Source organism: Crocodylus siamensis, chromosome 2 (genome assembly GCF_052110815.1).
Source record: "Crocodylus siamensis isolate JL-2025a chromosome 2, ASM5211081v1, whole genome shotgun sequence".
NCBI lineage: Eukaryota > Metazoa > Chordata > Crocodylia > Crocodylidae > Crocodylus > Crocodylus siamensis.
Genome location: NC_143396.1, coordinates 164,915,464 through 165,029,437, shown reverse-complemented (window position 1 = coordinate 165,029,437; position 113,974 = coordinate 164,915,464). Strand labels below are relative to the sequence as shown.

Sequence of the window (113,974 nt, the reverse complement as noted above, 5' to 3'; positions counted from 1 at the left end):
TCTGCAGGTGGCAGTGGTGCTGTCAGTGGCTGGAGCGTGGCAGTGGCAAGTGGCCAGCTCCCACAGGCAGCCGTGGTGCTGTTGGCAGTGTAGTGGGGATGAGCACCGACCGGTGGTTGGTGACCCCCAATAGACGCCACCAGCAGTGATAGGGGACTGCTTGCAGATGGTGGTGGTGGCAAGTGGTGACTGCCTGTAGTGTCAGCAGCACTTTTTGCAGGGGGTGCACTGCCAATCTTAGGGGGTGCATGTGCACCCCCTCCATGTCGCCAGTGCCCTTAGCCATAAGGCCCTCCGAGCAAGCAAGGGAGCAGACTCCCAGGTCCATAAACTGGGCTTACAGCTGGTCCTGAATCACGCCAGAAGAGTTCTCCTGCGCCGTGATTCAGGAAAATTGCCCTCATGGACACGGGTACATGGTATTTCCCCTGCCAGGTTAAGAAGCCGCTAGGCTTGTCCTGGACCCAAAGCGTGCAGGACCCTGCAGGGGAGCAGCACAGGTGCCTCGTCCGGCCAGGGCCGCCAAGGGGAGGCTGACTTCCAGTCAGGCTGGGGGCGCTGCAGGGCCCCTGGCCGGACAGAAAAGCCCCCGGGCAGCTGTCACAGGACGGGGCAGGAACTGGAAGCCGACCCGCGGTGTTTTGACCGCGAGGCGCCGGGGAAGCGAAGCCCAGGGAGGGCTTTTATTGGCTCCAGCCCGCACGCTGGCCGCGTTGGAGGAGGGGCTTGTTGTCAAGGCTGCGGAGCGGGGTGGGGGGAGGGGAGGCCGGGGCAGGTGCTTCTCAACGGCTCGGGTAGTTTGGCGGTGTGGCCCGGTCAGGTCGGTGGTGCTGCCCACAGGAGCGGGGCCGGGCAGGGAAGGGAAGGGCCGCCACGTGCCCGGGGCAGCGAGCTCCTCCCCGGGGCAGCAGCCGCAGCTCAGTCGCTCTTTCTTGCCTTCGCCCCCCGAGTCGCGCCGCGCACAGGCCTCCGGGTAGGCGCCACCTGCCCCGCCGGGCGCCCCGGAGGGGGGGCGGAGTACGCGGGGCCGCTTTTCGGCTGGAGAGGTCCCTTGCTTTCCCCTCGCTCCTCCCCTCTCCCTCCTCGCCGAGTTCGCTCGCGGAGTCCCCGCAGCTCCACGGCTTGGTGCTCAGCCCGCGCGTGGCTAGCAGCCCGCATCGTGGGATCCCTGTGACCCGCGCTCTCCGAGTCTGTGAAGCCCTGTCCGCGGATCTGTGTAACTTGAGCGCAGGGGCTCCGGGGGGTGTTGCTTGGACGTGTTTGCTGGGGCGCAGGAACAGTTGCCCGCGGGGCTGTGGTCGGCTTACATTCCGATGTGTTCAGCGAGAGAATCAGGTGAGCTCCCTCCCCCCAAAAGACCTTTCTTTCCTTCCCATTGGGAAGGTACAGGCCAAGTTGTGTTATGGGGACTACACACATGCAGGGAGGCTGCTCCGATGTGCTGTATCTCCAGCCGCTGGCAGTGCGTAACAGTTGCACGTGCACCCCCTGCAAAAAGTGATGCCCCCTCCCGCTGCCAGTGGCATCTGCGGGTGGTTCCTGATTGCCGCTGGCTGCTTCCACCACTGCCAGTGGCACCTGCAGGTGGTCGCCAACTGCGGGTTGGCACTTGCCACCCCTCATACCGCCACGGCCACCCACGGCACCATGCCCCCGCCACCAACAGCATCGCCGCTATCTGGAGGTGGTCGTTGTGCCCTACCAGCCTCCAGGGGCACGTGGCATTCATGACTCCAGCACTTGGGAGCAGTTCGAGTCTGCTGGAAGGGGAAGTTACCATGCTCCATCAGGCAGGTGTATCAGCATCCCCTTGCTGAAGAATGGTAGCAACGTTTTGAACTAGAGCTCATTGGACAAGCTTTAGTTCAGAGCACCCTATTGCCATTTTTCAGCGCTGGGACTCTGATAACACTGGAAGCTCTGGAGCTTGTCATTAATACAGCTCGTTAATTAAAATGTTCCCCTGCCTCCAGCACATCTGTAAACTTCAGGAGTTCAAAACTGACTTGGATACTTCTGCAGAGTTTGGCTTAAAAATCATGAGACTTTTTTTTAAAATTATTAATTGGATGGGGGAGGGGGTATGGAGGAGCTGCATTTCTAATTTTGACCCCTAGAAGAAACCATCTACCACCCAACTGTGTGTGGCCACTTTCTGTTTAGTTTGAATACACACAAAGGTTCCCTCCTTTCCCAAAGGTGCCATGGAGAACAGTTCTCCACCCAGCAAGAGAGATGCAAAATTTCCAGAAATTTTCTTTTTCCTCCCCCTGTTTTTAATGGAATTTTGTAATGAAAAACTGAATTTTTGAGGACGTCTAGTTGCTTATTGAAACTGTATTTACTTGTTTCAGGAGAAATGTATCATCTTTAATTCAGGTAGCATGTGGGAAATAGTGCTAAGTGTGTTTATGAAAGCAATACTTCTGGATTCCTTTTTTTTTAATAAGGGCAACTATAGTGTTAGATGTGGAGCTGCAGTCAAATTCTTAAGTATGACTTTTTTGTTGGGTGGGGGGGGAGGGGTTTGTTTTACCTGTTGCCTTATCTCTAAAATACAGGGAAAAATAAAATGTTGAGAATAGAAAGCATCAATATCAGGCACATTTGCACATGTGCCCTGCTGTGCATTTGGTACTGTGCAGTCATTTAGTACTTGACTTAGCAAGTACTAAATGACTGTACAGTTCCCACCGATGCACAGATCATTTTCAACCCTACTATGTAGTAGCAGTGGTGTCACAGCTAGTGCCTGCGGATGCTATATCACCATGGCAATGAGCTACGTTGCTGTAGCGGCCCATGTAGATGCACCTATTGACTTGTAAATAAAAGGACAATTATATCCATAGGGCTCAGAAATAGAATGTAGCTAGAAAGCTAATGCAGATACAGAAAATGTTTTAAAGAAAAAGTTTGGAAAAATAACATCCCTATATGAATTTACCATGATGTACGTAGCACAATAGTAAAGACCCACAGTAAACCTTACAGATTTAAACTTCATAGTACATGCCAGCGAATCATCATATATGGAGTCAGGCCTGTTTATTGTGCCAATGGAATTGTGAGCCTGCACGTGGAATCAGGGTGTGGACACAAAATGCTTTTACGCTGGTGTCATCTGCCTTTACCTGAAACTGGATGGGGAGTGGACACATGATGTATAATTACATACAAGTGTAAATTGTTCAGCTCCAAGAATAAAGTTACACTTCAGATACCAGAGTACAGGAGGTATGTCCACCTCTCTACTCCCTTTTCCAGGGTAGCCCTTTGTTCAATATAAACAGTCTCTTACTGTACTGAACTGACCCTCCTGCCACCTAGTGGATGATGCTGTAATAACAATAACAAGTCCTCTGGCAGCCTACCCCAGAGAATTGGTTCTGTCTGCTCTGGACACCAACTTATCTTACATCAGTATCCAAACCAGTATAAGATGCCCTGGTGTAAATGTGTTGTGTGTGTCTATATACCAAGTGTTTCATGTACAGAGTTCTGTGCAATAATAAAGGAACTCCATTTGGACTGCAGAAATGTGGGTCTTTTATATTAAAAGTGTCATGTGCTTGGTGCTGCTGCTTGCAGCCATGCAGTGCAGTGTGGGCTTGGAGCTACTGCAAAATTCTCCAGGCACATGGAGCTTCCTGGTGTCACTGTCCAGATCATCCCCATTACAACTTGCGTTCCAGCCTGTAGGAACCTGCACATCTTTTCTTGTAAAAAACAAAAAACCCCAAAATAATAATTAAAAAACAACATTTGTGTGGTTCTGTGTATGAGTCTGGTTGTTTGGGGCCAGGGGTTACCAGCACATAGCTCACTATGGGTATATGGTCTTTACTGCCAGTCTGACGTGTTTGTGTTGTAATCATTCACATGTGTTGGTTGTTCAACCAATCTCCCCACTCATTGCTGGGCAGGGGCAGGATCTGTATCTCTTCTGTTGTGGTTTTCCTGTTGGTAATTGTCCTGGTGGTGGCCACTCAAGTTCCTTGCTGTATCTGAATCTCTGACTTCTGATCAACCGATGGTCGATGCCTGATCATCAGAGTCATCTAGGCGCTGGTCTCTTCTGTCATTATGTATTAATTCCCTGACATTGCTGCTCTGCAACTGTTTATAGTTTTTTCTCAATTGCTGACCCTCTGGGCTAAGGTCCTACAAAGCAATTACCCACAATGACAGCTTGGACAGTGGTCTTTTGCATGGTTGCTGGATGGTTGCTCCCAGACCATCTTACCTGTGCGGAGAGGCCTCCATTTTCTAGTTCCTCTACTGTAATATGCTGCTTCTCTGTCTTGTTGTTCTGTCAGTAGCCTCTCTGTGTTGTCTTCTTTCCCTCCATCCAGTTGCAGCAGGCTGTCCCTCACGGAGAAGTACTGTCCTGGTTCTTTACTCCATCGATGTCTGGGCTGGGCTACTATCAAGTCCCTGAAAGGGGATATTGCAGCGTATCAAACAAAGCCAGGTAAGGGTGATATCCCGTCCTTTTTGCCTTTTCCATGAGCCTTTTGACTGTCTTGACAGTTGATTTAGCCTTCCTGTTACTTTGTGGGTACCTTGGGGTAGAAGTCTTATTATGCTCAAGCTCCCATTTTGTACTAATTCTTTTGAATTAGCCGGTGATTGGGCTAATCAGCTGTGCTGTTGGGGAGGTTTCCTTTGCTTTCTTTTGCTCCCTGCCTGCTGCCGCTTCCCCAGAAAGGCCTCCGCTCACCCCCGCCCAGGTAATTTCCCACCAATTTCAGGCAGGAAGGGCGTTTCCTGCTGTCCAGGGAAATGGGAAGGAGATTTTCTGCTTTCTCTGAAAAACAAGAGAACACAATTTAAGTGGATCCCTAGTCATCTAATCCAGTCCCCAAAAGAAAAGCCTATGCTGCAGATGAGGCTTGAACTCACCTCAGCCTGAAGTAAGTACCATGTACCAACCCAGTGTACCACTGTAATAGATGGTTGCTTTTTTTTTCTGAGGTCTCAGCACTCATCAGAAGCCTTCATCATCTGCTCTAATGTACTGACTCCTCAGGTAAATATACTGAATTCACTTCTCTGCCCTTTGTCCCAGTGAGGTAATGGAAAAGATTTACCTTTATTTTCTCATTCTTGTTTGCCGTGGTCAACTGTGTATACAAGGTCAGCTTCTACTGCTTCCATCAGTGTTGCAGAGTCTTGTGAGGGGGGGAAAAAAAGGGTCACTGCCTTTAAAAACAACTTTAACCCATTTCAAAAGAGGGGAGTGGGGTACTTATCTAGCTGCAACTCTCAAAAAATTAAAGTGACTTAAAAAAAACCCCAAGCCCAATTCTACTTATTATAAGCAGACTTGGCAACACTGGCTTCCATGCTGCTGCCAGGTTCTTTGTCTAGAAATCCAAACTGCAGGGGTTTTGAGTCCCTCCATACTGCCTGGTCTCTTTGCTGGGTGGACGAAACGGCTGTGTTTCATAGAGCTGGAATCTCTATTAGAAGAGCTGTGTGCTAGGTGCTGTTGCTTGCAGCCGTGAGTGTACTCAGAGCTATTGCAAAATTCTCCAGGTGCATGGAGCTGCCTGGTGTCACCCTCGAAATCTTCCCCCTTACAATTTGTGTTCCAACCTGCATATTACATCAAGTGTCATTACTATAGACAAAATGAGCCATTTCATAGATTCACAGATTGTAAGGCTAGAAGTGACCTCAGAAGATCATCAGGTCCAGCCCCCCTGCACCAAGCAGGAAAGACAACTGGGGTCAGGTGACCCTAGCAGGGTGCCCATTGAGTCTCCTCTTGAAGATTTTTAGGGTAGGCACTTGTACCATCTCTAGAGGGAGCTTATTCCACCCTAGTTGTGAAGTATTTTTCTTAATGTTGAGCCCTGAAATAGTATTCCAGGAGTTTGTGACCAGTACTCCTAGTTTTCCCCAAGGGTGCCCTCATGAGCAGTTGTTCACCAAGCCGTTCATGTATGCTTCTGATGTAGTAGTAAACTGCTGCCAAGTACCCTCTCAGCTTTCTTTTTTTCAGGCTGAAGAGTCCCAGATCCCTTAGCCTTTCCTCATATGGCTTGCCATGCAAGTCTGATCATACAGGTGGCCCATCTCTGGACTCTCTCAAGCTTTACCATCTCGTTGTTAAAGTGTAGCGCCCAGAACTGGATGTAGTACTCCAGCTGCGGTCTCATCAGTGCTAAGTAGAGTGGGAGAATCACTTCTTTGGTTTTACTGGAGATGATACATGCCATGGTATTTTTAGCCCTGCTGGCTACAGCGTTGCACTGCTGGCTAATGTTCATACTGTGGTCTATTATTACCCCCAGGTCCCTTTCATTTGTAGTGCTGGTCAGGTTGACATTTCCTGACCAGGGGATTTCTCGTCCCCAGGTGGAACACTTTACATTTCTCAGTATTGAACTACCTCTGGTTCCGGTCCGCCCAACTTGCAAACCTGTCCAGGTCCGCCTGCATCTGCACCCTATCTTCAAGTGTGACCACGCTTTTCCGTAACTTGGTGTCATCTGTGAACTTGGCCAGTGAGCTCTTCACCCCATCCAAATGATTGATGAAGATGTTGAACAGCACTGCACCAAGCACTGACCCTTGCGGGACACCACTGGTCATTTCCCGCCAAGGTGACACAAATCTGTTCATTAGAAATCTCTGAGTCCTGCCCCACAGCCAGTTTCCTAACCACCTGACTATCTCGCAGTTGAGCTCAGTCTTCAAATTTTCTCGCAAGAACATCATGGGATACCATAGCGAAAGCTTTTTGGAAGTTGAGGTATATAATGTCAACCACCTCTCTCTTATCCAGGTGGTGAGTCACCTGATCATAAAAGGAGACGAGATTGGTAAAACAAGACCTGCCCGCAATTCAGCCCTGCTGGCTGTCATTCAGCATCCTACCTTCTGCAAGCCTGTTGCACATAGACTCCTTAATTAATTTTTCCAGGCTTTTCCCTGGGATAGGACTTAGACTAATTGGCCTATAGTTATCTGGGTCCTCCTTTCTCCCCTTCTTGAAGATGGGGACAACATCAGCTCTTTTCCAGTCCTTGGGGACCTCCCTGGAGCACCGTGAGTTTTGGAAGAGATTCACCAGGGGTTCCGCAATCACTTCAGCCAGCTCCTTCAGCACTCTTGGATGAAGTTCATCCAGACCTGCTGATTTATATACGTCCAGTTTCTTTAACTGATCACACACCAGTTCTATGGGAATAGTAGGAAGGCAGTCATTTGAACCCTGCTCATTTTGTACCCTAGCTGGTGTGATTTTTCCCCTTGGCCTGGTGAAAGACTGAAAGCAAAGTAGTCATTCAGGAGTTCAGTTTTCTCCTGAGTGCCAGTGAATAGCTGTCCTGAGTTGCTGAGCAGTGGCCCCACGCTCCTCAGTTAAGGAACTGGCTTTTGGGCTGGGATTAATGCTAGGAATCCTTTTTGGGCCACCCCAAACTGTCACTGGGAGACTCTCCCAGAAAACCCCGACCAGAGTCTTGCCCAGCCCAAAGCACTGTTTAGCTGTGCCAGGCTGCTAACTAACAGCCCGCCAGGCATTTAACTAAGTATATGGGCTTGAATAAGGAACAGGCTTTTGGGCTGGGATTATGACCGGAAACCCTTTTTAAACCACCCAACACCATGCCTTTCTGGTACCAGTGGACTCTCCTGGAGAACCCTGACCAGAGTGTTGCCTGGCCCAAAGTACAGTTGGTGTGCACCAGGTATCCAAATGACAGCCCTCCATGCACACTGCACTAAGTGTATGGCTTGAATAAGAAATTGGCTGTTGGCCTGGGTTTATGGCTGGAAATGCTTTTTGGGCCACACCACACAATACCTCTGTACTAGCAGGGGACTCTCTCAGAGATCCCTGACCCAGAGTCTTGCCTGGCCCAAAGCACGGTTTGTTCATAGCAGGCTACCAGCTGACAACCTCCTCCATGCCCATTGTAGTAAGAATATGGGTTTGAATAAAGAACTGGCTTTTGGGCTGGGATTACAGTTGGAAATCCTTTTCAGACCACCCTACACTATGCCTCTGTGCTACTAGGGGATTCTCCTGGAGAACCCTGACCAGAGACTTGTCCAGGCCAAAGTGTAGTTGGTGTGCACTAGGTGTCCGACTGACAATCCCTCATGCCTACTGTAATAAAGATATAGGCTCGAATATTGAATTTGGCTGTGGGGTTATGGCTGGAAATTCTTTCTGTGTCATTGGGAGACTCTCCCGGAGATCTGACTAGAGTCTGGCTTGGCCCAAAGTGCAGTGGCTGTGTCATGCTGATAACTCACAGCCCCCCAGCCACTGAACTAAGTATATAGCCTTGAATAAGGAACTGGCTTTTGGGCAGGAATTACAGCTATAAATCCTTTTTGTGTGACCTGACACTGTAACTCTGTACCACTGAGAGTCTCTCCCAGAGATCCCTGACCAGAGTCTTGCTTGGTCCAGAGTACTGTTTGACTCTGCCAGACATAAACTGACAGCCCCCTATGCCCACTGTATTAAGTATATGAGCTGGAATAAGGAACTGGCTTTTGGGCTGGGATTACAGCTGGAAATCTTTATCTTGTTTTTATCTTATCTTGCTGGGATCCTATGACCCCAGCTGACTTCCTGCCCTTTGGGTGGGGGGCTGGACTTGATGATTTTCTGAGGTCCCTTCCAGCTCTAATGTCTATGAAAGTCTATGAAATCCTTTTTTGGGCCACCCCATACCGTGCCTCTCTGCCACTGGGGGGACTCTCCCAGAGAAACCCAAGCACAGTCCTGTCGAGACGATAGCAAGGTTTGTCTGTGTTGGCAATGTGTAGAGGGTGCATGTGCACCCCCTGAGATTGGCTGTGCCCCCCGTGAGAGAAGTGCTGGCAGCAGGGATCGGCTGCTGGGGGCGGCAGAAGCGGGGGCTAACAGGGCTCAGCCCCCACAAATGCCAGGGTAACCCAGCCGCAGGCTGCTGCAGCAGAGGGGAGGGACATGCTGGGCTCACAGCTGGCCCAGCACAGCAGACAGGTAGGTAAAGTTTCTTCCTTTAGTTTCTGAGGTGGGGGGTGGAGATCAACGCCACACCCTCCCCCCCCCCAGCCCCAGGGCAGCGCCATGCCATTCTGGGGAGCTCTGCTTCTGAGCTGCTAGTCAGACTCTTTAGCAACCTCTCCTGATGGCTGCCTGCCTGTGTCCCCCAGATACACAGGCAAAGGCAAGTAACAGAACTGGGCCTGGCTGCTCTCTCCCCCTCCCTTGCTCAACCCTGCTGCAGATTGAACATTATATAACTTAAGGTGGAAAAAAAGACCACTGAGGGACTCAAGCCCTCTGAATGGAAGTCAGACACCTTAGCCATTAGGCCACACAGCTTTCTAGAAGCTACCTTGTTCCTCCCAATATTAAACATTTATAAGTCACCCTCGAACTCAACAGGGCATGGGGTAGGGGTGTCTATCTTTCAACTATACAACAAGGGCATTCTGGAGTTTGCTGACCATCTAAGCTGTATTGAAAGTATGAAACATGCACTTCAATGTGATCCATGACATCAAATAGTTAAGATTACCCTCCTTAACACAATGAAGCAATTTGCTGGATTGGGTTCAGAGTCAAGGTTGATGGATGACTGCTTATCAATTTCTTGTAAAATTTCTACTCCTATAGGTGTACTTGGCCTGATATATTGGTCCCCCGCTTTTTCCCTTGTGGTTTTCTGAAGTGCCAAACAGTCAACAATGTTGTGCCCATCTTTATATCATTTCCAAAAACGATAGGGTTTTGCATAGTGTTATAAAAGAGTGTGAAAAGATGACGTAGTTATGCCTCCCAGCCTTGAAACACACACGTGTGAAAATATTTTATTGGTGTAGTTGCACCCTTAATGTAAGTCCCTGCCTCACAGCACCAACTTAAGCAAGAATTATCAACAGGTTCTTTATAGTCAGTCGTAGATTCAGACCCAAAAATTGGTTTGTTTTTATTGTAGTAAATCATTTTCTTCATCATTTAGAGAGAGAGTTTAATCTTTCCTGCCCTCATTATTCACCTGATTACTATACCTTGCAGCAGAGGTACTGGTGGATTTAAGGGAAACTTCATTGTCTTTCCTGAATATACTTTCAGATTTGGGAAAATGGGGAAGTTCAGGAACTACTTATTAATCAAAAGGAAAGCCCTTTGGTCTTGTCTGGTACTTCAGCAAACTTTTACTGGTCAGTGTAGCCTCACATATGGTACAGAACCATGGTGTTATGTCAGCAATATCCTGAGCAGATTGAAACCCCAAGCATGTAGGGTGAAACCAATCATTACACTGAATCACACTGCACATAAGACCTTGAACCCTCAGGTTGCTTGCACACACAGTAACATTTCCACTGAAGTTGTATTTAATGTCTTAGATTTCAAGCCCCTCCTATCCTCCTGACAGATTATAGAGCCATTTTCTGAATTTCAGTGCATTTCTATGAAGCCTAACAACTATGCAGCCCCAAACCGATTTCTCCGTTCTTTCTGTAACCATGACAATTCATGCAGGAAGGCCCTGACTATATCCTCCTCATAACCAGTGCTTCCCCTTACATCTTTCCAAGGAATTGTCTCACCTTTTGACACTCAAAATTAAATAGTAGACAAACCAAAGTTCACCACCAAATGAGCAGAAGGATCACAACGCCCAAAACGGCAAGATAGGCCACTGGAACAGGAGACAATGGAAAAAAATGTTACCACCCCTGGCTCCTAGCAATGTGCCAGGGAAGGTCTTGGAGTCAAGTGACTACATTTGAAATGCTAAAAGGTCAGAAACACCTAATTATCCTCAGGCAATTTAACCTTCAGGTAATATAACAACCTCACTTCCACACTACCCAGATATAATTAAAAGATTATATTATCCAGCTGAGCCTGGACGCTATAGTTAGTGGTGATCTCCCCCAGGTTTACAGATCTGGAAAAATCTGGCCCATATACTTAATACAGTGACTGATTGGGCTGTCAGTTAGCAGCCTGGTATGTCCAAACTGCACTTTGGGCCAGGCAAGACTCTGGTTAGGGTTCTCCTGGTGCCACAGAGGCATAGTGTGGAGTGGCCCAAAAAGGATTTCCAGCCATCGTCCCAGCCCAAAAGCCAATTCCTTATTCAAGTCCATATACTTAGTATAGTGGGCATAGAGGGGGCTGTCAGTTGGCAGCCTGGCAGGGCCAAACCACATTTGGGCCAGGCAGGACTGCACTCTGAGTTCTTCAGGACAGTCCCCTGCTGGCAGCGATGTGTAGTCTGGGGTGGGCCAATAAATATTTTGCACCATAATCCCGTCCTAATCTGATATTTATTTTTTAGGGCTCTGTACTTGATGCAGGATATTATTTTACATACTAGTAAGATGTACATAGTTGATGAAATCCTTTCTCTTTAGAATGTGTAATTCATAAACAACAAGCTTTTATTGGGTATAGTTTAGCTTTGAAAACAGAATTGGAAATAAGGAACTGGGAACAAGGAACCAGCCTCATCCAAATCTCATTGATTTCATTATTAAAGGTAGTGCTTAAACTAGTTTAAGCATGCCTCCTATTTCCTGGCAGAACAGCCAGCTCTTAGCACCTCATTAATGATTATTATATTATGACTTAGTGTGCTCTGATATTTTCACAGTGTTAAAGTTTGTTTCATTACTTGGTGTTTAATTGCCACCTTGAAATTGACAGGACCTAGTTAATTTGGGGGTTGCTAACGGCACAGCTGCTAGGACAGTAGAGCTTATCTCCTGGCCTAAGGGTCAGATCCAGGCCACCTGCTGCCAAGTTTCTGGACTCATGAGGAGACCCTGGGGAAAGGGTAACATGGGACCCAATTCTGGTCCTCAGGGCCGGGCTGGGGCAGAACAGGGGGCAGTCCTGGGGTGTTTATACACGTGCTCTAGGAGTGTGTGTGGGGGTGCTTTAATTAAAGAGGTTCTGAGAGCTGCTATAATTAAAGCTCTCAGAGCATCTTGTGTATCAGCATCCCCACACTTCAGAATGGTGGCAGAGGTGCTTTATTTAAAGCTCCAAGAGCCTTACATAAAGCATCTTCATTGCCATTTTTAAGCACGGGGCTGCTGATACATGAGATGCTGGCAGCTGCTAGAACTCAGCAGTTACCATGCTCCAGGAGACTCGATTAAGTCTGCTCCGAAGCACTGAAATTACAGCGTGTTGGAACAAACTTGCTGCTCATGTATAGGCACCCCTGGAGCACAGGGTTTGATCCTGGTGCACAGGGTAGATCCAGCCTGTGGACCAGCCCTTTGCCACTTACCCAGCCTGTGGGGCCAAAAGGTTGAACACCACTGGGCTAGAAGAATTAGTTGCTCTTGCTCCCCATAAAAAAAAAAATTCTAACTATTTAAGTTGGTCTAATGAAAGATATGAGATTTACCCGAAGAACCTTGTCTGCCTATGTCCTTAGACCAACATGGCTACAACCTACACCCCTGCTTTCCATACATACTCCTGTTGGACAGATAAGCCTACTATATGCTGCTTAGACTGTATAAAGCCCCACAGTGCTTAGACATTATAATTGCCTAATACTATCAGTTTTGAAATAAAAGTCAACCTCACTAGAAATACTTACTAGTTACCACAAAGCACTTTGAAGGACCGATGTGCAGCAGTCGTCATATCATTTCTTTCCCTATTCATTCAGAGCAAATGATGTTCCACGTCCATTCCTTTCCCCCGACATTTCCATTTTTTCCTGCAGAAAAAGCTGGGGGAGGGTTATATTTTTTTTCCAATGGATTTTTTTTTCATTTTTCTACCCCTGTGGATATGTGTGGACTTTAGGGAAGTTTTGCCAGCTCCTGAAGGAAGAAATCCTCGAGACAAACCTCAGGGAGCAGCTATATTCAACTTCTGAGTTTGCCTAAAATACCCTGAGACAATGAAGCGGATTTTGCACCCAGTACATAGTCGTGGGGCCCTTCCCACACAGGCCCTGTAACTTGGGCTCCTGATAACTTACGGACTAATGACTGTGTGGGTGGTACTGATGCCCTGCAGTACCTCCTCCCTGCCACTGGGGGTGGCTGCAGTGCCAGCTCGCCCTGTTGCCAAGCAGCCTCTCTGCCTCCACGCTTCCTCCGTGGATCAGAGGAGTGACTGGTGTGGGTGGAGAAGGGGAGGCAAGGGCTCGGGGTGCGGGGGTGGGGGGGCACTGAGACACCCAGGGGTCAGGGCACTGGGGCCAGTGGCACTAGATATCTTCTATCCCCTTGGCTGCCGTGTCCGAGCCTTTATAGCCCATGGTCCCTCACTGACGTCCCCAACCCCAGCACCATCCCAGCCCCACCTCCATCATGAGACAGATCCCTGCTGAGCCAGTGCTGGGCCCCAATCCTGGCCCCTGCCAGACGTTCTCTTGCCTCCCACATCCAAGATTCCTGCTCCCCTAAATCCCTTGTGGGGTGGGCACCCCCCTCCTCAGACTCTCACTGAACCCCTGCCCCCATACATACACATACAAGTGCCATCCAGCTGCTGCTACTACCCATGTGCCACCCCACCTTCCCCTCCATCCCCTGGTCCTCAACCCGGGCTCACTGGCCTCCGCACCCCCACACAGCTACCTCCCCCATCCTCTCGGTTGCTGGGCTCAAGGGGAAGGGGGAGCAGGGGTAGGCAGTATACAGTCCTTTGCAGCCTCTGAGCCCAGAGGGGACAAAGAAATAGGTCCTGGTCTAGCCAATTTGCACAACCTGTGGGGGAGGAAGGGAGCTTCATACACTTCTGTGCTCTCTTTGACTCTCTCCTTTGAGCAAGCTTGGCAGCTCTGCTCAGAGGGGAGTTCAGCAACCTGATTCTCCACCAAGCAAGTTGGCACCAGGGTAACACCACTAATTCTGTGGTGTTGCATATTCCTAAGAGCAAAGCAATGTGTGGGTGAAGCAGGCCCAGGGATGTCCTGGGGGAGGGAGACAGACAAGTGAGCACAGAACACGAAAGTGGGGAGTGAGAAAGGGGGACGTTCACTTCCCGAGGGAAAGAGTTTCTGTCTCTGAAGTTGCCATAGCATGGCAGGAATCTGCCCTGCGTGAGGTAAAACCTAGATTGCTTCCTTCAAGACTTTCTCCCTAGGGTCCTCAAATAGCAATGCCGTTCAAAAAGACTCCAAACAAGCAAAAATTCAATGTAACCATTTATTGCCGTCCTATATTGAGTGTCTAGCTCTTCTTGGACGCATTTCCAAGTTCTGGTTTTTCTTTCAGAACAGCAATCAAAGTACCAAGTGGCATGGGATGGAAGCAGTAAGCCAGCAAAAGCCTTAGCTTTCCTTTCTTACACAGGACTTGACTCCCAAGTTTTCCCAGCCACCTTTTAAAACAAAAAGGTGAGTAATTTGCCAGTGTACCTGCTGATTTAGTTGTACTAGTGTCTGGTAACTAAGAGTCAACTGAGCTATCAGTTTACATTAACCATTCTTTGTCAGTGTGGAGTTTGTGCACCCCAACACCTAGGCCTTGGAATAAAGCACTCTAATCTTTTATATTCCTGGAAACAGACTCTGAACCAAATGCATCTTTGGCATAGGTAGATATTCCACAGCTGATTTTTACCTCTTTCTAAAATTAATTCAGCCTTTTCAAAATGTAATAGAAATTTACCGGACAGATGCATATACTGTTTGCCATCTAAGAAAGTCTGTCCAAGCCCAGTGGCCCATTGGTCTAGTGTAGTTAAGGTATGCCAGTTTTAGCCTAGGGCTTGATGTGGCCAGCATTACATCCAGCTGCCTTTGACTCCCAGCCTAAGTGACCAGGTCTCCATTTACAGCTGAGTCACCTGGGGATGTATATACTTAGATATTGGTCTAGAACAGGGCTTGAGTTTATATCTCCAGAACTAAAGTGTGACATCTTAACTGTGCACACACCAACTGCAGACACTTCCTCAGCCTAAGAAAGGGTTTTTAAACCCAAAAGTTTGCTAAAAAAATTTTCCCCAACTATTTAAGTTGGTCTAATAAAAGATATTAGATTCACCCAAAGAACCTTGTCTTAAATGTTCAGGCATTTGTGCCCCTGTTTAGTATCACTTCAGTGTAATGTTACGAATGGGGGGGAGGGGGTAGAAATTTGTTCCTCTGTCAAAAAAGATTATTCATCTCACATGAGTGCATAAATAAAAAAATTTCAGAGCGCAGATTATTTGTGGGCAGATTTTCAAAATGAACTGTCTAATGTGTCAGCAAAGCTTGTACACAGAACCCTTGTTCAGGCATCCAGATGTATGCTACATGCACAAGACAAGTCAATGTGTGCTAAAGTGTCTGTGTAAGTAGCTTTTGTGTGCAAATACCCTTTCAAATTTGGGAACCCAGGTCCTGGACACAGGTTTGACTGGTTTAATCTATGCTGATAGTTATATAAATCTAGCTTGCAGTGTTAATTTGCAGCGCAAAATGTACTGTCTGAAGTCACTTGTATGAGGAAAAGTGACTGTGCAAAATTTGCTGTTTTATTCAGTTGAAAACAGTATTTCCTAGGACAGGCAAAGAATGGCTGGTGTTAGAAAAAACACAGTTGCATTTGTTCAAAGTCCACTTTACAGTAATACTGATCAAACCAAGCTAATTTTATAACACATATAAACAACTATTCCTTATTAGATTCTTGAATGTATTCTTAAATGTATTCCTGTTGCTTTAGTTGCATCCATTCAAAATTCATTTGACTGAGAAACAAAGTAGATTTTTAAAAGATTAAAAAATAAAGATGCTCATTATGTTTTGCAGACTCTGTCACAATGAGCAAGAATATTCAGGAGTTAAGGTAGTATCTCCCTTTTTCATGTATTTGTTTATGACTAAAGTTGTTTTTGAAATGTCCCTCTGTTTATCATTATGGTATATACCTCAGTTATTGAATCTGGAGGTGAATGAAATATTAAATTGGAATCTCTTGGCAATAACATGGCCAGAAATACAAAAAATGTGCTATGAGATTGGAGCTCACAGGTTCTAAGTGGAAAGGAGCTCACAGGTTCTAAGTGGAAAGGAATTAATTGTGTTTTGAATTATATACATGTGCCAGGAGAGGACAGTACTGGAACTTATGGCACAGGACCATCCCACAGGCCAGGAAACAGGAGAGTTTGGGTGAGGATTTGAGTGGGGACTTCCCTGGGGAATTTGTGTGGATACTTTCCTTTTTACTGTTCTTTCAGCTGCTGAGTGGAAGGAGGTAAAGGAGGAAGTGAAAATCTTTGCGAAGTAGCAGCACAAGAGCTAGCAGGAGAATCAAACAGGATGGCTAGAAAATGTTGCAGTGTCATGGCACAGCTATAGAGTGTTTTCAGGGGGGCGATCACACAAAAAACTGTAACTTCTGTTTGCACCATGTATAGACAAATACTAACCTGTGGCACAAGAGTTAATTACTCCATCCTAATAGCACTGCACATGTAGATGCTGAGACTTTATTGCAGAGCTAATTAGTCAGCTCCACAGTAAATGCCCATGCTGGTCATCCCTGTGAGTATTAATTATACTTCCCAGGGTGATCTTGAGGAGATCAAAAGTGACTACATGGCACAAGGGTAAAAGGGATGGAAGCCCAAGTGTTCTCATCAATTCTGCCAGGCAAGTGTAAAGGCCCATCAAGGAGCAGATGTATCCTGGAGATCAATACATGGCTGCATAGATGGGGTTGCCAGCAGGACTTTCACTTCTTCAACCATGGGGTGATATTCCAGGAAGGTGGACTGTGGGGAAGAGATGGGGTCTACCTGACAGACAGAGAAAATTGTCTTTGCTTGTAGGCTTGCTAATGCTAACCTAACAAGAAGGGCTTTAAAATTAGGTTCACCTGTAGAGAGAGACAAAAGCCCAGAGGTAACAGCCTAGAGGCCTAGATAAAAAAACCCCCCAAAAAACGTAATAAAGGGAAGCAGTAACAGAAGCCCTAGCCATGTCCTCAGGGAGAGGATCAGACAGTAAGTCCTGAACTATTTATATACTAATGAGACCAAATGAGAAGAACTTGAGGTGCTAGTACAAATACAGAATTATAATGTAATTCAGATTACAGAGGTGTGGTGGGGTAGTTCACATGACTGTAGTATGGTCATAGATGAGTACAGCTTGTTCAGGAAGGGTAGCCAGGGGAAAAAAGGAGGAGGTGTTGCCTTTATATATAAGTCAATGGACATGGGTTCTGTGATGTGGTATGAAGTAGAAGGTAGGCCTCATGAGCAGAGGGGAGAGCAGCAGAGGAGGTGACATGGTGGGTATCTGCTACAGGTCACCAAATCAGGAGGAGGTGGATGAAGCCCTCTTTAAAGAACTGAAAACTTCCATATTACAGGATTTGGTTCTCATGAGGGATATTAATTATCAGAACATCTCCTGGGAAGGAAACACAGCAGTGTACTAGCAGTCCAAATTCCTTGAGTGTGTTGGAGATAACTTTTTGATTACTGATGTTAGACAGGGCAAAAGGGGGTGGAGGGTGTGACAGAAAGCCACTTTGGTTTCTCCCCAAAATCTCTGCCCTGTGACAATGTGATAAAATCTCTGTGCTGTGACCATTTGAGTAGGGTGGGCTCAGCAGAGGAGACCACACCCTTACCCTGTCTCTTTAGGTAACTTGAGCTGGCTGCATTCCTGAGGGAGGGGGGAAACCTCCTCCCTCTGCCTACGTGACTGGTACCTGGGTGAGGGGCATCTACCTGGTGGGCTGGAATCTGCCTGGTAACAGGTGATGTATTTCAAATTGGTTGGCTTCCACTGGACCAGGTGAATGAGGTCACAGGGAATATATAAGTTAGGACGGGTAAGGAGGCGGTCTCTTCGGCCATGAGGTGAGGCAGCAGCCATGCGGGGGACACAGAGAAGCTTTACCATCTAAAATTGGCTCTCTCCCCCAAACTCACGAGCTAGAAACCGCCTGCCTCCAGAGGGGAAACTTCACCAGCCTCTGGAAGATGCTTGTAAGCTACTCAAGATCTGATTAGATATATAGCTGGCAGTAACCTAGATGCGTGATCAAAAGGCTACCTCAGCCAGACTGTTTGCTCTTTAGGATTTCTAGGATATTGCTCAATCTTGTACCCTATTTTCACCCTACCCCTGTAACCAGTAAAGTCTCCCTTTGTGACTGGTGTGGGAGACTTATTGAGGTGTGGGTCTAAATTATGCCTAAGAGACCCCTTAGGTCTGCGGACTAAGGGAGACTGTACTTTTTGCCCCCGGACTTGGGGAAGTGCCCCAAGTGCATGTACTGGATCGAGTACCCGTAGGACATTAGGCTTGTGTTTCCCCAAGGACATAGGGCTGGGAGCGAGTCCATTCTTGGGGTGGTGGCGGCGACTTTACCCCCAGGCTAGTGTATGTGCTCCAGGAAGGGGTTGGGCCGGACATAAGGCGCCCCTAGGGAGGCATTCGGAGCCTGGCAGGTGGTCGGGCGCAGGGAGGTGGGCGGCTCAACGCAGGAGCGCCCCCTACTGGCCTGCCACAGAGGGCAGCAGCTCTTTCCAACCCTGAAGAAGCAGCTCATTGCTTAATTAATGAGTAATAAGGCTGGAACCAGCAGCTAATTGCTTAACTGATGAGTCATTAGGGTGCCCATTGTTTTCCTCTTTAACCCTTTGCTTTCTGTCCCTTCATCTCTCTTTCTCCACTGTCCACTAACAGGGGTAAGGGTTCCCTATTACCAGTGTTGTCCCTAGGGGTGTGCATGGCCCAGGGCATATCAGCCTGTGCGGGGCCATGGGTGGCAGCCAGAGCACAGAGGCGGCAGCGTGTGGGAGCTGCAGTGGATCTGGCTGCATGTGGTTGCTGTGGTAGGGCCTGTACGGTACTATCTTGTGGGGCTGCCCAAAGAATGGGGCCTGAGGCGGTTGCCCCGATTCACTCTCCGCTCCGGGACAGCCCTGCCCATTACAGTTCCCTTTCTATAAATTCAATTATTACTGATGATGTGTGAGGTGAAGTCAACATTTATTGATGTTTATTGATAAAAAAAATCAAATTCTGTCTGTGGCAGGGCACTATGTGTGCCTGCCACTTTAAGGCCCTGGAGCTGGCAGCCTCCAGGTGCCTAATGAGGGCAGCCATTTTAGGCTCAGGCCTGCCTATATAAACAAGGCAGTTTGGCTGCTGGAGGAGAGGCAACAAAATCACTTAGCCTGAGGGAGGAGCTGTAGGGGATGGTAGGAGGATCTTGCTCCTGGGTACGACTAGAAACTACACCCTGCTGGGAGTGGGTGGCCTGGTGGGGCTCCCAGTGGTGCGGGAGCCCCCAGGAAATGCCAGGCCAGTGATCACCCCAGTGAAAGGCTGGTTGGGGCGCCTTAACCCCTAACCCTCACCTTCGGGTGGGTCGCGTACACCGGAGGTAGTTGTGGGGGTGCAAGCCCCAAGGAGGAGAGTTGGAGGCCAGGTTTGGTCAAGGCCGCCTGAGCCCTGTGGGAGTTCGAGACCCCGAGGAGGAGAGTTGGGGCCAGGCATGGCTACGGCTACCTGAGCCCACCTGTGGAGGGAAGCCCCAAGACCCTGAGTAAAGGGGGCATTATGAGAAGTGTGGAGCCCCCCCCAGTGTGAGGGGGACCAGCGCTGTGGAGCTGCCTCCCCAGTGTGAGGGGGGCCAGTGCTGTGGAGGGAGAGGGGGCTCAGCCAGAGGGCAAGGGAGCTGAGTCCCGACCCCAGTAAGTCCTCCACCATTGGGAGGCAGAGTGTGGGTCAAAGATAACACTGGTCATAGCACCACGACCTGCTGCCCAGGGTGGGAGTGAGAGCCCTCTGTGAGACCCTGAGCCACCAGTCATGGTGTGAGGTACCCCAGCTCCCCACGTCTGTAAAGGAGGATCCAGAGAGGGGGACCCCAGGATAAGAGCATGGGTTATACAGGGCCTGCCAGAGCTTCCTCTGACTGGCCCAGGTGGGGGCCAGGATCAGAAGGGTCAGAAGGGCAAGGAGACCCACCGAGAGGGATGCCCAAGAGCCAGGGGCCTGGGGTCCTGACTGGCCTGGAGATGGGCCGAGGCTAGTATGAGCTGAAGGTCCCACTGAGGGGACCACACCCGAAGGGGAACCGATGGCAGGACGATATATGGCCTGGTATGATGGCAGCAGAGTCCACCTGAAGGGAGGAACCCAGGTGGGGTCCTACAGTAGGATTCTGGGCCCCATCGTGGGGGACTGGCACATTTGAGAACATCATGATGTCATCAGCAAGGCTTGGGCTGCGGTGTAGGGGAGGAATGGAGGTGCAGATAGCGCCCCTAGCAGCAGGGCAGAAAATGGGCAACCTCCCGCCTAATTACATGTATTAATTAATCAATTAAGACCAAGGCATGGCAGGCTAGAAGGTGGGCGGTTAGCCCAAGAACAGGTGCGTGGGCCTCCTGGAGATCGGCCCCGGTAGCCCCCCTGTTACACTGTCCAGTCTAAGTGTGGGCCAACAATGTGCTTTTGTTGCAAAACAAGCCAACAGCCTACTAGGTTGATTTAAAAGGAGTGTTACTTGTAAATCCAGGTAAATGATTCTTTTACTCTGTTTTCTAACGGTGAGGCCTCACCTAGAGTACTGTATCTAGTTTTAGGTCTCACACTTTAAGAAGGTTGTGGACAGTTTGGAAAGATCCTGGTGCAGAGTAGCAAATACGGTTAGGGACTTGGCAAGCAAGACTTATGAGGAAATGCTGAAAGAAGTAGGGCTTAGTGTGGAGAAGAGAAGACTGATACTCCATAAACATACTTTTGAGCAGCACTTTGGCACCTACTTATGTGTAGTACAAACTATTTTTTTCTGGAAAAATACATTTCTGTGTATATGAATGGATATACATACACACATACACCTCTGCTTTCACATCCCTGTCTCGTGACCGGTCTGGTTCAACTGACAGGCCCTAGCATACACACACCATTACAGCAACAACTTCCTATTACAGTACTTGCACCTGTGCCCCTATACACCCATCTGCATATCTTTACTCATACAATGTAACATGTAGCACATGAACTTCCACCTTGGACTGTCCTCTCCATGGACTGCCACCTTGATGGATTGGAGAGGCTTGCATGTACCTATGACCCTAAAAGCAACACTGTCAGGAGTCTTGTATTCCTGGTAGAGTTATCCATGGTGGTAAGGTCAAAGGTGAGGTATCAGGCAAAGAGCAGTCCAACACAATATAACATAAAGTCCTCAATGGTGGAGCAGGCAGATAAAAAAGGTATATTTTTCAATGGCTGCAAAAGTCGGAATTCTCAGATCAGCTCATGGAGCCAGTTAAGTCAAGGGACGTGGTCATCATGGGTGACCTAAACTATCCGGACATCTTCTGGGAGGAGCAGTCAGCCAGGTCTGACCGCTTACGTAGGTTCCTAGCCGAGTTACAAGACCTCCACCTAACTCATGAGGTGCACAGTCCCGCCAGGTTGGACCTGGTTGGACCTGTTCCTTGCCACAGGCGATGACCTGGTGAGGGGACTGAGGGTTCTCGACCACCTGGGCGATAACGATCATGGCCTACTGGAATTCACCATCCAGTGCAGGGTGTCAGAGGCCTGCAGCAAGGCAGCAGCCCTGGACTTCAGGAGGGCCAACTTCAATGAGTTAAGGGGATTGGGCGGGGAGGCACTGAGGTCCCAGAGGGGAGCGGACTTGGAGTCCAAGAAGAGTGGTCGTTCCCTAAGGAGACAATCCTCCAAGCCCAAAGGGTGACAGTCCCAGCACTGATCAAAGTGGGCAAGAGTGCTCAAAAGCCCCCATGGCTCACCAAAGGCATCCAGGAACGTCTCAAAGCTAAAAAGGAGGCATACACCCAGTGGATGGGAGGGGCCACCATCAAGGAGGATTATACTTTCATTGCTCAAGATTATAGGGATGCTGTTAGGAAGGCTAAGGTGGAGACAGAACTGGGACTAGCGACCCGGATCAAGGATAACAAGAAGTCCTTTTTTAAATACATAGGGAGTAAAAAGAAGGTACCGCGAAATATAGGGCCTCTGCAGGACACACTTGAAAATCTGGTGGTTATACCAGATGACAAAGCTAACCTCTTTAACAATTTGCCTCCATTTTTCTGAGCAGGGACTGGGACATCCCCCCCTACTGGGATCCTGGATGGACCCAGGGGAGGCACAGCCAGACCCAGGGTCAGTGAGGACCTAGTCGGGGAACTTCTGTGGGACTAGATGTGTTCAAATCAGCAGGTCCAGATGATCTCCACCCCAGGGTGCTGAGGAAATTGGCAGAGGTCATTGCGGGACACCTGGCACAGCTTTATGAACACTTATGGTGCTCTAGCGAGGTGCCAGAGGACTGGGAAAGGGCCAGTGTGGTTCCCATTTTCAAAAGGAGGAAGGAGGACCCAGGAAACTACAGGCCCATTAGTCTTACCTCTGTCCTGGGAAAGCTCTTTGAAAAAATTATCCAGGAGCACATCTGCGAGGGACCAGCAAGGGAGATTATACCTAGGGGCAACCAATATGCGTTCATTAGAGGCAGGTCCTGTCAGACCAACCTGGTAGCCTTCTATGACCAGGTCACAAAATCCTTGGATGGAGGTGTTGTGATGGATATAGTCTTTCTGGACTTTAGGAAGGCCTTCGACACTGTCTCTCACCCCATTCTTATTAAAAAATTAGACGACTGTGCTGTCAATGCCTACACAGTCGGATGGGTACTTTGCGTCGGTCTTTCATCAGTCCCATGGGACGCCCATGCCCATTACAGGACAGGGAGGCCAGGATGAGGGAGATTCCTTGCCCTCCATCAATGCTGACCTTGTGAAAGAACACTTTGAGAGTCTGGACACCTTCAAGTCAGCTGTCCCTGACAATCTACACCCCAGGGTACTCAAGGAGCTGGGTAGCATCATAGCCCAGCCTCTGGCACAGATCTTTGAGAACTGGTGCTCTGGTGAAGTGCCCAAAGATTGGAAGAAGGCCAGTGTGGTGCCTATCTTCAAGAAAGGGAGGAAAATGGATCTGGCAAACTACAGGCCCATCAATCTGACCTCTATCCTGGGCAAGGTCTTAGAAAAGATTATTAAAGAGGCCATTCTTAACAGACTGGCTGACAGCAACATCCTGAAGGATAGCCAGCATGGGTTTGTTGCAGGTTGGTCTTCCTTGACCAGTCTCATTTCCTTTTATGACCAGGTGACTGATCAGCTGGACAAGGGAGAGGAGATTGATGTCATATATCTTGACTTCAAAAAAGTCTTCTGTCTGGTATCCCATGATCACCTCTTGGCAAAACTGGCCAACTGTGGCCTTGAGTCCACACGATCCGCTGGCTGGGGAGTTGGCTCTGTGGTCGGACCCAGAGAGTGGTGGTTGACGGAAGTCTATCATCACGGTGCCCTGTGACCAGTGGGGTCCCTCAAGGCTCTGTCCTTGGACCCATATTGTTCAACACCTTCATCAATGATATGGACATTGGAGTCAGAAGTGGACTGGCCAAGTTTACAGATGATACCAGACTCTGGGGTAAAGCATCCACACCTGAGGACCGAAGGGCAATCCAGGCTGACCTTGACAGGCTCAGGAAATGGGCGGATGAGAACTGATGGTGTTTAACACTGGAAAAATGCAAGGTTCTCCACCTTGGGAGGAAAACCTGCAGCAACCTTATAGGCTCAGCAGTGTTACGCTGGCTAGCACTACGGATGAAAGGGACTTGGGGGTCATGATTGACCACAAGATGAACATGAGCCTTCAGTGTGATGCTGTGGCTAGTAAAGCAAACAAAACTCTGGCTTGCATCCATAGATGCTTTTCAAGCAAATCCTGGGATGTCATTCTCCCCTTGTACTCGGCCTTGGTGAGGCCACAGCTGGAAAACTGTGTCCAGTTTTGGGCTCCACAATTCAAAAAGGATGTGGAGAAGCTTGAGAGAGTCCAGAGAAGAGCCACATGCATGATCAGAGGTCAGGAAAATAGTCCCTACTATGACAGGCTGAGAACTATGGGGCTCTTTAGCTTGGAGAAACAGGTTCAGGGGCGATCTGATAGCCACCTATAAGTTTATCAGGGTTGTTCACCAGAATCTGAGGGAACAATTGTTCACCAGAGCACCCAAGCAATGACAAGCTCAAACGGTTATAAACTCCTGCAAGACCATTTCAGGCTGGACATAAGAAAGAATTTCTTTACTCTTTGAGCCCCCAAGGTCTGGAATAGCCTGCCATCAAAGGTGGTTCAAGCACCTACAATGAACACCTTTAAGAGAAATTTGGATGCTTATCTTTCTGGGATCCTATGACCCTAGCTGACTTCCTGCCCCTCGGGCAGGGGACCGGACTTGATGATCTTCCGAGGTCCCTTCCAGCCCTAATGTCTATGAAATCTAGAAAAGAAGGACAGGCTACAGCTAGATCTGGACAGGTTACAGGGGTGGGCGGATGAGAATAGGATGGGATTTAATACTGACAAGTGCAAGGTACTGCACCTGGGGAGGAAGAACCAGCAGTATACCTACAGGCTGGGGAACTCCATTCCTGTCAGCACAGAGGCAGAGAAGGATCTTGGAGTCACTGTTGATTCCAAGAAGAACGTGGGCCTCCAGTGTGAGGACACTGTCAGTAAGGCTAACCGCACCTTGTCATGCATCCACAGGTACATTATGAGCGGGTCCAAGGAGGTGATCCTCCCCCTCTATGCAACACTGGTTAGGCCGCAGTTGGAGTACTGCATCCAGTTCTGGGCGCTGCACTTCAGGAGGGATGTGGACAACATGGAGAGGGTCCAGAGGAGGGCCATGCGCATGGTTGGGAGTCAGCAGGGCAGGCTCTACGAGGAGAGGCTACAGGACCTGAACCTGTTCAGCCTCCACAAGAGAAGGCTGAGAGGGGATCTGGCGGCTGTCTACAAACTGGCCAAGGGGGACCAGCAGACAATGGGAAAGTCCCTGTTCCCCCGAGCACTACTGGGAGTAACAAGGAATAACGGCCATAAGTTGACTGAGAGTAGATTCAGGCTAGACATCATGAGGCACAACTTCACAGTTAGCGTGGCTAGGATCTGGAACCAACTTCCAAGGGAAGTGGTGCTCGCTTCTACCCTGGGGGTCTTCAAAAGGAGGCTAGATAATCATCTAGCCAGGGTCATTTGACCCCAGCATTCTTTCCTGCCCATGGCAGGGGGTCGGACTTGATGATCTGCTCAGGTCCCTTCCGACCCTACCAACTATGAAACTATGGATGAAGGCTGCAGTGGAAGACAACCCCAGTTGTCTTGGATCTCTTTTCCATGGGACACAGGTTTCTCCTCTGCCAAGGTATGTGCAGTTGCTGATGTGCAATGGCTCTTTATATTAAACAAGTCACGTGCAGGCTTTTCCTACTGGTCCAACGTCTACTACAATAACTAGTACCAATACCCTTAACTTCTACAAAGTCCTGTGGTGATGGACAAGTGGTGATGGAGACAGACGAAGTAATCACTGGGAGTCCCTAGTCATAGATCCACATGCAGGTGACAATCATGTGTTGACCTCTTCTCACTTGGAATGAGACAGGAGGCTGATTCAGCAGCTGCAGTCATGACTGAGCTGTCTTTAGGATCCCCTCTGCTCACCCCGCACAGGAAGGGGACTAGAAGAGGTATCCCAAACATAGGCTGCCCTATCTTGTCTTACCCAATGGGATAGAGGCTTCGAGGAGGGTCACTTAGACTGCAGTCAAAAAGCAAAAATGTCCTTTGCCTCCTGAAATGTATGAACCCTACTAGAGGACCTGAACAGTGACAGACTTGAATGTGGAACAGCTGTTGTCGCCTGAGAAGTCTCACGATACAACATCGATATCACTGCTTTCAGTGAGACCAGACACACAGACGTGGACCATCTGAGGGAGGAGGGGAGTGGCAATACATTCTTCTGGAAAGCAAAATCTGTAAACAGGTGAATACAGGGCATTGGTTTTGTCATTAAAACCCAGATTCTGAATGACCAAATTCCCTGTTGGCATTAACAAGTGGCTCATGACTCTCTACCTCCAACTGACCAACACTGCATTTGCTACCATCATCAGGGCATATGCCCTAACACTCAATGCTGAGGAAGAAAAATAAGAACAGTCCTATGCTGACCTTGATGAAATTCGGACTGTCATCCTGAAAGAGGATACGATTATCCTTCTTGGAGATTTTAATGCAAGAGTTGGCCAGGACTTTAAGATGTGGAGGGGCACCATTGGGAAGGAAGGAGTGGGCAAGGCCAATTCCAATGGCATCCTCTTACAGAATAAATGTACAGAGTGTGACCTTGTCATTATTAACACTATCTTCAGACAACATGACAGGTACAAAGCACCATGGCAATACCTCCTCTTGAAACAATGGTACCTCCTTGATTAAGTCATCATAAGAGCGCATGATCTAAAAGACGTTCATATCACGCATGTTATGAGAGGAGCCAATGACTACTGGACTGATCATTGCTTAGTGAGATCAATCATGTCCATTAGGTTTGCATTGAAACATCAAAAACAACCCAAATTAATCTGAAAACAGTACATCAAATGCCTCCAGACCCTTAGATACTGCAAAGCCCTCCAACCCTATCTTGGCAAGAAACTCATCAATCTTAGGATTCACAAAGATGACATTTGAGTTAAGGAAGATTGGCAAGCTCTAAGGGAGACCATCCATGAGGCTTGTACAGAATCAATTGGCTTTATCACCCATCACCATCAGGACCAGTTTCATGAAGGCTTTCTGTGGCTGGTCAGAAACAGGGAACTTTTTGATAACTTAAAGCTGAAGCCCAAAAGAAGATTTGAGAAGTCAAAAATAAATGGTGGGAAGTGAAGGCAAAAGAAGTGTAACAATTTGTTGATAGTCATGACATCTTGATCTTGACATCATCTTGACTTCTTCACTGTAATCCAGGTTGTGTATGGACCATGCTCTAGTGGACTTACGCCACATAGATTTGAAAACATCAATACACTCTTCAAAGACAATGAGTCAATCAAAAACTGCTGGAAGGAGCATTACCAAATGCTCCTGAACCAGCAATCAGTGGTGACTGATGAAACCATCTAATCCATCCTGCAGCATTGAGTAAGGTAAGCATTTGTCAGTCCACCAACCTTTGAAGAAGTCCACCAGGCAATAAGACAGATGAAGGACAGCAAAGCTTCTGGCCCTGATGATGTCCAGGGCAGAAGACTCTTCAAAGTAGGTGGGGAAACTATGACCAACAAGCTCTACACACTGTTTCTCAAAATCTGGAACACTGTGGAAATTCCTGCTGACCTAAGGAATGCCAATATTGTCACCATTTTTAAAGGGGGAGGATTGTCACACAAATGCTTGTGTCCTCACCACCACTAACACCACCAGTATGGAAGCATTGATTATTCAACATCAGCTGTGGTGGACAGGGCATTGTATGTGCATGTTTGATGTACATTTACCAAAACAACTGCTATAGTTCCAACTTAGCCAAGGGCAAAGGACACAGAGGGCCAAAGGAAATGCTTCAAGGACATTCAGTGAGTTGGTCTAATAAAAGACTTTTATTAAGTTGTGTTGGTGTAATAAAAGTGTTGCCGCCAGGCCTCAACCAGTCGCTCTCGTGCCACTCTCGCTTGGGTGATCGATGTTACACACCTCTTGGGCTCGCGCCTCTGTCTGAGCTGGTGATTTCCACCTGAATCCTTGGCCCTGTGCTCTCCTGCCACGACTTGTTGACCTCAGTGTCCGGGGCCATTCATCGGACGTGCTCATTGACCCAAGGTTCCTCCAGGCAGTTACTCCCTGGCCTCACACTTCCTGCATAGCAGTAACAAGCTGGTCAGCGTCTCACTCCTGGGACCCTCGACCAGGTCCTGCTTGGGCCCCTCCCAACACTATCTAGTCTACAGTGTGGGTCCGCTACCCTCCTATACCCCTTGGAGCTTGGGGTAGAACAACATCAAAAGGAAAAGAAAAAGGACACTCTAACACAAAACCGGACGTACTGTCCCTTTAACTACCCCCCTCCCCGCACTTCAATGGGACACTGGCTGCCTCATCCATTTAGGCACCCCGTTCCATGCCTACTCTAAGGCACCTCCTGGACCAGCGGCGATGTTCCCTCCAGCGGCAACTCTCCCTGGATTCCTTGCAATCACTCTCTCTCAGGTCGGATCTCTCCAGGTGTGCCTCCTGTCGTCCTTCTGAGGCAATCCTGGTGTCCCTCTGCCGCCTTATCTGCAGCGCCACCAAGATGCTTCTCTTCGTCCTCCTTGCTTCTGTCCCGGCCGTTCCTGCTCTTCTGGTCCTGTGTTCCAACTCGTCTTTGCTGTGGAGACATCGGTGGCTGTACTCTCTCTCTCCCCTCCGGCTCCGCAGCGTGCATCGCCATTTTTATTTGTGCCGACCGGCATTCAGCGTTGACGTCACTGGCCGGCTGCAGCTGTATAAACAGGTGGCTGACGAGCTGTGCGGGTTCTGTCTTCCGCCCTTCACGTGCTGTTTCCCAAGTTGCCGGTGAGTACTTTTGCGTCCCTTGCATCCCGGGACAAAAAGATATCAGATTTACTCAAAGAACCTTGTCTGCCTATGTCCTTAGACCAACACGGCTACAACCTATACCCCTGAAATATTAAGTGTAGCATTAACACCACAAATTGGGAAATACTAGCCTGGGACGGCTATGTGGTAATGCCATGTGAGAAAAGGCACATCATACTTCTAGGAAAACCATCTTGCTCTGGAGGCAGAAAAACAACAGAAATGGAAGGCAAGGAAACAAGGCTGAGAGATCTATTGTCTGACCTATCTTTTAAACACCGCCTGTGGTATTTTGCAGAGAGTCTGCAGCTCTACAGTTCCCCTTTATAGCCATTTATGGACTCATTTACCATCCTTTACTTGATCCATGGGAGTGATCAACCTTGACAGTGTGACTGCCATACCTGCTATACAACAAACTTTGCATTTTTTAAGTATAAACAATGCATGATATTAGGCCAAAGCCAAAGAATCATGGTTTATTGCATAGTTGTTTGGGCTGGGCCTCACCAAAGTCAACAGCATTTCAAGGCATGGTGACCCCACAGTTCAGCACATCTCAGTATATGTATGCACTCCAGTTCCCTTTCCACAAAGCATCCATATGCTGATTAGCTCCCACTCATGACTGGGAGTGAGTGTTCTTATCACAAATCCTCAGATGGTTCAAAAATGTATATGCAGATGAGGTGCAGGGCAGTGTGGCTTCACCTCATGGAGGGTGGGACCACACTAATCATATGCATCAGACTGAGAGAGGGGCTGACAGAGGGATTCTGAATGAACTGTATGCAGTGTCATGGCTCACTATGACTTTAAAAAGTCAGCAGTGAGGGGGGCTGCACTTAATGGCCACTATGGTATGTGTTATTCAGATGGGCTGTACTAATCTATTTTTGTGGTAGGGTCCTTGTTTGCTCAAGATAGGCCATGTGTTTTATAGCCATGCTCAGTGTTGGCTGCGTTTAATCAAATTCATAGTTTGCTTCCATTGTTTCCGTATGTTGTTTCTGGTAACAGTTTAACAATAGACAATGTATTTAGTCAGATTTTGTTGGATGTGATTATTAGATGAGGGGCTTTTCCCCCTATGCCAGTTGGGGAGGGAAAGCTTGTTTTGTATTCAGGTAAATACAATAATCTTCATTTTCCCTTTCTATTTTTTCCATACTTTTCTCAGCCTTCCCTCATCAAAATGTTAAATCCGTGCTTTAAAAAAATGTGCTGCCTGAGTGACTTTAGAAAAGAAAGACTTTAAAAATCTGAACTTTATGGATTGCTCCATGTTATAAACTAAGAGATGCCTTTCTTCTGTGTTGAAGATCAGAGTGTTTAATTCACCAAATGTTTCCTCTTATTGTAAAGTTTCCTCTCTCAGAACCCGTCTCATAGTGTCTCCTAGTAACTCCTAAAAACATGATTTCATGACAGTTGTCAGGATTCTGTATGAATTTTTCTCTTCAGTTGTCTAATGGTTTGACAAAAAGCATTAACAGTATAATCAGCCACACAACTTTATCTTCCATGTTGCTGTAGTGTTCCAGTATTATTATAGCCATCCTGGGCCAGTTAGTTAGTGTGAGAGAAGAAGGATTTACTTGGCAATATTTTTTATTGGAACAGTTATTTTGTTGGGAGAGATGTTAGACAAGCTTTGGGCACAGACCTGAGAAGAGAATGTTTTGCCTTAAAGCTTGACTAACATCTCTGCCAACTATATAGTTGGTCTAGTAAAAAAAATTACCAAACAAATCTCACTTTGTATTAACTTTACAAAAAGAAGTAGAATATTTACCACTTGTAGTCATTAAATGGCATTTTACCAACCAGTCAGAAGACAAATTGTAATAATAGGGAGTCTTCTTTTGGGGAGATTCAAGGCAGTTGTTTTTATCTGTGTGATGATGTTTTTTGTTAATTTATTTGCTTAGGCCTTTTGTTTTGCATGAGCCCTTAGTTGGTGTAAATCATCATAGCTCCATTGACTTTATTTGTAACAGGGTAACTATTGGGGCTGGTCACCATGCTGGTCACCATGCCCACCTCCCTGTCTGGCCATTCTGTTTCCCTACACTCTCCTGCCATGCCTTGATATAAAAAGTAAGTTGTTTTGTTTAGAGCAGGAGGCTGCCCATTTTAAAGCCTGATGCCAGGGGGTATTACACAGCTCCAAACCTTCCCTTATACCTCCCCTTATCCCAGGCCCCGGAGATGGCATCCAAATTTTCCACTACTCCCTCAGCCCCTTTCTGGGCCCGCTCTGGTGTCTGGCCCAACTAGGCTTCAGGTGTCCTCGGACGTGCCTGGGCCTTTAACTCACACCCCTCATTGGGGCCTCTGCTCCAGCTATACTGATCAACTTCTATGCAGCCCTCCAGACCATCTTCAGGCCCTACTCTGCATTGCTGCCCGGTGTGGCTAGTTCAGCCAGCACCTGTGCAGCCCTTCAGACCATCCTAGGCCCTACTCTACACAGCTGCTGGCTGCCGCTACTCTGATCGACTTATATGCATCCCTTCAGACCCTTGTCAGGTCCTACTCTGCACAGCTGCTGGGTCCCTACAACTCTGCCCCCTCACTGGGGCCTCTGTGCCTCAAGCATCTGCTGACTTACGTGGGTCCCCTTAACTCAGCCTATGGCTGTTCAGGCCTCAGGCATCTGTCAACATGCCTGGACCCTTCTGGGCATTATACTTCCTTGGAACTCAGGTAACTGTTGACTTACCTGGACTCTTGCCTCAGGCCCCACTAAGTGGGCTTGGGCTCCTGTGCTTTTGTGTCAGGGTGTGCTCCCTTAGCCTTTCCCCTCCACAGGGTAACCCACAAGGCAGTGAGGGCTAAGGCTGTGTGGTGCCCCATACTCGCCTTTCACTGGGGAGGCACAGGTGTGGCTTTTCCTGGAAGCTGCCCTGCCAGAAGCAGCCCCACCACAACATCCAACTGCAGCAGGGTGTAGTTTTAGGTCATTCCCCAGGACCAGGAACTTCCTGCCATCCCCACAGTTCTTGCCCTGTCCTCTGGGTATTCCTGAGCAGGAGCTCCAACTGGGCAACGTTCTGCCTCTAGCTGCTTACAGCAACTGCTGCTGGCTTTACTGCTCAAGCCCGCTCTTATTGCTAGTAGCTGAGCCCTCTTCCCCAATCAGGCAGTCTCCCGCTAGCCATATGACTGCTGATTGGGGAGCACAGCCACCTGCAGGTTGCCTCTGCTGCCTACTCAGGCCCTTCTAGTGGCAGGCACCACAGGTGTCCTGCTGCAAGCAGGCACCCAAAGGTGCCCTGCCACAGTAATGATGCTACATGTCATTGTTGCATATCTGGCACTTTATTGATAAATATATGTATTTGTGTCTCAGTTATTAATTTCTGGAGCCATTTTTAATGACACAACGAAATTGGATCACCTTTTCTATTCAGACTGCACTCTCAACAAATGCTCACATGTATGATTTTCCAGGGAAGAATTAGAAAGACAAACCAAAGAGACACTGAAACTCCAAGAAGAAGCAACCAAATTCACCATGGAATCAATTACACATGCTCAGACTCATGAGGAGACTTCATCAAGTGGCAGCATTTCCACTGGGGGCAAGTATTAAGCAGATTTCAACACAGTAAGAATTCAGAAGTATATCACTATTAATATTAAGCTGTCTTGTGGTGCAAAGCATAGACATAGCATGCAGTTGTTAAAAAGGTGCTCAAGGGTTGAAATTTTACACGAAGATTTAATTTTTAGGTAAATATCCTCCAATGGTTTCAAAACTGGCACCTCAAATTCTGAACAGCATTCCATTTTTGTTTTTCCCTCTGAATTAACAAAGCAGTGGTTTGGCTTGTATATGGGCAAAGGTAGAGTCTTCCAATTCTAGACTGCTGGAAGACTGGATCCACAAGAGCATAAATCAAAATCAGACTGCTGCTGATTCCTTATTAAGGCAATAACGGATGCTTTATTTTACCCATGGATGATCCAGTCATGCTACTACCACTGTTTAGAGGGTAGGTGATCACCTCCCATGGTTCACTGTAGCATGGGATGGCCATCCAGGGAGCTAAGGACTATGGCTGCAGAGCCTGACCCACCACCTCCCTGAATGTTGTGCAGTTATTTATGTGACCACAAGATGAGAGAAACCAGGGCTTGAAACAATACTATTCTGATCTTCCAGCTTCTCCCACACACATCATACTGGCATAAAGAACTAAACAGAGGAGAGGGCAAGAATAGTTTGTCCTTAGAACAAGGAAACTTTTAATATCTATTACCTTAATACCTTCCAATGACCGGGAAGATGGGATGGAATGCACCCTCAGCAAGTTTGCAAATGACACCAAGCTGGGGGGGTGGGGGGCGGTAATATATATATACACTGGAGGGTAGGTCTAGGATTCAGAGAGACCTTTGAATTGGAGGATTGAACCAAAGGAAATCTCATGAGGTTCACTAAGGGTAAACGCAAAGACTTGCACTTAGGATGGAACAGTCCTGTGCACTGGTACAGAATTGACTGGCTAAACAGCAGCTCTGCAGAAAAGGAGCTGGGGGTTATAGTGGATAATAAGCTGAATACGAGCCAACAGTGTACCATTGTTGTGAAGAAGGCTAACGACATTGTGGCCAGGCACCTTGGTGCCTGCCACTTTAAGAGGCTTAAGCAGGCTGTGGAGCAGCTGGCAGGTGCCATGCAGCCTAACAAGTCAGTCACATGACTGTGGGAGGGCTCCTTGATTAGAGGATGGGGATGAGCAACCTCATTATAAACCCAGGCCCTCAGGGCTGAGCTGGCAGTTGTTGGGGGGAGCCAGAGAGAGAACGTTGCCAGCTGGAGCTGCTGCTCCAAGAACACCTGGTGGTTCAGGGTAGGAACTGTGGGGATGGAGGAGGTTCCTGGTCATGGGGAATGACTTAAAATTACACCCTGCTAGGGATGGATGGTGTGGTGGGGCTGCCTGTGGCGGGGTGGTCCCCAAGAAATGCCACACCAGTTGCCTCCCTAATGAAAGGTGAATATGGGGTGCCTTATAGCCTCATCCCCCACAACCTGTGGGTAACCCTGTAGCAGGGACAGGTTTGGGGCCCAGGTAGGTCAGCAGACTCCTGAGGCCTAAGGGGCATAAGCCCCAGAAGCCCCAGTGAGGAGGTGGAGTAGTGGCCTCAGGGGGGGTCAGAACAGTAAGGGTTGGTGTGGTCCTAGTAGGGGGACACGTGTGGGAGCAGCTGAGAGGTAGGCTGCGTAGAATGGGGTCTGTATGGGGGCCTGAAGGGCTGCACAGGGACTGTGTAAAGTAGTGTCTGTGTGAGGGGCCTGAAGGACTGTGCATAGGCCAGTCCCAGTAGTTTGATAATGTGAGCCCCAGTGAGGAGGCAGAGTAGTTATCCCAGCAAGGGGTTAACGTAAGGCCCTACTGAGGGGTCATGAGTTGAGGCCCCAGTGAGCAGGGCATATGGCCAAGATAAGTTTCCAGACACCTGAGGCCAAGTTTAGGCCAAAGGCTGAGTGTGGCCCAGTTCATAGAGGGCATGAAAATGGTTCAGGGGCTAGAGCACATGACTTATGAGCAAAGGCTGAAGGCACTGTACTTATTTAATCTGGAGAAGAGAGGGCTGGGGGGGATATAATTACAGCCTTCAGTTACTTGAAGGGTGGATCCAATGAGGATGGAGCTAGACTGTTCTCAGTGGTGGCAGATAACAGAACAAGGAGCAATTGTCTCAAGTTGCAGCAAGGGAAGTTTAGGTTAGATATTAGGAAGAACTTTCTCAGTAGGAAAGTAGTAAAACACTGGAACAGGTTACCTAGAGGGGTGGTGGAATCTCCATTCTTGGAGGTTTTTAAGACTTGGCTAGACAAAGTCGTGACTGGGATGACACAATTTGGGGATGGTCCTGCTTTGATCAGGGGGTTGGACTAGGTGGCCTCTTGAGGTCCTTTCCAACCCTAATTTTCTATGATTCTGTAATTGATTTTCCGTTGTCTTGAAGAGGGTTGTACATAGATCTGCACCATTACTTCATTTATTCTCTGTAAAGAGTCCAGTCTTAACATTCAGTATGTTCTCCTTTTAGGTGCTATTAGCCCATTCATCATCAATCAGAACATGTTGACTTCTACCATTCACAGTGCAATGATGGAAACTTCTGCCTGTAGCACTGGCAGCAGCCCCCCCAAAACAGTCTTGTTTTCTAAATATGAAGTGGACATAGATACCCAGAGAAAGAGTGCTGGTTATCTGGGAAAAGAGCACATTGAAAGCATCTTGGAAGAATATTCACAGCAAGTTCGAGATTTGCAGAAGAGGCTAAAGGAAGTGAGTTGCAAATTTTGCACTAGAGTCATATTTACAGTTAAGCTGTGCCAATTCTATATGGGCTGGATTCTTGGACTTCCTGAAGCAGTGTTTCCCATGAGTCAGATCTGGCCTGCAGAGCCATGTCATCTGGCTGGCAGGGATCCCTACTGAGTTTGGAAGTTTAGCAATAGAGGAATGGTGGCAGTGTCAATTTCTGCTACTGTACTCCCAAATTTCCAGACCCATGTGGAGCTCTGTAGGCTAGATAACTTGTTCCTTCTCTTGTGTGCAGGGTTGCTCCAGGGCCAGATTCAGGCTCACAGGGTCAGGCCAGCACCCAGGCAGATCCAGGCATGCATGGTTTGGGACAACTCATAGCCAGATCTGAACTTGTGTGGCCAAGGTGGTGCATGGCTGGATCCAGTGCTCAGGATCAGTCCAGTATGGAGAATTACACCTGCAAACTGATTCCATGTACACAGGATCTGGGCACAGACTGACTCCATTCAACTCTTCTGGTCTATGGGGTTGAAAGGTTGGGCACCACTGGCCTAAAGGATGGTCTCATAAGCACAGTTTAGAACAATTTTATGGCTTTCAAAATAACATTTGACAGACCAGAATAGCCTGAGGGCAGTGGCACTCTTGCCAAGGCTCCTTAATCTGTGTCTTCATCACACCTTCCAAACTTTAGCATAGAGGAACAAGGTATTTCCTCAGAAACATTAACATTGACTCTAATAATGAGTTACCATGTTGTTCTTAGTTGGATTTCATTTTGACCAAATATTTAATAACCTTTTTTGTTTTTGTTTTTTTCAGACTACTGAGCTGCATGAGCAACAAAGGTTCAATTTAAAACAGACCATTATAGATTTGCAGACCAAATTAAAGGAAGTGCAAATGGAGAGAGAAACCTTGATGGATATTAGGTGTGTACCCTTAAAGAGTCCATACAAAATCCCTGTGTGGGCTTTGGGAGGCAGAGCAAGACTCAGAAGGTGGAATCAGCTTCCAAGAGCAAAGAGGCTTCTCCTGGAGAAAGAAAGACTCTGCCCTATGGGTTCTGGCAACACACCAGACCCCCCCCTCCAAATTGCATAAATAATAATTATTAAAATAATATACTATATTAGGTTGAGTAAAAATTAATATGATGTATCACGTAACTTAAAACATTTCTTGGGTTCCTGAAATACAGGCGAAGAGAATCTCAGAGCCGGGAAGATATAAAAATACAGCTTCAGAGTACCATTCAGGAGTTAGAAACAGCTAATCATCTTCAGGAGGAGATGTTGAGGGAGGCCAACAGCCAAACTGAGCATCTGAAAACGATGGTGCATGTTCATGAGGAAGTTCTCCAGGAACTGCGGGGCATCCTAGTGGATTATGAAGACAGCACAAGCAAGAAGGTGTATGAGCATGAGAATATCGCTAATCTCCACATCCGCAACCTGGGCACAGCTTTTAGTAAAGTCCTACGAGATCTGGATTCAGAGGTCTCGTACTTCAAAGGGAGGAATTTCTCAGTAAGTGGAAATAATGCTGTTTTTTCTTCTACTTAAGTTTGGTGCTTCCAAGTCACTATTTGCCATTTATGGTACTCTGCAAACAAAAGCCATGCCTCAAAGCCTGGCCCAGGTAACCATACTGTTCACTATCCATCTATGCATTGGGAAGGAAGGAGAATTTTCCCTAGAGCTAGAACAGCTGTGAGAACAGCCCATACAGGTTGTATCAAAGTGCTCCATTAACCCAGTGCATGCCAACCCCAACCTGGAGTGGTCCATCCAGATGTAACTCTGGGGAGCCCTGTAGAATCTATTTTTGCTCAGTATATCTAGGCGCTTTTGTATATAAAGATAAAACAAGCCTGAAATTCTAGTAGTGCTGCTCATTTTTCTTCTAAATATATTCAACAGCTACCAGATTACAGCTGTTACATCCATTTGGTAGTATCTTGGTGTGGCAGAGCAATTTACTCCTTTATGGTTTGAGGACCTAAGGCAAGGTGGCTCTGTTCAGTTTGCAGGCCAAGCTAAGAGGTGACCAAATATTCCCTATAAAGGACTGAGGTAGAAGCTACAAAAAGTGGCAGGAGAAGGTGGGTTCTTGCAATAGACTGAGATAGAGGGATCCATGGAAAGGAACATTTGGGAGAGGTGGGTCTTGGTGGGCAAAGGAGTTTTTTTGCTCAACTTTTAGCCCAAGTTTTATGTTAAAGAAAAAACTTGCCTCAAAAGATAAAAACTATTACCCACAAAATCCTGTTTCCTCAAAGGAACTCTGAGCTTGTTAATGTAACGAGTCTTTACTGGGCTGGAGAAAGAAGCTAGTTCCCTCCTGTGCAGGCAAGAAGCAGCTTACATATCAATGTAAGAACTTAAACATGATATTATTATATTATTCATGGCTGGCATCAATCACTAGGGCCTGGTTTAAATTGTGATTTAGCATTTTTCATGAAATTAAGGGATTCTCACGAAAAATGTGATTTGTGTGGGCACCTGCCTGAGCCTCATGGACTAAGTTGGCACTGGGTAGCGGAGGGGCTGTTTGAAAGGAAGCTCAGGGGCTCAAGCCCCCTGAGGCTCAGGCAGGTGCATGCTGCTAGACACCTACATGGGGGAACCCAGTGTGGGCAGATCCCCCCACCTCACAGCCTGCTTCCTGGGAGCTGTGGGGGTACCTGCACCACTGTCCGGTGCCCAGTTCCCACCACTCCCCATGCTGACGTGCAGCTTGCCCTCCACCTGCTGCATACTGCTGCAGTTCTGCTTGCTGCTTTCTTTTGAGGGGTCCTGCTCCACCACCATATAAGCACACAAGCCTCCATGGCTCACCAAAAGCATCCGGGAATGTCTCCTTGCTAAAAAGGAGGCTTACACCCAGTGGAAAGAAGGGGTCATCACCAGGGAGGACTATTCTGTAGTTGCTCGTGGATGTAGGGGGGTAGTTAGGAAGGCCAAGGCAGAGATGGAACTGGGACTAGCTTCCCAGATTAAGGACAATAAGAAGTACTTTTTTAAATACATAGGGGGTAAAAAGAAGGTCCCGGGTAATGTCCCTTGCAGGACGCGTTGGGAAATTTGGTCGTCACACCAGACGGCAAAGCTAACATGTTTAACGATTTCTTTGCCTCCGTCTTCCTAAGTAGGGACCAGAACAGCCACCTCCCTGCTGGGCCCCCCTCAGGCCCCGAGGTAGGCACACCTGGGCCACAGGTTAGCGAGGATTTAGTTAGGGAGCTTCTGGAGGGGTTGGACGTATTCAAGTCAGCCAGTCTGGATGATCTCCACCCTAGAGTTCTAAAGGAACCGGCCAAGGTCATTGCAAGTCCCCTGGCATGGCTTTACGAGCGCTCGTGGTGCTCTGGTGAAGTACCAGAGGACTGGAAGAGGGCCAACATGGTTCCCATCTTCAAAAAAGGCAGGAAGGAGGACCCGGGAAACTATAGGCCGGTTAGTCTTACCTCGATCCTAGGCAAGCTGTTTGAGAAAATTATGCTGGCACACATCCAGGAGGGGCCAGCAGGGGACTGCATGCTTAGGAGCAACCAACACGGGTTCATCAGTGGCAGGTCCTGTCAGACCAACCTGGTGGCCTTTTACGATCAGATCACCAGATCATTAGATGCAGGGGTAGCAGTGGACATCGTCTTCCTGAACTTCCGGAAGGCTTTCGACACTGTCTCTCACCCCGTTCTCATTAAGAAACCGGGGGACTGTGGTGTAGACACCCACACAATCAAATGGGTCGCCAACTGGCTGGAGGGCCACACCCAGAGGGTGGTGAGGGATGGGTCCTTCTCAGCATGGAAGGACGTGGGCAGTGGGGTTCCACAGGGCTCGGTCCTCGGGCCCGCACTGTTCAACATCTTCAGTGATTTGGACGAGGGGGTAAAAAGCACCCTGTTCAAATTTGCTGATGACACTAAGATGTGGGGGGACGTGGGCACACTGGAAGGATGCAACAGGCTACAATCAGACCTAGACAGGTTACAAGGGTGGGCGGATGAGAATAGGATGGGTTTCAACACAAGACAAGTGCAAGGTGATGCACCTCAGGAGGAACAACCGGCACCATACCTACAGGTTAGGGAACTCCCCTCTTGTCAGCACGGAGGCGGAAAAGGATCTGGGGGTCATCATTGACTCCAAGATGAACATGGGCTGGCAGTGTGGGGAGACAGTCAGGAAGGCCAACTGCACCTTGTCATGCATCCACAGATGCATCTCGAGCAGGTCCAAGGAGGTGATCCTCCCCCTCTGTGCAGCACTGGTCAAGCCGCAGCTGGAGTACTGCGTCCAGTTCTGGGCGTCACACTTCAAGAGGGATGTAGACAGCATGGAGAGGGTCCAGAGGAGGGCCACTCGTATGATCATGGGACAACAGGGCAGGCCCTATGAGGAGAGGCTACGGGACCTGAACCTGTTCAGCCTCCAAAAGAGAAAGCTGAGCGGGGATCTTGTGGCCTGTTATAAACTAGTCAGGGGGGATCAGCAGGCATTGGGGGAGTCACTGTTCCCCCGAGCACCGCCAGGAGTAACCAGGAATAACGGTCACAAGCCGGCAGAGGGTAGGTTTAGGTTAGATATCAGGAGGCGCTACTTCACGGTCAGGGCGGCTAGGGCCTGGAACCAACTTCTAAGAGAAGTGGTGCTGGCTCCTACCCTGGGGGTTTTTAAGAGGAGGTTAGATGAACATCTTGCTGGGGTTGTTTGACCCCGGTGTTCTTTCCTGCCATGGCAGGGGGTCGGACTAGATGATCTGCTCAGGACCCTTCTGACCCTAGAAACTATGAAGCTATGAAACCATCACTGCTGCCATTGTTGGAGGCAGGCAGAGAGACGCAGCACTGGAGCTGCCTCTGACACCCCCTCAAGGCAAGGAGGTGCACCTCTGATACCCCCTCAAGGCCAGGGGTGCCAGACACACTGCCAGATGAGTCCCCGTCCCCTCCCTGCCCCCGGGAGCCAGGTGGGTCCCCAGGTGGATTGCAGGCTTTATTTTCTGCCTCCCCCTCACTCCACACTCCCACAGGGCACTTCTGATCCCTGCCCCCAGCCTGGTACTGAGGGCTAGGCTCAGCCAGCCAGATGACCCTAAACCTACTCCCTCAGCCAATCAGGCTCTGTGGGTGGGGTGCCACAATCCTGGCATGAAATAGGCGGCCCCTACCACAATTGCGTTATGATATTTGTGAGCTGGGCCGTGATTTAAGCTGGGCCCTATCTGCTGCCAAGCACACTGGGAGCCTGCCGTGCTTCTGTGGGACACTCCATGCGCCTCACCATCGCAGCACTCACGAGCCGCCTGCTACCTAGAGGTATGTAGAAAAAACATTTGAAGCTGTGTCCATGTCCTAGTCACTGAATCTATCCAAATCTCTCCGAATCAATTCGGAGAGTTCTGATTGGAGGGTTCTGATGCTAGTAAAGCGACCAAAGCGCTGGCTTGCATCCATAGATGCTTCTCAAGCAAATCCCAGGACGTCATTCTCCCCTTGTACTTGGCCTTGGTGAGGCCGCAGCTGGAGTACTGTGTCCAGTTTTGGGCTCCACAATTCAAAAAGGATGTGAAGAAGCTTGAGAGAGTCCAGAGGAGAGCCACGCGCATGATCAGAGGTCAGGAAAACAGACCTTACAATGACAGGCTGAGAGCCATGGGGCTCTTTAGCCTGGAAAAGTGCAGGCTCAGGGGCGATCTGGTGGCCACCTATAGGTTTATCAGGGGTGACCACCAGTATGTGGGGGAACATTTGTTCACCAGAACGCCCCAAGGAATGACGAGGTCGAGTGATCATAAACTAGTACAAGACCGTTTCAAGCTGGACATAAGGAAGAATTTCTTTACTGTCCGAGCCCCCAAGGTCTGGAACAGCCTGCCATCGGAGGTGGTTCAAGCACCTACATTGAACACCTTCAAGAGCAAATTGGATGCTTATCTGGCTAGGATCCTATGACCCCAGCTGACTTCCTGTCCTTTGGGTGGGGGGCTGGACTCGATCTTCCGAGGTCCCTTCCAGCCCTAATGTCTATGAAATCTATGATTCAATTCAGAGAGATTAGAGGGTCCTGTGATTCGATCTGGATTTGGAGATTCAGCCTCTGAATCAGGCCAAATCTTCACTGAATCGAATCAGGGACTGAAACTTCGCACAGCCCTAGTGGCTAGGAGTGATTACTTACTGGATACCACTGAACTTTGCTCCCAACAGATGGAAGAACAACTTGAATCCCTGAAAAAAGAATCACTGGCCAAAACAGAACTTCTGCTTCAGCAGCATCAAAATAGGTACCTTTCTCCATTTACTTACTAGACCTGATCAGACCACTGGGCATTCGTACTTCAAAAGGATGATTTTTTTTTTGGTACCAGATGCTGCTATTACAGTGGGCACAAGGGGCAAGAAGAATTGCTGGTGTTTTAGGTCTCAACTGCCTCCATTCTAGCTTTTTAATGTCTCATAACTTAGTGATATTTTTACTTCTTAAACTGATCATTTTCAGTCACTGCCTGGAGAATAATCTTATAGAAGAGTTTGAGTAGAAATGGTTCCAGTGTGTAAGAGGGGGAGGATTTTCTGACTAGGTTTTTTACCATGTTCCTTCCTAATATTCCCTTTATATAGGTTTATTTTTACTGACTGGTACTAAAATATTTAAATAATTCTTGTGAGATGAACACGGGCCATGGTGCCAAAGCAGTTCATGCATATTTTTATGGCAGCAGAAGTGAGTTCAAGCCTCCCTCTGGGGTCTCACCAGTGACAAGCCCCAGTCAATCCAGCTGCAGATGGGTATCTGACTGTGCTACAAGCCATGTCACTCCCTTCTGTGCCATTGGCTGCAGAAACTTGTGTTCCTTAATCATGCTGGCCTAATAGGCTGCTTAGGCTTGAATAAACCTTTTACCTTTGTGTGGATGGCAACACCACACAAAAATAAGGACAGTGAAATATGTCTTAATTATAACTGCAAAAAGTTTTGAAAGTGCCTTTTGCTTTTTTCCAAGCAAAACTCTTCCCATGATTGTAATTAAACTGAGGGACTGATGTCACTACAGAGGCTGTAATACAGTTTGCAGAGGGCCTGGTAGTGCTTTAATGTAAATAACAAGGAGTGAACAATTTGACTTTTATTTGCCGACTCCTATTATCCTGGGCCTGCCCAACAGTACTTTCTTGTCTATTTCATTCGAAACAGTGGCCTTATACTCTAATGTTGTCAACTGAATTCAGTTATGCTGAACTGATAGCAAAATAGAAGCACATTTTATAAAATTCATAGCAAATCATCAAAATGTTTAAATTTGTATCCTCAGTTCATGCAGTGGGGAACTTGGTTCCTGCCTTGAACACAATTTTAATCAGTATTTTTTCTTAAAACAGGATTGAGGAACTAATAAATGAGCATGAACAGGAGATGGCAGCACTGACTGATAAAGCTAATCATGCACGCAGCCATGCAAGTAGTATCCAAACCCATATGGAAATCATCCAGTATGTTCCTCAGTTATATTGTAGACAACATTAAAAGTAACCTTGATTATCTCCACTGTTGCACTTCACCCTTCCTCTAGTGTCTTGTTTTGTTTCAGATTTAGTCAGCCTTATGGAAATTGTGGGAGGAGGTGGCTAGAAAGGTTGCTAAATAGACAAGAATGAACATAGTCTTGTGATTAACACAAAATTCTGAGAATTGGGAGACACAAAGACTTGACTCTCTTCTTGCTTAGCAGAGTGTAAATGAAGCAGGGTAACTCATGAATTTATAGTGAAGTCAAACTGGTATGAAATGAGAATCAGGTCCTGGGCTCTTTTTCCAACTACCATAAACTTCTTTGCAGAACATTGAACAAATGTCCGAGATCTTCATTTTGAGCAGCTACTGCATGGAGTAAAGTGAAGGAATAGGCAAAAATCTTTCCTTCATATGTTGCTGTACTGGAATACTTACATAGTATATTCTCTGTTCTCCTTAGAGCAGAGATGGCCAACCTATGGCACAAGTGTCATGAGTAGCCTCTATGTGTAGCACATGGCAGATGAGAAACTGGGCAGGCAGCACAGTTGAAAGAGTCAGGGAGCAGAAAGCAGAGAAGCAGATCAGGCAGGGAGAACAGGGCTGGGAGCAGAAAGCAAAGCAGCAGATCAGGCAGGAGTAGGGGATTAGAGTAGTAGTCAGTGGGTGCATCTCCTTGTGAATTTAATGTGAAGTAATAAACTCCTGAGTTGAATGTGTGCCCAGGAGCAATAAACTCTTGAGCAGTAAACTCCAGCATTTATTGCTGTTCATACGTGTGCCTGGCATTGCAGCAGGCTGAGCCGAATTGGGGCATCCCCAGCTGGCAGGGGGCCGCGGGGGTCAGCCTGCCAGATCAGCGCTGCTTCCCCCGGCTCAGTGTGCTGCAGAGAGGCTGTCTGGGGCATGAGGGTGCTAGGCGGCATGCAGCCCCCCCCACACTGAAGCATCCTTGTGCCCCAGGTACCTGGGGCAGCATCTACATGTGTGCTGTTGTGGAGTTTTTAACTCCACAGCTGTATTTACAAGTATTATTCTGCTGTGGAGTAAATTAGTTTACTCCATCCTAATAGGGGTGCATGTGTAGATGCTGTGTAGCTGATTAGTCTACTGCACAGTAAATGTCTTGTATATATGTGCCCAATGAAGGTATGGGGCTTAACTTGTGGCATGCCTGCCAAAAAGTTGGCTCCTACTTCCTTTGGGATTTAGGCACTGCTTCTGTACTCCGCAGTTTCAAGAAGCAGGGCTCCAAAAAAACCAGAAGAGGTGGGAGCATGGGCCTTCTCCTTTCTACACCCACCTAAAGACTGGGAAAAGTATGCTGCAAAAGCTCATTCACTGGTGTAAAAAGAGTACCTCCCCATGTGCAGGAACAGCACCTGGGAGATTGTGCCTCGATTTCTGGCAATCTTCTAAGACCTCATCCAGATATGGTGCATTTCCACAAATCCCCTAATCAGGGATTACTACGTAAAGTAGCACTTAATCATTCAGTGTGTTGTAGTTTCCTTATCTGTAACACAGGGTTAAGAGTAGAATGGTCAAAAAATAGAGTGGTCAATAAAGTTCAGTGACCATAGTGTACTGTCAGGTAGTATCTGGATATGTGTCAAGCTTTAGTAACTCTTACATTTTTTCGTATTTTCAATGTTTTTCTCAGAGAGCAAACAAGAAACCAGAATTCAATGTACATGCGTCAGGTCAGTCAGCTGGAATCTACTGTTTCTCAGCTAGGTTCTGAATTACGGGAAGCTAAAAGGATGTATGAAGACAAGGTGTGTATGTACACAGCTCCTTAGGCGCCCTGGACAGTTTGTTTTTTAACTATTCAATTACATACTGTATTTAAGAACAAGTAGTATTGTTCTCTGACAAGAAATAATTGCAGAAAGCACAGGTTAAAAATAGTGCAAATTATGCCTTTTGGAAATAAGTGCAAAGAACTGTTAAGTACCAGCCCCATGGTTATTAAGTATGTAGATTAAAGGCATTAAGCTACTTCAGAAACCATGGAACATATTCAGAAAACATAAGCAAATAAAAAGGGCTGTTTGCATTAGCTGTAGCATCCACAAGTGCTCTCCACTGAAGTTGTCTTGGAAAATGAAAGAGGTACTTAACCTGCCAAAGTATGTTGAGAGGGAGTGTTTATTTTTACCCATTAACTGTGTAGTTCTATATACTGTTTCTGAAGCTCCCTGTAATTCTGATTGTCTCTATGATTGCTTTCTCCTCTAGTTAAAGCTCTTTGAATCCCCAATTACAGTAAAATTATTTGACAAAGTAAAAAATTTGCCTCATTTCCTCAAAAATCCTTTATTATGTTTACCTTTCCCCTTCTCATGCCTGCCTTCACATTGTTGGGATTTTCCTCACTCCATTAATATTCTGTTTACTATCTATTGAATATCCCTTATTTCAAGGACATTCAGTTTCCTAATCAATATCACCTGTGATCCCATAAGATAGCTGAGTACAAAAGCATTTGGCTGCCTGGAAAAATAATTTTAGTAGTTAAGCATTTTAAACTGTGTTCAACCTGGAAAGAGTGGTGGGCAGATTTTTGGTGGTATTTAGGTGCCACCAAAGAAATTTACTTGTACAGGTTACTAACTTAACTCAGTGTGATTTCTTATTCTCACCCAGGAAATATTGTAGGCAGGAAAGACAGAGTTTGCTACCATTTAAAGGACCAAACACTTTCTTAATTCCAGCAAAAGTTTAGTAGTGCTCTGAAAATTCCCAATACAAAGTACATGTAGCAAATCACCTTCATGTCACATGACTTTTTTGCAGGCAACACAACGTGGAATTACTTCAGAGGGAATTTTGTTCTCCCTCTATTCACTTTTTTTGTCTCTTTCCAGAGATCCCTCTCTCAAAAAATACACATTCACTGCCCTCTCAAAAATGGGAACAGGGAGTTACTTTGAGTGTGTATCAGAAAGGTGTTGGCTCCCATTACAGTTTCCTAAATATGTGAGATCTAAGAAAATTGAACATAGGATCACAGCAAAGGTACGGTTGGAAGGACCTTGTGGGTGCAGACAGAAGTTACATTTGTTGCATGATTGGCCCCCTGAAACTGTTCTCCAGCCATGCTATGACACGTGTGCATGGCTGCAGAGTGCTTTAAAAGTGGCCAAATCACACAACAAATTAACCGTTATCAAATGAGGGATCAGATGAAGGTGCTCCACTTTGGAGCACCTTAGGAAAGTGGTTCTCAACCTTTTTTTTGTACCAGGACCCATTTGTAAACATCACTGGCCAGTCCCGACCCAGTAAATAGTTTAAGTAGAAAACAGGTCCCTGGCCCGCAACTCCCATGGCCATTCTCCTTTCGGCCCCAACCTGCAGCCCCCCCCACACGCTCAGCCCTGCTCGTGCCCCTCACTCCTGACCTGCTGCTCCCCACCCCCAGGTCCCAGCCCCCAATGTGTGGGGCGGGCGGGGGTGTGTGGGGCATGGGGGGGCATGTGCCCCCCCATATTTATGTACCCACAGTGGACACAGGGCTGCAGCCTGGCTGGACTGGCATGGGCAGGAGCTATCTCCATGGCCCGTTGGGTGGGACCCAGCTCAGGAGGGAGGAGTGGGGTGGCGAGACTTGTTGCTACCGCCACTATCAAGACCACTGTCAAGACCCCTGCACCAGCCGCACTGCCAGCAGCATGAGGAATAATGGATGGAGAAGGGCCGTGCTGCCCTTACCTCCTCCTGCCACTAGGTGTTCACAGACTGGGATGTGGCTCTACCCTGCCACCTCAGGCTACCCATGCTGCTTGCCACCTCCCCTCCCCTCCAGGGTACAGCCATAGCCTGATGGGAGTGGCAGTGATGGCCAGGCCAAGGTGGTGGGGTAGAGCTACGGCCCAGTGCATGAATGGCTGGTGGCAGGAGGAGATGAGAGCAATGTGGCACCCCCTGTCTGTTGCTCCTCATGCTACTTGCAGCACAGTGGTGTGGGAGTCCTGGTGGCAGCGGCGACAGCAGTGAGTCTTACTGTCTAACTCTGCCATCCTGTGCCAGGTCCTGCCTGCTGACCCATGGAAATGGTTCCTGCCTGTGTCTGTGCTGGTCCAGGCAGGCTGTAGCCCCATGCCAGCTGTTGGTGCACTAATGGGGGGGGCATGTATCCCCCCATGCATTTCCTGTGCCCCCTGCCCCCTGTCTGTGCTTCCCCACCTCATAGACCTACCTCTGGGGAGCTGCTTTCCATGCTGCCCGGCTGTCATGTGCATGTGTGCATGCACACACGTATGTGGTGCCCTCTGCCTGATCAGTGTCCACTCACTCCACCCCAGCCCCTTGCAGGCTGGAACTCTGCCAGCCCGCAAGGGAAAGCCCATTGTTTCTCATGTTTTTCTTCTTTAAAGGAGAAAAATCTGTTTTTCCATGGCAAACAGAAAACCTGGATCCCTGTTTATTACTATGCACAGCTCTAACATACAGTAAAGCACGAACAGCATCTGTTTTTTTCAAAAATGTATGCAAAATATGATCTATTTTAAAGTTTGTTCATAACCCTTTCATATATTCTTCTGACCCACTTTTGGGTCATGGCCCACGGGTTTAGAAATGCTGCCTTAGGGACTTCTGTTCCCTAAGGTCAATCCGTCACATGATTGGGGTTGGGCTGATACAATCCATCCCTGCCCCCAATGCTGTCTGCAGGAAGGGAGCAGGGAGAGAGGAGGCAGAGTGAGCTGTGGGCTGGGGTTTGCCTAGCCTGGGCTGGGGGGAGGGGTGGATTAGAGGCCCCCCCCCGGAGGCTTCCCCCTCCCCCCAGCCTCTACCCCTCCAGCTGAGGCCGAGCAAACCCCAGCCCACAGCTAACTCTCCATCCCTTCTCCCCTCTCTTTTTCTGCAGACAGTACCAGAGCTGGGGTGGGGTGGGGGGAGGGACTAGGGGAGAGAGGCTACAGGTAGGATCCTTGGCTGGATTGGCTTCAAAGTGGAGCTCGATCCCTCCCCACTGACCCAACAGGTGAACATCTGTTGGGTTAGGGGCGGCTGCTGTAACTCAGGGAGCTTTATTTAGAAGTGGGGGCCAGCACGTCTATCAGCGCCACATTTGATCTTCTAGTCAAGCTCCCTGCTAAAGGTAGGATCCATTCCTGACTAAACTATTTCAATCAAGTGTCTGTGTAATTTGCTTTTGAAAATTTCCAGGGGTGGAGATTTCACAACCTGTCTAGTGAGCTTGTTCCAACGGCTGACCAGCCTCATAGTCAGAAACTTGATCCTAATATCCAAGCTAAATTTCTGCTGCTGCTGTCTGAGACCATTGCTTCTAGTCCTGTTTCCTACAGCCAAAGGAGTGGTTATCTCCATTCCTCTCTATAGTCACCCTTCAGATATTTGAAGACTGTTATCAAAACTTTCCTCCATCTTCTCTTCTCCAGACTAAATAACCCCAGTTCTTTTAGCTTTTCCTTATTAGTCATTAATGAATCATTAATGCATTAAAAAGCCAGTTTCTGTGTCCTGACAGTAGCTTCTATAGTAGTGGTTCTCAGCCAGGGTCTGGGTCACTGCCAGATCCTTTGAAGGGTGCCATGAGGTCTGAGAAGATGAACAGATAAGTTATACAGATAAGCTAGGCCCAGGCTTGTCCCTGCTTGGATGATCCCCCACCCCTACTGCCCACTCCTTTGTAAGGAGGTAAACTCTATAATATAAAAATTAGGTTTTGAAACTGAGTGCCATTCAATTCACAGAAGTTATGGAGGGAGGCTTCTAGTCCAGTGAGAGGTGCCTCAAGTCCAAAAATATTAAGAACAGTTGTGCTGTAGTATAAGGTTTTCTTTGACTTCACAAAATTGGTTTGAGGATATCTCTAGACGTATACATGCTTCACGATATATGGCTGTCTGTACCATAAAAGAATTGAGTTTCTGCACAAGTGAAGGCCACTATCCATACTGACCACTCAGGGACTAAGGATCACCCTGATATCACAGCTGTGCTGGAATGTTGTTGTCAGGGAATAACTGTGGTCAACAGAGGACTTCTGTATAGATGAATCTTGCTTCTTATGATTCCCCCAAGATTCACTGAGTTATGGCTCAGTCACCTGTAGGAGCCCTGCCTTTTTATTAGGATAATTTTAGAGGAAACTGAGAGAAACTCTGTAGAGAGATTTCCCTAGACCAGCATTAGATACCTTATTAATCAGTGTTTTGTGTCCTTTTTTCTATCCAATTTCTATTTCCTTATTGTCTTCCCTAGGCCTGTGCCCTTTTGTTTTGTAGGGCACAGCTACATGTGCATTTAAGTATGATTACATTTAATGAGCATTAAGCAATTTTTGGCAGGTGTCTACATGCGCAGGGACTTGGCACTAAAGTTAGTACACTTGGCAAATGCCCTGGCAAGTGCCCCTAGTGGCTGGGCAAACCCAGCATTAAAGTTACGTTAATGCGCTTTAACTAATCATGCCTAAATTTGCCATTTTAATGTGCATTAAGCATGCGCACATGTAGATGCGTGTCTGTGATGCACAATACATTAGACTAATGCGTATTAATGCATCTCATGTAGACATACCCATAGACAATCTGGCTGTGGTTCTGCTATTTCATTATTATTAGAGGAAAATTTGCCTTTTTCCCCCTTAGAGGAAGATTTAGAAGAGCTTGCTGCCTACTGTCTTTAAAATTAGACAAACTGACTCATGCAATAACATTTGATTTCTGGATTCAAATCCAGCTACAGTTACAAGTCATGCTGACTTTGGCAGCCTTCTCCTACTTACTAGTAGAAATAGGTCACATAACAGAACTGCCACCCAATTTGATATTCTCTGTTCAAGAAAGTCTTGGGAATGAAATGGCAGGGTACTGGAAGGTAAACTTCAAGTGGCATAACACAGATGTACTGGGAATTTGAAGCCAGGCCAGCTTGGACTCTGGTTCCACTTATTATTTGCTTAGTCTTACATGTGTCAAAATCCAGTCCAACCTGTTTTCAAAAAAACCCTTTCATAGTACTGCAGATTTCAGGCCATGTACGCTGTGTTGTATATGCCAGTTACCTTTTGCTGTTATACTCAAGTTGCTGGTAGGGGTACTGTTCACCATGAATTTTTGCATATAGATTATTTTTAGCATAAAAAAATTACTTTTGGCATAAACAGAGTAGCACATGATCTTGGAAGATGCCACCCATGTATCTGTGGAATTCAGTCTTTGGACACTTGTCCCTTTCCAAATAGTTAACAACAACAGATTAAAAAATGGAAACCCAGAATCTAATGAACAATACTTCTGCAAGAAATTAGTAATATTCTGAGAGCATTGCTTTTGGATTCTCACAAAAGGAGCTGCTCTTTTGTCGATGCATACCAATCTTTACTTTCAAAGAGACAGTACATTACACTAAATCAGTGAGACAAACTCTGTAGTGAAAGACAAGCTGGCATTTGGAGAGCATCTAATTTCAGGTTGGTATGTGGAGTTATTCCCATGGATGAGTGGGAGGTTATCTAAATGAAGCTTTTATAACTACATATACTCAAGCACTGCTTTCCAACCTCCCCGGTAGGAAAATATTTTAGTAACTAATACTTTTAGACATGCATGGTTGAAAAGTGTCTTCAGCACTTCTGAGAATCATGTTACTTATTGCAGTTCCTGAATATGAATTTATGTAGTTAAGGGTAGGCACCCACACTTGAAAATGTTGGTCTTAGTATTTTTTATGATTAAATACCATTGTAGACTAATCTACTGTTTCTTTTATAGGTCCCCTATAATGCCACTGTCGCAAGCTGTGCCATTTTAGAGAAATATAATAATTTCCATTTGGAGCTAAAATATTTGTACATGTAGATTTCATAGGGCACATCTATGCATACAATTAATTTGCAGAAAATTCAAGCTCATTAATGTGCTTCTGGGTGCATGTCCATGTGCGCCCCTATCAGGAAGCAAATTGCCCCTGACAGGAGCAGCCCAGTCTAGGGCTTCTCTTGTCCAGCTTTGCTCCCCTGCAACAGCCAGGAGGAATTTCAGGCTCCCCCAGGTGCCAGCCCTGAGGGCTGGTAGTGGGGTTGGGGGCTGGTCCTGATCTCTGCTAGATGGAGAGAGCCATGTGGGGATTGAGACCCATCCCAATCCTAATGTGACTGGGAGACAGCTGCCCCTGCAGCTGGCACAGCTCCCCCCTCATTGGGGCCAAGCCAGGCAGCAGCGGACACCCTGCTGCCTGGGCTGCCTGAGAGCGACTTGTTCCTGGTCAGCATTTACATGTATCTAGTATCTGTATGTGTGGGTACTGGCAAATGGCACATTAGACTAATTTAATGCACAGTAAGTCCCATGCACATATAGACGGCAATGCTTTACTGCACATTAGATTAGTCTAACATGCAGTAAAGTGTTTCATGTAGATGCACCTGTAATGTAATAACAGTGAAGGAATGCAGATCCCTTGTGTGTTACTGGCTTTATCAACCACTGTGTCAGACATACAGAACCTTGCATTCCAACCATAACATGTTTGAAGGATTTAAGTTTGTCTTTAAGAATAATGAGCATGTGACTAGATGTACATGCATTTTTAGGGATGTTTGCTGATATAGGATAAGATGCTGTATTTTGCTACCCATGTGGGCATAGCAGTCACTCTCCTTGTGTTTGAGAGGCTTTCTCCACCCTCTAGGCTAAATCTTGGTTTAGATTATCCTAGGTGGATCTGCATGTGGAGAGGTGTTTCAAGGAACAGATCTGTCCTCTGCTGAAGAGGTCAGCCTTTTGCGGAGTGGGAGGCACCTCTCCCCATGCCTAGGCTTCACAGAGGGCTTCCTTCCAGCTTGGGCTCTCAGACATGGGTTGAGGGAAGCATATAATTTCCTCCGTGAGTTCTCAGAGATTAACCAGAGTAGGTAGTTTGACGTGTCTCATGGAGCCTCTCCATAGAGAACCAGGGGCATTTGGATGAAGAGGGGCTGTCAGAGTGAATCTACTAGAACTGCATTTCTGGTGCACAGGAGAATACCAGCCAGTGCACAGAGTCCTTGCCTTCTGCATATCCACTGGAATCTCTGGGCCTTAGAACCCAAACTACAGCTGATGAACAGGGAGAGCCAGTCCAAGCTGTACAGTGGTTTGGGGAAAGACATCACAAAGAGAACCTTAGTGAGCTTTCTTCCACAATAAACTTCTGCTTGATACTGGCATCATTGGCATTATATATAATTGCAGAATCATAGGACATTAGGGTTGGAAGGGACCTCAGGAGGCCATTTAGTTCAACTCTGCTTAAAGAAAGACCATCCCCAACTAGATCATTCCACCCAAGGCTTTGTTTTGCTGAGTCTTAAAACCAGTCAAGGATGGAGAGTAACCTCTCTGGGTAACCTGTTCCAGTGTTTTACTGTCCTCTGGGCATGTCTACATGTGCTAGTAATTGGAATTAGTCTTACTGCACAGTAATAAAAATACTGCCCAGTAAGCCTACAGGGAAAGCATGTCTACACCTGCTCCCTCTTGGGAGCAGATTTGCTCCCACCCTGCTCTGCCCCCTTGCAGCAGCCAGGGGGAGCTCCAGGCTTCCCCCTCCCACCTGCCACACTAGCCTTGGGGCTGGCAAGAGGCAAAGGGTGGTCCCAGTGGGCATGGTGCCAGGAAAGTTCTCCAGCTGCAGCAGCAGCTGTCTTCTGGCCCTCTGCACATTGTGAGGGGACCTGATGTGCATGGAGCCAAGAGAGCGCTGCCCCTGCAGTGGGCAGAGCTCTCTTGGCTCAGTGCACATCCAGACACACAACTGCCAGCAAGCCACTTGCCAGGCATGAGGTTTGCTGGGAGCTGTCCAGGGTGTGGGGCAGCTGCGGGTGAGCCTCCTGCTGGCTGAGAAGGCACAGGACTCACCAGCTGACTGCTCCAGGGAGTTGTGGGGAGGCTAGGAATTCAGCCTTCCCTGCCCACTGGAGCAGCCAGCTGACACTACATGGAGCTGGCTGCTCTGGGGAGCAAATTGGGGGCTGGGAATTCAGCTCTGCAGAGCAGCCAGCTCTGTGTGGAGAGCACGGACAGGGGCAGAGACCTCCCCAATCCTGGCCTTGATCAGCTCCTGGAGGGAGCCTGGGAGCTGAGCAGCACCAGGACCAGGGACAGAGAGCTTCCGGTCCCCTGTGGCTCCCTGCTAGCTAAAATGACCAGAAGCAAATTTGCTCCTGGCCAGCATCAACATGTGTTTTACTACACAGCATCTATTGCACAGTTAGTTTACTACTTGTATTTATAGGTAGTAGGTAACTGTGCAGTAGACTAATTTACTGTGCAGTAAATGTGAGCATGTGTAGATGATAACGCTTTACTGCACAGTAAACTAATCTATTGCTTGCTACTCATCTACTGTGCAGTAAAGTGTCTCATGTATGCACACTCTCTTAGTGAGAAAGTGTTTCCTAATATCTAACCTCAACTTCCCTTGCTGCACCTTGAGACCATTGCTCCTTGTTCTGTTATCTGCCACCACTGAGAACAGTCCAGCTCCATCCTCACTGGAACCACCCTTCAGGTAGGTGAAGTCTGCTAATAAATCCCCTATCACGTGCATGCAGGACCTGGCCCAGCGTGGCAGGAATTCCCTGCAAGTGGCATGGAGCCCCAGGTGACAGCCTGGAGCTTCCCAAAAGTGCACAGCCCCCACGCTGTGCCACACCTGCGTGGTGTGGCAGAGGCAGCATGGGCACGAGATGGCCTAGGATTAACTGTGCTCATAGAATCATAGAAGTAGGTTCGGGAGGGACCTTGTAGATCTTCAAGTCTGACCCTCTGCCTGGGCAGGAGAAAAACTGGGCTCAAATGACTCCAGCCAGGTAGGCATCAAGCCTCTTCTTAAAGACCCCCAGGGTAGAAGCCAGCACCACTTCCCTAGGAAGTTGGTTCCAGATCCTAGCCACCCTGACTGTGAAGTAGTTCTTATGGGTATCTGATTTAAACCTACTCTCCAACAACTTATGGCCGTTATTCCTTGTGCTGCCTTCCTCTGGCCGATGCCGCATGGGGAGGAGGGGCGCGGCGGGGGGTGGTTGTGTCATGAGGCCCTGAGCACAGCTGCCCATAAGCTGCGGGTGGGGTGGGAGGCTGGAGCTGGGCAGGAGGGCTGGCAGGGAACTGGAACTGGGTGGGGGAGCGAGCAGGGGGGCTGAAGCTGGGTGGGGAAGTGAGGTGGAGGCTGGAGCTGGGTAGGGAAGCAAGCAAGTTTCTCTGAGTCCTAGCCCTGACCTCCAGCATATCTACTACTCCTGCCATCTTGGTATCTTCTACAGACTTGCTGAGGATGCACTCTAGCCCATCTTCCAGGTCACTGATGAAGATATTAAACAAAACCAGCCCCAAGACTGACCCCCTAGGGTACTTCAATTTATACTGGATGCCAACTAGACATCAAACCATTGACTAAAACACTACCCTCTGGGTCCAATGATCCAGCCAGTTTTCTGCCTATCTTACAGTCCATTCATCCAGCCCATACCTCCTTAGCTTGTTTGCAAGAATGTTGTAGGAGGCCATATCAAAAGCCTTGCTAAAGTCTAGGTACACCACATCCACAAACCCATTCATCTCATCATAGAAGGCAGTCAGCTTGGTCAGGTGTGACTTGCATGGTGAATCCATGTTGACTGTTCCTAACCACCTTCTTCTCCAAGTAGTTAGAAATGGATTCCTTGAGGACCTGCTCCATGACTTTTCCAGGAACTGAGGTGAAGCTCACCAGTCTGTAGTTCCCTGGATCCTCCTTCTTCCCATTCTTAAAGATGGGCACTATATTTGCCTTTTTTCAATTATCCAAAACCTCTCTTGATCACCAGGAGTTTTCAAAGATGATGGCTGATGACTCTGCAATTGCATCATCTAACTCCCTCAGCATCCTCAGGTGCATCCCATCTGGCCCCATAGACTTGTACACATCCAATCCCACAGTGATCTAAACAATAGGAATTTTGAAATCAATATTGAATAAACTAACTGTATAGATATGTAACTAAATAGAATATGTGATATGTCCTGGGAATTAAAATTACATTAGAGATGAGAAATAAGAAAAATGTTACATCTGATCTGTGCCCAGGAGAGTTGTTTAAGTAAGTAAAAAGAAAATTCCAAGATCTTGGTGGTGTCCAAAGGAGAGTTATGTAAATCATAACATGTAAGTCTTTGGAAAGTCACTTTCTGAGTACAAACTGTTCCATGTTCATTGTCACTCAACAATTCCTTATTACATGTGCTCTGTTTATGTGTCTATTACATTAGTTTATCTAACTACCAATCCTGGAACTCTTCCAGGATCTCAGAACCAAGCCATTTTATTTTTCCCAGTTATCACATCAACATTAACTAATCTGCATTTGCAATGTAGTTATGTGTTGATGAGGTGTGAGCCAGACTCCTTCTCCATGCTGTGCTGATTTGTAAAGACTAAGAAGAAAAAAAAAACAGTAAAAAATTATCCTAGTCATTCAAGTAAGACAATCTGATCTTGAGTATTCTTAGGGAACAGATTTGTTAAACACAGTTTGTATTTGACCACATTTTGGAATAGAATTGCTCTTTTACAAGAGGTAGTTTCAGATGTTAGATGCTTTTTGATTTGTATTCATACCTTAGATAGAAGATCTTCAGAAGCAATTGCACCTAGCTCATTCAGAAATGGCAGAGGCTCAGACTGAAAGGGATCAGTACAGTCAAGAATCTGGAAATCTAGATGATCAGCTTCAGCACTTACTGGTAGGATTCTGAGATACAACAAACCACGAGGAAATAAAGTGTATTGTGGAATTCCCATCCAGTAATTCACTTATTTTTCTTTCCTAGTGTTCAGTTGGCTAGAGAAAGCAACGGTGGAGACTTAATTTCTATTATATATTTTAGTTTTCCAGAAAATCTTCAAAAGGTCTTTTTAATTAGGAACCAAGAAATCATGAGAGAGCCAAACATTTAAAATTATGGCTCTTAATGAAGGCTGACAAACACTCTCACTCTGGATGCCTGCACACATCTAAGTCAACTTAAGGCGACTTAACTAAAGCAACTTAAATTAAGACATGTCAGACCATACACACGTACAGCTCCTTGACATTGTGGTAGCCATTTTGTTATATATGGCAATATTAACTAATACAACTCAAGATCATGCACCTTGGTGTATTATCTTGCACTGCATTTACGTCGACTCTGCTCCACGTACATGTGTACACTCTGACAGTTAAGATGACTTGAAAAAAATTAAGTTGACTTAACTGTCAGCAAGTTAGTACATGTGTACAGACCCTCTGACTGCATAATTAAAATGTATTAATATCACATCTTCCTACACTTGTTCCTTTCTTACCTATTTTGTAAGATATGTTTGATTCTGGACTTTAAGTATTCCCCATCCATAGAATGAAGAGATCTCAGACTGGGAGAAAAAAACCTACTGTATATATGACATTTAAAAAAATAGTATCAAAACAGTGCAACATGGACTGTTGGTTTCATCATTGGTTTTATACTTAAATGTCTCTATGCTATGAAGATATAATGGGTATTTATACACATACATTTGTTGATTAATCGAGACTACTCCTCATGTGAGCTGATATACCTGGTGCTGCCTTTCATGAATTTGTATGAATGGCAAAATGAGCATCATCTCTCATAAAATGATGGCAGCGCGCTTTTGAACTGAAACACTTTTGATGTGTTTTAGTTCAAAAGCATGCCACTGCCATTTTCTCAGCGCTGATGCACATTTCACAGTTTATACAAATGTATGTGCCACAGCTCCGGGCACTTTTAGCTGGGCGCTTTTAAAAGGGCTCAGCACTGTGGCACAAGTATGTGTACAAATGCCCAATATTTCAGCACACTTACATTTTTCTTTGTACAAGTGCTACAATTTCATGATTGGGTTTGGGGAGGTTCGTATACATGGAACCAGTAGTTTCATGTCTAATGTAGCTAGCATAATTGGTGTCAGATTGATTAGAAATGAGTTCTGTCTGCTGTTTGTCTAATCAGGAATATGTGAAATTCATTTTTATAGCTGGAATCAGAGTAATAAATATTTAATCAAGGGTAATTCATCATAATTTTAGAGTCAGTAAGAAGAAACTGCCTGAAAATAGATACTTCCTGTTTTGAAGGGCCATGTCACACGGGACACAGCATGTGTTAAATGCACTTAAATGCCTATGTCTTCACTGTCAAGCAGGATAACATGATAAGTGCTGTTGTATCATATTGTATCATAGAAGAGTTATGCTAATTCAAGGGAGGAGTATGTCCAAATTTTATGTAAGTAACATGTGTTGAGCTAATGTGGGACTGCTCCATAGAGATTGTTGATCCCAACAATCCCAGCCCTGGGACTGGTCAATTGCAGTCCCAGGACTGAAACCCACAATCTCCTGATTGTGAGCCTCAGCCTCAGGACCACACAGGACTACAAAGGAGTCTCTGGCTCTGGTGCAGTCTTAGGGCTGAGACCAAAACTTAGCTGATTGTCATTCTCAGCCCTGGGACTGCACCAGAGTCTCCAACTGGTTCTGATGTGATCCTGGGGCCGACAGTATGAATCTTGTTGATTGTTGATCACAGCCCAGGAACTGTATCAGAGTCTCCAGTCATCTCTAATGCAGTCCATGAGCTGAGGCTGTCTATCAGCTGATTTTTGGTTTTAGCCTTGGAACCAGGTCCAAGGGCTGAGACCAGAAAATCAGTTAATAATCTTAGCCCAGTGTCCATACTGGAGCCTGTTGGAGATTCTAGCGTGGTCCCAGGGCTGGGGCTGGCAATCAGCTGATCATAGGTCTTAGCCCCCACATGGCACTGGAGTCCTGATGTAGCTCCAGTGCCAGGGGCTGCACTGACAGTCTTGATTTTCAGTCCCAGCCCCTGCACTGCACCAAAGTCTTGAATCAGCTGATTGTCTGTCCCAGCCCTGGGACCACACCAGAGTATTGAACTGACTCCAGTGCAGTGCTGGTGCTGGACCAAAAATCATTGATTGTCAGTCTTAGTCCCAACACTTTGCTGCAACATGTTTAAAAGTGCAGTGCAATGTGCAGGGGCTGGGACCAACAATCAACTGAAACTACTTGAAGGCTCTGGTGAGATTCAGAGGCTGAGACTGACAATCATTGATTGTAATAAGCATTACTGTGTGACCACTCAGAACATGTTTTAACTTTTGATACAGCACAGTAATACTTATTACAATCTTGTATAAAACACATGCTGAGTATCCCAAGTGATGAGGCCCTAATATTGCCCCAGTAGCAAAGATGATTTGTTGTAGTACCTTCACTGCATAATCCCAATCTTTTATTCTCTAAGCCTCCTATTGCACTGTTTTCTTGAACTACTAAAATGTTTGTCATTGCCTCAACTTCCAAAATTTAGCCTCAAATTTTTATTAAGTATTTTGTTCAGCATCCCTTCTTAAATATATCTTCAAAGTTTGGTAGCAATCTAGAAGTGGGACCTCTATTTTTTTTACTAAAAATGATTAGCACGCTATAAAAATGTGTTAGTAAATTACTAAAATCAAAGGAAATCAAGTTGATATTGAAATTCTTATTACTACTCAAGGTAGAGTTTTCACTAGGAAGTATATACTGAAGTATAATTACTGTCTTGATATTTAACTCTAATACAGTATTGCTTTTTCATTCATCCAATTGTACTGATTTTTTTTCAAATGTCACATGTGGAGCTTCAGATGGTTTCAGAAGCTTCAAGTCTTAAGATGTTAGATGCTATAAGATAGCAGCAGGTTTAGTTCAGAGATGTTGCTTTATTGTAGGAAAGGGTGACATCGTGCTATTCAAACTACTTGTTGGTCAGTGGTCTGGCTCTCTCTTGTGTAAACCATGTAATGATCCCTGCTCAAATGAGGTAACAAGAAAGCTTGTCTTGATGTTTAATTTAATGAGAGAAATTGGTACAATCTTACATAGGCTGATCTACATAAAAGGGAGATGGAACTGAGTCTGGAAAAGGAACAAAACAAGAGACTTTGGGATCGGGATACTGGCAACAGCATCACGATTGATCACCTGCGGAGAGAGCTGGACAATAAGAACATGGAATTGCAGCGAATGGAAAGCATCCTGAAGACAATGAAGAGCGAGTGTCAAGGACAAATGGAGCGTCAGGTAAGTATCTGCTGCATTGTGAAGGCATTCATAGTCATGCAAGTTATATCCTAGATACATATCTTATGTTCCCCAGTATTTGTAGTTATCATGGGTAGAGTGCACTAAGGTGCCAAACTGTTCTGTTTTAGAGCCATGGTTTTAATCACTCAGAATTTTCTGGAAATGTTACCTGTCATCTGGCAGGCAAGGTTCTTTGGGTAGATGTGATATCTTTAATTAGACCAACTAAAATAGTTGGGAAAAAGTTATTTGCAAACTTTTGGGTACAAACACCCTTCATCAAGCATAGGGAGACTCTATAGCTGTTAACTATGCCTGACATGTTTGTGTCTGAAAGCTTGCAATAACTTTTTTCCAACTATTTTAGTTGTCTAATAAAAGATATCACATCTATCCAAACAGCCTTGCCTGCCTGTGTCCTTAGACCAGCATAGCTACAAACAACACCCCTTGCCTGTCATCTAAAATTTCTGGTCCTGGTTTCCACCCAAAGGCAGAACAGGTGCCAGAATAAGAGTTTCAAATGTTGAAATTGGGTAAGGAAGCAGGGAAAGTGACTTTGAGTGTTCTGGAGGAGTTTGATTTGTCTTTGACTCCAGAAATCACATTTTGTATATGTACAATAAATTTAATCACATAACACTATGAAGTATTCTGTAATTTCCTTCTCTTTCAAGAATGACTTCTGCAAGATTCATTTTATAGATTATTTAGTAATTTATGTCCACAATCTGAATTCTGCGCTGAGTTTAGTCCTTTGTTTGAAAGGATAGTTATATTACTTTCAACAGAGTAGATTCTTGTATGTGTAGTTATAGTCTCATCCTCTTCCTTCAAACTCTTCTGTCTCTGTAAAAGAACATCTTTTAACCCCAGATAAGTAACCCAAACCAATCCTATCTGCTGCTACTCTGCACTCAGAAAAGGTCAAGTGAATTTGATTTCTGTCTTTTCCACCGAACAACAGGATTTTTGCTGTCGTTTCCACCTTCCTGAAAGAAATTCCACCTCCAGTTACTGATATTCTGAGGTTTGAATTTTGTCTAATGAGTCTTTACTACATTATGGGTGCATCTACATGTGTCGCTATGGCAACATTGTTACTGTGCCATAATTTAGTACTTCCTTTTGGAAGCACTAAATCACAGCTCAGTAATAGCCCCTACTGCACTGTATGTATAACACACGGTTATTTTTAGCAGCTACTGTGCTGTAGCAGCTTGCTATAATGGGGGAGCATGTCACTGTGGCAAAGTAGCTGCTGATTACGTGTACACCCCATGCGAATGCTACATGACCATAGCGTGTTGCTACAGAGCCCTATTAGCAGCTTCTGGGTCATGATGCTTTCTGGCAAAAGTTATCTCATGAAAATCTATGCTTCTTGCTGACAACAATAATGGACTTAGTTATATGTTATTGATGAGTACAAGCTTCTTTCAGGATATAGTTACTGTAAAATGCAATTGGCCAGTTTTTCATATATTCAAGGACACAGACCTGTCACCTCTAAATTGCCTAAAGACAATTAATGTTATATCTTACACCTGTCCTACTTACAGCTATAATAGCAGAGTTAAGGCAGCCTTCAAAAATGGAAGGTGTCCCCAAATGAAGAAGGCAGGAAAGCTTACAAACTCTGGCAGTAAAAGTGAAATAAGGCAGGCCAAAAAAGAATTTCAGGAGTGTCTAGAAAACAATGCTAAGAGTAATAATAAAACTTTAAAAAATACATCAGAAGCAAGAAGCCAGTTAGAAAATCAGTGGGACCATTAGGTGACCAGGGTGTAAAAAGTGCACTCAGGGATGATAAGGCATAGCAGAAAAGCTAAATTATTTTTTTTGCCTTGGTATTTACTGCAGAAATTACTCAGGAAGGTCCCAGGCTAGATCAGTCCTTTCTAGTAGATGGGTCTGGAAGAAGAGTTGGACCACACTGAAGCAAAAACAAAGAAAGTTTTGGAACAAAACAGTAAACTGAATACAGTAAAAGCTGCACTATCCGGCATCTTACAAGCCGGCATGCTCTACTAACTGGCATGCTGGCTTGTAAAATAAAGTGAAACTGGAAATGCCCACCATGGCACTTCGGGTTTCTCCGAGCCCCCGTGGCCAGGGGCAAAGCAGCCTGTGCTGCCAAGGTTCTAGAGCCCAGGGGCATAACAGGCTATGAGGGGCCCGTCTCTCTGTCCCGTGAGGCCTGCAGGACCTGTGGGAGGGGCAGCGATGCCACAGGAGGGGCGGAAGGACTCCCCAGACGCGGCAGGAGAAGCGGTGGCTGGCGCCACTCAATTAACCAGTATATTTTGTTATCCGGCATCCCCCATTCCCAGAGGATAACAGGGCTTTTACTGTACTAAAAAGTCACCAGGACTGGATGACATTCACTTAAGAGTTCTGAAGGAACTCAAAGATGAAATTACAGAGTTTTGCTGTCAAGTTGGTAGAAACTATAATAAAAAGTAAAATCAACAGTCACATAGACAAATATGATCTTCTGGGGATTGTATTTGCATTGTTTTTGTAAAGGGAAATCCTGCCTCACCTGCCTCACCAATTTACTACAGTTCTTTGAGGGTGTCAACAAGTATGTGGATAAGAGGGATCCAGTTGACATAATATATTTAAACTTTCAATGTCTCTCATTAAAGGCTTTAAAAATACTGGATTGTTACAGGACTGGAAGGAAGTTTCTTATGTGAATTGAGAGGTGGTTCAGAGGTGGAAAGACAGAAAACAAATGGTCCTGCAGGAATATGTGGTGGCTCCTGTTTTGTTCAGCATTTTAATTAATAACCTGGAAATGGTGGTACACAGATGATACCAAATTATTCTGGGTAGTCAAGTCCCGAGGTGATGGAGTGGATGGAACTGCAGAAAAAAACTCATCAGGCTAAGGGAATGGGCAAAAAAATGGCAAATGAGTTTCAGCATTGACAAGTGCAAGGCAGTGCACCCGGAGAAAAATAACCTAACCTATATGTACACAATCCTGGGTTCTGAACTAACTGTTATGACTTAGATGACAGTCCTTGGAGTCATCATTAGATAGTTTTTGAAAGCATCAGCTTGGTGTATAGTGGCAACTAAAAAAACCCAAACCCAATAACATGTTAGGCATCATTAACAAGGGAATTGAAAACCAAATGGAGAACATCGTCGTGCTATTATACAAATCCATAGTTTGCCCACATCATGAATACTGTGTGCTGTTCTGGTCCCTGTGTCTCAAAAAGGATGTAGTAGAATCAGAAAAGTACTGAGAAGGGCAACCAGAATGATCTGGGGCCTGGACTAGTTGCCATACCAGGAAAGATCAAAAAAAGGCTAGGACTCTTCAATTTGGAAAGGAGAGTGCTGAAGGGGATATGGTAGAGGTCTATAAAATCACAAAGAGTATGGACCAAGTGAACAGGGAACTGATGTTCACTAAGTCCCAGAATATTAGAACTAGGGGACACCTACTAAAATTAGTAGGTAACAGGTTTAACACTAACAAAAGTAAGTGGATGCTAGGCAAGATATTGAACAGGGGATAGTTCACTCTAGAGCTATCCACTTCAATGGCATCAACTTCTGCCTTGTATAGCATCAACTTCTGCCACTTGCAGAAACAGACCTATTTGTTGCCTAAGGAATGTGGGCCAGTGACCCCTAGGAAACATTATAAGCCTCCCTTAAAAAGGGAAGCTACAAAGTAAACAACAATTGATTTCTGGGGACAATTAAAGATACAACAGGGATGAGAGTGGAGGTCAGAAGTTAACAACAAGAGCGCCAAGGGGGGCCACCAAGCAGAGCATACCAGACAGTGCCCACTGTCGGAGACAGGATATTGGGCTAGATGGAGCATTGGTCTGACCCAGTATAGCATCTTATGTTCTTATAAAACTATATTTTAAGTTTTCCCTTTACTGAGGGAAAAAGAACAGAAGACTCATGAGGTTCACTAGGAGCCTTGCCATGCTAACCTAATGTATCTATGAAGCATTAAGGTACCATAATGATGAGTGCCAGAGGAGACTGATAGGGATGCCTCTGTAGATAGATAGAAAATATGTTTATCAAAGCTGAACATTGTATCATTACTGTTCAGATGGCTGCAATTAAGGAAAAAAATGAGAGCATTGAAAGAGTCTCCTCCTTGACTGCCCAACTAGAGTCAACCAAAGAAACATTTCGTAAAGTGGTTGAAGACCTGACAGCCAAGACAATAAATCTTGAGACTGCTGAGAGAACAGTGTCTGAATTGAAAATCTGCCTGCAAGAGAAGGAGAGATCCACTGAGATTACCAATGAGGAAATTCAGAAGCTCCGTTCAAGAGTAGATGGTAAATTGCAGGAGCTTCAACACTTAAGGAATGAAGGGGACCATCTACGAAATGTGCAGGCAGAGTGTGAGACACTAAAACTTCAGATAACAGAGAAGGAAAGGATTATTGAGATCTTCCAAAAGCAAATTGATAATATGACTCAAATTGTGGGCCAACATGGCCGAACTGCTGGTGCAATGGAGGTAGAAAAATCTCAGCTTGTGAAAGAGGTCAATGACAGAAAACTGGAAGTACAAGAACTTAAGGTCTGTATAAGACAACACACTAATTATTTTTTTAAAAACTCACATATGGATATGTTAATGTGTTTTCAAACAGGTCATAAGATGGGCCCAAGACCCTGTAAACATTTAAAAGAACTAACATAGCAGGGAATAGTAGTATTATCATTTTGATTAATGTGTATATTCTGGCCCTACTGAAGTCAGTGGAAGTTGTGCCGTTAAATTCCTGGAGCCAGCATTTTATCCTCTATTCATGAAACTACAATTTGAAAAGTGTACCTGAGTTGCACTGTAAAATCACATATTTGTTTTATATAAATGCTGGAATTGCTTGTACACTTAAAAATTTAACATTGTGTGCCATTGCCCAGGTATGTACACCGAAGTGCTATTTTTGTGCATAATTTAACTCTGATTTTTATAATTGGGTGTCTCTAGTGAATGCTGTGAGTACAACACCACCCCCTTTGGTTGTGTTCCCCGAACTCTCCTGCCACAACTTGTTGTTACCTGAAGAGAAGGAGGGGGTTCAGTGGTGTTCTTCTTCCCCTATCGACCCAAAGATGGGATACTTACAGAAGTGCCGTGGTATTCCTTGGGGCTCCGCCTTCCCTACACCCAGTCCATTCGCCAACTTCTCAGGTGTTCCGCTTGTTGCTCTGCCGATCCCTGTAAGCCCCTTTTCTATGGGGGTCTGGCGTCAGCTATGGCAAACCAGCTGGTTGCCTGGATGTTAATGCATCTGGAGCCTTAGTCCCTGATCCCAAAGGGTTGAGCTCCCATTTTTGGCGACCTCCCCTCTCCAAGGGAAAGGGACGCTTCTATAAGGTTTGAAATTGAGGTGGCTGGGGATTGTCCATCCCCAGTCTAATGCCGGACACTGCTCCCCCTGCCTTTGATGCGGAGGCAGTGTCTGCAGTGCTGCTACTACCAGCCTCCAGAGCCACCGCCTGCTCGGCGTGCTTCTAGCTGGCTTTCGCCCTCTCTCTCCCTGCCAGCTTCCAGTGGGGTTTTTAAATTTCCCGCAGCTGCGGCACCAGCTGCCGCAATCAGCTGGCCGCCGCCCTACCTGGGAAGCAGATGCTTGAAGAACCCGCGTAACGCTGGCTCGCGCGGCTCCTGCTCCATTCCTGCTTGTCCCAGCGGTAAGTTTGCCGGGGTACAGGGGGCTTGCTCGTTCCCCTTGGGAATGCCCAGAACTGACCCCAGCATCCTCCATGCCTGTGGGGGCTTCTCGCTGCCACAGTAATTGACAGTCTATTTGATGTATTCCATCATTTTTACCAAGGCACAAGAAAGAACAAAGGAGGCATCAAAAGAATGTTCTTCATCCAGAATTTCCATTGGTAGCATCCAAAGCCTGACATGTCTCACAGAAGGGAGGGCTTTAAATTTTAGATGATGGTATGAATAGAATAACCCAGAGACAAGCAATTTAACTGTGGTTATAAAAGGCTACCCCCCCCCAATCATTCTCAGCTTCTCCTTCTTTCTCTGTTTTGGTTATCAAACCAATTTAAAGTTAGTATAATACTTAGCTTTTATAATTGACTTTAGATATAACTAGTGTAATGTTAAGTCTAGAATTAGTTTACTCTTTCATTGGTAGATCCACAGAAGTGTTTCAGCTGCAGCTGTCACTGACAATAAGAAGGAACAACATGTAAGATGCTTAAAGTGATGTTGAATGGGTCATTGGAGGTGTTTAGCATTCAAAAAATCTGTGGATCTGTCACCCTCTGTTGTTACTGAGCACTACCAACACTTAAGCTATAAACAGTTGTCTTTTTCTCGGCAGAGCATGTTTTGTCTTGCTTCCAAGGGCGAGTTTACAGACATGCAAGTGTATCCCAGGTCAACTCCCACCAAAGTGTATGGGATGAGATGTGTCATCACTTTTACCTGGGGCATCATGGAGAACAGCTGCATGGTTAACCTTGTTCAATGTCCCAGGACAAGCTAGCCATTCAGTCCTCCAAATATCCCACAGTGCACCACTCTCATCTCAAGCCTGACCTCTCTTGAATGCCAGGTGGCCACTCTGGCAGGGGTGCAGAACTCTATTGTCCTGAGGTGACAGGCCTTGCTCACCCTTTTATTGACTTGCATGGAAATTTGCCAACCATTCTGTACTCACCTGCCACAAAGTCAAAGTCAGCAATGGAATCTGGTCTGCAGCTCCACCCATCAGGAGGACATCTAGTGTGGACATCCCAAAGTCATCACAAGACATGGCACCAACAGCCACTGACATCTGCAAGCATAGTAGCAATTGGAGTCAAGGCAAGATAATGGACCTGATCACCATCTGGGGAGAAGTGTAAGACCAGTGGGTGCTCCATTCTAACCATTGTAACTAGGCAGTCTTCAAAATGATTGCCACAGTAGTGGCAGTCTGGGCACAAGTATGGTTGGCAACAATGGTATTCAAACTGCAAGTATTGAGGCAGCAGTTCATGAGGGCCTATGATGCCAACTGCATGTCCAGCATGCACCTACTATAAGAAACTGTCCCAAATCCTCTTAGTGAATGATATAGTCAAATGCCAGAACATTGTAGACATGGCCCTAATTTTCCAGGACTCAGTGACTTGGATGACACTGTGGTTGTAGGAGACAACCATGAAGCTGAACCAGGTTGAGATCTCCCGACCTCTCCAGGACAGCAGCATGGACAGGGAGTTGAATAGTGACTGGTCACAGTCTTCACGTGTCACTAGCCTGCCATACCCAAGAATGCCTGAATGCAAACTCATTCTTGGCCCAACTCTGCCCACTGCCAACTATAGACAGTCTGACTTCAGTCCTGGGGAAGATCTTTGAAAAAATTGTCATAGAGGACATCAGACACAAGCTTGCACTAACCACCTGGACATGGGTCAGGAAGTGGATGTCATCTACCTAGATTTCAGCATGCCTTTGATACTGTTTCCCATGAAAGCCTCTCAGTTAAGTTGGAGAGTACTGGCCTAGACCAGGCTACAGTGAGATGGGTTGGTAATTGGCTCAGTGGCCAATTCCAGCAAGTCTTAATTGATGGGGTGGCTTCATCCTGGAAGGCCATCTCCTTCATCCAAGTCATGAATAAAGATATTAAAGGGCATGGGCCCAAGCACTGCTCCCTGGGGTACACTACTGGAGATGTCGAAAGTAATCAGGTAGAATAGATTCAATGGGTGGAATAATCATTCCTGTGTGCTAGATTGTCTTGCAACATTTGTTGGGGAGTTCTTCATATTATCTAGACTGTAGGTAACTAAACGAGTGCCTGCTTTGCATTTCTGTCTGCAGGACAGACACTTGTGTCTGGTGGATATTTCTAGAACCTCGCTTCAAGAAGGATGTGGACAAGCTCCAACGGATGCAGAAAAGAATCACCTGCATGATCAAGGGCCTGGGGGACAGGCCCTGTAAGAAGAGTCTTTGGGATCTGGTACTGTTCAGCCTGAGCAAAAGAAGGCTGAGAGGCGACATGATAGCCACCTACAAATATGTCAAGAGAGAACACCAGGACCTGGGTGAACAACTTTTCAGAAACCCCATCTGCCTTCCCCTGGGAATGGACACAAGCTAGTCAAGGAAAAGTTTTAGCTGGACATAAGGAAAAACTTATTTTCTGTATGGGTAACTAGAATCTGGAACACACTTCCAGCAGAGGTGGTGCAGTCGCCATCTCTGGTGGTTTTTAAGAGGAAGCTGGACAAATACCTTGTTGAGCTTGTTTGAACCCAATTACCTCCTGCCCATGGCAGGGGATCACACTTAATGATCTTACAGGTCCCTTCCAGTCCTTCTTTCTATGATTCTATGACTGTTGCACAAAACCAAGGCAAAGTAAGCTGCCAAGCACAGGTGGGCCAACACCCAAACAAAGCTGGAGATGCTAGCAACTTTTGTTAAGTCTTGCACCACATGGGCCACTAAGGCTAAGAAGTAGAAGAAAAGTCAGGAGATGTTCCAAAGGCAGGACATAGCCATAACCTGCCACAGCATCAAGCAGTCCAGGCAAACCGCCACATGGCTGGCCAGCAATGCCAAAGCCCATACCCATACCTCTGCTATCACCAAGCAAGAAGAAGCCCTGCTTGAATCTGTGAAGGCTGACCAGGAGGCAATGGATAACCTGTGTCTGTGCTGAACTTGCAGACTGATGCAATCTTGTGTGCTCTCCACATCATGTTGCAGTACCACATGCTGCCAGGGCAGCCCACAGGTCAGTGGGAACACATGCACCCTCCAGGCTTCCAGTTGCCACAGCCCCCGCAGTTGGAAGCAACTGTTTAGTAAGCCTCAGCCTTGTCCACACAGCAGCCTGTCCTTGCCTGCAGCTGTGGTTAGTGATCCAAGACCCCTTCCCATATCAGTGCTTGGGAGTGCATGCCCATCAGTCACGAGGGAGCCATATTAGCACTTCAGGCAAGCACCAGAGCCATGGCAGACAGCACAGCAGGAAGCCTATCCTTTTTCAGGGACTCTGGCAGCTGGGAGGAGGGCAAGTACTGAGGGGAGCTGTGAGCAGTGGCCAGGCCATGGTGGTGGGGTAGAGCTGCAGCCTGGTATGAGAATGACTTGTGGAGGGAGGAGGTGAGGGCAGCATGCCCCACCCCATCCGTTACTCCTTGTGCTGTTGGCAGCATGGCTGGCATGGGAGTCCTGGTAGTGGCTGTGGCAGCAATGAGTCTTGCCACCCTGCTCCACCCTCCCATGCTGGGTCCTGGCTGCTGTGCTGTAGGGGTGGCTCCTGCCTCTGCTTGTCTGACCAGGCTGCAGCCCCATGCTCGCTGTGGGTACACAAATCTGGGGGGCACATGCTCCCCCATGCCCCTTTGACGTGTCACCTGTGCGGCCTTCCCCACCCACACTGCCCATAGACTTAACCTGCGGGGAGCTGCTAGAACTGTTTTTCACACTGCACCCCCTGCCTGATCGCCCTCCTTCCACTCCCCCAAGTTCTTACATGCTGGAGCTGTGCCAGCCTGTAAAGGGAAACCTGCAGTTTCCCATGTTTTTCTACTTTAAAGGAGAAAATCCATATTTTTCTGGTTTTTTTCTATGGCAAACAGAAAATTAATATATACAGCATTAACATATGGTGAAGCGCAAGCAGCATCTATGTTGTCAAAAACATATACAAAATATGATCCATTTTTAAAGTTTGTTCATGACCCTTTCATGTATTCTTGCGACCTACTTTTGGGTTGCAACCCATGGGTTGAGAAACACTGGTCTAGGATCACCGGGCTGCCTCCTGGTTCAGTAAAGGGCAGGCTAATGGGCCCCTTGGGCATAACAGACATGTGCCTGGGGAAACAGGGTTTTTTTTTCTATGCTGTTGTGGGATGTGAAACTTTTCATTGTGTTTGTGTCTGTTCTGCATTTTAAATAAATGTCACCATTAAATGAGACCTATTATTCTCTTTGCTTATCTGGGAAGGACAATAAACACCTGCTTTTGCCTCGCATCTCACAACCCAGCAATCACCCTCCTGCCTAGCATCCATTTCACCAACCCTCCCTTCCCCCAGAGGAAAAACAATGTTCCTTTCTCAGAAGGTCTATATCATGAGCTCTGTTCCAAACTGGGAGCACCACTTCCCTCAACTCTGCCCTCTGGGCAGTGCTCATACTACACAGCTAATATTGCAGCCGTCACTGCAGCTCCATCCTACACTCCTCCACTCTCCTGAAATACACAGCAGTCCACCCCCAGTGCTGGAAGTAACCATGGAAAAATTCAGATTCTGTTTCAAGAGTTTAATGGGAAGCAAAGTTTGATAGATTTTCAAATCTTAATAGTACAGGGGAAAATAAAAGTACGGTTTTAAGTACAGTTTAATGCAGCTTAATAGTACCAGAGATGCTCTCACACCTGACCTCCATTCCCAACATGGTACCACTCTGCCCTTCCAAATAGTCATGCAAAGTGATCTGCCCATACATATAGTGCCTCATGATTGCTCTCCAGGGACCATTCATGTGCCATGGTAAAAGCCATGGGGCACTCTGGTCCCATTGTCCGTACCTTGGAAATAGCCTCCCCCTTGGCCTCACAGATGAAGATGATCAAACAGCTCACAGGCATCCAGACAGGACTTCAGGGACCTCCAGTGTACCTTGAGGAATCCAAAAGCTTACTCCATAGACATTTGGCAACTTCTGATGTGGTAGTTGAAAAGTTCTTTATTGGCATCTAGCTGACCTGTGAAAGGCTTCATAATCCCTTTGCACTGGATACACGGAGTCCCTAGTAAGCAGTGGAAGCACAATCATACCCTCCACCTATATGCTGGGCATGCCAGGGGCAAACTCCCCCCTGTTCCAGATGCCCAGCGGGGCGCAGCTTCAGCCAGTACAGCACATCATGGTGAAGGGTGAAGCCTTCCCCGGGCAGTCTGTATCACTGGCACTCCTTGCCACTCATGCATAACTCATGCACTCACTGGGCTCAGGAAGGAAACCCTACATGATGGAGCTGGCTGGCTTTCCTGCCAGGGCTGCACAGCAGGAGAGGGAAGCCCTAGGCACCTTCCCCTGAGGAGTAGGGAAGGCAGCCAGGTCCAGTGCCTGAGGTTTCTCTCCAGTGCTGTGCAGACCTGGTGGGGAAAGCAGCTGGCTCCAGCTCTTAGGGCTTCCCTCTTGTGCCTGGTGAGTGTGGAGGATGCACATGGCCAAGGGTTGGTGAGGAAGTAGTTAGGGAGCTTCCGGAGGGACTGGACGTATTCAAGTCAGCCAGTCCAGATGATCTCCACCCTAGAGTACTAAAGGAATTGGCTGAGGTCATTGCAGGACCCCGGCATGGCTTTACGAGCACTTGTGGTGCTCTGGTGTGGTGCCGGAGGACTGGAAGAGGGCCAACGTGGTTCCCATTTTCAAAAAAGGTAAGAAGGAGGACCCGGGAAAGTATAGGCCAGTTAGTCTTACCTTGATCCTAGGCAAGCTGTTCAAGAAAATAATTCTGGCACACATCCACAAGGGACTAGCAGGGGATTTCATGCTTAGGGGCAACCAACACGGGTTCATCAGTGGCAGGTCCTGTCAGACCAACCTCGTGGCCTTCTATGATCAGATTACCAAATCATTAGATGCAGGGGTAGCAGTGGACATAGTCTTCCTGGACTTTTGGAAGGCCTTCGACACTGTCTCTCACCCTGTTCTCATTAAGAAACTGGGGGACTGTGGTGTTGACACCCACACAGTCAATTGGGTCGCCGACTGGCTGGAGGGCTGCACCCAGAGAGTGGTGGTGGACGGGTCATTTTCAACCTGGAGGGATGTGGGCAGTGGGGTCCCCCAGGGCTCAGTCCTCGGGCCCACACTGTTCAACATCTTCATCAGTGATTTGGACGAGGGGGTAAAAAGCACCCTGTTCAAATTTGCTGATGACACTAAGATGAGCGGATGTGGGCACGGTAGAAGGGAGCAATAGGCTCCAATTGGACCTAGACAGGTTACAGGGGTGGGCGGATGAGAGTAGGATGGGATTTAACACTGACAAGTGCAAAGTGATGCACCTGGGGAGGAACAACCGGCACCATACCTACAGGTTGGGGAACTCCCTTCTTGTCAGTACAGTGGTGGAAAAGGATCTTGGAGTCATCATCGACTCCAAGATGAACATGGGCCGGCAGTGTGGGGATGCAGTCAGGAAGGCCAACCGCACCTTGTCATGCATCCACAGATGTATCTCGGGCAGGTCCAAGGAATGATCGTCCCCCTCTATGCGGCACTGGTCAGGCCGCAGCTGGAGTACTGCATCCAGTTCTGGGCGCCGCACTTCAGGAGGGATGTGGACAACATGGAGAGGGTCCAGAGGAGGGCCACTCACATGATCAAGGGGCAGCAGGGCAGGCCCTACGAGGAGAGGCTATGGGACCTGAACCTGTTCAGCCTCCAGAAGAGAAGGCTGAGGGGGGATCTAGTGGCCTGTTACAAACTAGTCAGGGGGGATCAGCAGGCACTGGGAAAGTCGCTGTTCCCCCGAGCACTGCCAGGAGTGACCAGGAATAATGGTCACAAGCTGGCAGAGGGTAGATTTAGGCTAGATATCAGGAGGCGCTACTTCACAGTCAGGGCGGCTAGGATCTGGAACCAGCTTCCAAGAGAAGTGGTGCTGGGGTTGTTTGACTCCAGTACTCTTTCCTGCCATGGCAGGGGGTTGGACTAGATGATCTACTCAGGTCCCTTCCGACCCTAGAAACTATGAAACTATGTGTGGTGAGGAGTTCCGGTGTGGCAAGACTGCCCGGGGCTGGCTGCGCCCCTCTCTGCCATGTGCAATGCTGGCTGGAGCTGTGTCCTGCCAGGCACCTGTGCCCTGAGTGTCCCGCTGGCTGCTTCTGCCACTGCTACCACCTGCTGGGGCTGTGCGCCATGGTGGGAGTATGGGGGATCCCCCCCCACACTCACACTCACACTCACATGCTGCCAACCTGAGCTCCTCACTGCTGCCAGTTCTACATGCCGCACTCCCACCCAGCTGTAGCTCTGCTCCTGCTGCTTCCCTACCTGCTGCCTGGAGCCAGCAGGAGACCGGGGAAGTGGAGCAAGTCCTTGGGGCTGCACGCTGGCCAGACCCTTCCTCCCACAAGCGTGGGAGCGAGACAGTAGGGTATATTTGGGGCCATGTGTACTTGTGGGTGCCTTGCTCCTACCCTCATGGGCAGAAGGGCTGGGCGGGGCAAAATTTGTTGGTGAGTGCAGTGAGCTGGATGAAAGTGCTTGGTGGGCCGGATCTGGCCCGCGGGCCATATTTTGCCCTGCCCCTGCTGTAGACCAATACGGCTACACGCTGGATACCTAAAAACAATCTTATTCTTCCAAAGATGCACTAGTTCTGTGTGACTAAAGTAAATACAGTCATAATTATGTTGTTTCAGGAATCAGATCTACAACATAAAACGCCATGATTTATACCTGTCACTTATCAGACAAGAACTATGTGTTAAGATACACTGATTCAAGCAGACAGTTTCAGAAGGACTGGGATTCAGGTGGAAAATGTAGCCTGCATCTGTAAATGGGGATTTGTAATATTTGGAGGTTAACCTGAAGGCTGTGTTGCAAAGGGCATGATCTAACCCTGGAATTTATATCTGCATATCGTGCATTTGACAGTTTAGAAGATTATATAGTAAACTGTTAGGCTAGACTGTAAATTACCTGTTTTTCCGAGATTATTGATGTTACATCCTAATTTCTTTTGTCCACCATTTGCAGTAATGTCTTTTCCATTCTCTTTTGCCTCTTTGTACCAATATATTCTATGATAAGATCAGGTTTAAAATAATAATGATGTAGGCATGTCTATCACCAAATAGTAGATTATTTTTAATAATTTGCTTATGTAAGTAGATTTCAAAGGAAAAGAAAGAAGCCAGAATCCGTGAACTGGAGGCCAGATTGAGTGAACTGGAACTGGAAAAAGTTAAACTGGTAAACACTTGCACTGAGAGGCTCCGTGCAGTAAAAGATGTAAAACTGGAAAAGGACCAACTCATGAATGAGCTGAAAGCCAGTCGTACTGAGCTAGCCAGCCTCACAGGTAGGGAGCTTCAAGCTCAGATATCTGCTAAATCAGGCTGATGCTAAAAATAGAAGAGCAGCCTGCTTAATCCAAATATGGCTGCTAGTAAGGTCGAGTACATGGTTCCCGAATGGAGTGCCCTGACTGCTTCAGAGATCTAATTCATGATTTGGAATCGTGGTACAAAATGATGAAGATACAATCTAGGCTAGAAAATCAAATCTACTGTGTGACAGAGTATAAACTTCGCCAAGTGCTCTCCAGCTTTCCTAAGTGTTAAACAGAGAAATTGACAAATGCTGGGAACTCTTCATTGCCATTATTAATGGGTTTTTTTCATTTCTGTTTTGTTCAGGCTGTAAATTATTGAAAACCTTGTATCCTGACCCCTCAGGACCAGAACCTCAGCAAATGTATTCCTTAAATGCAGTATAGGAAGGAAGCTTAACATGCCAGGGACATACATTATGTGTTAGCAACCAAAAATACTTGGGTCTGCATCAGAAGCTGGGATAATTAGGAGCTGAGATTACACAAGGATATTTTCTTTCACCAAAAACTCAATGAAATCGCCACTTATGTGAACATTGACAGTCAGGCCTACTGCAGTTCATATGCTTTCCCATTTAAACTGTCATTTTGCACTCATAGACACTCCATTTATTTTCAGGTAGATGCACCTGCCACACAGACAGTCCCAAGAACCATAGTTTAAGAGTGACTTCAGCAAAATTAATATACGTTAACCATGTACATGATTTTATGTGGGAAGCTGGAGTGGTATGGCAACCATTGCTGAACCAGTGAAGGTTGGGAGAATGTGTGGTGGGTCAGAGCTGTGTGAAAGAACTTGAAACCCCATGAGCCAGAAGAAGGGCGTGGGACCAGTTCATAGTGTGGTTGGATGGTGTGGGGCTGGACCCACAGGCTACATAGGACCCATGGAACACCTTCTTCTCCCACCCCCCATGCTGCTCCCACCCCTCAGTGCTCGTTCCAGCTGGTTTGGGACACAGGAGGAACAAGCCAGGCATTGCGAGTGCTTGGCTGCAGGCACAGCTACACGTCATGGTGCCAGGCTTCTTCCCATGGTGCTGCTGGGGCTCCAGCAAGCCAGTCAGAGTTGTGGTGCTGAAGCTTCAGCATCACTCCAGATTTTTGCCCCACAGGTAGCCAGACACCTGGACCAGAGCAGTGGTGCTGGAGCCCTAGCAGTACTGAGGGAAGAAGTGCAGCAACATGGTTTCATTCTTGCATTAGCCACCAAGTGCTGGTGATGCTGGGCTTTTTCCTGCAGTACTGCTTGGGCTTCAGTGCCAAGGGCCTTCAGCACCCCGGTGCTTGGCTACTGCCTCAGGAAGGTCTCCTATCAAAGCTGGAGGCTGGATGCCCCCGCTCTGTGGGCAGGATTCAGACCACAGGCTGAATATTCAACACCCCTGTTTCAAAGGATTAAACACAACTGTATAATTTTAGCGTAACAGGCAGGAGCTGTTTAATCATTTTATGATTTTATTTTTGTACTTCCATTGAGCAGAGGAATATGAAAATTTAAAGCGGAGTTATCAAGACAAAAGTGAAGAGATGGAAACTACCATAAACAAACTGAAAATGCAATTGAAATCGGCCCACGCTGAGTTGGAACAAACCAGAGCCACTTTAAAGACTATGGAAGGCTCTGATGGCCATGGTAACCATGGAGGATTTTAATTTTTTAAAATGTATTTATCTTTTTAACAGGAGTAATTTGTAACTGCTGTTAATATTTTTAGATATAATTTTATAAAATGAATGAAGTAGAACTGCATATGCAGACACTTTCCAGGCTTGTGTTGTTGTTGACTAGACTCCTTAACAAGTGAAAACGTTTATAACTAGAGTTGAAGTTCAATGTAAGAATTAAGAACAGAAGAGCTGCCATTTACTGAGTCTAACCATAGGTCAATTAAGCCCAGTATCCTGTCTTACAAAGTGGCAGAGCATGAATGCCAAGGGGCAGACGTAAACAGGGCAGATCTAGAATCTTACAGTTCCAACTCCTCTATTTGCATAATCCTCACTTCACAATTCTTTTCTATCTTTTTCATGTACTGGGCCTGATACTACCATCCCTTTCAAGACAAAACTCCCAATGACTCGAGGACATTTGCTTCTTATGCTAACTGTGGAAACCCAACCTATTATATGTTTTTAGTGTATTATTGACAACTGACTTCTGAAGTCTTTCGTCAGAAGTCAGAAAACATAGTGCCTAATCCATTTTGTTCATAGACAACTAATTGCTTGGGAACTTGTCTTTTACAGCTATGAAAGTTGCAATGGGAATGCAGAAGCAAATCACAGCCAAGAGAGGACAGATAGATGCACTGCAGAGCAAAATTAAATTCTTGGAGGAGGCAATGACAAATGCAACTAAGGTCACAAGAGCTTCATGTAAAACTATTTAAGTATATTTAGATGAATAGTTCCAAGCAGAAACATAGGGCCAAATTCAGGAATTAGTCTGAGAGACCAAAGCAAGTATTAGTTGATATAATTTACACTTTCATCTGGCCTCCCCCCTGTGTGTATTACACCAAGTAGCGTCTTGCCAAACTTCCTTACACTTATGGCATGATCCTCATTCAGAGTGAGTGCATCTACACATGCACATTACTGTGAATGAGACTAATTAGCTCAGCAGTAAAGCATGACCATCTACACATGCACTGGTATTAGGAGACAGTATACTAATTCACTCCACTGTAAGGTAATACTGTTGGGGACAGTACTATCTTACAGCAGAGCAAGTAAGTGCACTGAAACACATGTAAGACGGTGACAGGGGCTGGCTGGGGCATGAGGGTGCTAAAGTGTGGGAGCTGCTTGTCACCTAGCCATGTGGCTCCACACTCTCAGCACGCTTGTGCCCCTGTCAGGACCACCACCACCCAACACTGCCACCCAAAGCCGGGGCTGATCCCCTTGTGCCTCCTGCTAGCCCAGAGCTGCTCTGCCCCAGCTCAGAGTGCTGTTGTCCAGGACACACATTTAGATGCTGTGCCTGGGTGTTGTTTCAAATGGCTCTGGACTTGCACATGTAGATGCACCCACTAAATCAATTTATACTGATCTGATTGTGCACAGGAGCCTTAAAATTAGTATATATATAATTTACAGCCATAGCAGTATAAAATGGCTTTAGAGCATATGAGAATCAGGCCCTTATTTATTTACAGACTTGCTTACACTCATGCTGACTTACCATCACCTAAGCAATATCCATCCTCACACATCCCTATGAGTCTGGCCTACTGTACTTATCTGATGGGTTTATTCTGACACCAAATATGAGTTATGAGCCAGTTCTTCAACTAGAATAGGTCCATCAAATCAATGGATTACAGCAAATGAAAATTTGGTCTTCTTTTTTAATTATATTAAAATGTGTAAGTTCTCAGTAAAAATGCATCAAATACATCTCTGGTGGCCAGTATTGATTTTGACCTTCTTGCCAGCACCATATCCTCTAAGCCTTCACACAGTGCCATCTTCATATTGTAAAATTCCTGTTTCATCTAAGAACAGTAGCTGAGCTTTTAGGATTCAACCAAAAACTTAAAAAAGCTGAAGAAGTTCATAAAGGCATGGAAAATAGATGTGTACAATCTTAGCAATTATAAACAGTTGTCTCACATCTACTTTTGCATTCACTTCTATAAATACAGGAGAAGCATTACCTGAAAGAAGAGAATAATAAACTGAGCCAAGAACTGAGCTGCACTGCAATAGAAAACAACAAGATGGCTGGAGAACTGGAGATCCTAAGGTCACAAGATCGACGTCGGAAAGAAAAAATTGCTAACATGGAGGCAGCCCTTGATAAGGTAATATTTGTTTCAGTCAGACCTTTTATTCTGTTTGCTTTTCTTTACCAATTTCTTTGCAGTGAAGACATTTGTATTTTTATCTGTGCTACAGCATATACTTTTTACTCACCTGTACTGTATGTTTTACATAATGAGGTGACAGCTATTAAGGCCCTCCCTTAAACGCCATGTCTGATTCTGAAAACAGAAACCTTAATTTACTGCCTGTTGGTCCAAGAAAATATCTGTACCTTAGTCAGAAAGGATTGCTACATCTAGTGGGGCATTCAGCACCAAGGGAATTGGAATTGTTATTTGCACTGCTACCTTTCCTGGGATGTTGTGATGGGAGGACAGTTTTAAAATGTGCTCAGCAACTGTGTGCTTGCTTCTATGGCCATGTGGCCCGAGAAGAACTTTGCCTGGCTTTGCTTCTCTCAACAGTAAGGTAGCTGCTGACTGGCTGGTGGCAGAAACAAGATCAGGTATTTGTTTGTTTGTTCATTTGTTTGATTTATAGCTGCCTTTCCCAACAAAGGCCCCAGGCAGCTTACAACAGAATAGAGTAACTTATAAAACAGGAAAAATGAGTTCTGATAGGCCTACCTAGCTCGGGTCGCCTGACCCTACCTGGCTGCAGTCACCTGACCCCAGATGTCTTTCCTGCTCTTGCAGGGGGCTGGACCTGATGATCCTTCAGGGTCCCTTCCAGCCCTATGATTCTATGATTCAAGAGAGAGGGAATTCCAGAGCTGAGGGGTGACTTCTTAGAACGACCTCCCACATGGTTTTGCCAAGCTGGCTTGGCTCATTTATGGTATTTTACAGGCTTCTATGCTCATAATACTCATTTACTGAGGCCCATGTATAGTGTAGAAGAATCAGTGTAACTTAAACACAGAGAGAACAAGAGCCAGGCCCAGTGGGATGGGTCCTGCAGGAGGAATGTACTGGGATTATAAAATGTGATGGGGGGCTGGGATTGTCTTGGCAAAGTGGTGACAGCCTGTGTCTTTCAAAGCAGGTGATAGTGTAAGAGTGATGTTATAACCGTGATGGTCCAGAAATTTCTTCTGTTGGAAGGCTGTCATCAGGTATTTTGGCATCACGTTTGGGTCTGTTACATAGCAGTCAAATATTTCTCCAAGTTAGTGTTTCTTAGTTTAGTAGCATAAGTGAGTAGCTCATTTACATTGATCCCTTTTGGATGGTTGGTGAAGAAGATAGTTTCTCAGTTTTTCTGAAGTTCTCCTGCATAATTGTGTTGTATATATAGAGTTCTGTGTGTTAGCTAGAGGGTTGTAGATGATAAGTCCCCTTGGGAAGGAAAAGAAACCAAAGCAGTTGATAAATTCACAAGCAACTGGCATTTCCTAGCTTCCAAAGGGTTGCCTTTGCAATGTGAATATATATGTTTTTAATGTTGATGTGTATGTGGTGTGTGCATGCTTGCAATAGAGTATTATATTGACTTACTGCAGTGATTCTCAAGCAGGGTTTGCCATATCTTTTGAAGGGTGTCTTGAGGTGTGAGGAGGTAAGTGAGATGTAAGGGATAAGCGGATAAACTAAGCAGATAAGTACAAGCTCAAGCTTGTCCCTGCCTGGACTGATCCTCCATTCCCACATCCAGGCCCATCTGCAAGAAAGTAAGCACTGTTATCTGTAAATTAGTTTTTGAAATTTGGGTGCCACTTAATTCAAAAAAGATAGAGAGGAGTTCCTCGAGCCCAGTGAGGGGTGCCTCGAGTCCAAACAGCTGAGAATCACTGACTGTCTCAAAAGATGCAGGAATTGTACTGATTAACAGTGTGAGGCTTGTGCTGTCTCAATGTAACGGGTTGAAAACTAACACACATTTCAGAAGTACTTTTAGTACTAATGTAAAGCAGTGAGTAAAGACAGGATAGACAATACCTACCTTTCTTGCCTGGAAGAGCCTCCAGTGTATAGAAAGCATAAAATAGAATTGATCAGCTTGCTGCTTTTAAATGATTTCAGAACTGACTTAAAAAAAGCTGCTGCTTCTTCATACAGGGGTTTCTAATGATGTTTATGGACAATTATTTATTCACAAATGCTTCTGTGCATGTGCTTTTATGTCATGTGAAAATTGTAAAGAATCACAGAAAGAAAATTAGATTTTTCTCTCATACTGTACAAGGAACTTTATTAGAGCAATGAAAACATAATTATGTCAAGATGTTCTCTCTCTTTTCTCATTGTAGAGCTTGGGTTAGACCCTTCCGTAACACCAACCTCTTAATTTTCTGGTACACATTTAAAGAAACAGAATATATATTATCAGATCTTCCCTAATTCTTTCTGAATAAACTATTTAAACTAGAAATCAACTTAAATAACAAAGCATAGGTCAAAAAATGAGCAACACCACCCCTCATCCATTTTAAAGTATTGAGGAAGGTTTTGTCTCCTAGCACATTTTAAATACTAATTCCCAAATTCCCAAAGGTGTTCAGTAGATTTTTGATTCTCCCTGAAGGATGGATGACCTTTCATTAATGTTGTGACATGCATATAATTGATGCTAGGATCATATGACAATTCAGATGCCCCTGGAACTCTGCAGGGTAGGTTCTTGCTGCTGTTATATTTTTAGATAGCATCTAACACATTGCTGACATTATGCAAATATATGTACTTGAGAGAAAATATTAGTATCTTTAATTTATTGAAAATAAGCAAATGGTTTGTTTTGTCTCTTATAGGCATCTGTGCAATTTGCAGAGTGCCAGTGCATAATCCAGTGTCAGGAGCAAGAAGCAATGCGCTTCAAGCTGCAGCATGCTTTGGATGTAAAAGTAAGTTCTCTAGTGTAAATGAGCAGTGAAATAATATGCTTTTGCTGATGATTCTAATATCAACACTACCCTTCTTTCCAAAATATTCACAAAGAACCATATTCTGGTATCATTAATCAGGTTGTGTAGGACATCACTCTGCAAGTGGAGCCAAGAATTTCACTCTTTTGTGAAGTACTATTCATTGGGATTAAGGACATCAGAGTTTGACTTACAATTCACTAAAATTGTAATACCAATAAGAATGTTTTGGCAGTATGACTCTATGACCAGTCCAAGGCTTTTGGATTCTGTGTCACTCCAAAATTTTTCTGGCAGATTCAGTTAAATTAAGATTTAAGATTTTTATTGAACTAAGGATGAAAACAAATAACACAATCAGAACAATAACTTTGTAGTAAGAGGTTGACATTATAATGGTAATTAATTTCACATTGATCCACATTCTTAATTGTCAGTGAGTAGCAAAATGTTATATTGATAACACACAGCTGCACTGTAGAAGCTGGGAAATCCCTAAGACTGGTATATCAGCAATTCAGAAGTTATTTTTTATGACGGTCTTCTTTGCAAGATGTCAAGGAGCAATGAGAGTAAAGGGGTGGAGACCCCTTTCCCGGGGCCAGGACCTATGGTGGGAGAACCTCATGGCCCCAGGGGAACACCTCCAGGAACCCCATGATGAAAAAAGACTTACTGGCTGCAGGAATGGTGGCAAAGAGCTGGCAGCTGGAAGGAGAACTGCCCAAACACTTCGTCAGCCATATATCAGTGTGGCTGAGGTCACCATGGGGCAGTGATGTCAGCCAGTAGCACCAGCCGGGAAATTTAAAAGCTGGCTGCTAGGGAGAAGCAAGAGAGCACCAGCTGGGAAGCAGCTAGGAGCTCCCAGTCGGCACAGCCAGCACCGACTCCAGCCAGGGACCCAGGATGGAGTGCTAAAGAGGAGTCTGCTCTTCAACGGAGCAGACCCAGCGTTGGATCTGGAGAGGATGCCAAGGGAATAACCCTCAATGTACAAGCAGGGACAAGTGAGTTGGGAGGGAAGCGTGTTACCTCTCCATCTGTTTTCAGTTTGTTTCGATTTTGTTGTAAATTTATGTTGCCCCTGAGGCTGGAGTACAGACCCGTAGATTATGTCTGGGGCTGAGGGATTGGGGCCCTCAGGGGCCCTGGGCTGAGGTACAAAAAGCCTACTGGCCTGGCTGGGTCAGTAGAAACACGGCTACAGAGAGGGAGAGTGACCCTCTGGATCCATTAAGAACACAACAGGCCAAATCCGGCCAATGGAACTCATGTTCAATAGACAGCCCACAACTAGAATTGCGGGCAGGACGAAAATACACTGTGAGGCCAGATTGGGGTTACATCACAAGGGCTGGTGTCCGAGAGATTCAGACCATCTACCACATGGCCAAGTCCATCAGGTTGGCGCATGGAAGGGGTGTAGGGGAGGTGGAGCCCCAAAGACTTCTGCTGACAGTGCCTCCAAGCAAGTCCGTACTATAGGGAAACCTCCTGCATTAGAACAGAAGACCAAGACATGGTGGGCAAGTATTGGGGGCTTCCCTTCAAGGTGAAGTATGGCTGACGCAGATGCCCGAGGAAGATCCCAACCAAGGCAGGACCACCCGAGCCTGAGCCACTTGGGAGCACCAACTTGAGTCTAGACAGGCACACAAGAACTTTGAGAAAAGTAAAAAAATTAATGTCACCTGAGAAAAAAATTCTCTGCTGAAGGGAAAACCATACTTGCTAGAAAATTAGTGCAACTTTGTTTTATGAAGTCTCCTAGGAATCTCTGTTAGTAGTGAATTAATACAGAACATAAAATATTCAAAAACATGAAAGTATTGAATGGAATACTGATTGCTGATGGTGTATTCAGTATAACAAAAATATTCAAAAACAGTAATCATGATATTTTCTAGTATTCAACTGTAGCCCCACAGGCTTTTTTTTGCAGACAATATATTACTTATTATAATTTATTCATGTTTATTCATGGACTAGAAAAGATTTGCAAAATTGACTAAGGATTTTGGGTGTTTCCATTTTTTGGTTTCCATTTTCAGACAGCTTATGAAGGGATCTAGCATTCAAAAGTTGAAAGTTTTCAAGGAGTCAGACCTTGTTAGAGCCTTAAAGTTTGTTGCCCAGATATTGCAACAATTTAAGGTAAAGCAGGTGCAGGCAATTATTTCGGGCAGAGGGCCGCTTACTGAGTTTTGGCAAGCCATCAAGGGCCACATAACAGGCAGTCAGGGGCAGCTAAAATTTTTCTAAAATTTTTAGGGGCCCTGCAGGCTGGATAGATGGCCTGGCGGCCCACATCCAGCCTGCAGGCAACATTTTGCCCACCCCTGATGTAAAGTCATTAGTTAGTTTTGAAAATCTTGACTCTGGCCCCTATTGTATTAGACACTAAAAACAAGTCTCAGAAAGAGGGTACCAAAGGCCTTCTAGTCTATACACAGTTTCTTTTGGTTATGCATGACTAATTTTTTTAATGCAGGAACTCCAGGGCCCAGGTTATGCATCCAGTTCTACTCCTGGAAAACAACGCCATATATTACCACTGACCCATCCTCACTCTAGTAATGTTTCATCTTCCCAAGCCTTTAGCAGCTTCATAACCCTTGTGAGTATCTGCTTCAGATTGTGAAGTCATACTGGGGATGTAGAGCTGTTCTGAAGTTCAGAAATGTGTGATTTCTAGCTGGGGATTTTTTAAATAACTTTCTTACCTAAAAGAATTGAGTAATTTCTGTAATCTTTCTTATTTCAAGAACATAACAATTTTCTTTTTCCTTAGCTAATCACATCCTAAAAATAGTTGGACAATAAAAGTTATATAGATTTTAAAGTGAATTGTCTTACTTCTTAGCATTAATAACATTTTAAAATATTAAAACAGAACAAATGTAAATACGTTTTGCTTTTCACCTTGTACATGGAATTCACTCATCATAGACTAGTGGTTCAGGCACCAACTCAAATGTGGGAGACCTAGAGTCAAAGCCCTGCTCCCAGGAGAGACATAGCTGGGCAGTTTTGTGCCCTGGGCAGCAGCAGTGCATGGGGTAATGGCTGAGCTGGCAGTAGTGGCAGCTGCTATTTTTCACACCCCCTCCAAATGGACTCCCAGGGCAGGTGTCCCACTTGTCCCTTTTAGTTATGATACTGGCTCTCAGGCATATGTAGTTATTTATAGGGAGTGGAACAGCTTAATACAAGAGACTCTTAAAGTTCAACCACAAAACAGTCAGCAGCCTAGTGATTATGGCACTCTGATGGGTAGCAGGCTGTGAGAAATTGTAATAGGTTATATAGGTGGCCTTAATTCTGGCATTGTTGCTTGACTTTGTTTTTTTAATAATGTACTTTTAGGATATTTTAATGTAGAATATTCCTGTAAGCCATATTATGTATAACAGAAGGATTTAAGCCAGGGCTGCTCAACTTCCAGCTCATGGGCCAAGTACAGCCTGCAGAGCCTTGGAATCCAGCCTACAGGGCTCTCCAAAGGTCAGGAAATTTGGCAGCAGGGGAGCAGTGGCAGTACTGCCATCTCTCCCTGCTGCCAAAATCCTAAATCCCACAGGGCAGGTAGGAACTGAGCCACAATCTTACCCCTGCATGACCAAATTGAGACCCTTTTCCCTCCACACAGTTGGGTTGGGGTCAGACTGCACCCCCTTCTCACCACAGGGCAGGACCACAGCCCCCCTCACTCCTGTCCCGGGCACCTGGTTCAGGTCCAGCTCATGTCCCCTTCTCCTCAGCCCCTCCCCATAGGGCTGGGCCATGCCCCCTTCCTTCCACCAGGTCAGGTTGGGGCTGGGGCATGCCCCTTTCCGCTCACAGGATTGAGCCATACCCCCTCCCCCCACAGGGATGGATTAGGGCTGGGTCAAGCCCCCTTCCCCTGAGCAGCTGGAACAGGGCTGGGCTGTTCCCCTCTTCATGGCCACATAGGGACCTGTGATGCCTGCCTCAGCTGTCAGATTGGGTCCATCGACAGGATCCTGCCCACAGAGGATCAGTCGCTGCCTATCTGGCCTGCCAGCCAGAAGGTTGAGCACCACTGGTTTTCCTTTCAATTTTTTTGGAAGAGGAACACTTTATCATCAGGTAGAGCGTATAATCACATGTACAATGTATTTGAAAATTATCAAGTTATAGTCAAACCTCCACATACTTTCCACTAAAATTAATTTATTTTTTAAACTCATTGTTTCTAAACTATAACTAATGGGAGAGAAGAAATGTCTGTTTTTGAATGTGTATATATAAAATCTGAAAAGTAAAATGCCATTTTTAATATTTATTTTTTAAATTAACATTTTTAATCCAGATGCCGCAGAAACCGGGCATTTTGAAGGAGGATCCATTGAGAGATTTAAAGCGGCTTCTTGAAGAATTAAGATGTACAATTGATGAGATTCCCTCTGTGGTTCTCAGTAAGAATGACCTTGATGATGGGAGTGAATTACCTTTAGGAACAATGAGAAACACAATGTAAGAAGAGGGTAAATTACTCTGGATTTATGTAGCCTCCTGTAGCTGAAATCCTGAAAATTCTACTTTCATGCTTTTAACTGTTTTATCTGAGTTATTTGTGTTGAACTAGAAATCTCTCAGTGCTATCGGCATCTAAACCTTCTGAGAGCCTCAGCAGTCATAGCAAGTAAAAAGTTTTTCAGAAAACTGGGGAATCAACAATGCTGATTTGCCAGTGTCTGCTCTACAATGATCGCCTGTGTTCTAATTTATTCATGCAGTGAGATAAATCATTGTTTTCTTTTCTGTGGCTGCTAGTTTGACTATAAGTTCAATAAGTGGTTTTCAACATCTAGCAAAGGAAGATCCAAGACCTTTTGCAAGGAACACTTTCAATGAAATAATTGTTCCACTCTTTCCTTTCTTTCATATGAGAGACTTTTCCCTACTAAGCTGAGAGTTGGATTGGAGAAACCCAAGTTAATTATGTTTCAGCAAACAAGGACATCACCCAATCCTAATGATAATGGGAATCTTCATATTATTGACTGTGATGCATTTTTCCATACAGAGATGGTGCAAGTCGAGCATGTGCTTCTACATGTAGCCTGCGACCAAATGCTCATAGTAGGTGAGAAATGGCTTCATTTGACTGTGAAGGGCCCAGCCTTTTAAAAATCATGTAGGAATCAGTCGGGTGAATAGAAAAAAAACCCAGAGGGATTATCATTTGGGAAACAATGAGCAGTATTGCTGGTTAGTGAGGAGGTATAAAGGAGATGAAAAAACAACCTGGGGTTGTACCCTAATGACTAGCTGTTCCATTCAAGACACTGAGGTCCATTAGTGAAACACAGAACTTTGAACTTTATTGATCAAGTCTGCTTGATCAAATCTACTGCTTTCGTATTCATGCAGCATTGAATATGTTTCCAAAACCCTGCTGCAGCATGCTCTGGACACAATGATAAGCCTGGGAAGCACTTTGAAAGGCAAACCTGTCTTAGAGTGAGAGACAAAAAAAATTCAATCTATTTTATTCAAGAATGCCTTAAGAAGTGGCTTGCTTAGTCATAGCCTCTCAGAACCTTAATGGAAAGGAGTTTTCTGATAGTAGAGAAGTCTTTAGTTTAGCTAACAAAAGATTTAAAAGATGCAATGGCTGAAAGCTAAAGCTAGACAGATTCATATGAGAAATTGCAATTTTTGCAATGACAGTAATTAACAATTGGAACAAGTTACTTGTCGTAGATGTGGTAGATTCTCCATCACTCAGTCTTTACTTCAAGTCTGGATATCAAAAGATATGCTCTAAAAGAAGTAAAATAAGAAGCTATGGGCTTCATATAGGAATCACTTGTTGAAGTTCTATAGCTTGTGTTATGCATGTGGTTATATTTGATCATTATAATTATCCCTTCTTGGCTTAAAATCTGAGGGCACCCGTACACATGCCTGATGCCTACTCTTATGCGTTCTAATTAGAATGGACCAGAGCAGACCCAATTAATCAAGTTTGCTGGAGTGTGATAATAAACCCAATCCAGCAACTTTAGTGTCTCGTGTAATCAGGATCCCTTTATTTCAAAACAGTATCGGGGGTGCTTTAACTAAAGCTCATCTTTAGTTAAAGCGCCCTTGCCACCATTCTGAAGCATGCAATGCTGAATACTTGAGACACTGCAGGTGCTGTAATTAGAGTGGCTCCCAAGACCCCACCCCCCAACTCTGGAGCACATGTAAAGATGTCCTATGTTCGCAAAGCAGCTGTTGCAAAAAGCTGGACAATCTAAAAGTAGGTAAAAGCAACAATCAAGTAGACATTAATAATGACATTGGCCCAAAGTATCTTGTAAAGTACTGGGAATCCCCACCACAGATCAGGCACGGCCAATGTGTTCATTAGCAGATGTGTCAGATGAATAAAAGTGACTTTTAACATATTTCATAGATTTCATAGACATTAGTGCTGGAAGGGACCTTGTAAGATTATCAGTTCCAGCCCCCTACCCAAGGGGCAGGAAACCAGCTAGGGTCAAAGGATCCCAGCAAGATAAGCAACCAAATGTTTCTTAAAAGTGTCCAGAGTAGATGCTTGCACCACCTCTGGGGGGAGCCTGTTCCAGACCTTGGGGCCTCGGACAGTAAAGACATTTTTCTTTATGTCCAGCCTAAAACTGTCTTGCAGAAGTTTGTGACTATTGGACCTTGTCATCCCTTGAGGTGCTCTGGTGAACAGCCATTACCCCAGATCCTGATGCACACCTGTGATGTACTTATAGGCTGCCACCAAGTCACCCCTAAGCCTGCGCTTCTCCAGGCTGAAGAGTCCAATAGTTTGCTGCCTCTCTTCATAAGGCTTGCTCTTTTGCCCTCTGATCATGTGCATGGCTCTCCTCTGGACTCTTTCAAACTCCTCCAAGTCTTTCCTAAAGTGTGGAGCCCAGAATTGAATGCAGTACTCCAGCTGGGGCCAAGTACAGCGGGAGGATGACATCCTGGGTCTTGCTCGAGATGCATTGGTATATGCAAGCCAGAGTTTTGTTCACTTTGCCAGCTGTAGTACTGCATTGGTGGCTCATGTTCATCTTGTGGTCAATCATGACCCCCCAGGCTCTTTTGGTCATAATGCTAGCAAGTGTAGCACTGCCAAACTTGTAAGTATGATGTAGGTTTTTTTCTCCCCAAGATGGAACACCTTGCATTTCTCCATATTGAATGCCATCAGGTTTTCATCTGCCCACCTTGCAAGCCTATCAAGGTCGGCCTGGATCACCAGACTATCCTTAAGTGTGGAGACTCTTCCCTAAAGTTTGGTGTCATCAGCGAACTTAGCCAGTCCACTTCTGACACCAGTGTCCAGATTGTTTATGAAGATATTAAAGAGTACAGGTCCAAGAACAGAGCCTTGGGGGGCACCGCTAGTCACTGAGTGCCATGCTGATTCAATTCCATCAACCACCACTCTCTGGGTCCAACCTGGGACCCAGTTCTTCAGCCATTGGACTGTGGGGTAGTTGAGGCCGCAGTTGCCCAATTTTTCCATGAGGACATCATGGGACACCAGGTCAAAGGCTTTTTAAAAGTCCAAATATATGCTGATATCGACCTCTTTCCTTTTGTCCAGGTGATGTCCCCTGGTCATAGAAAGAAACGAGGTTGGTCAGGCAAGACCTACTCACAACAAACCTATCCTGGCTATCCTTCAGAATGTTGCCTTCTGTTAGCCTGTCAAGAATGGTTTCTTTGACCATTTTTTTCTAAAATCTTCCCAGGGGTTGAGGTTAAACTGATTGGCCTGTAGTTTCCCAGGTCTTCTTTCCTCCCTTTCTTGAAGATGGGCAACACATTGGCCCTCTTCCAATTCAGGTTACTTTGCCTGAGTGCCACGAGTACTCGAATATCCTTGCCAGTGGCGGTGCTATGATGTCTGCCAGTTCCTTTAGCACTCTTGGGTGCAATCTATCCAGACCAGCTGATCTGTGGGGGTCCAGCCTCTCAAGATGCTCCTTCACCCTTGTTATTCCGCATCATGTTTGACAGGGTGGTCCCTTTGGGCTGGTGGAAAAACCGATGCAAAGTAATCATTAAGCAGATTGGCTTTTTCCTGTCACCTAGCTTCCCTTTGGTTCTTAGGTTGCTGATTAAATCATCCCCTTTGGCCAGTACCAGGTCCAGCAGCACCTTACCTCTTGTTGGCCCATAAACTTAGGACAGGTAGAGCTCATCCATGCATATAAGGAAGCTTTGAGACCGATTGGATTTGTCCGAGTGCTCATCCCATGAGATGTGTGGGTAGTTGAAGTTTCCCATGACAACCATGCACTGAGAGCATGCAGCCTTAGCCAGTTCCCTGGTGAGTTCTTGGTCAAGCTCTTGTTCCTGATTTGGAGGTCTGTAGTAGACTCCTACCATTGTATCCCCTTCACTGTGTTTCCCTCATATTCTAACCCAAAGCATCTCCAGTCATCCTCCTTGGGTGTCAATCTCAGTTTGTAGGGATGTGTAGCTCTCCTTCATGTAGAGAACTACATCCCTACCCCTTTTTTCAGCATACCCTCTCCTTTACAGGGTATAGTAATTTATATCTGTAGTCCAGTCATAAGAGGAGTCCAGCTAGGTCTCTGTTATCCCTATGAGATCGTAGTCATTTTTGTTTAGCAGAAGGACCAGTTCCTCCTGTTTATTCCCAACTCCTAGCATTGGTATACAGGCAAGTAAGTATGCTGCTGGAGGCTCTAGGCTTCCTTGAACACATGGAGAAGTTCTGTTCCTGGGTTGGGGTAGGAGTGGGTTCCCTTGAACGTCCTAATGTGCTGATTTTGTGGTTGATGCTTGCTGAGCTCGCTCTGGTAGTTGTCCACCCATCCCCTGGTGAGCTTAGTTTAAAGCCCAGTTGAGCAGGGTAGCCATTCTGGCTGAGAAGAGCTTTTTCCCCAGTGGAGTGAGATGGAGGCCATCTCTTCCCATGTGGTGAAATTACTAAGATCGGAAGAACAAAGGGCCCCACGTTCTAGCACCACATACACAGAAATCCCTGCCATTTAACTGTAAGAGGAAGGAGGAAGTGCTAAAGATACCCTGTCTACAGTTACAATATACTTCATCTGATGAATCTGTATAACATTTTAACACTTTTCTGGCAAGATCTGTACTGTGACAAGCTATTGCAGACCTTCCACTCCGTTTAAAAACCAAATTAATTATCCTGTGAAAACTAGCAGTCCTAAAGGTCCTAATTCTGTGTGTGAGTTTACCTGTGGTATGTCTTTCCATACAGAGAGATTGCAGTTCGAGATTCAGGCCCTGAAGACAGTCTGGAGCAGAATACTTTCAACCGGTGAGAAGTGGTTTCACCTGACTAAATTTCTTAATTCTGCACGTATCTCTTTGAGAGTCACTTTGTATAACCTAAAAGATTTGTTTATCTTATATGATTCCTGATCTTAATGTTGTATTATACACTAAACACTTAAAATATGTGTCTTAAGAACAGCATTATAAATCTGATTGGTCAAATTATTCCTGTTGTGTACCCTGCACAGGCCCCATTAAATTCAGTAGTTTTACAACAGGATGGAGTTAGGTCCATTAAAGCAAATGTGTGCCCCAAACCCCCAGGGCTCTGCTTCCCCTGGGGCACCATGCCCTGAACACCCTCACATAGAAGAGCCCACCAGCTGCAAGTAGGCTGTGTCCACTGCTCCCAGGTCTGCAGCAGGGATGGGCAGCTGCCTGCAGCTGGACGAGAGCAAGCTGGGGCTGGCAGCCACTGCAGGTTCAGGGGCTCCAGGCTCTTTCTGGTGCTCTGCCTGTCTCCACCCCAGCCCTGGCTGCAGCGGCCCTGGGAGCTGCTGGCACCAGCTGCCTGCACTAGGGTATGGTGCAGCCCAGTGGCTATAGGGAGCTGGCATCAGCCACTTCCGGAACAGCTGCAGCGGGAGCTGGGGTAAGTGGGGATAGACAGAGCCCCAGGTGGTTTAAGGCACGGTGCAGCCCAGTGGCTGCCAGCACCTGGTACTGGCAGCTCCCAGGGCTGCTGAAGCTGGGGCTGGGGTGAGTGCCGTGCCCCGCACTGCCGGGGGCTTCACTTGTCCACATTCACTCCAGCTGGCCCTAGGAGCAGCCGACAGAGGAACCTATCCCTGTTTCTTATGTTACTGTGTAAAGTAGATTCGCTTTATATGAATTCGATTTATGCGGCGTTCTCCAGGCCTGTGTCGATTGCATATATGTATATATGTACCTCGCTTATAACGAATATCGGGTATTAAAGGGTCATCGCATAAGAGCGAATTTGCATAAATCAAACCTGCATAAATCAGGAGAAACTTGTATAGGCTTTTGTGTGTATGTGATTTCCATATACCATTTGCAAAGCGTACCTTTTTGTGGACCCTCATTGACTTCGGCAGAATTCTTCCTGGATTCAAAGGTCAGTCTGCCTGAAACACCTTACAAGACCAGCACCTTAGCTTTTACTCCATTTTATTTAGACAAAACTCCCTCTGGGAATTAAGGCTGAATAAAAACCAAAGTGAGGACATCGGAGTTTGGTTTATTGATAACCCTTACACATGGGGTTGCTGGGTGTATTTCTAACTATTCCATTCAATTTCTTTCTGTTGCATGGGATGAATGTGATTATATATGTTGTTACTTCCTTTTGAGAATGTAATAAATGCAGCATCCCAAGTAATAAATAACAAGGCCTATGCAGAAATTATTAGTCACCCTTAGTAGACTAGTGCAGTGGTCTCCAAACTTTTTTGATCATGTACCCCATCAGTAAAAAATTTTTGAGCATGCACCCCCAATATATGTATATTTATATTCGTGCAACCCTATCAGTAAAAAATTTTTGAGCACACACCCCCAATACATGTATATTTATATAAATATAAATACAAATAGAAGTTCTAATATTTTCTTCCTGCACCCCAGTGGATTGTCTTGCGCACCCCCTGGGGTGCACGCACCCCACTTTGGAGACCACTGAAATAGTGGACTGTGAGGGCCCTTTCCAGTCAGTTCAGAAATTCACACTAAGTTTACTGGGCATTGAATCAGGCCTCACAAAAAAACCTGTGCTACAAAGGTAATGGCATACATTCAGCTGTAAGGTACAAGTTATCACTAAAGACTCAAGCATTCTGATTTATTGAAGGTATGTAAGGACCTATAGTCAAGCTGGTCATTGAATGACGTGAATGAAAACATATCTCCCAGCAATCAAAGCATCCCCTCCCTCCTTTCCAACTAGCATCCTTCTCTATTAGGCAGCGCTTTCTCACACATGCCCTCTATATTGCTCTCATAGAAATGAGAGCATGGCCTCAATGGATCACACTACAATACCCCTTTTCAATAGACATTCCCCTGCAGAGACTGGCCTGCTCCCAGGAGGGAATCGAGGCCATTAGCTTTTACATTACACCAAAAGTTGCATGGGACTTAAATGCATGTGCACAGCGAGGCTAGGATGGTGCATTCATTCTTCCAAATAAGGACTTTTGGATTTCACCTACACTGTTTTCCTTCAGCATGCATGTGAACTTTCTGGACTGCATGCTAACTCTGTGTTTTTTCATTGAGTAGACAAGCTGCTGTTTCCAAACCTCAGTGTGGCACTTGCACAACATTCTTGCCATTATTTTGCTTGCAGGGATCCTTTAACTTTACATACTGCAGATCTGGAGGACCAAGATGTTACCCTGTCTTTTGTACCCCCTGGTGAGTTTTCTTTGGCTGTGCTAAACAGTGAATATTCTGTGTAGGTATGGAACTGATACATTACATAATTGTACAGAGAAAATTCAGGCCACAACACAGGAAGGAATTATATTTTCGTAGGTCACTTTTACAGATGTCCTCTAACAAAAATTATTTACTAAACCTCTAGAGTACTTACTAGATGTGTGCTTCAGGAAATGCTCTTTATTATCAGTGAGGATCATCCATCTGGTAAAATAAATTCCCTTTGTTATTCATTTATGACAGTTGTCTTATGTACTAACCATGGCCAACATTTTCAAACTTGATTGCTTAAAGTTAAACTTCCAATTCCATATTCAGTTACCTAAATATGTGACCTAATTTTCACTGCAACCACTGCTGCCTTCCTTTGGAAAACTGATTACTCAGAACTTCTGAATGTTGGGTCACTTATATTTAGAAACCTAAATAAAAAAAAAGTAGAGATCTAATTTGGGCAATGAAAGTTGCAGTTTAGCTTTCTCCTAACTGGATTTCCCACACATTTTCTATTGAACAGATTTTGCCATGATAATTGCCTGGAGTCACTGATATATTTATTTTCCCTAAGTGCTCACAACTGCATGTTTGCATCTTCTATGTGAGGGACTGTGGAAGCAGTTTACTATGTCTGTCAGTTTCTTCAGCTCTTGAATGCTGAAGGAAATCTCTTGGTCTTCTATAAACAGCTTGAATTTCTACCAAGTCCATTACAGCACCCTGGCACATTCCTAAACCACAGTAAAGTTGCAAGAAGTTGTTATATCAGAAATGGGAAAGCTGTTAGAGATCTTCTAAAGCCTTCAAAAGGTTTTAGCTATACCCAGGAACAGATCCAGAGGGGGGTTGCAATGGTGTGCTGCACCCCATTTTTTTATTGCATTGCTCCACAGTAATCTCTGGAGACTTTTTAAAGTCTCTAAAGCAGAAGTAGGCAATTATTTCAGCTGGAAGGCTGCTTAATGAGCTTTGGTGAGCTGTCCAGGGATGCAAGGGTAACCCTGCCCCGTGGTTGCCATCTTGGGACTGGAAGTTCCACCTCCTAACCCCTGACCTTTGTCCTTCCCCTTTCTTCCAGAAGTACTCTTTTTGGCAAGGGGGTCTGCCATCTTGGAACCAGAAAAAAAAATTATATATTAAAAATGAAGCATCCACAATAACATATTTTAATATTTTTGTCCTGATTTGTATGTGTTAGCATACTGTACATAGAAGTGATTGCATAATACCTCAAAATGAAGTATTCTTAGATTTCATAGATTTTTAGGGTTGGAAGGGACCTTAGTAGATCATTGATTCCGACACCCTGCCCTGAACAGGAAAGAGTGCCAGGGTAGGACGACCCCAGCTAGGTGCTTGTCTAGTCTCCTCTTAAAGACCTCCAATGTAGGGGAGAACACCACCTCCCTTGGAAGCCCATTCCAGATTTTGGCAGCCCTCACAATAAATAAATTTTTCCTAACATCTAATCTAAATCTTTTCTCCATCAGTTTATGGCCATTGTTCCTAGTAACTCACAGGGCACCCTGGTAAACCATGTCCCCTATTCCTTGCTGCCTTCCCCCTCTTCCTCCCCACTGATGAATTTGTAGATGGCTACTCAGCCTTCTTTTGCAGGGGTTAAGAAGATTCAGATCCCTCAATCTCTTCTCATAGGATTTTACCTGTAGGCCCATAAGCATATGGGTAGCCATACTGTGGACCCTCTCAAGGTTATCCATATCCTTCTTGAAGTGTGGTGCCCAGAACTGGATGCAGTACTCCAGTTGCAGTCTTACCAATGCCGCATAAAGGGGAAGTATCACTTCCCTAGACCTGCTCGTGATGCACCTTCCAATGCATGAAAAAGTGTGGTTAGTTTTACTTATCACTTCGTCACATTGACCACTTATGTTCATTTTGGAGTCAGCTATGACTGAGAGATCCCTTTTTGCTGCTGTGCTGCTTATAAAGTCAACGCCCAGACTGTAGGTATGTTGCACTTATCCTTGTTAAACTGTATTCTATTCTGTTCTGCCCACATTCCCAAATTTTCCAAATCCACCTGAATCCACGCCTTACCCTCCAGTGTGTTTACTTTGCTCCATAATTTGGTGTCATCCGCAAATTTGGACAGAGTGCTTTTCATGCACTCATCCAAGTCACTGATGAAGATATTGAACAGCACTGGTCCAAGGACCGAACCCTGGGGAACTCCAGTGCCCACATTTTTCCAGGTCGAAAACAACCCATCTACCACCACCCTCTGTGTGTCCCCCATAAGCCAATTCTTCACCCACCTGACCATGTAGTAATCTATGTCACAACTGCTGAATTTATTTATAAGAATGGGTTGTGACACTGTATCAAAGGCCTTTTAGAAATCCAAGTAGATGACACCTACCTCAACTCCTGCATCTAAGCATTTTGTGACCTGTTCATAAAGTTAGTTGGGCAGGATCTACCTGCTCTGAAGCCATGCTGGTTGCCCTTCAGCATTATTTTTCCTACTGGACTCCCACAGATGTGATCCTTAATAATTTTTTCAAAGGTTTTCCCAAGAATAGAGTGAGACTAACTCATCTTCCTTTCTCCCCTTTTTGAAAATTGAGGCCACATTGGCCATTTTCCAGTCCTCTGGACTGTAGGTCCTCTGGACCAGTCTTACTCTCGAATATTGTGGGGGGCAAGTATAGAGGGGTACAGGTAGGTGGGTATAGAGTTTGTGGGGACTGTGAATGTGTGTGCATGTGGGAAGATATGGGTATGTGTGTGGATGTGTATGTGGGGTTTGTGGGGGTGTGGGTGGGTATGGGTGGATATGTGGTTTGTGGGGTCTGTGGGTGTATGGCAGGGGTTGTGGGGTGTGCATGGGGGCATGGGTGCATGTGTATGGTAGAGCATGGGGGGGTGCGTGTGTATGTATGGTGGGATGGGGTGTGTGTGGGTGGGTGTCTGTGTATGGTAGGGTGTACATGTGGGACCCTTCCCCCACAAACACCCCCCCATCACATATGCACCTCCCCCGATTCCAGACAGCCTCTGCCAGCAGCAGCAGGCCCTCAGGGTGCTCACAGCTTGCAGCAGGCAGAGCCCCCCCAGTGGTGCGTGGCCCCAGTGAGCCCCAGGACTGCAAGTGGCTGGGCCAAAGGCTCCATCACATGGGGCTTGCATGCCCAAGCCGTATGCTACTGGGGAAGTCTCACAAGTGGAAGCCAGCAGTCCAGGTCATGGGGCTCAACTGGGGCATCAGGGAGAGGGGCGGAGCCAGCTTGATTCCATAGCATGGAGCTCCCCGCTGTTCCCCATGATCTGCCTGTGGCAGTGAGTGGGGATAAGCCACCTGCTCTACTGCATGGGGTTTCCTCCCTTCCCTCCCTTTCCCCCGGCAGGTGTGTGGCTCAGGCAGAAAACCCAGGAACTGCATGTGAGCCTTGCACAATGGAGGCAGGCGGACACCCCACACCCCTGTTGGTCTGGGCTCTGCACTCCTGCTGCCCTGCCTTGGTTCTCTGCTGGCCCCAGGGCACCGGCATAGGCCCTGCACATCCACCCAGCTGCTCCTGTGCTGCCGCCCACTGCCACTTTCCTCCCACTTGCCCACCACCACTGCTGCTACTTCCCCCCCACCCTGCCTTTCCCCTGCTGCTTCTCTACCTTCCTGCCTGTTGCCACTCCTTGCCCCCAGCCACCACCGCTTCCTACCTGCCTGCTGCTGCTATGTCTCTTGCCCTGCCCACCACCGCCACTGCTTCTGCCTGTAGGCCTGAGGCCAGGGCCGTCCTGTGGGCAAGGGTGGGAACACAGTGTGTGCTGCCCCTGCAGGAGGGAGTGGGGCTTGGCCCCATGGGAGCACAGCAGGGGCAGCCTGGGGCCAAGCTGGATATAGTGAACTAATAGGCACCTGACTGCAGGCCAGATTAAATTACCTGGTGGGCCAGATCTAGCCTGCAGGCTGTATTTTGCCTGCCCCTGCGCTAAAGCCTGTAAAAATCCTCCCTTCCTGCTGAAAGGCAGGCCCCTTCTCCATCCCTTCCCCTGCTTCCTTGCCTGATTTTCCATGCTGTTCTGGGGGCAAAGAAGTATCAGAACCATTTCTGCCTGCTGTGCAGGGGTTGGCTCTGAGCAGGGGACAGTGACAGCAGTAGGGAAGGATGGGGGTTCCCTCCTCCCAGTGCCATGACTGGGAAGAGTTGGGTGGTAGGGAGGGGACTTCTCTTCTGCTAAGCTGTTGCTGCTGTCCCTTTGCTAGCTGAGCCCAGCCATATCTCAGCCCAGGAGCTTCCATGCTCTGAGCAGTAGAAAAAGCAGTAGCTACAGGTAGTTAGGGAAGAGAGGGGGGAAAAGGAGGGGAAGGCTCTACCTCTGAGCAGGAAGATGAAGGGCGGGGGGATTTTCACCTGCTTTAGGGACTTAAAGTTGGCCTGCAGTAGTAGGGCTGGAATAGGCTGGAATCAGAGGATGCAGTGCAGGTTGCTGCTCCCACATCCCTCCAGAAATCTTGGATCCACCTCTGACCATACCTACAAAATCTATTAAATACCATCAAATCTAAACTGAATTTTTAGTTAGGTGGAAATGTATTGTTCAGGACCAAAAACAAAAAAAAATGCATCTCTTCTGGTTTGAAAATTCTATGGGTATAGAACAGATTCTGGACTTCTTAAGAATCCAGCAACAGCACGACATTGTTACAAGTCACATTTGCAGTACTTTAGCACTAACAGTGTTAGGGAAGATACTTTTAGATCAGAGCCAACTGAGTCAATTCAGCCAATACCTCTGCAGCATAATCACTGAAATTCATTAAGAATAAACACACCTTATTAGTATTTATTCCCATTGACTTATTCTCTTTACTTCATGCTGCTATGCAAATATGGTTCTCTCTCTTCCTTACAATCCTCTTGCTGCTAAAAAAAAAATACAGTAAACAGTGCCTTACATATAAATCTATCATATTAAAATGGGGGAGATGGCAGCCAGGTGGCAGATACTAGGGCTGTGCGAAGCTTCGGTCCCCGATTCGATTCAGCCCAATTCAGTGACTGAATCTCTGAACTGAATCAGAGGACCGTTTAATCTCTCAGAATCTAATCAGAACCCTCTGAATCAATTCAGAAAGATTTGGTGATTCAGACATAGACACAACTTTAAATGTTTTTTCTACATACTTCAGTGTAGCAGGCAGCTTGTGAATGCTGCTATGCTGGGGCACATGGGGTGTCCTGCAGGATCGCGGGAGGCTCCACAGCACACAAAGCAGCAGACCTGAAAGTGGACCAGAAGCACTTCCAGTTCACTTCTGGGTCCACCAGAGAGCATGCAAGGGGGCCCCTGCACGCCCCTGGCTCAGCAACTGGTGCTTCCTGGGGCTGGGGGGCACCCAGGGTACCCCCATGGCCAGCCCCTGCACAGTGAACTGGAAGTACTTCCGGGTTCACCGCCAAGCACATGGGGGACCCCCTCCCACGCTCCTGTGGGATGCTCCATGAGCCTCAGCGTCACAGTGCTCACAAGCTGTGCCAGTACCTTGAGGTATATAGAGAAAGCATTTAAAGCTGTGTCTATAGCCAAATTGCTGATTCTCGAAATCAGCATCGAATTTTCAGATTTGGATTTGGCTGAATCAAATCAGGGATAATGATCCAAATCAACAAATTGAATCATTGTCCCCGATTCGGGCCGAATGCGAATCGAATAGGGCCCATTTTGCACACCCCTAGCAGACAAAACACTTTCATTCCTGTCTTTTAATTTGCCGCCCCGACCCCTTAGCCCGGGAAGCCTGCAGCTTCCCAGGGGCCCGCATCCGAGACATTGCGGAGAGGATCCCACAGCTCCTCCGGCCCACAGACCACTACCCCATGCTCCTTATTCACGTGGGCACCAATGACACGGCTCGGAGCACCCCCAGCCAGGTCATGAGGCGCTACAGGGATTTGGGAGTGGGGCTTAGGGGTCTGGGAGCTCAGGTGGTGTTTTCGTTGATCCTCCCAGTCTCGGGCTATGGGCTGAGGAGGGAAGAGGAGGATCCACGCAGTGAACCAAAGACTGCGGAGCTGGTGTCATCAGGAAGGCTTTGGCTTCCATGACCACAGCCCGCTCTTTGGCAAGAGAGGCAGTGAGCTGCTGGGAAGAGATGGCCTCCACCTCTCTCCCCTGGGGAGGCGGCTCTTCTCAGCCAGGCTGGCTGATCTGCTCCACTGGGCTTTAAACTAAGCCTGCTGGGAGATGGGGAGACTACTGCCACTGCTGGCCCGCTGAGTGACCCTTGCAAAGCCAGCAGACCAAGGCACTTAAGGGAGCCCACCCCTGCCCCAGCCCTGGCACAATCTGTGGGCAAGGCAAGAGCCCCCAAGGGCACACTTGCCTGCCTGTACACTAATGCCAGGAGCCTGGGCAACAAGCAGGACGAGCTCGTCCTCCTGCTCAGCGCAAAGAATTATGACGTCATTGGGATAACGGAGACCTGGTGGGACTCCACCCATGACTGGACCACGGGTATAGAGGGCTATACCCTGTACAGGAGGGATCGTGTTGACAAAAGGGGCGGGGGTGTAGCTCTCTATGTGAAGGAAAGCTACATGTCCCTGCAAGCTGATGTTGGCGACCAGCATGGACAGCCAGAGGCCCTCCAGGTAAAAATTCGTGGGGAATACGGCACAGGGGACACAACAGTGGGAGTCTACTACAGACCTCCCACTCAAAGTCCTGAGCTTGATCAGGAGTTCGCCCGGGAACTGACTGAGGCTGCTTGCTTCAGGACCTTGGTTGTCATGAGTGACTTCAATTACCCGGACATGTCGTGGGAAGATCACTCAGCAAAATCCGAGCGGTCGCAAAACTTTCTTTGCGTGGATGACCTCTACCTGACTCAAGAAATCTATGGGCCAGTGAGAGGCAAAGCGCTGCTCGACCTGGTACTGGCTACGGGGGACGACCTAATCGGCGACCTAGTGATCGATGGGAAGCTGGGGGACAGCGACCATGAGCTGATCACCTTCACCATCTGCCGTAAAGCTGGCAAGTCAGTCAGCAACACAGAAGTCCTTGACTTCAGAAAAGCCGACTTTGACAAGCTCAAGAGGCTTGTCGGTCAGGCCCTCAGGGACCATGACCCCAGGGAGATGGGAGTTCAAGAAGAGTGGTTGCTTCTCAAGGAAGCGATCCTCAATGCACAAGCTAAATCTATTCCAACACAGAGGAAAGGCAGCAAGAAGGCACAGCAGCCCTCCTGGCTCTCCAGGGACCTAGCGGACCTCCTGCGGCTAAAAAGGAAGCCTACAAAGGATGGAGGACGGGATTCACCTCCAAGGAGGATTATTCTGCGCTGGTCCAGTCCTGCAGGGAGCAAACCAGGAAAGCCAAGGCTGCAACTGAACTCCAACTAGCTTCAAGCATCAAGGACAACAAAAAGTCCTTTTTCAGATATGTGGGGAGCCGGAGGAAAAGCAAGGGCAACGTTGGACCCCTGCTAAACCAGATGGGGCAACTGACAACTGACGCCCAGGAAAAAGCCAACCTATTAAATAGGTACTTTGTGTCAGTCTTTCATCAGTCCCATGGGATGCCTATGCCTGCTATGGGACAGGGAGATCCAGGTGATGGGGATCCCCTACCCTCCATCAATGCTGACCTCACGAAGGAACACCTTGAGAAGCTGGATACCTTCAAGTCAGCCGGCCCTGACAATCTGCACCCCAGGGTACTCAAGGAGCTGGAAAGCGTCATAGCCCAGCCCCTGGCACGGATCTTTGAAAACTCCTGGCGCTCTGGTGTAGTGCCCAAAGACTGGAAGAAGGCCAACGTGGTGCCGATCTTCAAGAAAGGGAGGAGAGTGGATTCGGCTAACTACAGGCCCATTAGCCTGACTTCTATCCTGGGGAAGATCTTAGAAAAGTTTATTAAGGAGGCCATCCTTGAGGGACTGGCCCAGGCTAACATTCTAAGGGATAGCCAGCATGGGTTTGTTGCGGGTAGGTCTTGCTTGACCAATCTCATTTCCTTCCAAGACCAGGTGACCTATCACCTGGACGAGGGAGAAGAGATTGATGTCATATATCTTGACTTCAAAAAAGCTTTTTATCTGGTATCCCATGATCACCTCTTGGCCAAACTGCCCAGTTGTGGTCTTGGCTCCACCACGATCCGCTGGCTGGGAAACTGGCTCCGTGGTCGGACCCAGAGGGTTGTAATTGATAGCAGTCACTCATCGTGGTGCCCTGTGACCAGTGGGGTCCCTCAAGGCTCTGTCCTGGGACCCATACTGTTCAACATCTTCATTAATGATGTGGACATTGGAGTCAGGAGTGGACTGGCCAAGTTTGCCGATGACACCGAACTTTGGGGCAAAGCATCCACGCCAGAAGATAGGCGGGTGATCCAGGCTGACCTGGACAAGCTCAGCAAATGGGCAGATGAGAACCTGATGGTGTTTAACACTGAAAAATGCAAGGTTCTCCACCTTGGGAGGAAAAACCTGCAGCTTCCTTATAGGCTCGGCAGTGCTACGTTGGATAGCACTACAGAAGAAAGAGATTTGGGGGTCATCATTGACCACAAGATGAACATGAGCCTGCAATACGATGCTGCGGCTAGTAAAGTGACCAAAACGCTGGCTTGCATCCATAGATGCTTCTCGAGCAAATCCCGGGACGTCATTCTCCCCTTGTACTCGGCCTTGGTGAGGCCGCAGCTGGAGTACTGCGTCCAGTTTTGGGCTCCACAATTCAAAAAGGATGTGGAGAAGCTTGAGAGAGTCCAGAGGAGAGCCACGCGCATGATCAGAGGTCAGGAAAACAGATCTTACGATGACAGGCTGAGAGCCATGGGACTCTTTAGCCTGGAAAAGCATAGGCTCGGGGTGATCTGATGGCCACCTATCAGTTTATCAGGGGTGACCACCAGGATCTGGGGGAACGTTTGTCCACCAGAGCGCCCCAAGGGATGACAAGGTCAAACAGTCACAAACTCCTGCAAGACCGTTTCAGGCTGGACATAAGGAAGAATTTCTTTACTGTCTGAGCCCCCAAGGTCTGGAACAATCTGCCAGCGGAGGTGGTTCAAGCACCTACATTGAACACCTTCAAGAGTAAATTGGATGCTTATCTTGCTGGGATCCTATGACCCCAGCTGACTTCCTGCCCTTTGGGCAGGGGGCTGGACTCGATGATCTCCCGAGGTCCCTTCCAGCCCTGATGTCTATGAAATCTATGAAATTTAGGTGGTACTTGTGCAGATGCAAACATTAATGTATACAAGTAGCTGGCAGGTAAGGTAAAGGGAGAACTGGGCTGCTAACAACCATGGATCTGGTAATTGCTTAGAAACAGGCATTTGCTCTGCAGGTAAAAGAAGTGAGTAGACAGCAGAAGAACGTTTTTTCTTACGCCTGTAGGGAAAAGATCCAAGTCATTGCCATTGCTACATAATAATCCATGTAGTGGTATTTAGTTTGACTTACAAAGACTTGCCAGGTCATTCTTTTGGACAGGGAGGGGGTGCTGCAGAATTGGCTACTAAATGGAATTGAGAGGGATCTAGGAAGAGAACAGGGCTGAGAAGAGAAATTATTACATAACAAAACAAACATTAAAGGTTTGGGTGGGAGGACAGCTTCCATCCATCTACTTATTGTGCTGTTTTTGACAATTTCTCATCGAGTCCATCCATCCTTGCAGTTACTCGTCACTATACATCTTCCCCAAAGAAGTTATCCCAGGAGGAGAATTACAAAGACAGGTCTCCAGTGCATTCGCTGTTAGTTGCTCCGCTAGATGATCTGAAGGCTGTTCCTGGTACCGCCACAGACCACAAACCATCTGTGAGGGGGGCTAGCTCACTAGAATCTGCTGGTGCTGCCATAGTCACCCAGAAAAGTAAGTATGGCCCCGTTTCCAGTCAAGGTGAAAGATATTTCTTCCCCTCATCATTACAGTGGCAAATTGCAAACAGTAGGCTGAATTTATCCTAGCTGTAACTGTAGAAAACACTGGAGTTGTATCAAAATTCACTAATGTGAATGTAGCTTATGAGGATGGCATTTTTATTCAGTAGTAACTTTATTTTCATGTGTAAAAAAATAGTTAACTACTTTAATCCTTTCCTTTTGCTAAAACGAAACTTTTCTTTTAACAGGTGTATCCTTCAGTCCCAGTTCTTGTAAGTACTATTTTACAATGCAAATTTATTCAGAAGTATTTGTGATGAATTTCAAAGTTCTGTTCTGGGGTTTCAAACTTACCCACTCTACTGAAATTCCTCCCTTTTTCCTGATTTTCTCAGAAGACAAGCATTTCCACCTTTAGGAAGGGCAGTATTATAACCATTCCTATTAAAAAGAAAAATTTCTCCTTCTGACAGAGTGGAGTAGAAACACTTCCTTGTAGTCTCCTTATGCCATACAACATGAAGGGCTTTAGACAAGCAAGCAATATTGTACATATTCTGAAGTGAAGCATAGTGTGCAGCAATTAATACAATTAGCACTGTAATACAAGTAAAGGGAAAGGGGAAGATGAGGGTGGAGGAAACATCAGACTGCCAGACCAAACAACACCCACAACTACAGCTCAGCCCAGCCCAACGAGCGAACAGGTAAGCAATGGGGGCCAGGGCATTGCTGGGACTAGGGGGGCAGTATACACATCCACAGGAGGCCCCAAATGCCTCTACACAAATGCTCGTAGCATGGGAAACAAGCAGGAGGAACTCACCCTCCTGATGGCTGACACCAGCCGGGACATATTGGGGATCACGGAAATGTGGTGGGTCTCTACGCATGACTGGGTGGTGAATGTCAAGGGCTATAGGCTGTACAGGAGGGACAGGATAGGAAGGAGAGGTGGGGGCGTGGCGGTCTATATCAAGAAGGAATACACATCCTTGTCAATTAGCAAGGAGTCACAGGAAGGGCACTCTGAAGTGCTTTGGGTTAGCGTACAAGGGGAAAGAGACTTAACGGTGGGGGTCTACTACAGACCTCCCAACCAGGGAGAAGAGCTTGACCAGGAATTCTTAGGTCAGCTCACAGAGGTAGTGAAGGCTAAAGATGTGGTAGTCCTGGGGGACCTGAACTTCCCGGATATCTGCTGGGAGGAGCAGTCAGCCAGGTCTGACCGCTCAAGTTGGTTCTTAGAGTGCAGGATCTCCATCTAGCCCAGAAGCTGCACAGCCCCACCAGGGAGGACGCCTTGTTGGACCTAGTGCTGGCCACAGGTGATGACCTGGTGAGGGGGCTGCGGGTGCTCGACCACCTGGGCAACAGCGATCATCACCTGCTGGAATTTACCATCCAGCACAAGGTGGCAAAGGCATGCAGTAAGGCAGCAGCCCTAGACTTCAGGAGGGCAAACTTCAACGAGCTAAGGAGGATAGTTGGGGGATGCGCTGAGGTCCCAGAGGGGAGGGGAGCCAGATGTCCAAGGAGAATGGTTGTTCCTTAAGGAGGAGATCCTCCAAGCCCAAAGGAAGGTAATCCCAACGAGGATCAAAGGGAGCAGGAGAGCACACAAGCCTCCATGGCTCACCAAAAGCATTCGGGAATGTCTTCTTGCTAAAAAGGAGGCATATACCCAATGGAAAGAAGGGGTCATCACTAGGGAGGACTATTCTGCAGTCGCTCGGGGATGTAGGGGGGAGTTAGGAACGCCAAGGCAGAGATGGAACTGGGACTAGCTTCCCAGATTAAGAACAATAAGAAGTCTTTTTTTAAATATGTAGGGGGTAAAAAGAAGGTCCTGGGTAACGTGGGGCCCTTGCAGGACGTGTGTTGGGAAATTTGTTTGTCATACCAGATGACAGAGCTAACATGTTTAACGAGATCTTTGCCTCTGTCTTCCTAAGTAGGGACCAGAACAGCCACCTCCCTGCTGGGCCCCCCTCGGGCCCCAGGGGAGGCACACCTGGGCCAAAGGTTAGCGTGGAACTGGTTAGGGGGCTTCTGGAGGGGCTGGATGTGTTCAAGTCAGCTGGCCCAGACGATCTCCACCCTAGGGACCTAAAGGAATTGGCCGAGGTCACTGCAGGACCCCGGCACAGCTTTACGAGCACTCGCGGTGCTCTGGTGTGGTGCCGGAGGACTGGAAGAGGGCCAACATGGTTCCCAGCTTCAAAAAGGGGAGGAAGGAGGACCCAGGAAACTATAGGCCAGTTAGTCTTACCTCGATCCTAGGCAAGCTGTTTGAGAAAATTATGCTGGCACACATCCATGAGGGGCCAGCAGGGGACTGCATGCTTAGAGGCAACCAACATGGGTTCATCAGTGGCAGGTCCTATCAGACCAACCTGGTGGCATTCTATGATCAGATTACCAGATCATTAGATGCAGGGGTAGCAGTGGACATTGTCTTCCTGGACTTCCTGAAGGCCTTCGACATCGTCTCTCACCCCGCTCTCATTAAGAAACTGGGGGACTGTGGTGTCGACGCCCACACAGTCAATTGGGTCAGCAACTGGCTGGTGGGCCGCACCCAGAGGGTGGAAGTGGATGGGTCCTTCTCAACCTGGAAGGATGTGGGCAGTGGGGTTCCACAGGGCTCGGTCCTCAGGCCCACACTGTTCAACATCTTCATCAGTGATTTGGATGAGGGGGTAAAAAGCACCCTGTTCAAATTTGCTGATGACACTAAGATGTGGGGGGATGTTGGCACACTAGAAGGAAGCATCAGGCTTCAATCAGACCTAGACAGGCTACAAGGGGGGGCGGATGTGAATAGGATGGGATTCAACACAGACAAGTGCAAGGTGATGCACCTGGGGAAGAACAACCGGCACCATACCTACTGGTTGCAGAACTCCCCTCTTGTCAGTACAGAGACGGAAAAGGATCTTGGAGTCATCATTGACTCCAAGATGAATATGGGCCGGCAGTGTGGGGAGGCAGTCAGGAAGGCCAACCGTACCTTGTCACGCATCCACAGATACATCTCGAGCAGGTCAAAAGAGGTGATCCTCCCCCTCTATGCGGCACTGGTCAGGCCACAGCTGGAGTACTGCGTCCAGTTCTGGGTGCTGCGCTTCAAGAGGGATGTCGACAGCATGGAGAGGGTCCAGAGGAGGCCACTTGCATGATCAGGGGACAGCAGGGCAGGCCCTATGAGGAAAGGCTGAGGGACCTGAACCTGTTTAGCCTCCAAAAGAGAAGGCTGAGGGGGGATCTAGTGGCCTGTTATAAACTAGTCAGGGAAGGATCAGCAGGCATTGGGGGAATCATTGTTCCCCCGTGCACTGCCAGGAGTGACCAGGAATAACGGTCACAAGCTGGCAGAGGGCAGGTTTAGGCTAGATATCAGGAAGCGCTACTTCATGGTCAGGGCGACTAGGGTCTGGAACCAACTTCCAAGAGAAGTGGAGCAGGCTCCTACCCTGGAGGTTTTTAAGAGGAGGCTGGATGAACATCTTGCTGGGGTTGTTTGACCCCAGTATTATTTCCTGCCATGGCAGGGGGTCGAACTAGATGATCTACTCAGGTCCCTTCCAACCCTAGAAACTATGAAACAATTCAGGATTGACAGTGAAGGCAAATACCATGTCCCACTGAAACTGCAGAGAAACTGTTACAAGGGCTTTAATATTGAAATTAAACACTGGGCATGTCTACACATTCATTTAAACGCACTGTAATTACACCCACATTAATGAACTCCAGGGCAGAGTGTCTCCTTGCTGCCAAGTATTCAGAAAATCCTTCTGGAGAATCTGAAGGTCTTAGGTGATGAGGAGATCCCACAGGCTTCATCTCTGCCTGGGTTTTTATAGGTGAATCTGCACCTTCTCCTTTTGTGCCTGGAGTATATATAGTATACTTTTTACATCCCTTACATATTATGTACCCCCCACGACTTGCATGCATTCAGTGTTTCTGCCTCTCTTCAGGTATTCCAGTCTTTCACTGCGTGCAAGTTCTACTTTGAAATATAAAATGTAATTCCCTGCTTTCTTTGGTCACACCAGCCCAAGCAGTCTGGAACCCTTCCCTGCTATCTTAGGTCTGTCTCCAGCCCAGACTTGTGATGATTGTGCAAGGGCTTTGCCAACAGGGAGCAGGGTTAGGCCAAAGCTAAGTTCTGAAAATGAGTTCTGAAACCTTATTTACCTGAATCCAAGAAGACTGAATTTAAAGTGACCCCCCCCAATAATGAGATTCTACACATGAAAAGAAAAAATGTATACATTTGTTACAGTTAGCCATATATAGAATCTCATTACTGACAGATCATCTTAACCGCTACCCCGCTGCAGCAGGACAAGCAGTGGCAGGGGGCAGACAGACTCTTGACTCTTGTCCCCCATACCTTGCCCCCTGCTACCTGCCCCACCTCGTTTTCCCTCCCCTAGTGCTTGCACACCCTGGGGCATGCTTATCCAATGGAACCTGACCCCCAGCACCTACTTCCCCATGCCTGTGGTGCCTGTTTCCCTCTGTAGTGCCTTCATCCCCTGGCACCTGCCTCTTCCCTGCTCTCCTCTAACCTGTCCCCATAACTGTCTCTGCCCCCTCACTTTCCATCGCCATCTCTCTTCCAGCTTTGACCTGACTCTGGCCGTACTCCAGTCCAGCCATGTAGCAGTGGCAGCTCCAGTCCCAGCCTCAGCTGGTTGCTGCATGGCTGATTTTGGGCCACAGCAGCCATATGCTGTGCCCTAGGCCAGAGCCAGACCAGGAGGTAGAGCTGTAGCCAGACAGTAAGTGGTGGCAGGGTGGGGCAGGACAGGCAGAGGGGCAAAGGTGGTGGTAGAAGGGGTTGGTAGGGAGGCAGAGACTGGAAGGGGGTGGGTGAGGCAGTGGGGAGCAAGAAGTGGCTGAAGCTCTGACTCTGGGTCAGGGCCAGAGTCAGTCACAGCAGCTACCTCCTTCCCCACTTGTACTCGAATCCAAGACCAGGGGCTGTCCCCTTGATGTTAAGTGAGGGGAAAAAACCCTCACCTTGGATTTGAGTAAATAAAGGACATGTTAAAGTGATTTTAAACTAAAATTAGTAGGTGGCAAGAGAGAATATCCAACAGGGGCCAGGGGAAAGGGAGACAGGGTTAATTTGAAGTTGTTATTAGTATAAGAATTCTGAAGACTAGACCCACCATTATTAAACCAGAGCACAATTTTCCACAACCTGGATGCTACAGTCCTCACCCAAGCAAAACACACATAAAAATAGGCCGTCATATTCCAGGGAAGAGTGGAGGGCCCAAAGGGGCGGGGGAGTCACTCAAAAGGTCTAGTTCCATGAAAAGTTTCTCTTCCCATGAGGCACAGAACAGTTTTTGCAGAGTTCTTTCATGAGAGCCAAACAGTTCCCTTCCTTCCTCAACTGGGGCAATGCAGACAGTTCAGTCTGGAAAGGAGAAACTCAGAGGGGCTCCATTTGGTACATTAAAAATTAAGCACTTTTGATTTCGCCTTTTGAAAAGAGGGAGTACTCACAATAAGCTAGAATCAGAAAAAAACCTTTCATCCAGGCCTGGAAACTTTGGGACAAAGAAGGCCTTTTCATGTACCTCTTTAAAGGAGATCCAACGATCAGGATACATACATTCCTTTAAAGTCCCATTGATGGCAATAAGAATTTTGCCAAACTAAGGACTGAGCAAAAAGATATCAAGATTCAGTCCAAAGAATGGCCTTTATAAGGCCATACAAGAGATGGGTCTCCTGCTGCCTAGCATGTACTAAACCAGTTTGAAGAAAACAGGAAGCTCAAACATGGAGCCCTAGTTTTAGCACTTGTATTTAAAGCCTGGTCAGTTGCTTTTTCCATGCTACCACCACATATTAAAAAAAAAAAAGTTTACTGTTTTCAAACACAAACATACCAGCCTCCTACCAGTGAGTTAGACGGTCTGTACTGCTTTATTAATCTAGCAAAAAAGATCCTAAAATAAACAGAGCCATTAAAGAAAAATAGAGAGACTACCCTTTCAAATAACATTTACCACCTTATAATATTATATCTCCTTTTATTCCGTTTAATTCCTTCTAGGAGCCCAACAATACTATTTCTTTTTAGGGCACATCTGCATTGCAGACTGCAGTGTAGAGTAGGCATACTGAAAAGCGTGGTGGAAGGGGAGAGGGGAGGGAAGAGGTGTGGGAGGGGCCAATCAGTGGCCCCCACAGTGAGGGAAGGAGTGGGGTTGGGGCTGGGATGGTGCTGCCCAGCCGGGACAGGGCAGGCGTGGGACAGAGCCGTGGCTCATCCAGGGAGCAGAGAGAGGGGAGACAACTCCCGCTGCTGCTCACTGCTCATCTGGCAACTCCTGCTGCTGGTCCCGTTACACAAATTGCCAATTGCTCAAATTACGAGCGAGACTTTATAAAAGGGGGATACGGCAAGGTGCTGCGTTTATTGATTACATGAGTTAGACATAGAGGTTCAGGCACACCATTCATACAAACACACACAAATCATCATACACATCATTACACACAGGCATACACATACACAAAACAACCATTTCATCCACACATACACCAGATCTAGTTACCAGCAATAGTTGCTCAATAATCAGCCCAGGGTGGCCAACCCAGGCTTATTGAATAGATGATAATGATTTGAAGATAGCAGATTTGAATAACAGCTGGAGCAGGGTAACCCCGGTGGGAAACAGATGCATCTGTGCTCCAGTGAAACAACAGTAGAGAAAGAGACTCACCCAACTTGGCATTTTCAAAGTGTTCTTATAGGGACTGGCATTCTTTGTTTCAGTGCTTTGGGGTTTTTCCATACCCAGCTTGTTTTTGTGGTTGTTCTCATTTTGTTTTCAGCTTATCTTAGCCTTGGAGTGTTTTTGTTGCCTGTCTGGCAGAATTTTTTCTTCCGTTATCTCCTTAGTGCCTTCAAGCTTCAAAGGGATTCTTCAGCCATTTGTTAATTAGTTAGTGGTTGGTAACTTACATTTGGCACCTTGTTGCTTACATAAACAGTTGACTCTTCTTCCTTTTCTATGCCATTCTCTCACCATTCACTGTTTTACACACAGTCATACATAAGTGAATGAACTCTGCATAGCCTTTATGTCAAGCAGAAGGATACAAAATGGAGTTTTCAAGTTGCTTACAGGACAAGACTAACATGGTTATATTTTACTATTATTACACTCTATGTTAACTTTAGCTACATTAGTTCAGTTCATGCTACAGTCCCACCACTCATCTGGGAGGGCCACAGGGGAAGGCGGGGCATGTACCCCTGGATCGGTGCGGGGGGGCACCGTGTTCCACGCAGGCAGTGGCGGCCATGGGAGGGGGATTACGGGGGAGGGGGCTGCGGCCACCCCAAATTTTGCCATAGTCTCCTCGTAACCCCCTCCGGGTTCCACTGCTGCCCACCCTAACACGGCTCAGCATGGCCCCCAACCCACAGCTGCAGCCCACCCAGCACAGATCTGGGGCACATGCCCCCTCCCACAAGCAGCAGGAGCTGCCAGACAAGTGGTGCACAGCAGTGGGAGCTGCCCTGCCCTCCCCTCCCCACACTCCCTGGACGAGCTGCAGCTCTGTCCTGTGCCTACCCTACCCCAGCTGGGCAGCACTTACCCCAGCCCTATTCCCACACTGCAAGGGGCATTGATTTGTTTCCCCCCTCCTCTTTCACCACAACAGATTTACCAGCTGGATTCAGCTGTACTGGAAATTGGATCAGTATTGGTTGATATGCTTCCTTAAAAATCAGCTATCAGTATCAACCCCCAAAATGTCTACCGGTGCACCCCTACTTATTACAGGTACTAAACTTAACGCACTGTAACCACAACACATTAATGCACATGTAGATGTGCCCAGTGTGTCTTAAACCTGAATGGCTCTTAGCTAAGTGAGTAATTTATGACAAATGCAATGGTAGGTTCATACCCAAGAACACTTCTTTAGCTCCAAGTGTTCTGGCTGACTTTCTTCACTACCATCTGGTTGTTCAGTGTCTGTGTGAACTCTTTCAGTTAGTATCAGGCAGGACTCACTTGAAAACTAGAAATGAAAAGTTCCACATACATCCCTTGTTTTCTGTTCTGTTTAGCTGTATCCCTGCATGTTTACTTCACATTTAGCAGTCTCCTCTTCTTTATTGTAGAATCAACCAAGTGCACCAGATATCAAGAGCTCCCGATTAAAAGGGCTCTGCCAGCTGCAGACTGAAACTGGGCGTATCTACACATGCATTAATGCACTTCTCCTACTGTGCATTACATTTAGTATCTCTGATATGAGATACTAAATAAATGCACATTATGCTATGCTAATGTGAGGTAATGCAAGTGCATACTTTTTAGGTGATGCTTAATGCAAAGTAGCCTAATCTACTGCACATTAGTGTATTAGCACAATTTGTATGCCCACTTTAACATACAATAAAATAGGCTACTGCACATTAAAGTAGGTGTGTAGACACACCTACTGATGCTGATAGTGCAATTGTAGAGCTGCTTGAGCACAGCACTGCCTCGATACGTCAGAACTCCTGTTCAAGTGAGCTAGTCAACAGCTCATCTTCTGGTCAGACTGAATTCTGTCAGACAGCTAGCAAACGTGTTTATTACCATTGCAGACTGAGATTTCATTTAATCAGTGTTCAAACAATCAACCAGCTAGTGAGTGTAGAGAACAGAGCACTGGTCGGGGACGCAGAAGATCTAGGTTTTATTCTTGGCTCTGTTAACTTACCTTGACCAAGTCACTTTGTGCCTCAGTTTCTCCATCTGCAAGATGGAGATAATGATACTGACCTTTTACAGCCCTGTGAGATTTACTGATGAAGAGCACTGTACATCTGGGTACATTTAACAGTGTACTTCTTCCTCCTTCCCATTCTAGACACCCCTATGGCATTTTAAAAATGTTAATGCATGTTTGCCTGAAGTAGAAATACACAGAATTACAACAACAACAACAACAACAACAACAACAAAAAAAGTTAACCAGCTGGTCACTTCATTTACTTTCTGTGTTGTTCAGAGCATTGTGTTTGGAAGATCTCTCTTTTTTAGATCTAATTTTAAGGTAGTAGTTTGAAGATTCTTATATAAAATAATGATTGCTTTTATAAAAGTGTTTCATATCAGTACTGTGGTATAGTGGCCAATTACTCTCTCAATAGCTTCTCAGCCTGTGGAAGCCAGTGGGCGTACCTGCAGAAAGCTACAGAACAAGATGGAAAGCCTGCAAAATCTGGTTGAAACTTTACAGCTGAAAAACCAAGGTACAGTAATTCATTCTCCTGCTTTTAAAATGTGGTGAATCTCAGCCTGTTTGCAATGCAAGCCACAGCCCTAGCTGTGTTTTCCCATTTCTGTCAGTTTAGATGCATCTGATTTATTTCCATTATCCAGTCCTAAGAGAATAAATAGATCAGCTCCAAACTATACTATTAATCAATCCTTTAACGTTAATGAGCTCCAAGATCCTAAATCTTTCAAACATGGCAGCATGCCATGTGCAGAGAGAGGAAGTTACCCATATTATTCAGGCAGAAGGCGTCTTAGAGACTGACTAATGCCATACTCCCATATGTGCTGCTGTGATCTAGTAAATCTGTAACAAGCTGTGGACTTCTCATGGAAATGAGAGATATACTATGCTTCCAGTAGTCTTTATTTTAAAATAGGTCATGGTTTACCCGCTGAAACCACTCAAGAGTAGCCCATCGCCAGGCATATCTATACATGCATTAAGGTACCGTAATTATGGTGTGTTAGGTTTAGTACCTGTAATAACAGGCACTAACTTAATGCACTGTTATTGGCACTACTGCACAGTAGTGCTGGCACACATCTTTTAGGTGACACTAATGTGCAGTAAACTAGTTCTACTGTGCATTAGCACAGCTTTTGTGCTCATGTGCTAATGCACAGTAGAATTAGTCTACTGTGCTTTTAGCATCTTTTGTAGACATGCTCCCCTACAGCTACTCCTTGTTCTAAGAGCTGACAGATGCTATAGTCTTAACCTTGACCACAGCACTAGTTATCTTTTAGGCCCTGATCTTTCTACCTTTGAACCCACTGATAAAACACTCAGATTCATTGACTGCAGAATGCCAAATGCTAGAATCCCTTTTGTCAGCATTTTCTTTCTTACTGTGCATTTTGATGGTTTTTCTTTTCCCCTCTGCTTCTATAATTATGGACTTAAAAGTGACCAATAATCCACATCATGCATTCCATGTAGAAAATGCAGGGGGGGGGGAAAAAAAAAAAAAAAAAAAAAAAAAAAAAGGATCTTAATGAAATTATTTATATATAAAAAAAATAATAATAAGAAGAAGAAGAAGAAGGGGGAGGAGGAGGGGAAAAAAGATAGGCCAGCTGCTACAATACATGCTGTAAAAGGCATAGTTTTAAATCAGTGTCAGTGGTTCTTTGTAATCTGCCATCAGTTAATTTTCACTTCAGGGAGAGGCATGTGTTCCGAATCAGCATCCCTTCAGTAGTGCATTCTAGTTGTGTGTAAAATACAGAATTAAAATAATCTATGCATCAAATTCCATTGTACAACCATTAAATCAAAGTCACCTGAAATCAGTAAACTTAACCCACTTATTCCAGCGGTAAATTTGGCCCTTTGGTCCCAAACAAATTCTGTACAGCAGAATTCAGATTGTATTTGGTTATGATTAGGCCTATTTTGACTAGTAAAGTAAAACTATTATCTAGTTGAAGTGCACAGCAGATTTGTTTTCTTAAGAAGCAATGCTCTATGCTTGATTTCTAATATAATGTGCTGGCAAACTATAAAACTGCAGGTGTCAAAACCTGAAATGTCAGTTGTTTTCTGGCTAGGATGACCTGACTGTACATAGCATTCAAGCACTTCTTGTCAATGCCATTTTCAGCAATGTCTTCAATGATCAGAAGTCAAGAAAAGAAGATAGAGAAAGTGAAGGAAAAGGAGAAGAGGCTAACAAAATGAAGAAACTCTGTGAGGTTGCGAACATTTGACTGTGTAGATTGTGCCTTGTTAAATGCGTTATTTAAGTTATATTATCCTTTAAAAGAGTAGTAATAAAGGTTCTCAGTTTTGTAACTTGTGTCTTGGACTAGAATAATTTTTGCAGTCTACAATTCTAGAGGAAGTACAAAGGCATAAGTATAGAGGTTTGGTATTATTCATTGTTGTACATTTGGAATATATGCATGCTTCAAGTGGTAAAGCCAAGAAAAGATTTTGCTGGTGACGCCAAACAAAGTCCCAAGATTTTATGCCCCACCCCACATTCCAAGTCTGCCACATTTATTCTCACCAGGAGGGAGGGTAAGGTTGTAAAAGCTCCACTCTTGGAGGTTTTTAAGATCTGGCTAGACAAAGCTTTGGCTGGTATGACTTAGTTGAAGATGATCCTGCTTTGAGCAGGGGGTTCGACTAAATTACTTCCTGTGGTCCCTTCCAACCCTAAGTTTTCTATGATTCAGGTACAAAGATTGTTAGTCTTTAGTGGAGCAATTCTGATCATCCTTCTATTGCTAAAAGCTACCAAAAAATAACCCTCTTTACATAAAGTTACTATTTTAATAAATTGTGATGTCAGGGTACTCCAGAGCTAGAAATTAGTTATCCCTCCAATCCCAACAGTAATCTAGGAATTTCTGTTTTCCATTTGTATAAAATAAATCATTTCTAGGTCAGCATGTTAGGACACCCATCTTTGGTGCTGAGCTACATACATCTCATCCCGGTCATTAGTCCAATGTGATGGTCAGGGGGAGTGGGCATTCCCAGAAGAAAAAAAAAAAAAAAAAAAAAAAAAGTTCTATAGCTGAAAGGTTTCCTTTTTTCCCCCCCTCCAAATGCAACTGCTATTTGAAGCTGCCCAGAAGTAGAAGTAATCCCAGGACATACAGATTAGTAAAGCATGCAAGTGAAATAAAGACTCATAATAAGTGTAATATAATATAGATACCACCATCACGTGTGATGAGTGTACGAGTTTGGGCATAGTGTCCACACTTCACTTAATTGTTTAGATGTTGGTCCCCCTCTCCCTTCCCTCCCCACAAAGCTATTTACCATCCATCACTTCCCCCAAGATAGTTTCAAAACCAGATTACTGAATGAGAGACTGGGGAAACTGGATCTGCCTACCATTCTGTATTTGTCACATAATGAAAAAAAATTTGATCAAAGTTGTAGGGGTTTTTTTCTTCCTTTTAGGAAGGTACATCACACATATGCTGCATCTCTAGAAGATACTCTTTAGAAACAAAAATAAGATGACTATTTTTAAAAACACTTAGTGTGATAAACTTTATGGGACTAAAGGATTTGTTAATATAGATAAAAAAAAACCAAACAAAAGATGCGCAAGTATGGACCTAGCTGCTTAACTTTAGGTACCCATTTTTAAAAGATGTCTGGTAAAATAGTTTGACATACTGAATTGCTTCCAGATACATTCCAGAGCATAGATCAATTAATTCACCAAAACAGACTATATTACATTTGTCTTAGATGCATCTGCCAGCTACTGTGATAAGCTTACGGGGAGCTATAAGCACAAATGAATGTTTAGCACATCTGTCATGCTCATGAATTTATTTTTAAACTGGCAGTGACTTTTGACATTTGAGGCTGTTTGCAGCAGCAAGCAGGTTGATAACAGAACAGGTAAAGTGTGCGTCTTAATTTGACCATAAAGGAATTAATGAAAAGTACTGCACTAGAAGTAAATTAGAAAGGAGTAGAAATACTGCGGACATGAATAACTAGGCCTATATCGGTAGCTCCACTACAAGCCAATTAGATTGCAACCACGAGAGAGAGAGGCACTTAAAAAATTTTGTAGGAAAAAACCCCAAAACACTTATAAATATATCCTTGTACTGCTTTAAGAGGCCTTAAGGGTCAGAAGAACCTATATTCCATTTCTATTGGTGATTTGGACACACACGAGAACCTAAATCAGAATGACTTTCAGTTAGAAAACCTTTGAAATGGTGGTATTGCTAGTGGAAGTTGCATCTTGGATCTTAAGGGGTTATGCAAGTGGAGGAAGGAGAACCTAAATATAACAATGGGTCATGAAAAATTCAATCAACTTTTTAAACTATTTT

General features: G+C 46.3%; 1 protein-coding gene and 1 long non-coding RNA gene across 4 annotated transcripts; one reads left to right on the top strand and one right to left on the bottom strand.

Annotated features, from left to right (window-relative positions):
- The first annotated feature begins 290 nt into the window (after positions 1–290).
- CCDC158 (coiled-coil domain containing 158) lies at positions 291–112,898 on the top strand. 3 transcript variants are annotated; one of them, XM_090032039.1, is made up of 30 exons: positions 291–1,335; positions 4,356–4,474; positions 4,978–5,032; positions 6,367–6,614; positions 14,224–14,345; positions 15,750–15,786; positions 31,926–32,056; positions 34,539–34,780; positions 35,585–35,694; positions 35,964–36,291; positions 40,983–41,059; positions 42,156–42,266; positions 43,952–44,066; positions 54,912–55,031; positions 58,247–58,444; positions 62,544–63,026; positions 72,357–72,546; positions 74,066–74,218; positions 74,833–74,945; positions 76,236–76,394; positions 79,106–79,198; positions 81,714–81,839; positions 83,556–83,719; positions 84,273–84,332; positions 88,482–88,541; positions 90,867–90,934; positions 100,618–100,815; positions 101,075–101,098; positions 110,026–110,127; positions 111,760–112,898. In XM_090032039.1, the coding sequence occupies exons 6-30, from the start codon at positions 15,761–15,763 to the stop codon at positions 111,834–111,836; spliced, it is 3,528 nt and encodes a 1,175-aa protein (XP_089888165.1). In that variant the 5' UTR covers positions 291–1,335; positions 4,356–4,474; positions 4,978–5,032; positions 6,367–6,614; positions 14,224–14,345; positions 15,750–15,760; the 3' UTR covers positions 111,837–112,898. The 3 variants fall into 3 exon arrangements, with proteins under 3 accessions (XP_089888165.1, XP_089888166.1, XP_089888168.1); XM_090032040.1 differs by lacking the exons at positions 6,367–6,614; positions 54,912–55,031 and having other exon boundaries at positions 292–1,335; positions 111,760–112,897; XM_090032042.1 differs by lacking the exons at positions 6,367–6,614; positions 40,983–41,059; positions 42,156–42,266; positions 43,952–44,066; positions 54,912–55,031 and having other exon boundaries at positions 294–1,335; positions 111,760–112,896.
- LOC149871046 (uncharacterized) lies at positions 4,484–66,436 on the bottom strand. Its single transcript, XR_016440178.1, has 3 exons — positions 65,143–66,436; positions 5,094–5,174; positions 4,484–4,810 (listed from the first exon to the last, which is right to left on the bottom strand). It is a non-coding gene; the product is annotated as an uncharacterized LOC149871046 (long non-coding RNA).
- Positions 112,899–113,974: the final 1,076 nt, after the last annotated feature.

Bases quoted from the DNA above. Each gene is read 5' to 3' on its own strand.
- CCDC158 (XM_090032039.1), top strand. From the start codon at position 15,761: ATGAGCAAGAATATTCAGGAGTTAAG. The intron at 36,292-40,982 runs GTAAGTGGAAAT...TGCTCCCAACAG, and splicing joins TCAAAGGGAGGAATTTCTCA to ATGGAAGAACAACTTGAATC. The intron at 84,333-88,481 runs GTGAGAAATGGC...CTTTCCATACAG, and splicing joins CGACCAAATGCTCATAGTAG to AGAGATTGCAGTTCGAGATT.